General features: G+C 34.6%; 1 protein-coding gene across 1 annotated transcript; it reads right to left on the bottom strand.

Annotated features, from left to right (window-relative positions):
* Window positions 1–6,472: 6,472 nt before the first annotated feature.
* On the bottom strand, window positions 6,473–86,327 carry LOC111504902 (uncharacterized). The gene is made up of 2 exons (XM_023159626.2): window positions 85,933–86,327; window positions 6,473–10,642 (listed from the first exon to the last, which is right to left on the bottom strand). Exon 2 carries the CDS (start codon window positions 10,624–10,626, stop codon window positions 8,887–8,889), a length of 1,740 nt encoding a protein of 579 aa, XP_023015394.2. The 5' UTR covers window positions 10,627–10,642; window positions 85,933–86,327; the 3' UTR covers window positions 6,473–8,886.
* Between the last annotated feature and the right edge of the window lie 35,569 nt (window positions 86,328–121,896).

Raw genomic sequence — 121,896 nt, 5'->3', positions numbered from 1 at the left:
CGCGGGGCAGCCAATTGCAAAGGTGGACAACAACTGGTTACCATAAATGAAAAAAAAAACATCACATATGCACGGTGTCACCAACAGGAGCTAACCGCACATTTGTGGTTTAAATTAGAAGATCCAGCATTCCCAGGCATCATCTAACATCACCACGTAAGCAGCTATAGCTACAAATGTGCGGTTAGCTCCTGTTGGTGACACCGTACATATGTGATGTTTTTTTTTCATTTGTGGTAACCAGTTGTTGTCCACCTTTGCAATTGGCTGCACCGCGCTGATGAGGCCAATAGCCAGAAATACGTGTCCGCGGTTTGCCTCCATATTTCTTGAGTGTCCATTATCCAAGATACATGACCTTATTGACAAACACTGGTAAAAAGAGAACATGTAAATAACTACATCCAGATAAACATACAATTACATAATTACATGAAAATAATACATATAAATAATCACATCTTGGTAAAAGTACATATATATTATTACATATAAGCACCCTCAATTGCATATCGTTTCGTCATTAAAACATTCTGTCACATTGTAATAAGCTTCAGATGCCAGTCTTTCATGGAACTTTTTTCTAAAAGTTTTAAGAGAATCCATGTTCTTTATATCTTCATTTTAACACCGACGTAAATTATTGAGATTTTGAACAGTGTGGATTTGGGAATGATTAATGATAAATTCATTGCATTTCGCGTAGTGCGATTGTTATTTTCATATAAAGATTTATTCTTGTAAATGAGATATGTAGCTTCTAAAACGTAGATTGAGGTTAATGTCAGTATTCCGTGTTTCAGGAAAAGAGGTTTGCAGGAACTCAACCTATTTACTTGGCACAAATACCGCACCGCTCGCTTTTGCAGCAAGCCCGAAAAGTTAAGAACTTTTACTGTCTGCTCATGAAGCTTATGTCTTTGTTTACGTAAGACGGGTGTTTTATTTTCCAAAATTTGTGCATCATGACTATCCATGGCACACTTGACAAAAGTAAATGAATTATTCAATATTATTGATTAATGTTCTCATTTTTTCCCAATCGTACCTGAATGAATTACTATCGGTGAATTATATTACGATTGTCATTTTCTGATATTACTCGAAGTTCATAAAGTAGTTCATGAATCATCATGACCACCTACATCCAAAATTGAAAGTGACAATAAACAAATTAGGTAGGCGTGAAAACTTCTCAAAATGTAATTTTTTGATTCAGAATTGTCAGAATGAAAATATACAGGGTATTTTATTTAAACATGAGTCATTTTACGTGAAACTGAAAGTGACCTGAAAGTGAGAAGTATGTGAAAACGTTTCCATTCATATACCATTTACTTTCATAAAATTTCTTTCTGATATACTTGATACTCTAGAAGCTATGACTTGGCTGATGGATTCGTTGATACCCGGTATAATAACGGGAATAAGATATATGAGATTGATTTCAAAAGACGTTTCCTATTTCATTTCATAAACATATATTATTGATATTCACTTTCATGTTGTATCGGCAGTTGCATATGCAGGAATAACTTCAGTGAACTGTAGTGACACCTGTCGGATATAATCCACAACCTTCGTGGTTTTCTGATTGATTCGGCCGTTACTTGATGAAGATCCATAGTAATCCATAGAAGTTAGTTAAAAATAAAAAAAAATAATAAAGACAAGACAAGAGTTGTGGAATTGGCCGCGGTGGTACTGCGCCCGACTCACGATCGGAAGACCGTGGGTTCGATTTCTGCCTCGACCAGATATTTTTCTCGAGAGAATTTATCTGGTTGAAGCTGAGATGATTCTGCAACCGTGTTAGGAATCCCACGTTAAAAGACCTCGTTAGTCTTTAGCTCTAAACTTCTGAGAGCTGTCGCTGATCAGCGTCAGCTGATTAACGGAAAAACAGATTTTAAACAGATTTTTTTAAACAGACATCCAAATTCGAGAAATCAGGAGTATATAAATTGAAGCGTGGAACGTGCCCTAAGGTATATATTGGTCAAACTAGCAGGACATTTAGGAATCGAATCCAGGAACATCATACGAGCTATGTGAATAAGAAAACAAATTCAATATATTCAAATCATCTTCTAGAAGAAAATCATATCTTCAACGAAGAGTTCGAAATTTTGCACATAGAAAATAAAGTTTTGAAATTGAATCATTTGGAAGCAATGGAAATTAATAAACTTAACAATTCAAACATTCTAATGAATGACCAACTAGATTTGAATAGATCACCATTATTGAACTTGTTTTCTTAAAAATCGAGAAAGAATTATTATTGATGTAAATGTGAGGTAATATGCTTCAGGTGATCATAATTGAACAGGTACGTTAGATAGAGGTTAAGGTAATTTTTTGGAGGTAGTCTCAATTATGATTACTTGTAGTATATAAATATTAATGTAAGAACAACTTGAAGTATAAATCACTTGAAAAGGCTAGTGTCTTAGCGAAACATGTTGTGAGATATTTTTCAAATTAAGTTTGTGGAGATCAAATCGCGAGGTGCGGTTTTTGAAAACTCTTCGTGGTATTGCCAGGGAAGTGGTTATTCTCTGATAGGTGTCAGTCCATTAACCTACAGTGTAGGGAGTTGAGAATGGCCTGAACGAATTGTTCTTTTAGATGATGTGATTTATAGCCAGTCTTCAAGTATGCTCACTGACTATATGTGAAAAGTTTTCTTTCCTAATACGAGGAATTGGTCAAATATCGGATATGCGGTTAGTTACCTCGTTCACAGGCAGATGGGGCGATAACAAACCTTGTTGTTTGTTGTCCGCTTCAGCCTAGTTCAAGGAATAATACTCTGAAGGAATTCGATTTTCAATTATCGGAAGTTATCGACTTTATGTTGATGATAGACACTGCCTTGCACTGACGAGTGACCATAGAGCCCGAAACCGGTCTGCAAGTTTGCTCCAGTAACTGAAAATCTATTGCGGCAGTTGTATCGCCAATATCATATGCAGGAATAACTTCAGTGAAGAATCCTGCACTGACACCTATCGGATATAATCCAACTCCCTTCGTGGTATTAGGCAGGGGAGTAGTTGTTTTTTGATGTCAGTCCATTAACCTACAGAGTAGGGAGTTGAGACTGGCCTCAACGAATTGTTCTTTCAGATGATTTGATTTATAGCCAGTCTTCAAGGATGCCCACTGACTATATGTGAAAAATATCTAATTTCTATTGATAATTCAATTTGTAGGCAAAATAAATGAATACGACATATTAATGAACAATTGGACTCATCAGCAGTATTACGCAATCGCTTTGTGGGGTAAAGTTTTAGTTTGACCTTTACTACAATTTGGTTGATTCTCTATTGATTTAGCTTTGTTCATTTTTCAGATTGTGGAAGGTTATACACCCAAAAAACCGCAAAAAATATTTTTGTCGATTCGCCCATTTCTTCGAGGAATTTTGTAAATTTACCAATTATTCAACATCCAAACGAAGTCGGTTTGATGTGTATTTGTATTTCTGTGTCACATTAACCGATGGAAATAATATGGCCTATTGCACAATCTCAAATATGTGAGAATCGTTCTAACTGTTAAAACAATACAATTATTTATCAGTTATGAATTGCGGACTGATTCATAATTGGCGCAGATGCAGTGACATCTGCTCTCCGTCAAAGTTGAAACTCCGCAGGTTTTTCTACTTAATATATTTAAAACGGTACCAACACTAATGCACGAATGGAATTGACTCTTGTGGATGTGTAATCTTAACGGGCCACTGAAAAATGTTTAGTTTCAATCACATCTTAGCATCATCATTTCTTATCTTAATTATTCTTCTCAGATTCTATTGGTGATCGTCAGTTTTTGATAAGGATATTTCTACTGAGATGCACAATCACTCTAGTGGGCAGTGCTCAAAGTTTGAGCTCGTATTCTAATCATACGTTTTTCGATAGACTTGTAAAGAGAGTAGATATAGATACGCCTGAAGAAGCGCAACTCGTGTTGCGTTTTTGTAAAACTGTTTCGTGAAAATCCCACAATGAAGTCTATTTTGAGTTCGATTTGGATTTTCATCAAGTATCGGTCGATTCCATCACATATCAATTCAATAATTCAGTCAACTGTCTCAAAGAGAAGAAAGAATAGCAATTATAACTAATTGTAATAACTGGAATATACATTTTTTTCTTTTTGGTTATCTGGATGTTTTACAATATTATCCAAACCATCAAACCACTTTTACAACTTGAATCATATATTATTTTCTAGACTGAACCGAGTATCATTCTTTGTGAACAATTAATACACATCCAAAGTTAGTGTCCTAGCATCTAACTTCAGTTCTGAAAGTAAATGAAATTAAACCAGGTATATTGTCTTCTGATGATATCATAATCATAATCATAATTTTTTTGGGAAAGAAAGTTTTTGGCTTTCTACTACTCCATCTGATACAAACAAATATTTAATCTTTGAACCACTTACAATGGGAGTTCAACCGAATGTTTGAAATACAAACTGAGTAGAGAAAAGTATCTTCTGTATAATTCAGTGTTCATATAGAAGTATTTGTTTCGAAAGAATTTTTTTTCTTTCGTGTAATTCAATGTTTATATGAAAGTAGCTGTTTCAGGAGGACTTTCTTTCAGTTTGTGTTTGAAAGTTACTTCTTTGCATGATCTACACATCCATGTATAGAGTTACTTATTTTCAAATTGATTACTTCCTTCCTTTCTTTGGAATATTCTCTCATCCCCTTTTTTTTGTATCAGATGGAGTAGTAGAAAGCCAAAAACTTTTTTTTCCAAAAAAATTAATCACTCCTAAAAATATAGTCCCTTCAATTCAAATAAAATTCCTCTTGGCTGGGATTGAATCAAATAGGTGAATGAATGTCATTACGATGTCATCGATGACATAAGCAGATCAAGCTTATTCCGTGACATTCAAAATCGTAATTCATGAATGAAGTGTGTGTATTTTCTATAATGTTATCTAATTTGGTACTGAAGAGCCTTAGGGCAAGTGTTATAAGGCGAAACATCGGTGTATACCAGTGAGGGTGACAGTGTTCCATGTGAGTACAATTGATTACCATTCATTCAAAGTAGAATTCATGTGAATGATATCTGATTCTTATTTCACAACAAATGTTTGAAATACAAACTGAGTAGAGAAAAGTATCTTCTGTATAATTCAGTGTTCATATAGAAGTATTTGTTTCGAAAGAATTTTTTTTTCTTTCGTGTAATTCAATGTTTATATGAAAGTAGCTGTTTCAGGAGGACTTTCTTTCAGTTTGTGTCTGAAAGTTACTTCTTTGCATGATCTACACATCCATGTATGGAGTTACTTATTTTCAAATTGATTACTTCCTTCCTTCCTTTGGAAGATCCTCTCATCCCTTTTTTTTGTATCAGATGGAGTAGTAGAAAGCCAAAAACTTTCTTTCCCAAAAAAATTAATCACTTCTAAAAATATAACCCCTTCAATTCACACAATCATAATTAATCATCTTCAAGAGGAATATTAAAGAGTTTAATCTTCCTCTTGAAGATGATCACTTGGTGATCGAAAGACGTGTCGGGGTGTTGAAAATAAATAACAAAATAGTTAAAAATAACTATTTGGTGTTGGGCAAAAACTCCAGTAATATTCATTTTCTAGAATGTTCATATTTTCCTAATTCCTTTGGACTAATAATACCAATCGGAGTTGTTCTGAAAAGTGAACACGATGGGGTCGTTAGGAATATTTAATCTTTGAACCACTTACAATGGGAGTTCAACCGAATGTTTGGAATATATAATTGAATTTATTTACGTCGGCATATAGAAGACAGCGATATGTATAAATATCTTCAGTTTTCGGAAGTTATCATTTGAAATGTGAACAAAATAAAGACATATGATGTTGAATCAATAATCATTATGAATGAATTCGAATTATTTTTTTTTCAACATTATTCAATTCAAAGTAGTAAGGGAGGAAGGAGATTAGTTATAGCACAAGGTATTGTAGTTCTGGATTGGCCTGGATTAGAGTTCACCGAAGTGATTCTTTTAAATTCCGGAAAGCTCGCTCAAGCGACATGAGAGAAATGATAGAACTCTCCCCAAGAAAATATTGACGACATAAGCGAGCCACATCGATAACTTAGTTCAATAAAATATAAGAATTTTATCATTATTTTTGAGAATGCACTTGTTGTTTTGTCAATCATTTAATTTTTTCTGACAATACATTTTTCGTGATAGTGCCTAATTACTTGTATTGCTATTTCGTGAATATACAAAATGATATAAAACAACCGCCGATTACCTTTCGCTTTAGTTGCCTGTATTTTCAGGATGATAGAAAAAAAAAGTTTTATTGGTGAATGAACAATACGTAACATACAGTGTTTTTACAACCTGAAATATAAGTAACAACTAACAAAAGGCATTGTTGAAATTTTGTATAACACGAGAGGATTAAATCAACACTAGCATTCAGACATAAAATTTTATTCAATAATTTTTACATATATACATTAAGCAGGTCATTTACACAGATAATTGCTTTTACGTACACGTTTTATGGTTATAGGTATACAACAATATGATACATGGTTTATGAGCTACGTTTACACTCTTACAATTGCATATTTGAGACTATTGAATCATATAAAGATAATAGAGAAATCAACAAGACACAGGCTATTTGGGAAGAATTCATGTAACTGAAGGTGAAATTATATCTTAAAAAGGCATGATGGAAAAATAAATACCAAAAATACTATGTCCATATTTTCATTCATCGTGAAACAATGAATATTGTACGAGAATGTTGGTTTTTATATTAGTGTGTATTTCCTTGAGAATAAAATTCATATTTTACTGAGAAAATATGAAATTAATAGTTTTGAAAGATTTTGCGTTACAATACTGAAATATCTGATTTTTGATAAGTAGAATTTGGAATCTCTGGTGTGAAATGAATATATTGAAAACACTTCTCTCTAACTAGAACAAAAATGATGTCGCTCGACGTGAGTTTCGCGTTAGTATAATCAGGAAATGACTAAAACTGATGATGCTAACTTCGTCAGCGAAACCCGCATCGAGGGAGAGCGTTTTTGTTCTGATGAGGAAAGAGAGTTTTCAATAAATCTGTGTAGATTTTTGTGTAATGGATCTTACTACTTGCCATTCTTATGAATATTAACAACTGATTTGTTTAAAGATATCTTGAAAGACAAACTTTGAAAGATGTGACGTATATCTCAAACGTGAATTTTGAATCATTATTTTAAGAATATATTGAGTGGTTTTTTATGAAGAAGTTCATAGGTATATTTGTCCTCTAAGTCTTGAGTTTTTTGAAATAGGACGATGACGTTATTCATTGAAACATCTAATTTTGTAATACTACCAAAAGTAAGTTATTCTGTTGCTTCACCAACGAAGCTTCGTGAAATTCACCTCTCTCTTTTACAAAAATGTTACGATATTTTCTTGATTAGCTTGGCAAATTAGATATGAAACTCTTGCCCTCAGCACTATTTTTCATTAAATCAACTGAATCCTAATTCAACAAACAATTCTAGGAATGTATATGGCGACGTTATCCTTAAAAATATTTGAATATGGCGATTTATTTGAATTCAAAAATGTCCTTTCTTGCTGAGCGGAGGTGATCATTCTGATCATACGGTCATTTGACCGTATTTTGAAATTGTCCAAACATCACTAATTGAGGACTTCGTACTTCGTACTTCGAAAAATGGTTCAACATCCTAGTGCTACGGATGTGACCTTCACTTTCAAAAAGATGATCGCTAAATTGCTTTATACTTCTCTACAGTTTTAACTTCAAACTAACAACTAGATGATATCAGAGCCAAAATCATAGCATAATTTGCTATTCATAAATTTTTCATAGGGTACGAGCCTTTGTGAAAACGCAATTTAGGTTTATTCCGTTCTCTATGCCTTAACCGAAACTATTCGCAAGAGCAACTTTGAGTGATCCTCATGGAAAAAATTAATGGTAACAGCCTTACAGAGAGTCATGTCTACATTCCTATCAGTAGATATACCACTGTTTTTGTTTTTTCAAAAAAAGCTAAACCAATGGAGAATCTACTGAAGTGAACGGTTTACCCTGAACACATGTAGAAAAAATTCGTGAATAGTAACTTTTCCCCCTTATCACACTTCAGCTGTTTCTCTATTGATTTCATTGTTCATTTTCAATGTATGGAAATGTTGAATACCCAAAACACAGTAAGAAAAATTGACTGCTACACAATAAATGTTTTTCAAAGAATATTTACCAGTGTAACTTGAATCAGTCCAAGAACTCCAAGCAATCAATTGGATCCGATTGATTGCTTGACTCACAAAGTCATACTCTCCTTCAAGAAGATTTACAAATTCATGAAATCGATTCAGTTTGTCATCAACAATGTTGATTGCCGTTGAAACAGTATGACGAAACAAGTTTAGGGGCTAGATTTCATATAGAAATTTCTATAAAAAGTATTTGTTAAACAAATGTAATCATTGGTGAAGTAGTAAAATAACAACCATACCTGAAAAAAATTGCTCATTATCAAAATACTATATCAATTACCAAAATCAAAATCTATTGTCTGAGGCACTTTTGGAAACAAAAAAAGGCATTCAATACGTCATGTCAATAGATTGTGTCAAATAATTTAGGCCATTGCATAACTAGTATTTCACTGAGAAAAACCTTAAAACTTCTTCAAATCTAATTTTCGCGAAAAACACTATTTATTACCAATAAGAAGATTTCTGAAAAATGTAATAATCGATAAGTCAAAATCAACGTTCCAATTCCAAGTTATAGTAGCAGATATTTCATCAATTTATTTTCGAAAATGAAGAGGATAAAATCCTAAACAACTTGCACCGTGGTGTAAGCACTAAATGTAACCTTTTTTTCATTTTTCTTTTTCTGAGATTCACTGTTATTTTTAATAACACTCTTGAGATTAGTGTCCTTACTAGAACTAGAATTAGTCTCACCACCCCCTCCCCACCTGCTCTCTTTGCCGTCCTCCGAATTCGAGAAATCCCTCAACTTTGAGCTTAACCCGAATAACCTATTGTTGATATTCGGTGAAGAATTTTCACCCCTCAAATAGTTGGAGAGTGCCACGTTTTGACTGTGACATGAAAAAAGCCCGGTTGGTTTTTCCAGAATATGATTTGTACTGTACGAAAGTGGGTAATCTTGTGTAGTGTCGATATATCTATAAGCCATCGGTACGAAATTCCTAGTTTCCGACTTACTCCTAGGCTTCCTCAGGAGTCGAGGAACCGAATTGGTCCAGCTGCTCTCTGGCATGGGCTTGTATCTATTCAAGGTGTCCGATTCTCGATTCTTGGGTTCATATTTGAGAATTTGCTTTTCTTTTGACCTGAGAAACGATGTTAGACTAGGCTTGGTACTCAAAATATTGAAGTTTTGAAGCTTTTTTGGATGTGGTTCATTCAAGGAACTCTTGATGATTAACCTGTTCTTGTCCAGCTCTTTCACGGGGTCGAAATTAACACTCACTCTCACATACTGGCCGCTAAAAATGTCCTGCTTTTCTTGAACGGTTTTGGGAGGTTGCGGAGCCTTTCCTTTCTTCCGCCTATCTGGGCGTTTCGGAGGTTCCAACAAGTCCTCAGCACTGTTCCAAATCTTTCTGAGGTTGCTATCCTTGATGACTAGATTAGACTTTCTATTCTGGTCCAGATCCAAGATATTCTCTATGGAATTGGATTTCGTGATTATTTTGGCTTTGGGGCCCAGTTTTGAGTTTATAGTATTGTATTTGATGTCGTTGATGAACTGGCTTTCCGTTCTCTGCCTTGAGTTGGCGCCTTTATACTTATGTTTGGCATACTTTTCGAAAATTTCGCCTGGCGTGTTGATGCTGATGATACTACTCGGGCCTTCATTTTTTGTTGCTCTGATATCAGCCTCCCTGGTGATTTCGATATGGGTTATACCATTATGGTCAGTTCGTTGTAACAGGTTGAACTTTGTCATGAGGTTTTTATTGTAGGCCTTCTGATTGGCAACTGCTTTTAGGGTGGTGAAGTTGGTGTAAAAATTCTTCAGGTGACCGATATTGTCAAACTTGAAGACCAGTGCTTCTTTCCTGATGACGAAAATCAGGATATCAGTGCATTTGACGTCGGTGTAACACACGCAGTCGACTAGATTGAAACTCTCTTTCTCTTGGTTGAGGAGTGGGCCCACTTTGAAGTCTGGGTTAACGGGTTCCGGATGCGTTTCGGCTTGCTTTGGGTCTGCAACTTCAGTATCCGAGTCCGAACTAGAGGAACCGTTGGCAGAGTCAGTCTCAGTGGTAGGTTTTGAGCCATTTTCAGTTGGTTTCTCGATGGTGAAACTATCGTTATCACTGGAAACTAAAGAATAATTGTCAATGTCCGACTCAAAGCCTTCGTCCGTAGAGGTTGAGTTGATTTTTCGATCGGGTTTGGAAAGTAATACTAAATCAAGGTGGTTGTTATTGAGTTGAAGATCGTATTCGAGCAGTTGGGTCGATTTTTTCTGGGCTTTTTCCACCAGTGTGGAAAGAGATGTGGAGGAGTCCTCTCTTAGAAGTAGGATGGGCATTTTGAGATGGCATCATCTGAAACAAAGAAAAAAATGTTAAACACAAACTGATTCACTTGATATTTGAATATATAAAAAAATATTTGCAAAAAATTTTAGATTAATGGGAGAGTCAGTTCATCATCTATATTCAGTTATTCAATAATTCAGGTATATATTGCTTGGCAAATATAAAAAATTGTCAACTTATTAGTACAGTAATGAACTGAATTACCATAAAAAACGAATGAATATCTCATGACATATTCTTCAGTTATTTTTATTCAAAAAATGCACTTCATAAGTAATTCATTTTGCATTTTCTCATTCACAATTCATTTACTCAACGAGAGTGATAGGTTAGGTTAGGTTAGGTATAAAGTGAGTGGATCTATTCGACCCTCCACCGCAACCCGCTCGGGTTTATTGTGGCTCACACCTATTCACACTCGACCAAATAAACCCAGCTTCTTAAGGAAGCCGATTAGTTTGTATGGTGAGTGGTCTATCAGGTCAGATGGTAACGAGAGTGTTAGTTAAACATTTAATTTCAGTATCATGTCTGGAAAATACCTAACTCAAATGAGGATGAAGAAGAATACATTTTCTCTGAATTTTTTCGAAACGAGGCTAAATTCAGTTAAAGTCCCTCTGTCAATGGATTTTATTGAAAAACTTTTCTCATTTACTGGAAAATAAGAACATATATATGTTGTCAAAATTCACAAATTTCTGAATTTTGACAACTAGTTTAGGATCCATTGCTAGCTAGAAAAATTGGGAATTAAGAGTTCGTATATTTACTATATCTATCTATCTATCTATACTATTATAAATGTGAAAGTTTGTGACAATGGATGTATGTATGTTTGTGGCTCTTTCACGCCTAAACGACTGAACTTTACATAAATACAGCTTTTACATCAGAATAGCATATAGGCTACAATTGACAAAGGTTTTGTGTAATATTGGTCAAAATATAATGTATGATGTTAGTCGGAAAAATTTTGCTCCCTGAGAGCTATCTTGGCGAGAGCTGTCTATACAGTTGTAGTTACATTCAAATTATGTAATATTGTTTATCTTATATAGTAACAAATAAAAGTTCGCGATAGCATATATCTACCTCTCATGTGGTAGCCACTATCTGCAAAATACTGAGCCATAAATACAATTGAATTGGATACTTTTTTTACACTGCACGTTTGAGACTATCTATCAAATTCTTATAAAAATTGATACAATTGTTGCCTCAAGCATCAGATAAACTTTGTCTTTTACACTAAGTAATTTGAACGAATCGTTTGGAAGGTATCACGATAAGATTTACATGATGCAACGCAATAAGCCATTACACGTCGCGTCTACTGTGAGACGACGAGGGACGATACGCAGGGGTAGAGGGTCGGTCTAAGCAATGAAGCGTCATGACCGAGAATGCGACCCGAACGCGGGCAGACGCATGAGGGCAGACGTCGTCGACGGTTGTGTTAGTTTTGCGAATTTCTTCATAGGCAACATAATTCGATTCTCGAAGCTATTCATGACTTGGTGCAGTTGGTATATTTTTTCAGTTATTTCATTTTCATTTTTAAAGTGAAAATATAAATTACTATCTGTTGCCCGCTCTTATATTAACGTACAGCTGAAGCTACTGAATCTTGAAATATGAAGGTAAGTTTTTTGTATAACATAAATAAGCATCAATAAAGGGAATCCGGAATTTCCACCCTCAAGGAGCAAAATCGGAGTTCAAAGATTTCATTGAATTTCGTTTTGAAGTTGGAAACCTGAAGTTTTGGGTTGATAAAAAAATTTTGTAACTATTTGTTTAAATGATGTCATGGAACTTGATGTGACAAACCAAATTCTAACGGGTGAAGCAGCGGGCAACAACTAGTAGATGATAATTAGTTATTATTGTAGTATTGGTATTGAGAATTCTGGTAACATTTGTTATTTCAGGTACCTATTACATGAACCTCACTATATCACTGTATATTTAAAGACTTGTCTTGACAAAATGTTCTACCAAACCGAAACAGTATTTTCTTTATCCTATATTCAATATGAATTTCTACAAAATGAATAGGTCATCAATCGAACAAAAAGAACATACGTTTCATTGTGAATGGACACACTACCCGTTGCAAAAATTTGAAAAATCTCTTATTAGCAAGAAAAAACGGAATAATAATGATACAGATACCTGGAAATACAACCCATACATCCAGATTTTTTAAAACCTTTAGAGGTTTTCTATACACAAGCATCTGAAAAATAGTTAAGATGCAATCTAGAATAAACAGTATCAAGTTGTTGAGCTTCTCAATGAACCCAGTGATAGAACAGCTACGATCGAATGGTTTTAAAACATTTAGGATTTGGCCTATTAACAGGCATGTCTTCAAAGATTCTGATTTTTAAGATTGTACAATCCCCTAAATGCTTCCTATGAAGATTCCAGTCACAGTAAAAACTTATCCTTGTTCTAATGATGAGTAGAGTGAAGGAGACAATATTTTTCTATCAATGCTTGACAAAAGGCTGCAAGAACCACAGTTTGACATCTTCACCAGTTGATTCTATAGGGAAGATCGCTGACAAATCGTCTACTGAGATAAACATCCTTTCTACTAGTGTGGATGTTGTCATTTCCGACCAAGCCTCCCAAAAAAGGTTGAAAAGGCATACAAGTAGTAGAAATTACTAGTAGTCTCAATAAAGCAACCTTGGAATCGAATGTGGAAAAATACTTACTGTGCCCTTCAAAGGTTTGAAATATACTACTGATCGAGAGCCACAAAAAAGGGTCTGCAAGTCATGGTTCCACTGCACTGCACTGTGTGACGTGGAACCAAGTAGTAGACCGTGTATAGAAATTGGCATTCTTTGTGTGTCGTGTTCAGAGTGACGTTTTGTTCATTTTGTGAAAATATTAATTCTTCCATATTTTCATTTCTCTATTTTCATTATTCTAAATAGTTTGAATTCTCCTAATGATTGTTTTGTTCATGTATGATCAAATGGAGGTCATCTTAAGTTTTTTCCCAACACCAAACCGTTATTTCAACACCTCAGCACGTGTTTCAATCACCAAGTAATCATATTCAAGGGGAAGATTAAACTTTTGATTTTCCTCTTGAAGATGTCGAGGTGTTAAAATAACGGTTTGGTGTTGGGAAAAAAAAAAACTCCAGTAATATTCATTACTACACCAAAAATTCCAAACAGTTCATCATAAGTATGTATTTGTTAACAAATGCTCATCGAAAGTTTCTATTTGTGCTACTGGTGGTTTAATTCAGATTGCCTCTGGTATAATTTAAGAAACTTGTGTCTTGCTTTGAATGCTTTTCACAAAAAAATTGGTTCTATAAAGGCAATCTTACCCTATAAGCGTCACATCACTAGATAATTTCACAGACATTTTTGACGCATATAAACAAAATGTTCACCGGGTAGTTTTATTTGCGATAGCATGTTCCATAAGATCAACATGATAAACTCAGATTGAAATTAAACAAGGTTGAAGGTCGTTTCGATTCCATAACCAGATGCAACGTTCTCTTGTTACTACTTTTAACACTTTCCCATAACAGAAGTACTGCTAGAATCTCAAAAAGTGTCTACCTCATCTTCATGTTCAGAAAGCGTGAAAAATGGAGTAAATACGCACTTAATGCATTTTGTACCACACTTCAATTACGAAAGAATTTGCGATTCCGGTATATTGAACGACTTATGTATCATAATGGAACATTTGGCGCTGAAGGTGCTGACGATTATAATTACTTATTTGTGAAAGAGATCGAGTCAGCCATGCAAAAAAGGTGCTATATTATATATCACCTAGTTTAATATAGTTTTTGAGTTAATAAAATGAAATTGCCTTATACAGGATTTTTCCATAATAACATGATATTAAATATTCAAGGCAGTATTTTGGATTTCTGAAAATCTTATCTTTTGAACTACTTGATGGTTTATGGAATTTATATGTTAATTTTGGTGAGCCGCTAGATATTTTTGTGAATCGTATTATGTATCATATGTGATGAAGCTGGCCCATATTTGATAATCCAAAATAATGTATTTGAGTAACATTTCATTGTGAGATTTTCTCTGAACAGTTTGCACACCGCAAACTTTAGGAACTCCGAAAGATTCAACATTGACTTTGTATGGAAAATACCAAACATTGATATCGGGGTCTAATGACAGAAAAATGAACTGATGATGATGCGTAACTATACAAACGGAAAAGCAACAAAGTATTGGTTCGTAAAACTCTTTTAATGATATTGTTTTACTATTTGATGAGCAATAATAGTTTTTGTGAAAACATTTTGGGCCAGAGTCTGAATAAATAAGTATAAATAATAGATATATGTTTCCAGGGTATGAAATTGTTTTGTAATAAACATGGAAAGTCTGAAGAATAACAAAGAATATATAGAAAGGCACGTGAAATTTATTTCTATGAATATTCATTTGAAAAAATTGTTTTTTTTTTCAATACTTTGTCTCAAAAATATAAAAAAAGCTTTATAGTCCATTTTCCCAATACGCGGAGTAATAAATCATTTTCGAATAGCTGTTCTATACCGTTTCTGATCAGTGAAAATCTAATGATGAAAGTTATAATACATGTTTGGACATTTTTGAAAGTGTGCATGTTGTTAATGATACTATACTGGATCAATGAGTTGAAATGATAGAATTGTAAACCGGAGTCGATTTAAACGAAGAGCAAAAACAGTATTTATTACAAATTGTTGCAACGCATAGATAACAATTTTTGGTTGCCAACAACCAAACATTAATGGAAGGATACTCCTGATAGTCCTGATTCATTTACATTTTTTTCCAACGGGAATTGAATTTTTTTCTTCATTGTATCAGATTTTCATCTAGCTTTTCATCAAATGTTGATTCACCTTATATATAAAATTTTCCGGAGTAAAAATTCGACATACTCCTCGGTCATATATGTCACTTGATATAATAATAAACAACGCCGAGGCATATAACGGTCAGAGTGAATCACGTCTGTTTTTGATATATGTAATTCTGATATCTTGTCATCTGATATTAACTCACAATATGATATGTTGAGTCAGAAATTGTTGTTTCTTTTACGTTGAATTTGCCGCGGTCTGGTGGTTCTGGAAAGGAAGTAGGGTGAGACGGAGAGCGCATACCGACCTGTTGCTTTACTGAAAAAATAATAAAAAAAAAACTCCGAAATTAAGTCGAGTCGAGTGTGCTTCCTGGACGACGAAATTACCAACCGAAAAAAAATGGGGTGAACGTGAGAATGCTGGAGAAATTCAGTGTAATTAACATGTAATGTTATTTTTCGATGGATGCATATCGTTATACAGGATACGGTAAGATTAGTGCGTAATAGGCCAAATATCGTGATTTGTATAAGAGTATATACGGCGATGTATGCCGTACTTATTATACTGTATGACTAAATTCCATTATTCAGCATATCCTTTTCGTAATTGGATATTTTTATAACAGCAAACTTGCAACCTATCTAGTACTTTCAAAGAAAAATTTGTTATCTGTTCTGCAAAATAAGCCTCCACAAATTTTATGACATCTTCTTTAGAAGATAGACTTTTAATACTTATTCTCAGTAGAAGAAAGACATGATAGTCGAACGGCACCAGATTTGGTGAGTGAGTCGAACAAGGACATTATCCTACAAGGAAACAAAATATGTTTGGACAACTTTCTGCAAGAATAGTCGTATAGTGAACCAACAGTTATTGTTTTTTTTTTCCAGAAAATTGGAAATTGCAAAAAAACTGAAACGAGAACTAAAACAGCAGACTTTTAATTGAGTTGGGATTTCTGAGGCCTTGCAGAACAATAATTTCTCCGTATCCTAGTTTCATCCACATTAGCAACATAGCTCGAGTAGTTTGCATCGTTTCCAAACCAAATCTAGATAAAACTTGATTTGTTATTTGGGATATGTTAATATGAAATATTCAGTGCCAAAAATGTCATTTTCAGTCTGGTTCGACAGTTTTATGAAATCATATCATGATGGTTATTCAAGATGGCGAACACACAAACTGGCCTTCCAATCAATCATTTGAGTCATTTTCTGAAAGCATCTCCATAGTCTTCGTTGTTTTTCCTCTACAGCTTCCACTGTATGAAACCTGGTTCTTTTTAATGCTTCCTTCACTTTCGAGGAAATGAAAAACCTAGATCTGGTGAGTATGTTGAAGGTTCTAATAAAGGGATTTTTTGCTTGGCCAAAAATAACTCAACAATCAGTGCCATATGGGCGGAGCATGGTTCTGTTGAAGTATTCATGACTTGTTCTTCTACACTCCGTTTGCTTTCTTTCCAGGAACTCGTGAGTAGTTGAAACCTTCAATCACTGTTCATTCCTACAGGAACGCAATTCACACATAGAATTCCATTGACGTAAAAAAAACAATGATCATGGTTTGAATTTTGATTTGCACCTTCGAGCTTTTTCAGTGCATTGGTTGGTGCTTAGTTTCTGTGTCACAGGTGAATTTCCATCGCCTCAACTTAATACGTAATCACTGATAGAGTTTGTATTTCTAAATCAGACAATGTGCCAAGTGAGAGTTACGTGGTCATAGTTCCCACGACACGGCCATTCACACGGAGATTCAGCTGAGTAAGAGATATTCCAGGAATCCCTTATCTCGACATGCAGTTAGCATCCAGTTAACATTATATTAATAATCATTCTGTTTGTAGCTCTCGTAAGAGACAGTCGTCTCTAGTTTGTAAAATAAATTCTTTTTAAAAAGTTATTTTCTCGTTCCAATCATTTAATTGGCGCAGTCGGTAGGATTTGTGCAGCGTGAAAACGAACTTTTTGCGTCGTGGAGTTTCAACCCCTTAAGCACAAATTCAACAAAAATCCTTCGAGGACCACCCAGAACGAGCGGACAAGGAGACGACAGAGCCCCAGGGAAGCTGCAAGGAATCAACGGAGAAGGAACTGGAACTTACAAGTAAGTGCCAAATATTTCCTTCTTGCCTTCACGAACCCTCTGTATAAGGACTTCGGCGAAGATATATAGTACCGTTCATTGCGAACAAATTGTTGTCTATTCGAGACGAGTAATTTTAAGAAACTATTTATTGAGAAAAACAATTATTTATTTATGAGTGAAATTGAAGATATTTTATCACGATTAAATAGTTTATCATTTCAAGAAAGTTCAGCAAATAATACTGAAAATTTTGATAATACTTTTCAACCTACAATGGTTCCACCAGTTCCACCCCAACCAACTCAAATAAATTGGAACCTTTTCAAATCTAGAATAAACAATTTAAAAACTTTTGATGGTGATAGCAATACATTGAACAAATTTATCAGTAGATGCGATGCTATAGTTAACGCGTACAATGTGTTTAATGATGCTTCACTTAATGAACACGTTCTTGAATGTATTCAAGAAAAATTGACAGGTAAAGCAGAGTATATGGTTGGTAACAGAACCGAACTTAATACTTGGGACGCCTTAAAATCTGCTCTGAAACAATGTTTTTCGGATAGGAGAGATTTGGACTGTTTAGTTCAAGAATTAACTAGAAGTCGACCCCATAGAGGAGAAGACCTAATGACTTTCGGTAGTAGAATTCAATTAATCAAAAGTAATGTAGTTCAAAGAGTCAGTAACAACCCAGACTTAACTCCAGATGAAAAACTTTACCAAACAACTCACTACGATAAAGTAGCCCTCAGTACTTTCATTGCTGGTTGTCCTGGTATTTTGAGAAATAATATGCATCTCAAAAAGCCAGCCTCACTGGAAGACGCCATGGCATACGTAAACGAGTTCGAAAATTTTGAAAAAATGTATGGTACGTTAAACGATTATAAACCAAAGTTCAATACTTTCGGCAGACAATCCATCATGCCAAACGTCAACCAAAATGGCCCTAGATTCATACAACCTCAAAGACAAAATTTTCAAAACGAAAATTTCTCTAACCCAAATTATTTTTCAAAAAATGAACAACATTTTTTCAATCCACAATTCTCAACTAGACCTAATTGGCCTAGCCAACCAATTAATATCCAACCTAGACAATTACCACCGCAAAGATACCCTACAAACCGAGAAGTTTTCGGATCTCCTCAGAATGTTTTTAAACCAAAAAATATTCCACCTAATCAATTACCGAAACCGGAACCCATGTCCACTACATCAAGAAACCCAACAAAAATGTCTCAAAGACCTTTTTCTCAACAAAACAACACTTTTAGGAACCCTAATAATTACCGAAACCCTCAAAAAATGTTTACCGCAAGTCAAAAACCCAATTTTATATCCGAGGAATTATTTTCTAATGAATACGATGAATTTCCTCAATATAATGACACTGATCAACAATCTTATGATAATCCCAACCTCAGTGAAGAAGCATACACTTCAGAAAATGCTATTTATTTAGAAAACGAACCAAATTTTCAGAATGAATACTTAAGCGACATAGATTGTGATGAAACTGGAAATTTTCATTTAACAACCCAATTCGAAGATCATACTTAGCTGAAATCAATGCATTTTGTAACAATGCATTACCTTATGTCGAAGTTAGTCACAAAAATAAAATTATTAAACTACTAATCGATACTGGAAGTTCAAGATCGATTATTAAACCATCTATTATTGAAAAATTATTCCCAAACAAAATTTATCATTCAAATACTATTATCAAAACGGCTTTAGGAAGTCAGAAAGTAAGGTACCAAGCCTCGATACCTGCTTTTCCAGAGTTCAACACAAACTATGAAATTACTTTTATTTTATTTGATTTCCACGATTACTTTGACGGAGTTTTAGGATTATCAGACTTGATAAATATGCATCTGAATATAGACCTTGTGAATAAGAGACTGATAGGAAATCATGTTGAAATTCCTTTCAAGTTCAGACAGTCTACAGATACGAGTTTTTCTTTCTCTGTCAACCCACAAGAAAGAGTACTTAAATATCTGCCTGTCACAGTTCCTGAAGGTGAAATTCTTACCCTTGAGGGAACACTCAATGATCTTTTCATTCCGCAAATATTGACAACTTCAAAAAATGGTTACGCCCTTATGGAAGTACAAAACCCCACCGATAGAACAATATCAGTGAAATTGATACAACCACTTCCTGTAGAGAGCTTTCAATCCTCTACTTTCGAAATGTATTCTTACGAAACTTTCGAAAATACAAGGACGGACTCATCTAAACTGGCAACCGAAATTAATATCGCTGATTTGATACGTACAGACCACATGAACAAGGAAGAAACAAATGCTATACTGAAACTCTGTAAAGAATTTTCAGACATATTTTTGAAACCTGGAGATAAATTAACATTCACCTCCAAGGTCAAACACGAAATCAAGACCACAGACGAAATACCCATACATACCAGACCATACAGGTATCCATACGTTCATAAGAGCGAAGTTCAGCGTCAAATAAAAGACATGCTTGAAAAAAATATAATACGACCAAGCTGTAGTCCCTGGTCTTCCCCGGTCTGGATAGTTCCAAAAAAGATGGACGCTTCCGGGAAGCCAAAATGGAGAGTGGTAGTCGACTATCGAAAACTTAATGATAAAACCATTAGTGATCGTTACCCACTCCCAAACATAAACGACATTTTAGATAAACTGGGACGAGCTCAGTACTTTAGCACCCTCGATTTGGCAAGCAGTTTTCATCAAATCGAGATGGCCGAAAATTCAATCCAAAAAACGGCTTTTAATGTAGAGCACGGAAACTACGAGTACCTGAGACTTCCGTATGGCCTTAAGAACGGTCCATCAAGTCTTCAGCGCGTATTAGACGAGGTTCTGAAAGACCTACAGAATAAGGTATGCATGATTTACATGGACGACATAATTATTTTCAGCACTGGACTCCAAGAACACATCCAAAACTTGAAATTGGTCTTCTCTAAATTACGAGAGGCACAATTTAAGATCCAACTGGATAAATCGGAGTTTCTCAGAAAAGAGGTAGAATTTTTGGGTCATGTTATTACGCCCGAAGGCATAAAACCAAACCCAAAGAAAATCAGAGCTGTTCAAAATTTTCCAATCCCAAAAACACAACGAGAAATAAAGTCATTCCTAGGATTATTGGGATACTATCGAAAATTTATAAACAACTTCGCAAAACTAACAAAACCTCTCACAAGTTGTCTTAAAAAGAACGCAAAAGTTGAACACACTAAAGAATTTATCGAATGTTTCAATACTTGTAAATCGGTATTGACTTCAGAACCGGTTCTCGCATACCCCGATTTTGAAAAACCCTTTGAAGTCACAACTGATGCTTCAAATTACGCCCTTGGCGCCATTTTGTCACAAAATGGACACCCAATTTGTTACGCTTCTCGAACACTTGACCCACCTGAAATTAATTACTCAACTATCGAAAAAGAACTTCTTTCGATTGTATGGAGCTGCAAATATTTCAGACCATACCTTTTCGGCAGAAAGTTTACAATTTATTCAGACCACAAACCCCTTCAGTGGCTTTTCTCACTAAAGGAACCTAATTCAAGACTTGTGCGATGGCGTTTGAAATTAGAGGAATTCGACTATGTTGTAAAATATAAGAAAGGAAAATGCAACCAAGCAGCGGATGCACTTTCCAGAAATCCTCATACAAATGACTTCAATGCTATCGAAACACTTTCAGTTCAAAATAATCCCGGAGACATAAACGAACTTATCGACATCTATTTGAATAACGATAATATTCCAGTTTTAGAAAACGACGTTCTCAATGAAGTCCTGGAACCGCAAGAACCGAAAAAACAAATTAACATATTATCTGATATTCAAATTGTTCCCCCAAAATTAAATGAAATCGAAAAAACATCAGATTCACAAACCGCTCACACTTCTCTCGAAGACCCTGTTTTTCAAATTCCCATTTCAGAAAGACCAGTTAATACATATAAAAATCAAATAATTGTAGCTATTGGTGACATAGAAAAACTCGAATGTAGAATAGAAAAGGTATTCGAGAATTTGCGATCTTATATTACCATACCCTCTAAAAATATGAGCGAGAATATTGTTAAACTTATTAAAGAATATATCGATCCAAAACAAACATTTGCCTTCCATTTTAAAAACCCAGCAGTCTCACAAATATTCAATACAACAATCCAAAATTTACTCAAGAATTCTTCATTCAAAATTGTTCATTGTCCAACATTCTTAGAGGATGTAGAAACATCGAAAGAACAGAAAGAGAAACTTAAATGCTATCACGTTAAGAAAACATGCCATAGAGGTATAAATGAAATGAGGACATCCCTCAGTTCACGATTTTATTGGCCAAAAATGGCAGAAGACATACAAAATTATATTAATAATTGCGAAACATGTCAGAAAAACAAATACGATCGGAATCCTCCTGTAATTAAATTCAACCTAACACCTACAACTTCTAAGCCATTTGAGCATGTTCACATAGATACATTCAAAATTTCAAACGAAACTTTTTCAACAATTATCGACACATTTTCACGATATGGTCAGGCATATCCATTAAAATTCTTAACCGGAGTTTTAGTAGTCGAAAATCTACTCAATTTTATTACCCATCACGGTTTACCACTCAAAATAACCGCTGATTCAGGCACCGAATTCAAAAATAAAAATCTAGAAAATTTTTGTAAAATTTATAACATTGAGTTGCATTACACAACTTCAAAAAACAGTAATTCTAATTCACCAGTTGAAAGATTTCATTCAACACTGATTGAGCATTATCGATGCTTAAAGGAAGAAGGAAAATCGTTCACACCTGAACAGCTGATGAAAAGAGCTGTCCTTGGCTATAATAATTCAATACATAGTGTTACCAAATTTACACCTTTCGAAGTAATTAAAGGTCATATTAATAACACAGACCCATTTGATTTAAATGATCGTATAATTGTTTCCGATTACGTTCAAAAACACAAAGAAAATGTCAAAAAACTGTATCAATCTATTCAAAATTCCAACCAAATTACTAAAGAAAAAGTCATTGAAAACAGAAATACCCAACGAAATGAACCCCCAGAGTTTGCAAATCAACAAGTTGCGTATATTAGAACAAAGGCGCGAAATAAAGATCGACCGAAATTTACGAAAACTGAAATTATTGAAGAGACCGATATAAAACTCAAAACAAATAAAGGCACCTACCACAAAACAATAGCCAGAAAACCAAAAATTTCAAAAAAACTTTTGTTACAGGGAGTAAAAGAACATGAAGATACACGTGTTAATAACGCTATACCTTCTACTTCACGTGCTCCGAGTCCAAAGTGACGATATTCAAATAACCCCTATAACCAACCCCATCCTTCCCATACAGCTGGGAAATGCAAGAATTATATACAGCAAACATACATTTTTATATTACATAGAACTTAGCTCTATTATAAAACAATTAAACAAACTAGACGACTACTTCCAAATAATCAAAAATAATTTTGATAAGGGAACAATTAATAACCCAATTTCCTATCACGGATTAGCATACAGCCTGCTAGTCAGAACCGAGTATCTTATTGAAATGACAAAAAAGAAATTAGAAAACCTCCAACCCCATATCCGTATTAAAAGAGGTATGATAAATGTTATTGGAAAAATCGAAAATTGGTTATTCGGTACTCTTGATGCTGATGATGGTAAACGATACGACCAAAGTATCGCTATATTAGAACGTAACCAAGAAAATATGATTATTGAGGTAAACATGCAAATCTCTCTGTCCAAAAAATTAATCAATCACTATAATAAAACTATCCAAATTTTGAATTCAAATCAAGAAAAATTAGAAAACAGTCTAAAAACATTTCAAGTTGCAGTTCAAAAAACCATTGGCGACCTGACGAATTACATTAGTTTTCAAGGAATTGTTTCACAAATAACCCTTGACTGCCAAAATATGATTACTTTTATCGATAATCTAGAAGATGCTATCACATTTGCAAAGTTAAATACCTTACACAATTCAATAATACCTAGTTCTGAACTGAAAGAAATAATAAATTATTTAAGCAACATCTATTCTGATTCAAAAATCCCGAAATTTGAAAGTATGTTGACATATTATCAATTTTTCGGTGCACAAGTAACTTTTTCGAATGACAGAATAATTTTCGCAATACACGTTCCTATTGTCGGAAACGAAGTTCTTACATTTTTCCACCTTTATCCTATCATCCAAAATCACAGTATTTTTATCCCAAAATACCCATATTTGGCACGAGCAAACCACAATATCCAGTTCGAAGACAGTCCATGCCCAGTATTAGAGAAAACGTATTATTGTCCAGAAGATTACTTTTCCGAAGACCAATGCACATCCCACCTGATCGAAGGCAAAGTCGCCGATAATTGTCAGCCTCTTCCAATCAATGTGGCAGAGTCGATTATCGAACAAATCACTCAAGAAGAAATCCTGGTAATTCCGATACAGAGCGAAAGAATATTTTCCAAGTGTAAAACCGATCAATATTTGGAAATAAAAGCGCCCACCCTAGTCAAGATCCCGAAAAATTGCCAAATTAAAGTGAGAAACAAGATTTTCACCAACAACGTGAAAATAGGAACAGGCAAGCCACTGATCTTACCTAAAATTGAAATGAAAAATATCGAGAAGTCAACAATATATGAAACACAAAATTTCTCGAGACTAAATTTTGAAGAACTCTACGAAATCAACAATATAGTGGACCGATTGAAACCAATCCACAAATTTAACAACTCCGAAAATAACACTACCATTTTTGGCGTTTTTGCAGGAGTTACTATCCTAATAATTGTCCTGATATTGGCAGCTTTTAAGAAAAATTGGATTAAAACCCGTATACTGGGATGTTGTTGCTTCAAAACACCCCAAAAAGAAGAAAATTCCAATGACGAAGATATGGTTCCAAGCCGCCAAAATAATTCCATTATTTTTTCGGCCTAAGGAGGGAGGAGTTACGTGGTCATAGTTCCCACGACACGGCCATTCACACGGAGATTCAGCTGAGTAAGAGATATTCCAGGAATCCCTTATCTCGACATGCAGTTAGCATCCAGTTAACATTATATTAATAATCATTCTGTTTGTAGCTCTCGTAAGAGACAGTCGTCTCTAGTTTGTAAAATAAATTCTTTTTAAAAAGTTATTTTCTCGTTCCAATCATTTAATTTGAGTTGATTTTCTATAAGTATATGTTTTCTCTTCTTGCTTCAGTTTTTTTTTCACATTCTGGAATGGAGTTTATGGATGGTATCACAAATGTATCGTCGATGAGCCTAAATCAATTGGAGAAGTAGAAAGCCAAACACTTTCTTTTCAAAAAATCTCTCCTAAAAATATACCCTTTCAATTCAAACGATTGGGGTTGTTCCTGAGAGATTATTCAAAGATGAGTTATGAAAGCTGCAACTATGGGAACTGAACCTCTAACATTCAAAAATAATATAGTCAAATTTGAACTCATATTTCAAATGTTTTTCAAATGAATTTAAATGAATGAATCTTTTATCAATATTGATTCCTTTCTTTCATCACGATTGTTTACTGATTCTCAGACATAGAACCCGGAAAACGATTATAAGTGAGAAGAAGCAGTAGTAATTATTCATAATATTCGATAATTACACCTTCAACCTGTTACTTTCTTTACAAATATTAACATAATGCAGGAAATTTATTTTACTTTCTATTATAGCAACGTTTTCTCGTAACCAAACAAATAAATTTCAACCCACAAATGAATTAAAATACAATTTAGCTGCCATTGGTCTTTAAAATGAAGTCACTTGTAATTGATGAAAATTGGTAACATTACTACCATTAATGTAATCCATTGAATTCATTATCTATAATTTTTTATAATCAAATTATTTTCAAGTCATTGATCTGCGAATTAACAGAAAGGTGATCTTATATAATATTCATTTTCGAGAGGTGGGTTTCGTATATTTGGGTGTAGGTAATGTTGAAAGTTGTATTATAGTGACCCACAGATATAAAAACTATTTTTCGAAGAGATGTGTACATGGTACTGAAATTAATTTCTCAGATTTTTATATTACCGTCGATTTTCATCAATACAAAGCTACTTCTATACACAACCATCAGGTGACCTATGGACAAATATTTGACTGAGGAGTGTACAATCGAACGGTGACCTACATTACACAGAGGCTGCTGCTCAAAGCAAATACGAGTGTTTCAATATTCATGTTGGCGACTGATGACATTCACTGATATTGAATTCTTTTGTGTTCATCACAATCTTGATCTTGAAATCTTTTGTTTTCATTCTACTCCGCATAAAAATACCATCGGAAAAGTTATCGTTCATTTATCTGTTCACTTGAGCTTCAATAATTGATTCATATTTATTACCCACTAGCGACCAACCTGGTTTCGCTAGGGTAGCAGAACATTTATGCTTATCAGTGTCACCAGACTGAAGTGCTGAAAGTTTCTCCTTCTATACAGTTGTGGGGCTTCCAAGAACATTCGAGAGTATTCGAGAGCATTCCAAAACATTTCATATCATACCAGAACCTTCTTGAACGTTCTAGAAGGAGATGGAATGTCTGATAATAATCTGGAATGTACGGAAACATCCTATGTCATTGTGGATTGATCAACCGTGTTCCTGTTTCAACCTGAAAGACGAGGGCTAGAATTTTCGCTTTCTGGAAAATATATAAAATATAAGTTATGCCATCGCGGACTTTTTTGTAGGAGAACAATGTGCCATGTGAATAAAATAGTTGCAAATGCTTTTGTTGACGTTTTTTGAGACCGTCTTATTATTTATGATAAGTTTTGGTTTTCATGAGGTTTTAGAGTCTGGAGTCAGATCCTGCGATGTTGAAAAAAAATTCCACTGTTTCCCTTATTCCCATCCACCGATCAGAGAAGGTTTGGTTTGCAAAGTCACACAGAGTTGCAGCGAAATGGATCGTGCGTGCGTGTTCTGCTTGAAACCATATTCCACGGCCTGAAATATTGCTTACCCAATCAGATTCCATTGGGTATTCTTATACGTAGTAAGAATTTCCATCACACCAATAACAATCTTTCTGTTGAAGATGAACACTTGATGATTGAAACACGTGTCGAGGTGTTGAAATAATGGTGTGGTGTTGGGATAAAACTCCAGTAATATTCATTACTACACCAAAGGTTTCAAACTGTGCATCACAAGAAAACCCATAATAGGTAATTCGTCAATCAACATATCCGTTTGAATAAATGGTGCCCCTTCTGAAAATGAAACATTTGCGACGAAATGTTTTGAAAATCATTTTGGTCCTTCATATACAAAGTGGCCTTCAGCCATTTCTTAAATTCGACGTACTTCAGCAGGATGATATTTCACCTTTTTATAAATGGAGACTATCCAATATTCAAATCATTAGAGACTCCAGGCACTGCGAATTTTAAAAGGCCGATGAAATTGTTTCTATTTTGAGGAACTGTAGGAGAACCTTGCTTTGGTCTATTCTGCTCATTTTCATTATTCTATTATTCTGATTATGAAATAGGTTTACAGTTAGAGTGCATTTAAAATTCAACAATGTTATTCATGATAGAAATTTCAATCGTTTTCTTTAAAACTGAAGGCTTTTTCAAAAATCATTTCGATATGATAAAAATACAAAATTGATCTTTAATTTTTTCAAAGCTTTTACCTTGAACGAAAAACAAGTAGCAATAAAATGTATTCAAACAATGTACGTTACAGTTAACGGACCCACGCAGCAGGACCTGAATATTTTAAGTAGATGAACCGACAAAGTAGGGCTAACATATTTCCATGATAGAAACAGGAGGCCAGGGGATTCTGAAACTTCGACCTAAATACATACATCTGTCGGAGAAACACAAATATCTGGAAGTGATACAAGGTCTCGGGTTGACCCGGAATGAATAACCAAGAGTAACAAGACAAACTTAGCGGTTATCCTGGCTAAACGCACTTACGGAAATACATGGGGGCTAAAATCAAATATGATGTATTGGCTCTACACCACAGTGGTGATGGTTTTCGTGACCGAATATGAAACTAATGACCACTTTGAACAAACTAAGCAGTTTCCAAAGACTTGTTTGGGAATAACGAGAGTAATTAAAATCACTTCAACTCCAACTGCATTGGAAACACTCTTGAATCTTCCTCCTCTACATCTCGTAATGATGGGAAAGGCAAAGATGGGTCAGATTTTTAAAAAAGTGGAGGAACAAAGCATGTTCTCGAACCACATGACACCAAATACAATCTTCACAGTTTGTTATGACAAACTTGAAGTTTGTGAAGTATGAAGTGTTGAATCACGAAGAAAGGAAAATGAACAGTCACCGCAAGAACATGCTTGGAAGGATCACCTGGTTCACAGACAAGTCGAAAATCGACATTGGGGCAAGAGCTGGAATTTATTGTGCATGCAATCTTGCAATGAGCAAATAATATTAAATTGAAACGAAATGAGTGAATCATATTTTCACAGACATCCGGGTTGCATTTGGAGCACTGATGTACCTAAAAGTGATATCGAGACTGGACTAGGCATGCCGTGAAGAAATGAGGAATTTGGCAGACGGGAATAGATTCATTCGCTACTGGGTGGCAGAACAATCAGGTATCATATGCAACAAATAAGCTCTGTTTCGGAATCAGATTGGGATAGGAGTCTCTAGGAAACATATATTTATAAATAGTACTGGGAAAATATACCAGGAAACATATACGGGGCTAAAGGGGCCATCCGGGGGGAGATCTGAAGAACTGCTTCATCAAATCAAGGATGGTCACAGAATGATTGAGGGTCTACTCAAATTGAATAGAACTGGCCGATACTTGATGAAAATCCATATTAAAAAACTAATTAATACAGTTTATTGTATGATTTTCACTATAAAAGGGTTTTACAAAAACCGCGACACCTGCTTGGCTATACACGCATTATGCTTGAGCTATTGTATAGCGAAACACGTGTCGCGATATGCGGTTGGTTACTTCGTTCACGGGCAGATGAGGCGATGACAAATATGTTGTTTGCTGTTCGCTTCAGCCAAGTTCGAGGAATGATACTCTGAAAGGAATCCTATTTTTATTCATGGGAAATCATCGACTTCTTGTTGATGACGGACACTACCTTGCACTGACGAGAGGCCAAATAGCCCGAAACCTGTCCGTTCGGGCAGTTGTATTGTCAACAGCATACGCAGAAATTACTTCTGTAATACGGGGTGTTCCTTAAACGCATGCTAATATCTAAGGAGGTAATTCTTAGACCCATTTTAAGGAAAAAACGTCCTATGGACGTATGTCCTAAACGCCTTAACTTTTGAGATACAGGGTGGCAAAGTTTTCAAAAATAATCAGTTTTTTGATAATAACTGAGATAATTTTTTAGACATCTTTGGCATATTTGGTACATATGTTCCATGCCTCAAGGCGCATTTTCTGATGTACAATTTTCTTAATTTTCTCTGCCAGTGGCGTACGTACGAGTTTTGAAATGTATATTTTTGGAGAAAAAAATACTATGCCACTGCTTTATCTTGAATTAAAACCTATTTTTAAAATCTCCATACATTTTTGAGCACATTTGATTTACTGGGTTTTCTTTGTCCGACGCATGGTTTTCGCTCAAAAAATTAAAAATCGCTTTACTTAAAGATAAATTCCTTAAAAATCTGATGCGGTATCGTGCATCGACTGAAAGCAAACTAAGAGATCAGATTTGTTGCAAAATAATTGAGGATCTAAAAGGTATTTGTTTGTTGTCAGATGCACTGTTCTCAATTAAAATTACGTCATAACGCAGCACCGCTTAATAATTTTTGAAAACATAAATTTAGTTATCCTGGAATAAATGACGTGTAGCAGAATTTATTTACTGCACCTCTTGGAAATATAGAGTTTGTCGATATGTGATTTCTTTTAAAGATTAAAAGCAGAAAAAACAGTGTACCCACCATATCAATAAAAAACAAATTCTCTGTATGTACAAACGTCAGCAGCTAATATTGTTGTTGGTTTAAAGTAAGGTGTTGGTGTTAAAAACTGTCACAGCGCTTTTTGATTGAATTTGAAGTGTTATTGAAGTTATTTTGGTAGTCCGCTGTTTTTCTGAATATCAGTAAATATGGTAAATTATACGAATGCGGAAATGGCGCAAATGCATTACGTATATGGCCTTGCCGATGGTAATGCAACAGAAGCCAGGCGCATTTATCAGGAAAGATATCCTAATCGTGCCTTACCAGATAGCCGAACCTTTTCAAATATTCATCGTCGACTTGGGGAAACTGGTAGTTTCAAGAAAGGGACTCCGGAAGGTAGACCTCGTGTAGTAAGAACTCCTGAAATTGAGGAAGCGGTGCTGCAAGAAATTGAGGAACATCCTGAGACGAGTACGAGGAAGATCGCTAGAACTCTGGATATTTGTCATCAAATTGTTTGGCGTATTTTGGTTGATTTTTTGTTATACCTATACCATATTTCAAGAGTGCAGGCATTACTTCCCAGAGATTTTCCACAGCGTGTGAATTTCAGTCAGTGATATCTACAAAGTATTGCACTAAATCCGCAGTTTGAGACACAAATTTTGTTCACAGACGAAGCAAATTTTTCTCGGAATGCCATTCAAAATTTCCATAACAATCATGTGTGGGCTGAAGAAAATCCCCATGCAATAACCGAAACCCATTTCCAACACCAATTTTCGGTTAATGTATGGGCAGGAATTATAGGTGACGATCTAATAGGCCCATTTTTTCTACCAGGACGCCTTGATGGTCGTTCTTATTTACACTTTCTCGAAGAAGACTTACCTGGGTTATTGGAAGATGTGCCACTTGCGTTAAGGAATCGAATATGGTACATTTCAGTGTAATTGTCCGAAACCATTTAAATACAGTTTATCCTAATCGTTGGATAGGTCGCGGAGGATCTCAGCAATGGCCAGCAAGATCCCCCGATCTCAACAGTTTAGATTTTTTTTATGGGGTCACCTTAAAACTCTTGTGTATAAAACTCTCGTTAATACTTTAGAAGATTTAAGAGAGCGAATAGTTGCCTCGTGTGAAACTATATGAAATACGCCGGGAATATTTGAACGGGTGCGTAATTCCATGCGTAGAAGGGCGGAAGCATGCATACTAAGTGCAGGTGACCACTTCCAACAATTTTTATAATCAGTTTTGGTATTATTACTAATTAACAAATTTGTGCTATTCGTTTAGACTTACTGTCACAAAATAAAATAAAACTCGTTTTTGTGAAAAATTAATTTTTTTGCAGATTATGTTTTCAAATATTATTAGAGAATTGGTAATGCGTTATGAAGCAATTTTCAGATTCTCATTCATTTTAGAATTGATCTAATTTCTTAATTTGCTTTTTGTCGATTTTTATTTTTTTGAGTGAAAATCATGCGTCGGACAAAGAAATACCAGGAGATCAAATTTTCTCAAAAATAAATGAGGATTTTAAAAATGATTTTATTTTGAAAAGAAAGCATTGGCGTAGTACTTTTTCCCCAAAAATATTCAATGCGAAACCCGTAGGGATGCCACTGTTTGAAAAAATACAAGTTTGTGTACATCAGAAAATGTGCCTTGAGGCATGGAACATATGTACCAAATATGCCAAAGATGTCTACAAAATTATCTCAGTTATTATTAAAAAACTGATTATTTTTGAAAACTTTGCCACCCTGTATCTCAAAAGTTAAGGTGTTTAGGACATACGTCCATAGGAAGTTTTTTTCTTAAAATGGGTCTAAGAATTACCTCCTTAAATATTAGCATATGTTTAAGGAACACCCTGTATATCCAACGCCCTTTCAGCCAGATTAGTTGTTTTCCAAAAGGTGTCAGTCCATTAGCCTACAGTAAAGGTGAGTTGAGACTGGCCTGAACAAATTGTTCTTTCAGATAAATTGACAAACGAATATAAACGAGACAGCTCGTCATTATTTTTGCGAATGTGAGATAGTGGATTACAGGAGGTGAATAATTTATGGAACCAAAATAATATCCAGAAGACTTTGACATACGTGTATAAACTAGTACAGGGAACGAGAATATTGGAATGAAGATAAAGAAAAACGCATTAAGCCCATGTGACTATAGTGTTTTTTGGAGGGTTGAAAGAAATTAAAAACAGTATAGTCGATGAGCGAAGATCACTAGAATAGAAGGGGTGAGATACAATGTAAAAAATATATGTAGTGTTTATCATTACTTTATTGAAGTTATTCGTAATAACAATGGGTAATTTGAAAAAATGGAAGGTATATCTCAAAAAGCAGGTGAAATAGTACCTCAAGTCGAAAAATTTTCATTCTGTGCAGAAATATATGGTGAAACTCCCTTTCAGTTACGGATTTCCCATAATTGGCAATCAATTTGCTATACATTCATATCCATTATTGTTTTATTAGCTATTGTCCTTTTTTGTTCAATGTATGTTGATGATGTATGATGAATAAAATGACCTATGACCTAAAAATACTGAAATTAGGAAAGGCTCCTTTTCATTTTTTGAAATTTAAAAATTGAAGAATAATGGCGAAAGATATTTCTCTATTTACATTTGGTCCTTTAGAAAATAGCCGAACAGAAGCGTTCAGCGAACGTGGAGTGACGTCACCAGATATACGAAATGAAAGTTCAATTTTTTACTGTTTGTATTCATCTGCCTATGTTGTGGCAGAGAATGAAAAATATTTTTCATGATACGAAAATGAAATGATATCGACTTGAAATTTTTCCATTTTATTCTGAATTTTTCACATAAACACGGGAAAAGTATTTTTCATCAACTGAAGTATTCACCATGCGACGTAATGTTGATGTCTACCTTCTTACAAGGATTGTAAAAAAATCCAATGAGGGTCAGGTACTCCATATAGGTAATATACAATAAAAATAATGATACTGAAATGTATCTGGGTTTCTATAAGTGAAGTATATATTCTCCCACACTGATCATAAACTAAATACAGTCATATCCTTTTCGACTCTTGGCTGTATGGATACAATGAAGTAAACGACGAAACAGGTGTCTTGTTACCAGTTTAAAAAATCACTTTTCGCGATATGATGGTCAAGTGTCTCATAAATAATACAACAATATCAATAAACATTGAAATTTAATGTAGATATTTTTTATGCAGGAAGTTTACTTCCACTAAGATTAATTATGATTTCACAACACCCTTGACCATCTATCCACGTTCATCTCCCATATTGTGATTCACTGAATTTATTTCCGTAATTTCGCAACTATGCAATTCTTTATTGTGTATGAATCCGTGGTGCATGAAAAATAATCGTTGTACATGTACAGTTATGAAGAAAAAATTATGCAGATAACATACTGGCTCGTTTCAAAACAGAAAGTAATAATTATTACTTTAATGATTCGTCACTCATTTGGAAAAAGTTCTAATGCAGGTAATCAACGTTCGAAAATATATATTGGCTATTATTTTTACTGTTATGAACATCATTACAGTACGTCTTTGATACGTTTCACTGCAGTATTTTTCAAGTTGTTCACGTGGAAAGAGGCTATTTTATTGACATGTATATATCTAACGGACCATTTCAACACTTATCATTAACGATGTACGATTATTTTTATTCGGGAACAAGGAAATTATGGCGAATCTTGTGAAGCAATATCTTCTTTCGTTCGGAACGAAACTAGGATTTTTCATGCTATTAGTCTGACTTTGATGAAACTTGTCTAGCTTTGAGCCGTTCTACGAAATAGTTTTTTTCTATATCTCCAAATATGAGTATTTCTCGTTATACTAAGTTGATGCGGATTATAGCGTAGAATCTAAAAAACACTTATGAGATCACTTGATTATACAACTAATAACAGAAAAGAACAAAGAAAATATCCATTGGAGTGTAAAATAAAAATAAATGACATTGTTGAAATAACAGTTGCAAATGCTTTTGACAGTTTCTATTCAAGCAATGTACTTGATAAAAATCAACATTAAACGCGATACGTGTTTAGCTATACAGTAGCTTTCTAGAGCGAAAAAAAAATTGTTTATGCTGGTGAAAGCTATTGTATAGCGAAACACGTGTCATAGTTTTGAACCCTTTACAGTGAAAATCACACAATAGTGAAAATCACACAATTAGTTTTAATGTAGAAGATGCCAAGCAATGTAGAATATGCTCCCGACATCCACTCCTGTTTGAAAATAATTAGCATTATATTACAATGTACTAAAGTGGAACACATGATGTCTTTCCTGCATTGAAATGTGTTTTAAGGACAACACACAAGCAATACAAGAAAATCCTTGAGGTGCTCCAAGAACGGTGCCTGTGCGAAAGTAGCGATTCACATTGGATTTGAATCTTTCACGTATCTTTGGAGTTTATTTCTGATATGTGCTGTTTTTGGTGGAATCAAATGTGCTTGAACATTCCTGTGAAAATTTCTATAGAGGAGAGACAAATCTCCAACCTTTCTTCTATGTTCCAGGCTATCAAGGTTGCAAGTGATGTTCGCGTCTCCAATCAAGCGGATGCCTCTTTTCTGGATGGAATCCAGCAACTTCAGGGTATGTTTGGGGACAGAGCTCCATACATGAGAACAATACTCCAAAGAAGGTCTGATCTGATCTTTATAAAGCATCAAAAGCTGAGGTATGTACATTCTGTGACATCATGGATGCGATAATTCGTTGAAAAACACCAACTCTGTCGAAATATATTGCATCTCTATGAAGATCATCAAAAAATTGCTCTATTCTGAATGATTCTATCCAATCAGGGGTTTTTGCTGATTTTCCCAAAATTGTTTCAGTAAGCCTATTTTCCGTGTTAGCAATCACAAGTTAAAAGGTAAGACCTCGTTAGTCCATGGCTCGTACAAGTTTTTAAACTTCTGAGAGTTGTCGTTCGTATGGGGGCGACAGCTGATTAACGGAAAAACAAATTCTAAAACAGATTTTTTTAAAAAAGATTTTCAAGAAAGTCGACCAGCCTATTATGTGTAACTTTGAAGCCAAAACGATACCCACCATTATTGGGAAGGTATTTCGAAGGTGTTTTCATAATAAATTATATTAATTTTCCTCCAAATTCCAAATACTGTTGAAATATCAACATAATTCATTTCAGGTTTGTCGACCGAAAGTGCTTCATACATAATCATGCACCATTCCACAAAGGACTTCAACATTTTAATTCAGTTCAGATAGAGTTTGAGGAGTTCGAAGAGAAAATCTCCTACTTTTTATATACAACATTCGGCTCACCCAGAGCTGAAAACTTCAAGACTAATTTCAGGAAAAAAGTATAAACGAACTTGTATCTGGAAATGCTTCGTTTCGGAGATACAGGGTATTGAAATTGAATTTTCTTGTTCGTTTTTCAAAAATAAATTTTGAAAAAATAAACACGAAGCATGAAAAGCACCAAAAGTTTACTGCCAAAAAAGTTAGGGCAATTTGAAATAAATAATTGCAGCGTACGCAGCGTTCTCCAGATGTTACATGAACATTTATACGAAATTATGATGTCCTACGTCAAAAAACCCGGGGTTTCATGCAAATAACTTATTTTTTGCAATAATTATTTAAAAAAAACACACTAAAAAATTCAATTGCAACGAACAAAGAATTTTCGGACACAAGTTTATAAAGACTTTTTTTTTCAAAATTGTCTCCGGAATACGTCACTTGAATATTTCAACGTTACACCCTGTATACCTACGCTCGCTAAGAACATTTAGTAGTTAACTTCTCAAACAATTTTTCTTCTCTCACAACAAAAAAAATCAAATGTTACCATAACGTTCGAGATGAATGCAGAAATTACTGTGGAGATAAACAATTTTAATTTCTACAAGAAGCACAAAGAGGCATAGCTTTAGAGATAAGTTGGTATTATTTATCCGATTCATAATAGGAGATAGTCGTAATCTGAGAGATTTCGAGCCGTTAGTTGGTGTTCTTTTGAATGCCCAGAAGGCTTTTTCTCATTCTGCAGTCAGGAGAAGAAACCGTGAGTATCAGAGGCGTGCGAATCGAAAGGAAAGTGAAGGGAATCGAGTTGCTTGTTCATGCTTATCCTCCTTAATTGTTTTATGGTAACAAATAATGACAGGTAGTAATCAGAAGATGAAGGTGTGAATATATTCAAGTTTGGGTCGAAACTTCGTAGAAAACTTTGTTGGGGGTTTTAAGATATATGTGATAGGTATTGTAACGAATTCTGTAATTTTATATTTTCAAACCACTTATGCTTAAGAAGTTGTATAATCAATCAATCAAAAACAATGTGGGATATAAAAACAAGTTTTATCGCAACCCGACCGCCCGATAGCAGCTTCAATTTAGTTGCAAAACAATAGCCTCAAAACCCCTTCAAAGCTTTGCACAAGCCAGCGGGGGCCTATTTCCAATATACACTCACAGGCACAATTAACCGCCCACCTTGTATTTTCAGAAACAGTCAAATTTATATCACATTTCATGAGAGTTTATGTTGTAAACTACCCTTAAGTGTTCAATAAAAGTCGTTTCTCAACAGATTCTTTACAAAAATTCAATTATTGAAAATTTTCGATGAAAATTTGACAAACTCAATTGTGACAAAAGTGGCGTTTCTTAAAAAAAATTAAAAATTATTATTGGGTGCTGCCGCCTCTACGCCTTATGACTTCTTGAAGTCAGTTTGGTAATCCATCCACGATATTCTGAATATCCAATTGGGGGATACTGTGCCACTCCTCTACCACAGTCGTCTTGAGTTCTCTCAGAGTAATAAGGGCTGGTACTCTACCTCTTATACATCTTTTGAGGTTGTCCCAAATGTGATCTATCGGGTTAATATCGGGACTGCGTGCCGGCCATGGTAAAACTTGAATCCCGACCTCATTAAGATATTCGGTGACGGATCTTGCGGTATGGCACCGGGCATTGTCATGCAATAATCGAAAGTTGTCACCAATGAACGGTGCAAAAGGTATGACGTGGCTTGAAGAACCTCTTCCACGTATCTTTGAGTATTCACATTGCCTCTCGTAAGAGATTTCTCCCCAAGCCATTAGGGAACCTCCCTGGTAGCCCATTGCTTCTGTTATGGCACACGGAGCGAACCTTTAATTTTGGAGCCTGTAGATACTCTGACGTCCATCTGGATCTCTTGAGGCTACTTTGCTCTCGTCTGAAAACATTACGTTCTTCCATTCCTTCACTGTCCAGTCAGCATATTCTCGTGCAAAAGCAAGTCTAGCTCTACGGTGTTGTGGGAGCAGTTGTGAGGCACGAGCAGACAATACTTGCACCCAATAGGAAAACAGAACAGGAAATGTTAAAACGGTATCACAACTGCAAAAATATCAAACAACGACTAAATTCCAAAAACCCGTCGGTGACACAAATTTAGATGACAAAATAATGTTTAATTTTTTGCTAGAGCATCCACTTCACATACAACAAAACAATTGATGAACCATAGTTAACATAAAACATACAGGGCGACGAATGATATAGGTGGGTGGTTAATTTTACCAGTGAGTGTATTTATCAGGATTTATTTTCAATGCCATCATGAAATTTTTTGATTCCACTGGCAGCACTCTTCAAAACATACAAAATCACCATAAAACCAACTCTTCGGAAAACGAATGGAAATGAAACGAATTGGCTATTAGTAATCATATCAATTTCATATGGCGTGGTAAGCTTACGATTTTACTTGTATGTAAAACAAATGTATATAAAGAAAAATCAACAGAATACTTCTATATTGAGACGAGATGTTAATACGTTTCATTGAATATACCTTGATGTAATTATTTCACAGGAAGTGGAAATTATTGTGGCATAGTTTATTTCGATTATATTTGCTTTCTATGTATTACCATATGATGAGGATTGTTTTCAAGAATAATGTGGAGGGTTGTATGTCTATTCATATCAAATAACATGTTTCGAGACAAAATTGAAATCATTTTATTCTTTCCTTATTATTTATGTGCTAACGCAAATGGCGCAGTCGGTAGGAAGGAAACGAGACAATAAAAGGACCATGAATTTGATTACTTAATGGAAAGTTTCGTTTAAATGCAAGATCGCATGTTGAAGTAGAAGATTCATCACGTGTAAGTGATGAATGCATTCCTGTTTCCGCTATGCAACGTGATAAAGCTGTTTTCATTCTGTTATCAATCAAAGGTTCAGATTTTATGAAGGAATCAATATATTATCCTTTCAAGTTAAATTTTGTTTCATTTACCTGTTTCAATTGTCTAGGAAAGCATTTCACGTCATTGTAATCCACAACATAGTAGTGCTATTTAGTGTGTCCGTAGTTTCGTTGCCAACTATTCCTACGTGCGAAGGAGCCCAAACAATTTTGATACGTTTTCCCATTTCAGTTAGTTTTCCCAGTTCTAGTTTGATATACATAAGGAGTAAAGTATCTGATATCTATAAATATTATACATCTAATATGATTGTAATGTGATTCAAATTGTACTACACATCTAATAACTTTTATATTTGATGCGGTTATATTAAATAAAAAAAATAGTAGTCCTTTTTTTTAATTCACTAGTGAAAATGATAGTCGTGGGTTCAGCGAATTTAAATCCAGAATTACTGCTGCTCTAAAGGTATTGATTAACATGTTGAAATGATTCAGACTTGATCAGACTCTTTATCATTGAACTGTTTTGACCGATTCATTACTGGGATAATATAGACACTAAAGACATCTCCGGAACGAAATTGCTACAGATATTTTTCCAAAGACTTCGATATTTGAAAGAAAAAAAACCTAGGTTTATATTCATTGTTCTTCCTTCCCCATTCTATATTCTACGTGTTCCATTTTATCAGTATTAAATTATATTAATCAATTTCGAATATACTGAACTCTTCCTTCAACTTTGGAGAAAAGATCTCCAATTTGATTGCGGGTACCCTTTGCAACGAACTGATTAACATTCTATTGTTATTAATTCAAAAGTATATCACCATACACGTTGAAATAGCATTTTTATCGAGAAGACGGAATCTGTGCCACATAGATTGTAAAAGGCTTTTAGTAAAACACTGGTGACAAAAATAATATCCCACTGTTGGAGAATATAGTTTCAACACACATCAGAGACATTCCCAAAGGTTCTTCACAAATAAGCGACACACTTGATAATTGACAGCTTTATATTAGTACCAACTGAACCACGGTCATTGTATTTAGTCGCTTTTTGGTCTGAAATCGAAGTGTCTTTCTGTAACCACACTTCATGCCTCAATGGAAACATTTGGAATTCCACCCGAGCGCATTCTTTATTTCTTCTAGATGATGATGATAGATGATGGTAAATATGTAATAAATCTTTCGTAGATGGTCAGTGATGGAAAAGTATAAAGCTACAAAACTTTTGTTCACAAAAAATTAATCTCTTCTGGGAATATTTCCTTCTCAATTCAGGTTATATCAAGTTTCCAATCTGAGTATTTTCACTTTTTCTACGAAACACCGCATATGCGTGACAAGGAGTCACCATGAATTTAATTTTGTCTGTCACGTCAAAATATTTTGACGTGATATGATATTTGCAAATTACTTCTTCATGGGATATAAAAGAAGAACTTTCACCTTGATCATATTCTTTTTGGCTGCCACTTTACCCAAAAGAAAATTGAATTTCGTGCGCCTATGGTGAACTCGTCCTATCGAGAGTGAATGTAATATGTAGGTGTTGAACTCTAGCCGGTATTTTCATTTTTTTTTCTTCGTCTACTCAAATGCGCAGTTATTATTATTTCCTATACCTTTCCATTCATTTTGAGAGTCCAGAGGTTGGTACTCCAATACTGTAATTTGTGGTGTCAGCACTTATTAAGAGATTAATAGGATTTCGAAATGTTTTCGGTATTTTTTTACCGTTGATCGCGGGAGGGTTTCTGTAATTATATATCTAACGCCTCTTCGAAGTTCTATTATGCGAATGAAAAACGGAAGATTGAAATATTAGAGACTGAGATGATGGCGTTTAGTTTCGGTCGAAAACAAATTTGCTCATTTCTCAGGATTGACGTATTTGGAAATGCTATTCGAGATATTTGATGGGAATGTGCTTCATAACGGGAGATTTCTCAATAGTTTTGGTGATTTATTATTCAATAATAATTTAATATGTTTAAAACACTTGCAAAATACAAATCATGAAATTATAAAACAACAACAAAAATTAATAGTGGCGCATTTGCTTTTTCAGCTGCATCAGGAAAACCCGAAAAAACCTGCAGCACCACATCATCTAAAGATCTTGATCTGCCCATGTCCAGAGGCTCCAATAAATTCAATATAATACCAGAACACTAAGTAACACGACTATCGTCAAACTTAAACCACTCCGTTTCGTCTTTAACCAAGGCGTAATAATGACCAGATTCAACGCTAAAACTACAGTGAACAAGGACTGCATGAAGATTATAATAGTGGTCTACTAGATTGAAGTATTCATCTATTTCGAACCTTCGTAAGAGTTTGGTGCTTACGTCAGAGGTTGAGTCTTGTTTGAAGATCATCAATGTTATTATTAGATTGACTGGTGCCTCAGCTATACTTGTTCTCTTATAAAAGTCAGTTAGTTTGGCGCATGTTTGGCAATACAGTCGATCATCACCTGTTAAAAGTTCCATTTTCAGATGAGTTAACAATAAGCTTTGCACGGACTGGTTATTAGTCATATTAGGAAACGCTAGTTGAAGTTCCAGAAATTCACATACGTTTCTGCTCCCTCACGATTTATTGTAAAAGTATATCGAGAAATGGGATTTCAATTTCAAGTTTTTTTTTGATTTGCCATCGTTGAAAATTTTGGTATAAGCAAAATAAGATTGAATAAAACCAAGACAGAATCGAGACGAAATTGACATAATCATTTCTGGAGTTGAGTAGGGAAAGCAGTAGGTTGTGGTTCATATAATTTCTGGGATTCACAATCTTGCAAAGCCTTAAAGAATCTCCTGAAAATTGACTAGAATTCTATAAATTTGCAGGCAATTCAGGAAATGGAATGGGGAATCAAGCTGTGGGAAGAAATCAACTCAATAATATTTCCATTAGAACAAATGACGTGAAAATATATTTGAAATATAAGGCACTTCAATACTGGGAAGTGGGAAAAACTAGATCTAAATGAAAACTCGAAAAAGTAAAATCGTCTCTGGAAAACTATGGGAATCTTGAAATAACTAGTCCTAAAAAGAACAAATAATGATAACGCATCTAATAATTGGACATATATTATGGCTCAGCAAATGTTTTATATCCAGTGAAGAACGACAACGTAGATATGAGTCCTGTAGAAAAAGTAAAACCATGAAAAATATACCCGACTGATTAAATGTACTACACAGTTTAGAACCACTCTTGATAGACAACAAGGATGTAACTTGAATGGGATGAGTAACCTCAGGCTGCAGCCTAAATAGAGCAAACGACCTCAGTAGTTGAATACTTCTTTTCATTTGAAAAAGTATCACATGTATTTTTGTCCTGAAATTAGTTTCATTCTCAGTTACGTACTCATATAATATGATTTTCAATCAGATAACAATATTTTTTTGATTGAATCAGTGGATGTTTTCATGTTTTCACATCTTATGGAGCTGAATGAAACGATACTATCTTGACGTACCTATTCAGTGTTGAAGAAAATGTTCTGCCTGACGAACAATTCGGCTTTAGGAGAAAACACACCACCGAGCTCCAGGCACTGAGACTGGTCGAAAACCGTCGCAGAGCTAAACCAAAACCGTAAAGTTCATGTCGTCCTTTTAGACATTTCGAAGGCCTTCGACTGTGTTTGGCACGAAGGTCTTCTGCATAAGCTAGTCGCGTTCGACCTGCCTCGGAGCCTGATCCGGTGGATTGGGGCATTCCTGAAAGACAGAACATTTCAGGTGAAAGTAGAGGGCTCTCTGTCTGACAACAGAGAGATCCTCGCTGCTGATCCTCGCTGGGATCGTGCTTTCTCCCACGCTGTACTCTCTTTACACCAGTGACCTTCAGAGGTCTGAGCGTGTGAAGATATCCCTATATGCCGACGACACAGCTCCCTCTCATCTTCCAAAGGTTGGGAGCTCGAGATCGTCTACATGCAACGTGCATTGGACGACCTCGAGCGCTGGTACCTTGAATGGAAGATTCGAGTGAACCTGGTCAAAACTCAGGCTATAACCATGGGAAGAATGTTTTCTTCTTCGGCCAGAAAAGTGAGGATCTCTGTAAGAAAGATCGACTGGTAATCGCGGGTAAAGTACCTCGGTCTTCTAATAGGCTCATCTGAAAAGAAGTCTGTTCCCTCTGATCAATAGCAGATCTAAACTGAGCCTGAAAAACAAACTGACGAACTACAAAATGATGTTCAAGCCTGTCATCATGTATGCTTCAGGCGTCTGGCGACAAGCGGCTTCGTCTAACATCACCATTCTGGTGAGAGTACAAAATAAGTTAATATGGATGATTGTGAATGCTCCGTGGTTCATGCGGAATGAAGCCATCTGCAGAGATTTGCATCTGCTTTCCATTCAGCAGTCGATTTAGTCGAGGAATCGGCAAGTTTTTGATAGTGCGGAAACTCACGAAAATCCGTTAGTTAGAGAAGCTATAGATTATGCTGTAGACGACCCTTCCCGATATAGAAGGCCCCGACACTCTGTCGAACAAGGCCCTCATGTCTTACGTTAACAGATGAACAATTTTCTCATTTCCTCATCCAACCCAACCCAGCCAGGTAGTGGTACACCGTGAAGGGCGGTACTGATGATGTTTGAGGATTTTCATACCGTCATCACCTCTTAGTCATGAACCCATTTGTCCCCCTGACAAAAATCAGCTACAAGGGTACGGGAGCTAGGTTCCAACCTGATTGAACTGAAGACGCTTGGTTAGTAGTAGTGTTGAGGAAATTGTTAGTAAAATTTTTGATGGCGATAAATTGGTTGGAGAGTCACGTGTCAAGAAATACGAAAAGTTGTAGTGTGTGGGTGAACTGTTATTGTTGTTATTTGTTCCAATTCTAGTTGATATATATTCTTGTAACATAGCAGAGTGAAAGTTTGTCTCCTTTTTTGTTTCGTTCTTTGGTTCTATTTGAGGGTTCCCTCTCATCGTTAGGAAGGAACTATATTTTTCATAAAGTAGCCCTGTCTGCTCTCTTCTGATGATCAATAATGTCTGCTCTGAAATGTGATCTATGTAACGTTCTATCTAGGTTAAAGCAATATTGTTTTCTTCTAATCATTTTTGTTGAAAATATAGATTATATAGTGGTGTTTATATAATCTTTTTGGCATAAGAATAATAGGAAACCTCTAAAACGAAGAAATTTATTGAAAAAACTTTTTTTTATTTCATTCTTCAAATTGTAAACCAGAACATTACTGGAGTTTTATTCCAACACCAAACCGTTTATTTTCAATACATCGATACGTGTTTTAATCCATAAGTGATCATTTTCAAGAGGAAGATTGAACTTCGTTGAGGTGTCGAAAATAACGGTTTGGTTTTGGGTTTAAACCCCGGTAATATTAATTACTAAACCAAAGGTTTTAAACAATGCATCACATTGTAAACCAGAATGAAATGCCTGATAAATCAATTGTTGTCATAAAAAATCATGCGTTTTCGATTAGTGGAATTTCATATCAATACTCATTCATTTTACGAGGTGAGTTTTATTGATATTGATGCTTTTTTCTTTTTCTTTCGTGTATATAAAGTTGATAACTGAGAGAAAATACTTTTGATTCTGATTTTTTATTATTATCATCTTAAAAATGATAAAAAATAGGAATATTCTGATAGGTTTCAAATCATGACATTTTTATTTCATATTGCATCACTTGAAATTCGAGTTTGAAATGACAATCTTAGATATATTTGAAATATTCTAAACAATTTCCCTCACCAGTATTGATTCGAAACTTTACTAAAATCAGCCATGCCAGTCAGATGTAATTTTATACGTGAACATCCACCAAATCACTTTTTAATGTTTCTGGGCTTCATAGAAATACGGGATGATATAACATTCTCTACTAATCGGAAATGTCTTCTTAATATCCAATGACCATAACTAGTTCTTCAACCTCAGGTGTTATTCGATATGTGAATGATGTAATTCGTTTTTGTATTCGAGTGTTTCCTGTTTGGAGGAAAAAAATGAACGCTCACTTCCAAATTTAACGGATTGCTTTTTTCTTCAGACACCACAATGGTATTAATGGCGATAGTAAATATACACCAACTCACAAAGTGATGAACTCAAGCATCTGAAAATGATGTTTTGAAGCCAAAAACTGTTTCATTGTACGTTTTTTGAATACACTGACCTGCCACTTGGTGAAAACCAATAACACTATTCATGATAATAATTTCAAAACTTCACAATATAGACTTTATTTTTAAATGAATGTTCTTTATGGAATATGTTTATTGAAACTATTCTGACTGTCTGTTGAAATCTGTTAACCAGCTTTCGCTCCCCTACGAACGACAACTCTCAAAATTCGAAACTTGTGCGAGCTAAGGAATAACGAGGTCTTATCTTTTATCGTGTGATTCTTAACACGAGTTAACGATAGAACGTGAAAATCGATCGTTCGGCCTTGCAGTTCGAATCACCGGTTCCCGTCAACCCACCAGGCTACCGTCCTACCGTCCTATTCAAATCAATATAACGATTTTTCAGATTACTCAGCTTTTTGATGTTCAAATCATCATTTCAAATTAGTTTTCGAAGTTACTTATAAAATAGGATGGTATTTTGGATCTCATGCAAATTATTTCATTATACCATCGCCATAAGAGGTATGCCTATTACAAATATATTCTATAATGGTTCCTTTTACGAAGAGTAAATATTAATTTTCTAATGGGTTCGAAGGTATCTTTTTTGATGAACGTTCTTCATCCAAAACAATTTTTAAAATATTTCTTGTCTCGTTGGTATAGGGTGTGCCTGGACACCCTATACATTTCCTCTCGGGAATGTATAGATAGGGTCAAAATATCACTAGTAATTCAAATAACTTTTGTTCCTAAAACCCTTCTTTACCAAGTTACGGACTACAAATAGAAAATTGTTTTTCTTTGATAACTTTTCAAGTGAATATTCAAAATCAACCAAATTTTGGCGATTGACTGAACAAATGAATTACTTTGATGAGTTTCTATGCAGGATTCAGTTGCTGTGCTATAAAGTCAAGAACGGGCTACCCCCGATGGTCCACAACCCAAAACTTTGAAATGACAGATATTTTTCAATATTTTTCAACAAAATCAGGTTACTTTGACAATTTTCTGAATAAAAGTACTCACGTAAAAAATCGATCGGAGCAACGATTCTTGATAAAAATGCACTTTTGTTCGACGACAGCCAACCTTAGATGAATAAAGAATAACATTTTTTATGTTGTAACTTTGAGAGCCAGTAACTTGGTAACGAGGTATTTTAGGAACAGAAGTTGTATGAAGTACTGGTGATATTTTGACCCCATCTATACATTCCTGAGAGGAAAAGAGGAAGTCCAAGGACACCCTGTATATGGCCAATATACCTAAACTCAGTACTTTCTTGAAAATTATGGAGCATTTGAGGACTATATTTTTCTCAATTAGCCATGAATTTTGGCGGAAGTTGACCGTTTTCCACTTGATTATGGGTTTCCATATGTTGCGATCTCTAGACTAACTTGGCTGAATACGTCGTTGGACAACATGTATGCAGCTTCTTTGAAATTTCTCCTAAACCAGTGTTTCTCCCTGTGGATGATCTCAGCTTTGGACCACTTGATGTTATGTTGATGGGTCCAAACATGCTCTGCTATTTCCGATTTGCTGGTTCCTCCTCGCTGTGTGTCTGTCTTGTACTCGGCAATGCGGACTTTCAATTGCCTCTTAGTTTCACCGATGTAGGATCCGGAAAATGCAATTCTTGGAATCGCAGTCCGCAGTCGTGAGGATGCTACGGTTTTTATTCGTTATTTCAAAGATTTGAAATCATATCATATTAGACAATTTAGACATCTTCATTTTTATCAGGTTGGAAATTTTTTCCTTACCTTCAACTGCCAGGAGGACGAATGGTTCATAACTGAAGGTGTTTGGGTGGCGATATGAGGGTCAATGACTTCTATGCCGCTCTGGCCTTGTGTACCCCTTCCTGACTGGGAACTGATGGGGACTGATGAACAAACTGTTCATCAGTTTCCACTGATTCGAAACTTCTCTGATTCCTAAACTGAATGGACCGCCGTATAGTTAACAGCTTCAAATATCTGCGGGTGGCTTCATTCCGCACGAATATTAGACAATAGAAGGGTAGAAAAGTTTCCTAACAGTGAATTTACAAACATAATGATTTCCAACTTCTGTATCGATTTCCTGTATAGAATTACAAATAAATTGACTCCTATCTTTGTGATCACTGCCATTGGATGAATAAATTTAAGTGAAACCAATTAAGCAATCAACACTACTTTCACATTTTTTCCAATAGTTATATTTTGACTTCATTCTGCAACAACTTCCGAACTACTGTCGCCAATTTCGAATTGAAATTTTCAACATCATTTAACTCATTCAAGAGCAGCTGATGCAACAGCGTAATAGCGATATTCAGTTGAATGGGCAGAAAGATGTATACAACTCACTGAATGAAGTAAAAGTAGTGTTTTCAACATGTCGAATGGGTGAACCAGCTGTTTGTCTTTTACATGATAGAATGGACCGGAGTGAAAACGATGATAATAACTCTCTATTCTATTATTTATTTCATTAGTCAGTTTTTACTTGTCGAGATTGTGTAGTGATGAGCGTACATTTTTCTGATCCGCATGAGAAGAAGAATGAATCAACAATGCCAATTGCAGGTAAATATACTGAATATTAAGAATGATATTGGTATATACCGCCATCAGGGAAAACAGAAATGGAATGAGTACAAAGCTTCTCTCTCTCTCTCTCTCTCTTTCTCTCTCTCTCTCTCTCTCAAGGAAACGTGTAATGGGTTCAATTGATATAGTTTTGCCATTGTTTTGATTCACTTGTGACACGGTGCGTTATCTCGAGGAAACAAGAAATTTTTCTGAGCCACATGCGGTCGTTTCTTTGCAATTTCGGCATTCAAACGCTCCAATAAAGCTACATAATATGAACTGTTGATGGTATTTCCCTTATCAAGATAGTCAAGATAGTCAATACTCATATCGACGCAAAAATTCCGATTTGCTGTTTTTAAACATGTCCAAACACTGCTCAGAAACATCAAGACTTTCTCGTTTTTGGTCAACAGTAAGCCCGCGCGGCACCCACCTTGAATAGAGCTTTCTCATAATAATATGCTCATGCAATATAGAGCCAATACGTTTTTTGATATCATTACAATGTCAGCTAACTCACGCAACTTCACTTTTCAATCATTCAAAACGATTTTGTGGATTTATTTTATGTTTTCTGGTGGTACTTGCCTCATTTGGACGTCTGCTTTCTGCCTCATCGGTGTCTCAAAGTCTCTACGACCACGGTTGAACTTAGCAAACCAACGTTTAATCATTGTTTCTGATAGTGCGCAGTACTTATAACACTTTTCAAGCCATTGCTTCGCTTGAACGGGATTTTATTCCTATCAAGAACTGATAATTATAATAATAATAATATACTTTATTGTCATCCAGAATAAATCTTGTGGACAAAGCTTGTGAAAAATACATGCATATGTGAGTATATAAATTCAAAATATGAATATATAAACACCTACACAAAAAAGTAAAGTTTAAACATACACCATAGTTCAACATCGAAATTTTGTCTCAACATGGTTGTACTTGTTTGAAAATATTATCAACACTTATAGCCGGTCGGTAGCCAAGCGGTTCGGCGTGTGTTCTTTGTTCACTCACTCGAATTGACTGCCGTATTGGTCGGTGGTTCAAGCCCTAGTCTGAGCGATCGATCTTCACTTGCTACCATCCAACCCGTGTTAGGAATCACACGTTAAAAGGTAAGACTTCGTTAATCCTTAGCTCGCACAAGTTTCGACTTCTGAGGGTTGTCGTTCGTAGGGGTGCGACAGCTGGTATATATATATATATATATATATATATATATATATATATATATATATATATATATATATATAAATATAAAAAATAGATAAGTACTTTTTGATCATTCATATATTGATTTCAATTTAAGAGCCACCGGTAGCAGGCAAATAGGTGCGTAAACGCAAACGGAACCACCGGTGGAACCACCTATTGGTGTGACACCCAAGTCAACTTGCCAAGTTTTTTTGTCAGTGTTGGAAGTTTGACCAGTCAACCGACAACTGCGGTAGCAGAAATTTAGGAAGATAACCTGAAATGCCATCGGAAAACGAATACACATGTTTCTAGAAATGATATGAAATCCAGAAAGGTTAATGCAGTCAAGCTGCTGGAAAGTAATTCCATGAAAATCAAAAAATAAATAGATAAATACTTTTTGATCATTCCCCTATTGGTGTGACACCCAAGTAATTGGGTGTCACATCAACAAGTGGTTCCACTTTTTTATCAAGTACTTTCTTGGTTTTTCTCATTTTGTCTTCAATCGAGGACCGCCTGCCCGGTACTGACGATGCCCAATAGGCTGAAACAGCTGTCTTCCGGTGGCTCTTGAATTGAAATCAATATGGGAATGATCAAAAAGTACTTATCTATTTATTTTTTGACTTTCATTGGATTATTTTCCAGCAGCTTGACTGCATTGACTGCAGCTTGACTGCAATTTTGTGAAAAGAAAATAAAAAATTCAAATTTCATGTACAATAACATGACGGAAGTGTCAAAAATGTTATTGATCCTGACTACCAGCCCCATTTTTCCATTTGGATAGGAAGAATAGTCCAGCCAGCAACAGTAATTCTGAAGTGATGTAAACGAAACATATTTTCCTATCCATTTACATAATTCATCAGAGAATGCACTCCAATTACGCCCGTTGCAGTTACGTCCATCAAAGCAATCGCTACCATTCGGCAAATAATTATCGTCGACGAAAAAAGTCGTTTGAAATAAACGACTGTTTATGTAAAAACCTGTTCAGTGATTATAAAGATTTCTCTCAATAGACAGGAAACCATTCGTCTATCTGAAGAATGTAATATTTTTATTTATAGGACCTGTTACTGTACCGCCTGTGCCAGTGGCGGCCTTAGGGGGTTCCTAGTAGGGCAACCTCACAGCGCCTCGCTCCATCACGGGCCTCACACACTGATCCTATTAGATTAATTCAATTTATTGATCAACTATTATCATTATTATATTATTAGAGCATGTAGCACAGATACTTTGGTAAATATATGTGATAAGAACTATTCGTTGCAAAGTTGATCATGCTCATTGCCTTCATCAGAAAGTAAATATATCTTAATTCCTACATACTTTTTTTTTCATTCGACATCAATTTTCATATTCCAGAATTTTCCAGAATATACTAAAATGTTGTGGAATGCTTTCGAAAACTCTGGCCCATATATCTTCAAAATTCAAAATTCAAAACCGGAACCTTCCTCACGTTCCACAATGATCTGGAATATTCCGAATTTTTCCGTAGAATGCTTTAGAATATTCTCGAATTTTCTGGATTGTGAAACTTTCAGTCCTCATATATTCAATGTCACGCTCTAGAGGTACCAGCCTCTATCAGTTATCAAACAGAAACCATCTTCATGGACAAGCTGTTGACACTAAGATACGTACTAAAAAAAATTAGGCACATTCATTCTCCTACCCTATTTTTTCAAGGACAAAACACAAGCACTGCAGAAAAATCCTCAAGACGCTCTAAGAGCGTTGCCTGTGAGAAAGTAGCGATTCACATTGAATTTGAATCGCTGGAGATTAAATCCATTTGGAAAAACGTTCTCAGAAAGTTTATTTCACATAAACACAATTCTCCAAATGAAAGAGTTCTTAAACAGTGAAGTCCGAGGTGTACTGAGTTGAATCGGTCCCTAGATTATTAATGAATTTCATCTTTTATCAATCATCAGCGATATATGTTTTCACCATGAAGAGCTTCCGCTTGAAGCCGCCACTGGCCGGTCCTCGTAGTACAACTACTTGTTTTTTCATTCGGCCCCATATAGAAAGTAATTTCAAGAGCGTTAGAAGAAAGTTTGGGGATGGTAGATATCTTTCGATTTGGGCGTTGAGATTGTTAATGGTGACAAGTCAATTTTTACGTAACGTGAACGGGTGTGTTGTTATTTGAAGAATAAGCTGAAAAAGCCTCAGGCAAAAGGAAAGTTGTATTAAATTGACTGTGTTTAAAAAAGTATCGAGCTGACATCATCATGACAGAAGTTGTGTTGATTACTAGTGGCTACATCTGCTATATATATTGATATATACATTGAGAAGGATGTTTAGGAATATCTCCACAAAAATACTTGTATATTCCTCTATGTATATCATCAGACTTGGAAAAGTTAAGTGATCTTTCTTTCTCTTTCTTCAACTATATTTACCGATCTTTATTATTGTATGATGTTTGAATTATTGTATCTCTTCTTTTCACGGACTCACTATTTGATCAAGAGAAAATTTGGATTTTTTTTTCATGCGCAGTAAGTGTATTATAGACTAACAAGCGACCCGCCCAGCCCCACACGGGTGCAATGCTGATACTAAATATACATATAGACGTATGAGATGTCTGCTAATCATAATTTTTCGAGGATAAAATATGGTTATTGTGGGTTATCCGTAAGAGATAAGACATACACCATCGCCGACTTTTTTGTAGGTCTTTGTACAATATTGTAGCACATTTTTATCTATCTCATTGGGTTTAGCGAGCATTTGAAATGTAACTGCAAAAATGTGTCTATTTATGACACTACATTAGAAACCTCTAGAATTATCAGTGTTTCTCTACTATGTTATGCGTGTCATATAAATATATATATATATATATATATATATATATATATATATATATATATATATATATATATATATATATATATAAATATATATATATGTATATATATATATATATATATATATATATATATATATATATATATATATATATATATAAACCTTCCTCTTGAATCACTATATCTATTGTGAAAACCCGCATCAAAATTTGTTGCGTAGTTTTTGAATACATAGAGACAGACAGAGGGAAGCGACTTTGTTTTATGCTACGAAGTGATTTTTCGAAACCCTGTTCGGGATGTATATTAGGCGATATGTATTTAATAAACCACAATACACTGTGAACTAGCGACTTATAACATAAAATTTTCAAAGAAGACTTTGGACAGTTTCATTTTTTGTATCAGGTTAATTAATATTCCAAAATTGTTGAATTATGACTGGTTAGAGCTGCACAATATATGTAATCCACATCACAAATTCTCATATTTCGAAATATCATATTTCATCACGATGATCTTCATATTTTCATCATTTGATTTCTGAGGTTGAATTGATTGATCGTCAAAAATGAACCACCCATATTTTGATGAGTAGAATTTGGAACCACTGGCTTGAAATTATTCTATTGAAAACACTTTTTCCACACCAGAACAAAAATGCGCATTTATCTAACCAAATCAGCATCATCAGGAGATGACTGAGTTTCAGTCATCGTTATTACTGAAACATTCAAAAATAACTTATTAAAGTCGTCTATTTATATTACTTGAAATTTTATGTATTGTTGCATCAACGGTAATCTTAAAAAGAAAAAATTGATGGTCCACAATATTCCGTATTCCTGAAGATTGAAAATTAGAACGATTACCGTTTGTTCACTATATTTCTTCAAAACATTTTCTCCATCTAGTTATCAAGAGCATGCAAATAGTTCAAGTAGGACGACAATAAATGAGGGACGGGTTATATTGTAGGTTTATACTATTGACATTTGGTATTCAAGAATCTCAGAATTCCGTTGTAATTGACTCTCCCATACTCGACTAAAAGCTTTAGATATTATTCTGTAAAATTGGTAATGGCCCCAGGTCTAATGCGGTTTCATCAAATAAATTGTTTTATTGACGTAATCTTCTCGTCAAATTCAATAATCAGTATGTAAATATGATGTAATTTCATTTGGACTTTCTTCTTGCCGAGCATTTTTTCTCACATACAACAAAACCTAGTTCGTATTTGTTCATGCTTTCGACTAATTAGTAGTCAAAAATATAATTATGGGAGTACCTAACTTTCTACGAATGATCTTCCGACTGCTACAACAAAATAAACAACAATTATGATATACATCTATTTCACTTTTACCTGCATTTTCTATTACTAGCAGGTGATTCAATTTGCATCATAATGAACGGAATACCTAAACATCTCAGGATATTACACTTTTGTGTGGAATCTGCTGACTGTTGATGTCAATTAGGAGTGTCCCATTGAAAGAATTGATTTTTTTTCTCACGCTCTATGAGTTCTGTTGACTCGAATTTATTTATTGTATCGACTGCGTCTCACATGATGGAAAAATTAAACAATTATGGAGTTACAAGTATTCTCGTCACTTAATCTCATCAATCGTCAACAAGCAGTGATGCTCAACGGTACCTAAGCTTTCAAATTATTAAGCATGGCGTTCCTCAAGGGTCTGTATTGGGCCCGCTCTTATTTGTCATTTATGTGAATGACTTTTGCAAATATATGATGCCGGGTTACAGTCTCATCTCGACGAGGTATCTTATAGAGCTAATCAGTAGTTTCTATCTAATAAGCTGAAACTAAATGGTTATCAGACACAATACATCTAGATTTCTGCTAATAATCAAATTATTTCTAATTGTGAAACTAATAAAATCAAATTACTGGGCATTACATTAGATTATAGACTCAACTGGTCTGCACATATTTCTCAACTGAACTTCTCAACTCTATTTGTTCTTAACCAATTGAAGTACATCACTAGTGCAAATATATTGAAATCCTTATATTTTTCATTGTTTCACTCTCATATTAGTTATGGTGTACGACTTTGGGAAAATTCATGTCATTCCATTCAAATATTTAGGATACAAAAGAAGGCATTGAGAGTGCTGGCTAATATTGGGTACAGGGATCACTATCAAGAAACTAAAATCACTTAACGACATCATATAAACACAAACAATAAAATAAAAACATTATCTCAATTGTTACGCTTGTAATGCGTTTCTTGAATACTGTCATTCATCATTTTGGAGCAGGAAATGGGATCAGATTATACTCATAGATATTTTATACTGGCTACTGACAGTGAAATATCATGTCAAAACAAAGAGAGTGGAACAACCTGATTTAGGTTGATTCTGAGCTGCTTGTGTGCTATTGTGTTAATTTCAATGTGGTAACTCACATAAGTTCGTAATAATTGTACACATCCAATGTTGAATACAGCATATCACAGAAAAGTATCCTGGAATTTGAAGCCTGATAGTTGAAGAAGATAAGTACATACAAGAAAATAGTTTTTATGTAAGCTTTTCACAAATATGTCACTATAGGAAAACACTCAAGTCAAATGTATAAGATCATTACACCATGTTCTCGAAATATTTCGTTCTAGATGTCTCTTGTGATTTTGTGAGCAAATAATAACTTCCATTATTCAGAAGCGATTTAAAGGATCGTAAGTTTTTTTTGCATTTTGTCTTGCAGATGAAAGAAAAATGGTCCAGTATTTCATTTTGTATAAGACAAACGTTTCTCAGCTGAATTATTTACATTTTTCTGATAAAATTTTGAAGGCGTACTTTGTTCAACATTAACAGCGGTCATTTCACCCTATTGCAATATAATTATATAAAATCTTTTGTTGCCAAACTTTGATATTTGATCTGATAAAAGCTTGAAGTTGGTAAAACGATATGACATGATACTTTGCGATATGATTTTAATCTCTCCATTTAGCAACTAGATAGATAAAATTAAATATGTCACAAATGATCTAGTAAACAATTTTGTCTACGGTTTGATGGTCACCGTATTAGGCTGGACATTAGTGTTTATTTATGTTTATTGATTGAGTTCACGGTTGACATGAATGTTACTATCAATTATGATTCAGTCTAATAAAGACAACAATAAATCGTAAACTTCTATTTCAATATTGAAATGAACCTTGTGGAAGGTTGAACAAGATTCTATTGTGGCATATTCAATCTATTCTATCTGAATTTGAAATTTTGTAGCCCATATTCATCAGTATATATACCAGTGAAATAGTGCAATTTCAGTGGATTTTTGGAATATTTTTGATACTAGCCATATGCACGTGAGTCTATATGGTGAGAGCAATTGAACTGCTTTCCACAGCAAGTCGAGGCCACTTTTTCTAACGATAACACAAGTATAGCCTAATTGTTTCAAAGTAATATTTTGACCCATTAGTATTTCTTATATACCTCCTATCAATCTACTTTCAGTGGCTTCAGTATCATTGAATTTGATCCAGTAGACAAAATATTGAATTTTGGAATTTTCTATTTACTATAGTTTTTTCCTAACATGAATTCAAGTACTTTTATGTTGACATTATCACCAAGTTATTGTGAAATAGTTGTGACACAGCAGAGGCCCCAATAAATTCAAGACATTGCCAGAACACTTAATGACACGACTATTGGCAAACTTAAACCAGTCAGTTTCGTCTTTGAACAATGCGTAATAAAGACCAGATTCAACACCAGAACCACAGTGAACAATGACTGCATGAAGATTATAATAGTTTTTTATCGACCTTTTTTTTGGTATTTGTTACCTTCCACAATCTGAAGGTAACAAATACCCAAAAAAAGTCGATAAAAAACTGATTTCTCCTCCACAAAAAATGACTTTCGATGAATATCATAATAGTGACCTGCTAGATTGAAGGGTTCATATATTTTGAACCTTCGTAAGAGTTGGGTGCTTCCGTCAGAGGTTGAAGATCATCAGTGTTATTATTAGATTGATTGGTGCCTCTACTATACTTGTTTTTTTATAATAGTCAGTTGGTTTGGTGCATGTTTGACGATACAATTGATCATCACTCGTTAAAAGTCCATTTTCAGATTATTTAAAAATAAGCTTTGCATGGACTGGTTATCACTCATATTAGTTCCAGAAAATGACATACGTTTTTGCTACCTCTTGAACATTTACTACAAAGTAAACAAGTGAGGATTTTTCCAGCAAAAGATCTACAAACAAAAGACGAGATAGACTGTACGGAATCATTCACTCCAGAGCGATCAGAAGTATTGATTCTGCTATTTTTTTGCTCACGGAGAGTATTCAACAAGAAACCCAAGAATTCGGACCAATCCTCTTATTGTCCTAACGAGTATCTAATGGACTTTGAAGACTCCAGGAAATTGCTCGGTGAGAAAGATGATACATTCTTATGAAAGTACAACTGCATGAACAATTGTTTGAGTTTGGTGAATAAGTAGGTAACATTCTCGTTCTCGTTCATCGTTAAAACCTCTTTTTTGAAATTCTTCGTTGTGAACAACACTTGCTATTCATGTAGCAAGTGTTTTCTAAATTATTCAATACAATTTTTTTTCGCAAGATTTTCAGAACAACTGTCTACTGATTCGTAAGGAAGGGCATGTTTTACAGAATTTGTATCAGAACCATTTCTCAAGCTGCAATCAATACTTCCAAGTGATGAATGGTTTCGTAGAGGGATCGATTCGGCTCTTGCTTCATGAAGCTCTTTCACTGAAAGGTAACTAGAACCACGTTCTATTTGGGGAGAAAGAATGACTTTATCCATTGACCGCACTGAAGAAGAAGAAGGTGGATCAATCACTTGCGAATTAACCTTGACTGATGAATATACACATATCTCGGCTTGTTTCGAAGAGATTTTATTTTCTTCATCAAATGAGGGCAATGCATGATCTCATCAAGGAGGAATAGTTCCAAGGACCGAAGCAGCATAACCACGTTGAATAGCAATACTAATCCTTTTAATCAAAAAAGAAGTAGAACGGTAATCTTTAGTTGCTTGGCCAATTCTTCTTCCGAGTTCATGAACGAATAACAGAGACTACGGGCCATAAACACCAAAAGTTTCAACCGCTACTGGATGGAACAGATAGTTGTTACCAAGATTTTGGTATTTTTTTCGTTTTAATTTTTCGCCAGACAATGCTGCAGTTCCAGCGAACTTTCGGCTAGATGGAAAACCGCGACCGTGCTATTCTGGAAGATTCATTGTCTAATAGTTTTCCAAGAAATACAAACGGTAATGCATTCAGACAAGCACTCGATTCCTTGATGATTGCTGCTTTCAGACGAACCTTATCGTATACACTTGTAGGTTTCAGAATTTTATCATTTATAATGTTCAGAAGAGGTCAATCCCATGTTCTTTATATGTTTTTTTAACTGTAGGAAGAGCAATATTATCTGCGGCATGCCAAAGTGATGCACCTTCAGCATAAGAAACGTCTTTGATTTTGATAAATATGGAAGGAAGGATGGAATCGATAAGATCAGAAACACTATTGACTATCGACAGAAAAGCTCGTAAAACTAAAGAAGCCGAACGTAGCCCTAGTCTACTAAGGTTTACAGGAAGCGTTGCTTGGAGCCATGAATCATCACATTTACAAAAATAATCTATCCACTAAAGATAAGAAATATTTTGAATTAGAATTTCACGTAAATTAGACAAACTTTTGTTTTGCACATTAAATTAATCGACATTTGTAATTTTATTGCTTGCACTTTATTTTTCTCCGAGGGAAAGCAAATCAAATTGTGTACACTGGATCTGACAGTAATTTCATCATCGAGATATTTTGGAATTCATGTATAATAACATAATTTATCAGATTCTGAAATCCAATTGATTAAATGTTATAGTATGAGGTTGCTTTGATAGTTAATTATCATGAATGGCGATTGTTGCCGGAGGTGTGGACTCTGTAAAACTGCTTGTAGTAATCCAAACAGTTCCTAATATTTTTCTTATAAAACTTTTTCCGTCGCTATCGGTGATTTTCAATCTGAAGAGATCGATGAAAAGTATGTCGGGAGCCCTTGAACATATATGAAAGCACGATTTGCCGATTGAAAAGTGTTTGTTTTTGATGATCAAACATTACGCAGCATGGTATGAAGTGAAATATGATGTAATGAAAAATATACAGAGAAGAAAATTTGTTTTCAATATTTGTCTGTCGATTAGGTGATGTAGTAATTCGCATGACAAATATAGAAAGGAGTGACTTCATTATAGGCTGGTAATTTATTCAGTTGTATGAGATCACGTCTCGAAAGAGATTTGGAGAAAAATATTCCGAAAATTCTCCATTCACTGCATAAATTGAAATGATTGCCATTAATTGAGGAACATATAAAGACTTTTTTCACCAGAAGATATTTAATGATGGGTCAGTATTGCCACTTTCTTCATCGCATGCTACTTTCGATGCTTTTTCAAAATGAGAATTATAAGATTTCAGTATATTCACTTCATGAATCCATTAGTTCTTGGTTAGGTTTTGGTTGGTATTCAAATACAGCTGACGGAATTGATTAGTAATTTATTGAAAAACAAAAATTTTGAGTATTTATATTTGGTTAATGAAATGTTCGAATTCAATTAAATGGCCATGAACACTGACTTATTCAACTAAATGATAGGATAAATAAAGTAACCTTGGTGTGGAATGAAGACTAATAAAAATGAGGAAGTGTATAGAAGTATGAATTTTCAAACTACATTAAGAGAGATGGCATCGAAATGAAATGGCTAGTTCAAGCCAAGAATAATGTTACTGTTTTCGATTGAAAAACACTATATACTGAGATATCGGAGAAATCGTCACTGCACCAAAGTATAGAACACTTATCAATATGAATGCTAAGTTCTTTTGTTAAAATAGCAACTCTAATTCTATATAGCATAAAAACCAGAACACTTTTTTCTCTAGGATTTCGAATGTATGATCATATTTGAACAGGAGGTAGGATGAGAAAGGGGACCCTAGTGGAGTGACCATCACAAACTGTGTCTGGGATGACCGAAGAACTGGGCGTGGGTACCCCAGGATTTGAACAATCAACAGAAATTGTAACATTTCAAGGTCCGTGATGAAAAGTGGATAATCTACCTACGACAACAGGAGACGCTCAGGGCAGTGGTTGGATACCAATGATCCACCCAGAAACTTCCCAAAGGAGAAAACCCACCAAAAAAAGAACCATATATATGGTGATCAGCAGTTGGTGTGATTTACAGTTTCTGCAACCGTGCCAAACCATCATAGCAGAGTCCTATTGTGAGGATATCGACAGAATGTACTGGAAATTGCGTCAGCAGCAGCCAAAATCGTTCAACAGAAGATATTCGATCCTGCTCTAGGGCAACGTCCGTCTGCAAGATTCATAAATTACCGTCCAAAAATTGAAGGAATGGAGCGTATTCCTCAGACCTCTTGCCAAGCGACCACCATCTTTTCAAGCACTTTGATAACTTTCTTACTGGTAGAACCTATGACAATCAGGACCGGGGATAATGGTCTATGACTATTACAAATTAGAATTTAATGATAAACTGCAAGCCTTTGCTTAATATTTAGTGGTTCATTTGATTTTCATAGTCCTGAAGTGGAGAATTAGATTCAGCCTCAAGTCGTCAGTTGAAGGCTGTGCACATAAAAATCTTGGAAAGGTGAAAATAATACCTCGATTTGGGGAAGAGGGGATATTGGCCAAAAATTCTTGTTCGGTTCTCATGAATTCAGAACCGGACTAAATAATATCACAGCGCACAACTCCGCTAGATGCTTCGATTAATTTGTTTCGGCACAAATTGGATACCAATATGTCATGCCACAACAGCAGTAGTTCCAGCAACAACTACAATATTTGGTAGAATAGTAACGGTACCATTTGAGACACTTGAAATGATATTTCGATTTAGCAATTTTTAATGCTCTATAAAGCAGAAAGTAGACTTCATCCGAATATTGCTCACATATATAGAGTACCAACCTCTGATGTGAAGATCTAGGTATTGCAAGCAAACTTACCACTTTTACAAATTAGTGTTATACATATCAGAATAATTGCTTGGTTCTTTCAATTCTCTGATATTTTTTTAAAATAATTTATTCAAAAACTCGGATCTCAGTATTATCGATATCTCACTATTCAAAAGCAAACTAAACTTCTCTGAAGAGGTGAAATACCTTCGACAGGAAGCTAACATGGAACTCTCACCTACAGAGTAGAGAAAAAAGAGCATATGTGGCTTATGAGCAATGTCGGAGGACAGTGGGACGCACATGGGGTCTTTCACCCCGTGTGGTCACCTGGATCTATACTGCAATAATAAGACCTATGTTAATGTACGGAGCCACTGCATGGGGACCGAAAGTTCTACAAGCAACGGCCATCCAAAAATTATATCAAATACAGCGATTGGATTGTTTATACATTACAGAAGCCATGAGAACAACACCAACGGCAATGGAATTAATTACTGATCTGACCCCTCTGGACCTGTACGTTAATGGCCATGTTAAGATTGCGCACGGCTGATGTAAACCTCGAAGTAGAAATGGGTCAATTGAGGCTGAGCCTATGGCGAGAAGCGCTTGCTGCGCACCCTTTGCTGCAGGCAGCCATTGATTCAATTGAACCAAGGTTTGTGTTTAATAAACCCTACAAAATACGAGTGAAACAGAACACAGAGTCAGATGCTACAAATGCAATACGCATATATACAGACGGCTCAAAAACCGAAGAAGGCTCAGAATGTGGAGTGTACTCCAGATCACTAAGCCTAAGGATTAAGTGGGGAATGGGAAAAATACCAGCGTGGTTCAAACAGAACTAGCTGATATCTCAATCGCCTCGAAAGAAATAACGAGGAAATTAATTTCTGGCAAAAACATAACAATCAGCAGTGATAGTAGACAAGCACTATTAGCCTCGAACAGACAACATGTTACCTCAGGACTAGTACTAGAGTGCTAACAAGACTCAGCCAAAGCCTCGGTAGATAATAATATTTTCCTGATTATCCTGAGGAGTAAACGTAATCGCATTGCAGACTCTTTAGGCAAGGAATCGGCCGGACTAAGAATCAGGATGTCGATGACCTAGGAGGACAACTCCTCGAGAGGATATACAATGGGTCACATATGGCCTAATTGCTGTGAGTATACACTCACCCTCCCTACTCTATAGATACAGATCTCACTCTTTTTCCAGATCAGTGAGGCGATGGAAGTATGAAACTTCAACATTGACCAAGAAGTAGTGCCGAAACACTTTTTCGTTTCTCCAAGTGAATATAATCTACACCAACTTGAATCCAAAGTGAATCACCTCCTTCATACAGGCGTCGCTCTTAAAGCAATTTGGGATTTTTATGTACTACTTTACTTTGCTGGTTCACTTTGCTTTCAGTCACGGTCTGTCCGGACTGAACTGACTGCTCTTTGCAACATGCATGCTCCCAGAAACAGAGCAGAGTTTCTAGGATTTTTTCCAACTCTACCACTTCCCAACTCCACTTGTTCTTTGCGGCATTTGTTTTCGTCTCCACGATGATCATTGCTTTCAGTACATTCTGTAACTCTGAAGGGATGATATCGGTTACAGCACCAGGGGCGGATTCACTATAGTAATGTGTGGAATTTATTTTGAAATAATAATTTTCTTGGTCGACATAATCATTTAGACTGTTCAGATGATCAGTATCTTTCTCAAACTTGGAAAAAGTAAATGTTTCACTATTATTGGACTGAACGGATTCCGCTGTTTATAACTTATCTCCGTATCTATTCAACCTTATTCGGACGATCTCATGAGGTGGCAGTGCTGTTTCCCAAGTATTCAAGATTTATTTCTTGAGAAGATAATTAAAATCCGAATGAAAGTAAACTCGTTTTTAATTGATTTCTTTCGCAGTCTTTCTTCAGATTGTAGGTTTTAGTTTTATTATTTCCCGTTGACCCCAAAAGCGTACTGTGGTACGAGTAAGTAGGTATTTAGTGAAGAAAACTAGTTTTTAGTAGAGTTCAACTCATTGGGTATTCGTAGGAAATATCAAAAATCTGTTCTGAATGTCAATTAGGGAAATGTTTTATTGATCAGTTGTCGATGTAAAACATTATTTAACACGATATGCGACAATTGTTACAAGTCGTACGTGAATACGTTTTCGAAACTATAGACGTCTATGAATCTGAAAAATTGAATTGCTAAAACCGATTGTGAATAACTGAGGATCGATGAGAACTTTCAAAAAGAGAGTATCTATTGCATTATGTCGATATATGAAATAATATAAAGCATTGATTGCATATATATTAAGAGCTGCGATTTTCATTTTCCTGAATTCATATTTATCCATATTGTATTTTTATCACACATGATTCATCAAGAAAAAATTGAAATACTTCAATCAGGCATTTTTCGAAATAAAGTAAATCAGTTATTGAGTCAATAATATTTTCATCTACTCACAATAAAAACCTATTGCAAATATTAAATTACCATTATTTTCCTGAAAAAAAAAAATTCATCATAGCGTATTACTGGCAATCTTTCTAGTTATTTTTCCTATGTAACCATGTTATTCATTATTCAAACAATGATCACGATATTTTTGAACATTTCAAACAACTCTAGTTAATATGTGTGATTGATGACATGCTTACTTTATGGTAATTCATGATCACTTAAATGAAATTAATATAAAACACTTCAAGAATCAAACCACGAGATAAATGAGAATAACCTCAAAATCCTACACATATGTAATAAAGGGAAAATAATGAATTTGTTGGAGGTCATGGAAATTAACAAATCAATTAAAACCAGAAACATATATCCCTAAACAAGCGACTGGATTTATGTAGGTCTCCTTTCTTGAATTTATGAGTTTAAGAACCCCTAGAATTGTCAGTGTGCAATTTTGAAAGTTGGCATCCTGGTTCGGCCAACTACCGGTCTCTCAAATACCTTACCTTACAGTATACCTGGAAAGTCTAATATAACCGATATTTCAAACTTCAGATTTCAGTTTTATACTTGATAATGGGGTCAAACCCGAAACGGGTCGTATAAATAAAATCTACCAATTTCATTTAAGAACTCTAGTTGATCTAGAATATATTTTGTATGATATTGTTTGAGATTTCAATTTCAAAATGTGTAACATTCTCTCACAGTTCTGTACTTGTCATATTTGCCCGTTCTTTGCGAAATGACATTATTATTGAATGATGAAGAATACCTCATTAAAACATGATTCGGAATCAGTCCATAAAGTCAATAATTCACATAAATATTACAGAACTCATGTAATGGCCTGATGAACATGAGAACATTTTACAGCAGGTAAGTAGAGTTTTCTTGACATATTATTCCAAACTTGAGCAATTATAAATCATTAAAAACTTTGGAGAAGTTACAAAAAGTCATAGAAAGTAAAGCAATCTTCCGGAAAGGAATATTTCATATTCCAGTTTGCGGTCTGTATCATTAATTTTTCGAATCTTCTATACTCGCCATACTCCTGATATTATATTTCAATAATGAAAATTGTGTTGCCAAAGATCAAAAAACGATCACAGAATTAGGAAATCTTGACATAGTAAATATATTTTCATATAAAACAACTGAAAATGGTACATTACTCAACAAGCGAGAAATGTGGATATTACTCGAAAGAATGGAGTTTGTTGTAAGTCGTCAGAACGAGTACTATACTTTATGTACGACTCATATCAGGACTATTTCAAAATATGATTTATTTATGAAAGGAATATCAATAACTGTCATAACAAAGCAGTTAGAAGAAGATTCAGAATTATTTTCTATTTCTATTATTTTATTCAATTCAAAATAGTTTGTAACGAACTTTTGAAATATTATATTCTCATTACCACATTTCTTTATGGATCCACTATAAAGTTATAAATTTGTCCATCTGTGATTGGTCTCCAAAGGAGTGAGTTGTGAATATGGTTAACTGTGATTAGTTCGAAGGTATATCGTTTTATCTACTAACAGAAAACGGTCATTCAATTGACCCTTTTCTCAATAGTAATAGGAAAAGGTATATTACTTCATCAATACAAGTAAAAGAACATCAGTTTACCAACCAAATTTTAATTGTCGTCAATATTTTCAATATATGTACTTCAAAGCGACTATACTTTGTCCACGAATGTAATTCAAAGCAACAACCATATTTATCAACCTTCATATAAGAACATTTGACTGAGGAAAAAAAATTATAATAGTTCTTTTTAAACAATGACCAGTGACAAGTTCATTTGGACAGAGATGTATTGTATGAAATATACTAAAATCATCAGTACAGTTCTCAACGTCATCACGTTTATTATTCTTCGTGAATGGCAAATATACCTTATTACAATGCCAATTTCATTCTGAACTGAATTCAAAGTGTAATTATACACCTTTGGTCTCATTTTTGTGCCGTACCATTTCAATGAATGATTTGAATAATTCATTCGTTTTTTTTTCTGGAGCGGTCATAGAAACGTGAAGCTATTTCATAATTCAAAAAACAGTTTTATAGCAGAATTTGATACGCAAATGTATGAACATCAGTTGGAAATTGTGAAATATTTTCGTATTCAACTGAAAGTATTTTCAAAAAATGCCAGGAATATTAATCAAGGTCATCTGAAACTTTGTTGATATGAATTAGATTAGATTAGATTGTAGGATAGCTGACCCATGGCCTGATTCACTGCGACCTTTTCAGATTTATTGTGATGCTCCTTGGTTGTTAGAGCTTATTGTCTAGCTTGATCTCTTTGCTGAGACTCCATAGCTTGGACACTGACCCTTTCATATAGTTGGCAGCTTCTGGTTTCTCAGCCTTGCTATCGCTTTGCATTTACAGAGCACATGCAGTACGGTTTCTTCATTTCCTTGATAGAACCTGCAGTGGGTTTCTTCTGCCAGATACATGTTGCTCGTATGTTTCTTGAGCCGGCTATGTCACGTTAATAGACCCACCACTACCCTTACGTTTGTGGTTTAGCAGGTCTTCCGTGAATCTGGGCGATGGTTTCTTTATAAACTCTTCCGCTTGCCTCATTCCCGGGAGCTCATTCCACCAATCTATCGATACGGCTTGCATACATGAGTTTATGGATGTATTTATACATGCTTTCTCTACCCCGCAGAAGGGTTCTGGGATGATCATAGCCGTGAATGCGCCTTCACGGTCTAGAACATTGGCTTCCTCATTGCTTTCGTGACCCTCATGTCCAAGTAACCAAGCTAGAGTGACCCTATTTTGGTTACTTAGCTCTTTGAGAGCGCTCAGACAGCTTCCCACCCGTCTTGAGAAAATTGAAATGAGCTGAGCACCTCAATTTCCTCCTAGCTGTCGGAGAAAATGCCAATGGTTTCATTTGTGACCTTCTGCCTGTTTTTCCCCTAGACAATGTTCGATGGCCACTACTTTTGTCCGGAACATGATTAGAATTGATAATAATAATTATTGAAGATAGTCTGAAGTTAATAAATAGTTCGTAAGATGAAGCGCTAGAAACTCTGGCGTAAAATGAATCTGAAATGAACACTTTTTCCACACCAGAATTAAACACTGTATCTCGAAGTACGATTTGTGTTCGAGATAAGCCTATTTATATACATCATCATCTCAGCTAATGGAATCATGAGGTTGAATGAATGAATAGATAAAATAATTGAACCTCATTCCGTGATCCCCTCATCTAGGGTGATAATGTATTCAAACAGGCCTACCTTAGATGTGAAAATTGAATTTTTATTATTTCCTGATGATGCTAAATTTGTTAGCGAAATACGCGTCCAGAGTCATTGTTTGTATTCTGATATGTAAGAAGTAGTTTCTATGAATAGTTTAAGGTATTTTTACAGGAATGAGAGACTCAGAAGTTTCCATTTGACGATAAAACATTGAATTGAATTAGATTGCTCATATCTACCCCGTGGGTTGGGCTAACTATCGGGCGCGTCCCCAGGTGGCGGATAGGGGAACAGCCAGGGGACTTGGAGCCCTGTCCGGGAAGCCAATGTGGCCTTACGGACGGGGTCGCCGGACTCCTGGTCAGTGGTAGAAATAAGTAGGGTGAGGGAAACCAAAACTTCCCAAAAGCCTTTGCGGACCCCTACCCATCCTACCCCTACCCAAGCTAAGGTGTAAGGAATCGTGCCGACAGCTGAATGTCCGCAAGGTGATATGCAGTTACGAACGATCCCCTTGGGGAACCGGGCGAAACCTCAATTGTAATCAGCCTTCCTCTGGTAATGCGAGGCTCTGCCAGAGTGACCAACTCTTCTCCTGCTACTCGTGGGAACACACATGAATGAAACAAACACACAAACAGACACAGAAAATACAAAAACAAATCCCGAAGCTGGACAGAAATGCTCACCTCAATCTATGGCGGTGGCTGTGGATGAACAGAAATGTCCACCCCAATCTACGGCTCGGAATAAGGCTGGACATGGCAGATCAGCTCGTGATATAATACATAAGCCAAGGCGTAAGCGCATTTACGGCGCCGAGGCCAAAAGGAGAAAGAGAGAGATAGAGGCAGGAGGTAGCAGCAACTATGAGTGCATCCCGAAAAAGTCAGTGTTTGATGTGGATTTTGGGCTGACAGTATCATCTTTGAGAACGACGTTGGCCAGGTCATTACTGTCAACGGAAAGCACTATAGGTCGATGGTTACCAACTTCTTTGATCCCGTTAGACTGTTTCTTGATGAGTTTTCTTGAGCCACAAACCACAGGTCTTCAAAGCCAACATAACCTATGTCATCCGTCAAACTTAGCCTGATTTATGCGCCAGAGTCATGGAAAATTGGACATTTCAGATGCGCTCTACCCAGAGAAGCCATCGCGGACCTTTCAATGATGTCATATTTCGCTCATAATGGCATCAATAGGTCTTTGAAACGTGTGTGTGTATCACACACATATACATTTTGAATCAATATCTTAGGAATCACTTAGGAAATTAAGGTCGCATTTGGTTTTGTGTTGTCTCTAGGTAGATACTTACCCATTATGAAATGAAAATTGATAGCGTGAATATACTTTTTGAGGTTTTTCAGTTACAAGTTAATGTGACACTATGATAAAAAAAGCAGAAAAAATATAGGCATTTATTCTTATTAATGAACATTTTGCCAGTGTCTATTTTCAAATGATTTTCAATTCCACAAATCTCACATATCCTCACAGTGTTCTTTGGAACAGTTGAGGCAATTATCCCATGCATTCACTTTGTATGCCACATCTACTTCACCCATCAATTCCCACAACTAATTGCTTGAGTGAAGTCGTCAATATTCCTACAATCGATTTTGTAGAACGTTTATGGATCTATAAACACAATGTTTTACATTTGCGTAATGAAACTCATCAGGCAATAAAAGAAGTACATAAAATAAACATTACCTGTAGATATTAATTCAGTTTACCGTTCATTGTTGGGATTTCAGTAAGGGAATGTATTGAATGTGTTGAAATTTTTTGAGTAACCGTCGATGACATGTGGAAACTTTTGATTCCTCATGTCTGCAAGTCAAGTATGTTGTGAAAAACCACTAATGGGTAGTTATGCCGTATGTCGTAAAATGCTTTCTGTAATATTCAGGAAATGAACTCGTATAATTAGAAGACATGGAATGTATTAAAAATTCAAAACGTTACATAATTCATAGTTTGCGGAGTCTTCCGTGGAGTTTCGTATATGAGTTAGGTTCAATTGCAATCATTTGATAATTATCTCTTCAATGTAGTTTGATTGAACGTTTCGTTTATATAATCATTTGAATATGAACCATTCAGGAAGAATTCCAGAACAAATGAAACACATGTAGAATCTGTAAAAACAAGAAGTGACCAAATTAAGGTTTGTCAAGAGTAAAAAAGAGATAGTTGCCAATTGAGAATTACTTTGATTGTTTTTCTGAAGTGATAACTTTTTATGGGAGGGTAAACCACTTTGTAACGTAACGTTTAACGGCGCCAGTATGTCTGACTTTCGTATCTCCTCACTCTAACACACAGTGCTAGCCGTATATCGGCTTCGCATGACTCAGTATTCAGTGTGCGGTAGACATATACTATTGACAGTGGGTATATAACGTAAGACTATCACCGCTTTTGGAAGTGATTATTAAGAAAATTATGGAACAATCAGAAGATGATCCTCGGAACATTACAGAATCTCTTAACGAAAAGTTAGTTCAATAATATAATATAATACGATTTATCAATAACAAGCATAAATTTACTAATTTACTTTCAGAACAAAAATATGCAACGGCTCTATGGACTCAAGGTTAATAAAGTCAAGCTGATGAAAAATAATTCCATGAAAATCAAAAGATAAATAGATACTGTTCTGATCATTCCCATATTGATTTCAATTTAAGAGCCACCGGTAGACAGCTGCTTCAGCCTATTGAGCATCGTCAGTACTGGGTCAGTACTGGGCAAAATGTGAATAACCAAGAAAAATACTTAATAAAAATAACAGAGTAAACGTCAGCGAGACATAAGTGGAACCACCTATTGGTGTGACCCCAGTTAATAACAATATATATATATATATATATATATATATATATATATATATATATATATATATATATATATATATATATATATATATACCAATATATATATATATATATATATATATATATATATATATATATATATATATATATTGGTATTCTGTTTAAAATCTGTTTTTCCGTTAACCAGCTGTCGCACCCCTACGATCGACAACCCTCAGAAGTCGAAACTTGTGCGAGCTAAGGATTAACGAGGTCTTACCTTTTAACGTGTGATTCCCAACAAGTTTTGTATATCATATATCAAAACACGTGTCGAGGTTTTGTAAACTTTCAAATGGAATCTCACATCAAAGTGTGGCCTTTGAATACGTTATAACAAAGAAAAATGGTCTGTTTCCAATGCGACACAACTTATCACCTTCTTGGGATATCTTAGCGAATATTACTCAATATAGAGCTCAGAACTCAGTGTTGATGTGACAATTTTAGAGACGAATCACCAAAGCCTTAGTTTTTTACTCATAGTTTCTTAGCGATAGCGACGTCTTGGAGTTTCTTAGGTAGCAGCTGCGCTATCTGGTGTTGGATTACGAATGCTTCATTATTAGGAAGTTGTTTCCTATAGTTGATTATAAGTGACAGTTATGGAAAAAGAAAATTTCTAATTTGGCGTTTGATGACTTTGCATCAAGCTGCCGTGAGGAGATTCGTTTATCTCTGTTGTTGAAGGGACAGTGCTTTCATTAAATTCAAACGGAATTTTAAATTATTTGTCCCCACTGAAACTACATAATAAAATAATGCTCTTACGCTAGTTGCACACACACCGATTTTGGACGGCCGACTTTGTACCGGTCGTCCAAATTCCAATAATGAACCACATGTGGGAACGGGACCTGGCACACACGCCGACCGGTGATCGTCGCCGGTAAAATACCGGTGAGCAGCCGTCCACTGCCACTGTATCGCCGGCAGTACCGGGAAGTAGTGGCGTACATGACCAAATACACTCTTGCATACTCACCGGTTTTTTACCGACCATTCCAGTCTCGAACGCTCGGTGAAATTGTAGTTACTACGCATTAACTTCGTTTTGGTAGTGCGTACTAATTACGACAACAAAGCGACTGATTGTTTGACCGATAAAAATCCGGTGAGTGTGCAAACACCCGCTATCAATAAAATATCGGCCGATTTTATACTGGTCGTCCAAAATCGGTGTGTGTGCAACTAGCGTTAGTTTTCATTCAAAATTTTGACTCATCATCGCACTCTAATATTTTGATTTTTCCCACAATTGATGAATTCTTCCATGGTATCTTCCATGTAACTCTTTGGTGAAATGAATTTTAATTTCACATATCTACAGAGTTCATTAATGAATGACTGCTAATAGGTTTCCCTATGATAGATCTTGGAAGTGTTTCTACAATTATTGAAGAATTAGGCTAAATACTTTAGTGTTTGTTATAAGACACAACTGAGGGAACTAGTGTTTAGTGAAGCAAATGATACGATTTTATGAACTAATATATGAAATATCTTTTTCATGAGAGCATATTCTGACTGTCTATATTAGGTCTCAATACTGAAAGAGATGTAGTAGCTGAGGAGTTTCAATCAATTGTGATTTCTTGTAGCAAAATAATTTCCGGAACAACTTGACAAATGCAGTTGCTTCAATATTATTTTTATTCATTTTCACATTCTATAAAACTATTTTTAATGTTCCTTTATTTTCATTAGATAGAAGTTTTTTTGTAAAATTTCATATGGGAAACAATATTTATTTATCAAGAAATGAACTATTTAATATTACAACGATAAAAATAAAAACAACAATAAAAATTAATTGGCGCTCCGGGGCGACTTCATTGATTCCATCATGGCAAATAATGCTGGACATGCAAATTTGTCAGTTTCATCGTTCTGATCTACTTTATGCTTTTCATCATAACTTTTTTTTCACAGCCCTTATTGAACTTTTTTCTCTTTCATCAGAGAAAAAAAAGATATAATTTTATGTTGGTATACTTTGTGAAAGTTGATAACCCTAATAAGTGAATTGCACTTAAATTATCTATATTTCAAATTATCATCGCGATTGCTAATCGTATATATGTACTAAATAACATTTTGATTAACAATTGATTCCATCAACACCTGTGGAGTGGATATTTGTCTTTTCATGTTCATTTTCAATATAAAGACAATAGTTGAAACAATTTTATATAGTATAAAAACTCGCAATTTTTTTTTATTTTCAATATTCTAGCCTGTGATGATTATTTCCTTACTGGGTTTCTCTTTTCGCCGACTATCATTTTAAAGCGGTTAAGAATACAATGCAGACGAATAATATAGGTTTGCATGAGTTAGAAATCAAGATATCTACCGTGAGGTTTACGAAATTGAAAACATTTTGGGAGGCAATGAAAAAGAAAAAAAAAACGAAAACAAAAAACTACAACCGATGATTAACTCCAAAAATATTTTTATGACAGCTTCTTGGCCTAGTGCCAACTACACGGAATATTTTGATATTTTCTATTTCTACTTCCGATGCATTCTTTACGAGATTAGTGAGATAAGTCCCATAAACTATTGACATTTTGTGAAAATGAATGAAACCATGTCATAACTGATCTAACAGTAGTGAAAATATGTTTCTTGTCAGAATAACTCGGTAGGTCGGTAGCCGGGCAGTTCAACGTGGGTGCTTTGTTTACTCAGTCAATTGGCCGATGTGTGAATCAATGGTTCAAGCCGCAGGCTGAACGCTCGATTTTCACTTGCTATCCGTCCAACCTGTGTTAGAAATGACGCATTAAAAGGTAAGACCTCGTTAGTCCTTAGCTCGCAAAAGTTTCGACATCTGAGGGCTGACGTAAGGGTGCGATAGCTGGTTAGCGGAAAAAACATTTTTTGAACAGTGACATAATACAGAGGGAAAATAAAATCCTTGATATCATTGCTAGTTCAACAAGTTCGACCTCCAAGACATTTTGATAGTCTCTATTATAAAAAAGAAAAAGTTTCTTCAGCGACAAATCCATGGACCAAGTTATATCTTTCATTTCCTCACACGGCAAAGTAATGTAATTTGATATTGTTCAGATCTCTCGCAGGCGGCAGGTGGTACATGAACAATCCGGCGTGAGATAATAACAATAAATTGTTGATTCCGAGATGAATGCGTTTCCTATTGCCTCTCGCTTCAGTACATAAACACAAGAACTTTATGGAGAAATGAACTTGCATACGGAACTGCACAACGCGAAACGTAATAAAATATTGCCTAAAGTATCATTTCATTACTCCAAGTATCCCTTCACGCTGAATGTAATATTATATGGCACACTTGGATGGGTTCATTTCCTACATTCTTCTACGCTCGCAGCTTTCCTTAATTTCAGTATTGTTTAAAAAACACGTTAGGAGAAATAGGTAGCTGAAGTTCAATTTTAAAATGTTATTACAGACTTGTAATTATTTTAATTTAGATAGTGGTATTAATATCGGTGTTTAATATAACAGTACATGGAATTTATGATTAAAAGTGCGGGGATATCAGCCAATTAGGAGCGTTAACGTACAGCAGGAAATGCTATGTTGAGGTGAAAACGTATGTTGAGGATATACAGTACGTGTCAGTAAAAATTTTTTGGTCTCATATAAGGTTTGTCAAAAATATAAATTTTGTTCGAGAGTAAGGTATCTTCATTTTGACAATATTGAAAATTGTTTTCGAAAAAAGTTGATCAGAATTGAAAATTACGTTAAAAGTGCAATTGCATTAATTGGCGATGAGAAAAATAGATCTCTTTGATGTTTAGGCTGAGTCGGTTAGTTTTCGTCCTTATAATCCTGAAATACCAGGTAGCTATATAGAAAATAATTCGCATATGTTACATTCTTCTCAGCACTGCTTACTTTTTCCCTGTCACGTTTTTTCGTCTCCTAGGTAGTAATAAAAATGCATTCAAACAATTCTCAGTTCTACAATTTCCCATCAGTTTTCACGCTGTCGCATTCACCAAAGCATTCCATCGGAGTCCGGAACATAAATTGTAAAATGATGATCCAGCATAATAGGCGAAATGTTAAACGTATCCCAGGAATCGTAAAGCCAGCCGTAATAGCATCATAAAATCTTCAGTTGCTTCCTTCCATCAACCATTCTGCAGTTGTCAATGGCAATTTTCTATTGCGAAACATCAACAAAACTTTTAATTTCAATTCTATTCTATCTTCTCGGCGAGGTAAATAAATCATCATGGTGATCTTGAACAGGTTGTTGTGAATTGCACACCTGATATTCATAGATGTCAAATATTTCGTAACGGATGATTTCGCAACGTCTTGCATTCGTAAGGATAAAGCAGTGTTGGAAATAAGTGACAAGCTCTCGATGTTATTTAACGAAATAGATCTGTTTAAAAATCTGTTTTTCCGATAATCAGATAATATATCGATTGATTTTTTTTAAATTCAAATGTGTTTTTGCTTACTATTTACATGTATGTATCTTCTTCTTGCCTGATGATGTTTTTTTTTGTTATTATGGAGAGTCCTGTTCATTCATTTTTCAACATCTGAACAGGACTACTGATATATTTATTCAATATCAAACCGCAGCCAGCGTTAAAAGCACTAATAAAGAAGAATATTGAAACTTCTCATGAATAATAAAAGAAAGAGTGCATGAAGAAAGCATTTTTTATAATGTATAGTGAATTTTCAAAAACTGAATTTTGTCTCTTCGAATGTTTATAAAACTGTGGGTATTGATGAAGCTATGGTCTATTTAATGTTATATAATGAAAGGGGTATATTTTGGAGGAGATTATGTTTCGGGAAAGAAAGATATTCGACATTCTTCTTCATCTTCACACAAAAATTGATTAACCTCCGAAGGAAAAAAGAAAGCAATTTTGTTAGATATACAACCCTTTATAAAATATATATATATATATATATATATATATATATATATATATACATACATATATATATATATATATATATATATATATATATATATATATATACATACATATATATATATATATATATATATATATATATATATACATACATATATATATATATATATATATATATATATATATATATATATATATTTATTATCTATTATCTATTTATTTTTTGATTTTCATGGAATTATTTTCCAGCAGCTTGACTGCATTAACCTTTCTAGATTTCATATAATTTCTAGAAACATGTGGATTTATTTTCCGATGGCATTTCAGGTTAGCTTCCCAAATTTCTGCTACTGCAGTTGTCGGTTGATTGGTCAAACCACCAACACTGACATAAAAACTTGGCAAGTTGATTTGGGTGTCACACTAATAGGTGGTGGTTCCACTTATATTTCGCTTGCGTTTACGCAGCTATTTTTATCAAGTACTTTCTTGGTTTTTCTCATTTTGTCTTCAATCGAGGACCGCCTGCCCGGTACTGACGATTCCCAATAGGCTGAAACAGCTGTCTACCGTTGGCTCTTAAATTGAAATCAATATGGGAATGATCAAGAAAGTGCCTTAAAGCAAAGGATATCATTTTCATTTCGCGGTTCATTTTCGGTTAATGATAAGAAATATCTAGAGGTTATAGAATTGCAACAGAATTACGAAAGATCATCCCTCATGAATCCCTCTTTGTTTTTTTAGAAATATATAATATAGATCGTTTTCCATCGGAAAAAATATATTTCCCTTTTTTATTTCTTCAATCTCAATGTGGGTGAAAAATACTACTGAACCGAACGACTTCGTACCTTCAATATTGAAAAAAATTCCAATTAGGAACCAATTCAAAGCAGTCTGTATATATGAAATGAATGTCAACATAGGTCAGTGAGAATGATTTGTTCTACTCATTGAAATCAACCGTTATTGTAGAAGCAAAATTGATCCCTACTATGGGAGACAAATGTCCACTGATATAAAAAGCACGACTTTGTTAATCCCCAGTTCGTGCAAGTTTCGAGTTTTGAATGTAGTTGAACAATAAAAATAGTTTGAAATTGTTTTCATTTCAAAGGGTTGAAAAAATAAGACTGCTTAGAACACGGAAATTGAAGTTATCATCCTAGATTTCCTTCTGTCAGTCAATAACATATACTCAATTATTTTATCACATGCCCTAGTTTTGCAGTTCTACAAATCTAATTACATCAATACCTTCGTAAGTGTTTCATTCACGAATGATTACTCTCTAGTGAAGTCTATTGTGTATCATTTATTCAAATAGGTGTAACGGATATCGATGTATGAATAATAGTTATAATGTAATAACATATACATTTTTCAGTAAACAATCCGAGTGCATTGAAATGAAATCTAACACAGTTATTCTATTAATCAGAGAAAATTGCTGTTATAATTATTCAGAGGAAGTGCACGTTAAATCATTTCTGCTCATATAATTTAGAGGTTGTTGCAAATTGTTCGTAATGTATGTCTGCATGGTGAATGGTGACTTGTGAGTGATCATGTGTTTTCTTCGAGTGAAATTATTAATTGGAGTACCTGTTTTGTACTTCAAGACCCAGATCGAATGAATAGTTTTCTCAAATTCCCTTCTTGGGAAAAGGTCATTGTGAGAACTTGATTCCTATCTGAAGCAAGCGTTTCAGGAATCTGACGATAAAACGTGAGATTTCGTTAATCTGCTCGCACAGTTGAGCAAAGTGTCACTGTTTTGGAAATGATGAAAGTGATTCACTTTCAGGCCAACGTTATGATGACCCAGAATAGTTTTTCGTTGGGAATAATACTTCCGTGCGAATGTGATAATTGTGAACTTTCTTTTTATTTTCGATATAACTCACAGTGAAAAGTAACTGGTCTACTCGACTCGAATGACTTTTCCACAAGAAGGAAAGATCCCTTTCTGGTGAGACAGATTGAATAGTGCTCACTGTTGTAATTGCCTGGTCAAAATAGACATGAAAATAGTGATCAAATAACAAAAACCCCGAAAGATCTGAATTCCGCCAGACTTTGAGTATACCAGTAGAAATAAAATGCCAAAACTCTTTATACATCCTATATGTGCTGGAGAAGTTATTTGAAGTCAAAGGTTAATTTTTTCATCTCCAGATAATAATTGTAAGTAATAAAATTATCTACAAAAATGGTTGCCAATTGTTTCCTAAGAATCACTATTCCTTATATATTGGCGTTCTAAAAGTTGAATGATTTACATTCTACATGCCACGCAGCCAGGTATTTCATATACGCAAAAATACCTTTATGTGTTTCTTTTATGTATAAAATAGACAATTCTGAGAATATACCCTCAAAAGAAACTTAGTTCCTTAGCCAGTCCCTTCTACCCGCATGACCTTGATCAACATCTGCCTACTGCATTTCCCAAGTTTCAACGCTCATATACCTGCTTTGCTTTTTTTCAAGTGGCAATACCCTCATAATTGAAACAGCAATTGAACGATTCAATGCAACAAATACAACTGTTGTAAACATGTTGATTTGTTAATACTACTTACTAAACGCACTCCAATTGATGGTATTATTAACTTTTTGAAACTTGGAAAGGCTCAACAGCGAACAGAAATCTATTCTTTAAAACGTTCATCGCCTTCTTGCTGTTTATGGAGCTCCGAAATTAGCATCGACAATTATAGACATTCAACTTTTGTTAAAAAAAACACGAAACGAGGAACAACACCAACACCTATTTCGAGTATCTTAACAAGTTCAAACATGGCTAGGCAATCAACTGAACCCCAAATACTGGGGTTGAAAATTAACAGCCAATAACTCGGAACTGGACTTTTGACAGAATCTTCCAGGACAGGCTCACTTCAAGGCGTTTATTCACCCTTCGAAGCTTAGCTGGATACCGAACAGTTGTTGGACTACAGTAGGGATGAACTACGATGTCTAACAGGCCTTCTTACAGGTCACTGTCATTTGAATCGTCATATGCAGAGACTCGGACTGTCGGAAGACAGTGTGTGTCACCTCTGTTTGGAAAATGATGAAACAGCAGAGCACATAGTTTGTGCCCCGCTGGAGACCGAATCACGTTTTTAGAGTTCGGCAGGGCCGTACTCTTACCATCTGACCTGAAAGACCACTCACCATACAAACTAATCGGCTTCGTTAAGAAACTGGGTTTATTTGGTCGAGTATGAATATGTGTGAGCCATAATTAACCCTTGCGAGTTGCGGAGTAGGGTCAAATAGACCCACTCACTTTGGATCAAATCTAACCCATCTGCTTGAAAAAAATTCCTAGACACTAATAGTTGCAATTACAAAAAAGGTTAAGTAGAATTTGAAGTGCATGAATTATTATTACTGAATCAATATCAAAATCAATAATTTTCAGGCTGTAAATCCAGTATGTTCCTATAAAACTCCGTCACAACACAATCGTAGAATAGGCCTACCGGGAAAACCACGTTAAAAAATGCGCCAAGTACGATGTCTAACGGGTGGTGTGGAAAAGTGTGCATCATGTAGAACGTAGCTTATTCAATTTTCACGATTCTGCTTACCGTTTGTGAGAAAAATCCAAAATTAAAAAAAAAAAACAAAAATTGTAACCTTTGCCAGCACATGTGGGAACTATGGAGACTTTTGGCACTTCAATTCCATTGGTATACCCAAGGTCTCTACTGAAATTCAGCTCTGTTCAGTTCTGAAAGGTCCGTTTTGTTCGGGCAAGTTCATTGGAGCAATGAGTGCGATAACAGGTAGTTTATCTGTCTAAAATCGGTTTTTACGTTAACCAGCTGTCGCATCCCTACGAACAATAACCCTCAGAAGTCAAAACTTGTGCCAGCTAAGGATTACCGAGGCCTCACTTTTTAACATGTGATTTCTGAGATGAACAAGAAAATCAGTTGGTGGTGAATTATTTGAAAATTCGTCCAATTAGACACTCTCCAAAGGCCACATGTGACCCATTGTACATCTTTCCGAGGAATTGTCCTCCTAGGTCATCGTCCATCCTGTCCTTTCCAGGAAGGTGGACAGGTCACTGGGAGACATCTCCTTCATATCGGCAGGTGTAGGCCAAGATGGAAACACACTCTCTTACTTACGATAACTCCGGACACTCGCATAGGAAATGTCTTGACAATTTCATCTTTCTGTTCACACATCCTGCATAGAGGTGTGTCCACTAGCCCCATATTATGGAGGTGTTTCCTTAGTTGATAGTGACCAGTCAGTAGTCTTACTGTCAAGCGTAGATTTTTCCTGGTCATCGCCAGATACCCTTTAGGCGCCAGCTTCCCAGGATCGCCCAGGGTGATCTTGACAAAATTGCATCTCAGCTCTTTAGGGACTGAGCATGTGTGTGACGTTTGGCTAGTTCCGCAATTGTCAAAGTCATCAGGCCGTAGGTGCCACTGGGTCCTAAAACTCTTAGTCCAGCCGCTTCCTTGGCTGAAGAGTCGGCAACGCGATTACCTTAACTCCTATTGTGCCCTTTAATTCACCTCAGGATAATGTAATCTACCGAGGCTTTGGCTTAATCTTGATGGCACTCTAGTACTAGTCCAGAGTTGAAGCGGAGATATGATTATTCAAATAATATGTTTGATATCTATATAAAACATGAGCTTTGCTGATTTGTCAAAAACAGTGTATCATATTTTCAAAACAAAAACCTGTTCAAAATATGTTCAAAATCTGTTTTTCTGTTAACCAGTTGTCGCACCCCTACGAACGACAACCCTCAGAAGTCTTACCTTTCAAAGTATGATTCCAATAACTATAGCACAGGATTTTCATAATGAATTTTATTTGAGATGAATTTCGCTACACAGTAGGTTTTTGGAAGCTTTGGCACCATACATTGTGAGAATACAATTGTTATCTTCGTTAAAGAGTACTTCTCCATTTGGTTCTTTGATAATGAGAGTTTCAGCTGCTTGTAACTTTTCGGTTATTATTCAAATCTTTTTTTATTACAAACCTCGAAGAAAAGATCACATCCGGTGGTATTACAGTATAGATTTTGTCAAAAAAACTCTTTGTGAGGAATTAAATTTTGAAGTGGTTTGAAAAGAATAATTTTTCAATCCAGTAGGTACTGAAACCATCAATACTATCAACACCATCGCAGTGTATAACTGTACGAATGAAAACAAAAACAAATTAAACGATAGTGCCCTATTATTACGTAAATATCTGATGTAGTCGTATTGTTGTTGTACTGATTATTACATGAAAAAAATCCTGAACTGAAGTTTCAATATCAGTTTCACATATATTATTTGAACAATAAATGAATAATTTTGTCTCCACTTCCTGATTTGAAAAAATAAAAATCTGAAAAAAAAACATGAAAATCGAAACTACCTTCTGAAGAAAAAATAATTAAAAGTAAAGACACCAACTGTTTCTGGAGTTGCCTCCATTTTCTCGTGTTATACTCTCGATATAAATAAAAAAGTGATAAAAGAATAAGCTCTAATTATCTCAATTCACACCCAGATGGAACATTACCAAGAATGTAATTGGAATCTTCCCACAAAGTGCAGAAGTTTACTCAGATGTAAAAAAGACTTCTAATTGGAAGAGAACTGGGACGAAATTTTTACAAACATTTCAAACGTAGGAATTGCAACACAGAACGTGATTCTGCTACTAACCTGAAAAGGAAATCCAAATGCCGAACGTTTTTACAGAAAAAAATCCTAAGGTGTGTTTCATCTAATTAAAACTATAACGAATACACAGTATTAATGTGGGATAAATGAGGTAATGAAATAACGTTGAAATGTTACCAAAATTTGAAATTTGTAAATATTCATAAAATGAACTTTATAACCGATTCTGAAACGAGTTTCGAGTATTCAGTGAATGATTTCAAAACATGAATATTAGTTTTTTCTATCAGATTTTCATCTATAATAGATAACTGACAGAAAACACTGAGAAACACTATCAAGATAAAAATTACTTTCATCAGACAGACTATATAGTCACCAAACGGTAAACCGTTTCAAGTAATTTCAAGTATTGAAATAATTTTCTTGATTTCTTTTCATCGAATAGCTGCCTTTCCATTAGCAACCCGTATAGAATCCAAAACAAACATTGCTCCTACACCAAAACTACAACACTTTTTTGAAGCGCCTCACCAGCCAACTTGGCTTGTGTATAGTTCATTTTCTGATGAGGTCTATGTGTGTAGTTCATTTCCTGATGAAGACAACTTTGTTGGTCTAACGTGCGTCGAAAAAAGTGTTGGATTCATTTTACACGCGAGGTTCCACTTCTACTCTTCTTCTCATCCGTATAGAAATTTCAGTGAGATATACAAATTAGAAGAAGGTTTATGGTTCAGAAGTTCAATAGGAAGAATGCCCTATTATTTGATCAGTATTTCACAATCAGACCAAGCAAATTCAATTATTTTTCTTTCACTTAAAATTTTGTATGAAAACTTTCAAAGCTATCGGACTTATATAATGATACCGCCAGTTTTTCTAGAAGGAAACAACTCATTCGCAAAGTAAATACTTAGATGTGGTTGAGATACTAATACAGATATTAATGGTTTCGTGTTGGACAGTTGATTTATTTTTGTGGTATGTTAGATATAGTTTTCAGTAATATGCTGGTCCAGAATTTTTCACATTATTCTTTAGTATTCTCGAATTCAACTGTGCTGAAGATGAGAGTAAGGATTCTGGGTCCTTTCGTTTCTGTCAATGAAAAATATTATGAAAGGTTAAGTTTTCCAAGTGGCCTTGGAACTTGAATATTTTGAATAATATAACTTGTTATATAAACAGTGTATTACATATTCCTTTATTTCTAATAATTATGTAACCTAATGAAAAAATGTTATTACATTCAATTATTATTCAATGCACCCAATCACAAATGCATAAAATATTCATAGCCGAGTGATTACAAGCTTTCATGGACCTTTGAAGTTCTGATTTTTTTTTCGTGAATTTTCTATTGATTTATATCAGACTGAAGAGCAAGCAACACTGTGTTGCATGCGGTTTCACGGGAAGGTCAATTACTTGTCCAGTTCGGTGATTACATGTATTTCGGTATGAACATTATTTGATGGCACTCTAGATAGCTGTTAATTGAAAAAAAGTTTTCATTTAGAAACATGTAGAAGGTGCGATTATATTTATATGAATTGTTTTTTCAGCTATAACTGACACAAAAATATTTTAATATCTCAACTCACACAATTATTTTGCCATCATTTTCAATATTTTGAAAAAAATTGGGTGTAACTCCAAATAAAAATATATCCATAAATATTATTGACAACAGTTCTTGAAAATGCTATGTATTTGTTTGTTTCTCAAATCATTTTTGAAATCGAATTTTTGAGCAAAATCAAATTAAAATTGGAATCAATCATACAGGTAAATAAATTCAGTTCATAAATATTTCAATGAATTTACCATTTGATAAACAGGCAGAGGAATTTGAGGAAAAATCAGTTCACCCATATTAAAATGTCAATCCGAACAAATTTTCTTTTTTACAATTTTAACTATTTTCCAATTTGAAATGATCATTGAAATATGACCTCCAAATAGCCTTATCTGGGTATTCTGGAAGTTTATGAATGATTGTTCGAAAAAATTAAATGATAAACTCATAACAAAATTTGTGAAAAAGATTACAGTCAACTAGATTGAGCTATTAGAAGGAGGATTATTTGTTTTAGATAGATATATAGATAGATATTTATTTCACTACGTTATATAAAGGTACATTAGTAGCAAGTCGGTGGTACAGCATGTAGATGAACAGCATAACTGATCATAAAACAATAACAGTAAATTATAGAGAAAAAACATTATCAAATAAAATATACAGAAAATTAATTGAATAAAATGTAAATAAAATTTCACAAAGAAAGTAAACATGAAATAATAAACATAGTATATTATAAAAATTCTTCAAGCACTGTTGTTGTGGCAATATATTCCTCCGTACTATAAAAACTTTGTTTCATTAGATAGTCCTTGACGCGCTTTTTGAAACTTGGCAAGGGTAAACTTATGACACTAGATGGCAGAATATTATATAGATTCACATCGAGTGAGTTTTTAGAGGATTTTTGTAAATTGAACCGGTGAGGTCTCAAAAGATTAGCTCCACGAGTGTTATACCAAAGAAATTGGGAGTTGGTCGAAAATTTATGTATGGTCTTATGTATTTCCAAAAGTGTCTGATATATAAATATAGATGATACCGTCATAATGCCGAGTCTTCTGAAAAATGGCCTGCATGAATCACAGAAACCTACGTTCAAAATAATTCTAATTGCACGTTTTTGAAGCGTAAAGACTTTTCTGACATTAGAGGAGTTACTCCAGAGTAGAGTTCCATAGCTAACGTGAGAATGAAAAAATGCATACTAAGCCGAAATAAGAGTCTCTATGTTAAAAAAGTTTCTCAATTTTCGAAGTAAAAATAAATATTTAGAGAGCTTCTGGTTTAATACCTCTATATGAGGTGACAGTTCATAGCATCGTCAAGAGTGATTCCCAGTAAATTGACAGTTTTGCCCACAGAAATATTATTATTAGTCGAACCTTATTAAGTTTCAGTAGGTTTGAATTGAAGCACGATTCAGCTTGTCTTTCTGCAAGTTCCATGGCTGCGAGCAGATTCTGACAGTTGTTGTCAGAGCACAGGATCGATGTGTCATCTGCATAAATGACACATGTCTGAGGTAATAATTCATAGAAGAGATCGTTTATATACATTATGAATAGAAGAGGCCCCAGCACAGACCCTTGAGGAACTCCAAGCTCAATCGGCTGTAGATCAGATATTCTGTTATTGCCTAGATCAACGAGCTGTTTTCTATTCATTAAATACGATCAAGGCAAATACACATCAAGGCAATTGGAGTTTTTAACCTCATTTATAGCATTGAAAACTTTAGATGAAGTGATGGGTTCGAAAAAAAAGGATCCAGATAAGGTAGGCTTAAGACCATTATTAAGTGATCTCACAGAGTTTTCGCACAGCTTTGTGCGATAGTTGACTTACTATGGTTTCGGCAATGGTAGTAAAATATGAATTGAATTCGTGCGGTATGATCACGCAGTTGCTACTTGAGATGCTGCTTTGCCTTTTTCAAAATTTATCAGCCTCCTGCTATCTCTGATTTCATTGTTGGATTTCTTAATAAATTTATCGTATGCCGTTTTTTTTGACTCGGTAATGGCTTTTTGATATTTACTGTTAATCAATTTGAATGCTTGCTTATGAACAGGATCATTTGTCGTGTCGTATATTATCTTAACTGCACGAACTGTGTCCCTCAATTTCCTCAGTCCGTCATTAAACCAATGCAAGTATTCCAATAGTAGTTATTTCCCTCCTGAAGGTCGGGGTACTAGTCTGTGTCTCAAAACTTTTAAGATTCAATATCTGTGCGTAATGGTCGGAGAGACAGGGGTCAATAACGCCAGTTTGATAGTATGATTCATCTAGACTAGTCAAAATATTATCAATGCAACTGCGAGAGCCATTTTCAGTCCTAGTATACTCAACAATAGTTGCCTGAAGGCCGAAAGAGTTTGTTAGGCAGATCAAATCACTGAGATTAGAAGATGGTTTCAGAAAATCGATATTAAAATCACCCAGCAGAATGACTTTTTCGAATTTTTTTGAGATAGATATCAAGTTCCTCTAATTTGTTAAAGAAAATGGTGCAATCCGCTATACAAGCTGATCTGTATATATGGCAATTTTCAAAATGCTCAGTTCGAAACCACACACCTCGATGCCACGCTCAATACAATATTCACCTAAATGAAGAGGTTTAAATTCAATATTATCGCGTACAAATATAGCTACACCACCATGTGTGTATTTAGATCTACAAAAATGAGTTGCCAAGTTATAGTCCGGAATATTACAGAATTGTAAACAGTCCGCATTCAACCAGTGCTCGGAAAAACAAAGAAAACTGAAATTTTTGTTACCATCAAGAAACATGGAGAGTGTGTCCAATGTGTTCGAAAGTCTACGTACGTTCAAGTGAAAGATACTCACATCATCAGAAATCTTGAAATTTTACTTCACAATACTGTTATCATGATGTCTCGACAGGTATTCATTTTTTCTTGAAAAAAAAAACCTCCTAATATGTGCTCCCATGGGCCAGACAGATTCTTCCCAAGCATTATCAAGGTTGCACTGATTTATACAAACTTCAAAGGAGGAGGACAGCTGTAGGAACATTGAATTAATTTTTTCGATTTGGGCTTCAGGAAAAGAGCCCCTTATATCCTGAAGAAGTTGCTCAGATGTGGTGGAAGGTTTCAATTTATACACATGTAGCATACAGGTATTAGCAATTCCTGCAGAGGAACAGTTCTGCGATTTTCCTACAATTGGTTTATTTGAGCCTCGGAAATGTTGTTATCTCTCAAGCTTCCGTTAACTTTAATACTTTCTATGTTCTGTGATGATGCATTCTCTTACTATTATTATTTGAGATGTTATCATCTTGAACAGTTCTCGATGATTGTACTGAAAGTTTGTCTTTCATTAGTTACAGCGTCCAATGGACATAAACATTCTGAAAATGAATGAAGTGAACACATTATGTTATAATACGTAATATTTCGACCTCGATTGACAGAATGAAGAAATTAATTTATGTATCTTGGATGCAGACTGGTTGACCTTCATCATATTATCAGTAAGTATTTAGTAAACTGGAGAAATGAATAAATAATTAATAATCAAAATGATTTCAATTTACTCGTGAAGTATGTTGTTGTCATAAAATGGGTTTTCAGTGAAAGTTGAGACTATCGAAGATTCCCAAAATTTCGAAAAACAGCGTGTTCATCAAGATATTCGCCGAAAAAAATCTTTTCTTTTTGAAGTAAGTATATTCTGAAAAGAATCATTGAAAAATTCAATTAAAATATTAGCGAGGCTGTGAAGAAGAGGTAGCCAGTTCATTATGTACATAATTTATTCGAAGTTCAGATTGACGTTTTTTATTCACCGGAAATGGGAAACTACAAGTTGTTCCATTACATTTTGGAATATTGTTAAAGGTGATTCAGTAGATAAATTCATCCCAGCAATTCAATAGAATCTTATAAATTTATCCAACAACTAATTCCATTCACGAATCTCAGAAATCAGATTTTGATTCAAGTAAAAAAATACAGACGATGGCATTAAATAGTTGAAAGAAGTAGTTTCAAATAGATTGAAGATGCACGAGTATCTAAAATAAACAATTTTACAAAGAGAAATGTTCAAGTGATGGATATAATTTCATAGAAAACAGCGAACTTTTTTATTTTAATATTCCATCTTGGAATTTTCTGATTGATTCTGTCGTTACTTGATGAAGATCCATAGTAATTTCATAGACCACATCTTCCGATTTGATCTCCACAAACTTTGTGAAAGGTTTGTGGAGGTGTAGTTTATGAAATTCTATCATGGAATATAGTGATAATGAGAATTTAAATCAACATGCAGATTATTAGTGGTAACCTTAATGATCACTTGATCTCTTTCTTCAGTGAATTTGACCATGTAAAATCGAATTAATAATAATCTTCATGGTTTTTTCTTTTTTGAATCAGTTTGAAGGTTTTCTCTAGCATTTTCACGCAATATAAATCCTTCCAAAGGTTTTGTCTTCTACTCAATTGGGTGATAATCAGTTTTATGAATCTCTTCTTAGCTATCAGATTGAAAATTGAGACAAGTTTTCACAATTATTCCTGGTTTGAAAATTTCAAGAAAGAGCAAGTTTTATATCAATTTCACATAGCCTCATTCCTCTGGACGTATTAGGGAAATATTTTTGAGGAAATTTAGGAGTAAACACTAACAAAAACCTCATAAATATTGCGTATGAAACTTGTCTTTGATGCCTTTGATGAGACAATTCAAAATTTGGAAGAGGAAACCTGACACCAACAATAATAACCACCAACAGAACATCAGCTGTAAAAGCCTATTTTTGGAACATGGTTACATTCCATGGCTTCCTTGAAGAACCTGAAGAACTCATGAGAACCAGATATATGTAACAAAACTGGTAAAACAAGGAAAATAAATATTTACAATGTTTCTTCTTCGTGTGATCAGACCCCAAACATGAAATATAGGAATACAAAAATCTGAACCCGAAATACAGATATAGCCATATTGAAATCAGCAATTTCAATTCATATTCAAGTAACACTACATTGTGAGTTTATGAGGAAACACGTGTGGCTGTTTTGTAAGCTACTCAATGAAGTTACCACAATAAAGTGTTACTTGAATATGTTATAGATTTTCATGAAGTTTGCCAACTCAATTACATAATTCAAGGATAAAAAAGAACTAGACACAACCAAACATGAAATTGCTTGAAATTTGATAAGGATTTTTTTTTCGAAAATCATGTTCTTTGATCAAAATCATACGATTTTGCTAATATAAAAATGAAGATGAAAAAAAAAACAATCGCGTGCGTTTATCGAAATATTTCAAAGTTTGTAGTTGTAAAATTCAATTTAAGGTGCTTAGAGAAATGCTGATGAAAATTAATCAAAATAACAATACAATAATTTTCTGGAAAGGAAGTTAGAACCAACAACTCTTTTGCTTATCATGCAACAAACTCTAAACATCGTAAGTGATTTGATTTGGTGCTAGTAAATATTTGGAGTCTATAAAAACAAAATATATAGGAATTGAAGCATGCAATACTGATTTCATTGAGTTGTATGAAATTCAATCGTTTTTTTCTCAATTAGAAAATGCAATCGATCATTTTGCTAATAGGCAATGTTATGATTTGTATTTTTACGTAAAAATTAATTTTCAACTGATAGCGAAGCCTGTTTTCACATTTCAAATTTTTTTATATTCAAAATGGAACAACCGTCTAAGTTTGGTATTGTGTATATAATTTATATTTCAGAATGTATAATTTTGGTTTTGACACACGTATCCAACAAAAATACTTTTCTCACACATGTTACAAGTAGAAAAAAAATATATAATATTTATTATATGAGATACTTTTAGTGATGTTTTAACTTTTTGGCATTAATTTTTGAATACTGCTTGACACTTCAACAAACTCGTTCAGATATATGTCAGAAACATAAACTCATGAATTCTGAAGAAAGGAAACTTCAATACTAGAAAAATCAAAATAATATAAGAAAAATGTTTCACTTGAAACAATGAATTGTTTTTTATACAGATGGAAATTATACTTGAAATAGTTTCATATTGGTAGTTAACTTTTTGAAATTCTTATGTATAAAATAAAAAATAGTTTCACACTTTTGATCTTCCTCAGTTTCCCTTCCAGAGAAAATTCAAAAGAGATCAGGTTCACTTCAAAATGAATGTAGTCAAGTTTGGCAGAAAAATTAATATTGTTTTGGAATGATCTTCGAATAATTTCGAAATTAAAAGGTAACAGCAAAATCATGTCAGTAACTATGATTTTAGTTGAAATCTTGCCACGAACCGGTCGACCTTCATAACCATAAAGGTTAAAAAAAATTAAATGAAAGGAAGAGAAAATTATGTCATTCCTCTTTAAGTAACTTACCTGTTGAAACTATCCGAAAGAAAAATAATCCATTAGGGCTCCACCAAAATCAAACATCACAATTCTCAAAATGTCACAGTAAATTCATTCGTATTTTACGCAAAGTCAACAGAAAAACACAAAAAAATCTCCGACTACAGTACAAATCGTCCTTGTCACTGACAGTCCTTGCAGTCCTGCCGATCGGTGTCCCAGTAAAAGTTTCGGTCAGCGCGAGAAAAACAAATGATCGTAGCCGGTCGCTGGCGGAAACAACTGCCTTGATGTGTTGAACGGTTTAAACACCTGTTAAGACTAACCGGAGGAAAATATCAAGCAGGCTCTGCTGCATAACCACTATCCAGTCAGGTGAATGGAATACCGGGTGGCGCATTCAAGAAACGGACTCGGGAGAACGCCTAGATCGTCGAAGAAATTTCTGGGCGGTGCAAATAGTTGGCTTTGAATCTTTGACAGTTGAATCGCGGTGTAGGCAGAGGGAATGCGTGTGATGTTTTTTCCATGCTTTGATTTAAATTAAATGGTGAGTGACGGTCGAAAAAATATTTTCCCGTCACATAATACCTGTCGCTCCTCCTCCTCTTTTTGTTTCGATTGTGCTGAAACATTAGAATTGGACACAATAGATGTGAGGAGTCATTCTCCTTGACACAGGACGGGTGAAGCATATAAACTGTGTTCAAAAACGGATGTAGCTTGCTCGTATATTTTATCCACAATTTTTTTGGCAGTCACTCAAAATTAAAAAAATGCCATTGCCCTATGACTTACTATAAAGTTAAAAAAAAACGGTATTTCCAATTTTCTTTCAAGACAAAACACAAGAAATCATCCAGGCGGTCTTTGAGCGGTGTCTATGCGAAAGTAGTGATTCACATTGGATTTGAATAGCTGGATACTGAATTATTCTCAGGAGGTTTATTTCACATATACGCCGTTCTCCAAATGAAAAAGTTTTTGAACAGTAAAGTCTGAGGTGTACTGAGTGAACCCCAAAGCGATTAGTAGTCACAGTTCGTCTCGTATTTCTGATATGTACCTACCGCTCTTGGTGGAATCAAATATGCCAAGTCACTTGAACACTTCTCGTGAAAGTATCTATAGATGAGAGACAAATCTCCAACCTTTCTCCGATATTCCAGACTATCAATGTTGCAAGTGATGTTTGCGTCTCCATTCAAGCCGATAGCTACTTTGTGGGTGGAATCCAGCAGTTTCAGGTATGTTTGGGGGTGGAGCTCCATACATGGGAACAATACTCCAAAGAATGTCTGATCTGAGCTTCATGAAGCATTAAAAGTTGCTTGAATGTGTACAGTTTTCTGGTTTGGAACAGTGTTCCAAATGCAAGCAGCATTTGCAATTCCAGCGAAATGATTGTGCCAAGACATATTGGTGTCCATTTTAACCTCCAACAAACTTATCGAAACAGAAAGCGGAATTGTTTGTCCTGACATTATTATATCCGGTTGGGAAACCGATGCTTGGGTTTTTGTGGAACTGAATTGAACCTGATTACTTTCACCTCAATTCGAAATTACTTCTAGATCCTCATTAAGATATTTAACCTCCTGCTGCCGGTGAAGATGTGCATCCGCAGCCGATGTCCTGGAATCCAAATGTAATGACGAGAAAAGTGTGCTGCCGTTAGCAAAGCAATATATAGGATTCTTGGTTTTATCCAATAATAAATCACCAAAAAACTGTATTCAATTCACTCTGAAAATTATGCATTCCTGCAGTGGAAATCCGCATGCGAATTTTGGCCTTCAACACGATATTTGTATATTTTTTTATCAAATCTATAAAAAATGCAAATTATTGATGAATGGCGCATTTTCCTTAATGAAAAATAGTGAATCCACACAGAACCTTATTGGAGTAATTTTTTTTCAGAATTTAAAAGCAGAAAGTTCGTGAATTCCATGTGTAGCTGACTTTCTGTTTCAGATCGAGGATTAGATTCAAAAGTAGTGGTAACAAAAAAGAAACTATTTTGGTAGATGTCCAAATTACTCTAAAATGTTGAAGATTATTTCATATGTTACAAATTATTTTAATATATAACTGAAAATTTTGGAATATTGATATTTCAAAACAACCAAAAGTTTCGACCGGAAATATTTTTTTTGTTGGCGAATCAGTTTTTATCGGTATTTTTTGGATATTTTCATTTTATAAAATCCGAAAAAAAGATCAAAATTGTAATAGAGAACTTTATTAGGGTGTAGAAAGGGGAACCTTTTTGAAAAATGTTTTAACTTATCGTAGCATCTTATCGGGGTGAACCGAAAAATATGTCTCTTTCTCTCAGATTGTGGCAGGTAGAAATTCCAAAAAAAGTTGATGAAAACTCGAAAGTTGTAGTACTCTGAAAAATTCGATGATAGTTTACGATTTTGCAAAATAATAAAAACCATTTGATTTTCATAGAATATTCTGCAAGATTTGAGAATGATTCAGATTTCTTATAAATTTATAGAAAATTCCAAAATATCGAAACTCATTTTAGAATACTCATAAATATTTCATAATTTCGATTGGTTCAGAATATCATGTTATTATATATGCATTGACCGCTTGGACGAAGAAAGACTTAGCAACGAGTCGTCTCTCTAATCGTCAATACGGCAGTGAAAGCCTTTAAAATTTTTGCGAATATCATGAATGAAAGAACTCTACTGTAATGTCTTTTGATTATTAGTAGAGTATTCAAACTCAACAAAAATCGTCAGAAATCTTGTTGAGTTGATAGATATATATAAAATTTGTCTTCTCGAATTTCTTCTAATTATTTTGATACATCCAAATTCTTAACGTTTGAAGTTGGGTATATTGGAGATTTTGCACGCGAACAATTATGTTAACCTGGGGCTGAACTAGAACTCTTCCAAATTGTTTTCAGCTCTATTTTGCATTCGTGTGTCATATTATTTCATATACTTATATACTTTTTGTCATCCATTTCGAAATATTTTTATGTTTTTATTGGACCATGTAATTGAATGCACATAGAATATTATTTTTTTTACTACCGTAGTATACGCTGGTCAGGCCCTATCCCCCGAAGCCTCGATTCATTCGGAAGGGCGCGCCAGCATTATCACCCAACGACCACTCCCCACACCGTGGGGTAGGTGATAATTGGGTATTATTATTATTATTATTATTTACACCATTGGGAAACTAGAAGGTGATTTGAGAGATATTTCTTCGTACGATATACATTTAGAGAAGAGGAAAAGGTCAAACCGAAATGTTTATCAATTCTGCATGAAGATCTTACTGAGACAAGTTGATTACCACTATTTTTTTGCGTTATTGGATGGTTTATTATACATTTCCAACGGATGATGACTTATCATTAGGATAATTGTAAACAAACATGGAAAAAACGCCAAAATAAAACCCATTAAACGCATCATTATTAGGACGGTACGGAAACTCATTAATATTTAACGAACAGAAGATAATAATAATCATGTAATTAGAATTATATCATGTAATTTTTCATATTCACGAGAACGCTTCAGAGATGAGTTTCAAGATGAAATATGTTGATGAATATTATGGACGAACAAATACAAGAATGTTTTTGTTTTGGATCTGAATTTTAATTTTTTGCTTTTGCAACAGAGAAAATATTTTTTAGCTGATCCAACTATTATTATCTCGCGAACGGTAAGACCAACAAGGTCGGATGAATTGGACGTAAGTTTTCTATTTTGAGAAACTTAAATAATATCGAGAATATCAGTAGTTGTTTTTGAAATATTCGCCAAAAACCAGGATTGTCAAATTTCGTTTTTTGGATATAACGCCTCCATTTCGAATGATATAAAAAATGTTCCATATTTGTTATGATCTAATATAAACCAATTTGCAATAAGCCGTTTCCTTCAGTAGATTTTATCATCAATCATCATCATTTTTGAATACGGACCTGTATTCTGATACATGGCTGAATATGTTATTTCAGCGGATACAAAAATCGATAAAATGACCAGAGGTAAACTGAGAGGTACACTAGAGAACAGTAAAGACATAATATTTCGATAATCTTGATTGAGTATACGAATAATGAATATCAAAATATATGAAGCACATTATGAACTGTCTTAGTAAAAATTATACAAATCAATCTATAATGTGCTATTTCTTCACCAAAAAAAAAGAAGAATTAAAACTGAAAAATATAATTAAAAAGAATACCAAACAATTTGCTTCGTGTTAATTATCTTCTGGAAGAGGAAATTAGGAAAATCAGAAATAAATCACTCAATAAAACTTTCCTTTCTCTTTTTATAAACGGAAATGAATGGAACATTTCTAAATAGTTTGCCGAATTCTGAGTTAATAAACCAATTGAGAAAGAAATGCAATTTGTTGAATAACTTGGAAATAAAATGAAACATTTATTAACGACTTCATTTCCTTCATGGAAAAATAATTTGATTCCTGAAATTCGCTTTTTCTGATGATGACTTCCTTTTATTTCTGTTACTTTTCATGTACGATTTTTTCTGTATATCTCAATTCAAGGATTTCTCATATTCATCTTTCTACTCGTTTTTCAAGTTTATTGGTTTTATCAAATTTATGTATATCTATCATATATTATATTGCTTTATTAGTGGCATTTTTGAGAGTTATTTTTGTTCATAAATTGTTATAGTAACAGTAGAAATTCGGAACTGGGATGAAGCGGTTGACTGCTTAGAAATTTCCACTTGAGTAACACCGTCTGGCTTCCAGGAAATTATGGAGATGAATTTCCTCGTTGGATTGTTGAATGAATGCAGTTCCTTGATAAATATCGAAGTATAGCGCTATTATTTATTAAAATGAGAGAAGTTGTTGAGTACCTATACTATTTTTATAAAACCAATGTCAAAAGACATCCAGTATTTTCGGAAACATTTACTGATATGAAATCCATAACTAAAAATTATTAATCAGTAGATTTCGCTAGAAAATAAAATATCTGACTACTTTTTAGATTAGCTGTTAACATCACTGCATCGAACTATTGTCCTATTAGGCATATATACTGGGTTCTATGAATTGTTCACATTTGTTTTGGAGCAAAAAAATTGGAATTTGTTCACCAATATTGAATTTTTTATGCTTTTATGTTTCAATTTTGGTCTGTTACTGAATTGGAACACATATTTTTGACGCGTGTGTCAACCAAGATGCAGTTGAAAGAAAACTCCTGTTTCCAACTATACAGTGTATTTCTTTGATGTCCCGCCCTTTTATTTCTTGAACGGTCAACTCAAAAAATTGAAATTTGGGATAATGAAATTAACAAATTGTCCCAGTCCCAAAATTGGGACTGGGCGCCATATGAAAAAAAACTTAATGGAAACGTCTTGTGACACATCTTTTTGAAGCTCCTGACAAATGCTTCACAACCCAGGAATATAATGTCAATATCTTCAACTACTACAAAATGGCGGAACTTTCAATAATGGTTTCCCAATATTGATAGATTGTTGACGTGGTACCTTTCTACTGGTAAAACTGAAAACTAAATGAGAATATTCTAACTTAACAATGGTGTTCATTGTCGTACTGACATTTTTTTTCGTTTTTATAATCAAAAAATAACTTAACAAACCTTATCGGGTCGTTGGAATTGCCATATGGCAGATAAAAAGGAAAATTTCTAGAAATATCGATATTAATGTGTTTGTCTTCAGGAAATTATTTCGCCATTTTGTAGTAAGTGAAGATATTGACTTCATATTCTAGGGTTGTGAAGTATTCATCAGTAGCTTCAAAATGGTGTGTCACAAGACTCCCTTTCCATTCAATTTTTTTTCCCAGATGGCGCCCAGTCGCCATCTTTTTAGTTTCATCTGTCAGTTTGACTTCAAAATAAAGTATTCATGCATTAATTCCATAATCCAAAACTTCAATTTTTTGAGTTGGATCGTTCAAAAAATGAAAGGGGGCGACATTAAAGAAATGCACTGTACCTATGTTGATTTGTTACCTACTTCTTTCTTCATCTACCTAAAGTGTTCCAGTTTCCGGAATATAAAAATAGTCTTCTTTTTTTGTTTTCCTTAACGAAAAATTACTTTCTTTCTATACTTTTATAAAGCAATTAAAAGGGTTCTGTAACCAGCACTTATAAAATACTATTTCACTCCATTCCACTAATTAACGAAGGAAAAACATTCTTGTGAACTCTATTAGTAACCCTGTATTCGTTGTGAGTATTCTAATCAGTTCTATGATCTATTCAATTACCAAAACATCATTGTTGCCACTGAACTACTCCAAACACTTATAGAACTTTCGAGTGTTACTTCAAACAAAATTCAACGACCTATTGTGCAACAAATTTCATTCACTACCAGCCGGGTTTTACAATGTACTTGTAAGTGTTCTTTATACACAGGTACACGAACAAGAAAAATTAGTAGTATTGACCCTTTACGGCCAAGAGAACTGGAGTAACTTTGTAATAAATATCCTTGTTAAAATAGCTCTATTCCAATAAAATCAAACGGCCGTAATAAAACATATCAACGACAATAAAATAGTGTGGTTGTAAGGTTAGAGCGAATGAGTGAGTAATATACAGGGTGGAAAAAGTTATATTATGATTTTATGATTTGAAAAACAGTTTTTGGGTGGGAGGCAACTTCTTTCTAGGATTTTGTCTAAAAAATATATAAACTAGTAGAGAAATCGTGCAAATAAACTAGAGTTTATGAGTGTGTATGATAAAAGACAGATTGGAAAAGTTGCGAACTCTTTTATTATCAGTTATGTTAGGACGGCGACACCTCTCCTCACGAAGAAGCAATCTAAGGGATCGAAGGAGAACGCAATCTTGGAATATTGAAGACAAACGGGGCTCCCCAAAGAGGTCAGTTGCAAAGCCAAGCTTCGTCGTCTGTCTCAATAAAAAATGTTATTTCAAAGCAACTACCGACCATGCGTCTTCGTTTCATTCAGGTTGGAGCCCAGTTCCCTTACCCTTTTAGCTGATTCTTGTCGAAGAAGAACAAACGTTGAGGAACAAAAACCAAACACAACTTATTCGTGATCCAATACCAAAAAGTGCTGTTTCGACCCGCCCTAGGTATCATCAGTGTTGCTAGGCTGAACGACAAACCTATTGCTGCTATTTGCTGTTTGGTTTTGGATCATGAATGCGTTGTGTTAAGGCGGATGATGTCAAAGCTTCGTTTGCCAAATGACCGTGTTGGGAAACCTCGTTTATCTTTGATATTCGAGGGTTGAGTTCTCTATCGATCTCATAGATGGCGTAAGGAAGATGTAATGGCTCTCATTAACTTAGACTTGCCCTTCAAGGATACTTTAGTTCAGTAAAGCATCACAATGTACCCATTGGTCCTTCTCGCGACCACTAATCAGCCAAAAGGGTAGGGGAGCTGGACTCCAAACCTGAACGAATCGAGGATGACTTTCCACAAAGCATCACAAATGCGTTGTGATTGGGGTCTGATTTACAATCAGTCATTTGACTCATCTTCTTCACTTTCTACAATTTTTACTAATTATATTAGGATCTTTCTCTTCGAACTCTTCCGAATATGAATTTTCATCTGGAATGAAAATAAATAATGAATAATAGGTAAGTCTCAATTCAAATCACGTACACGTTAGCGAAACTTTATATTTGAAATGAGAATACAAGAAGAAGTGACAGATAGAAGGATCAGGCATAAAAAGCAACATTAGAGAAGTGGAACCAAATGAAGATTTTCACTAGATAACCGTTTTGTCGAATGAAAACAATACAAAGATATTTTTTTGTCAGATACAGTCTATGTTTCGATAGCTATATTGAAATGGTTACGTAGCTTCTATTACTGAAGCAAATAGATGACGTTTAAAATCAGTTTTAAATCTGCTTTTCCGTTAAGCAACTATCGCACTCCTACGACGAAAACTCTCAAAAGTTGAAAATTGTGTTTCCTAGCACGGGTTGGACGATAGGAGTGACAATCGTTCGTCCGGCGTTGCGATTCGAACCACCAGTTCACACAACAGTCGGTTTTGAGTATAATCAATCTGGGCTGCTGTGGAATTGGCCGCGGTGGAAGTGCGCCCGACTCCTGATCGGAAGGCCGTGGGTTCGATAACAGCCTCGACCAGATTTTTTTCTCGAGAGAATTTATCTGGTTGAAGCTGGGATGATTCTCAACTTCTGAGAGTTGTCTTTCGTATGGGAGCGAGAGCTGATTAACGGAAAAACAAATTTTTTTTTTTAAACAGATTTTTTGGCTTCTGAAGCGACTTAACAAAAAACGGATGTGAACTAAACAACTAAAAATATTCCACTGAAATGGAAAAACTTTCCTTCAGTTTTCCTAGAATTTTAGTCTACAAGAAGCTTTGCATTATACTACTTTGTCAAAAAAGTAACGGAAAGTGGTCAATGAAACTCAAAACATGTATTATTTTTTCAAATGTAATCAAATGTAATGTATCATCTTCAAAGTAGACCCCTTTCTAATTGATACACTAACAACAATGAACAACCCATTCATGAAAATATTTTCAAACGCATTTTTAGGAATCGATTTCAATATTCGGTGACTGTCAGATAAAATCTCTAAGATGATGCGTTATCGTATTGTAAAATCCATGATATTTCTCTCTGGTTAATATCAAAAATAAGATAGGGTGTCTTGTTTGCATGTGTATACTCACATCAGTGAAATGAATAATAATAACAATAATAATAATAGTAATGATTCTCGGATCCAATGATCACTTACCCCACGGTGGTTGGAGTGGTCGTTGGGTGGCTCCTTCCCGAATGTATCGGGGCTTCGGGGGATAGAGCCTGAACAGCGCATACTATGGTATGTGAAAAGAGGAGAAAAAATGAATAAAATCGAGATTTTCTGTTCGAACTTCGCAGACTCTATCCAGACTACTATGGTGTCGTTGGTGGAATAATGCCCTCTCTAATCTCGAATCTTAAAATCATACCGGCTTGCCGCACTAAGGCAGAAATCTTAGCCGGACAGATGCAGAAGGCTGGCATTCTTGGCTCACTGTGCGTAGTTTGTTGATAATGCTGGCGCGACCTCCCGAATGTATCGTGGCTTCGTGGGATAGGGCCTGACCAGCGTTAATTCAAAAAGAAAATTTTGTATTGAAAACAACATCATGAACATATTGAACAAATACAAGACTAGCGATAAGTGTGAACTTTCGCACATACAATAAACAATACGAGTACATAGATATGAACCATAGGAACATAGAAATGAACAATACATAGATAAATATAATAATAAAAACTTATCTTATATCAAGCATTTTTCTGTCGATCGCTTCAGTACACCATCGGTAAAATGGAATGATCATATTGAATGTAATGTAATGTAGTGAAGAACAGAACAACAGACAAAGAGGTGGATAAAACAATTTTAATATATATCTAGTATTGGTCACAAGGTAACATTTTTGAAGGTCACTTAATCTGCCATATTTTGTCGAGAGTGACTGGAAATGAAGAGTTTCAATTTTCTTTTGAATATACTTTGGGGCATTACAGGAAAACTAACGTTGTACAAGAGACTTTTCAACAATGATTCTGTTCGAGTTTGGTGATCGTGGTTTGGAAGAAAAAACAGTTGTTTTTTATATCTTATATTCACTCTAAAGTAAAATAGCTGGCGGATATCTAAAACAATTGCATCTTGGTATAATCGTTGTTCTTTGAAAAGAATCAACTTATAGAAATAGGAGATGATTTGAAAAATGTAGGACGTTTATATTGGCATAATATTTTGAAAAACAGTTCAGTCATAAATGAAATATCTCACATGGATATAAATATATATTTGAGTCTTTCGAAAATAATTTTGAATTATGTCACTAATTTCTTCCACAATAAAATTTAATTGATCAAGTTGTAACAAATCATTTGAATTTATTTAATTTTTTTTATATTACGTGGTTACTGAAATAATTATTTTCAAATAAAATAAAGTATGTTTTCAAAATCGTTTCTACGAATGAAACTGCTCTTCACTAATGAATGCAACATAATGGAACGAATCACCTTGTACATGCAGGCGAAAGAGGAGTGTAATGATCGTATAGTAGCAGCACTGGGTGGCCAGTCCACTGTCCACTTATACAAGAAATTATAACAATTTTACTTTCATCTGCTGTATTTCTGTGAGAATGTTCTACATTCTGCATACCTGGCAATTTTTTCATGCCGGCTTAATAACAATTTGAACCGATGCAAACAATACAAAACGATCCTGATCAGTCGAGTGTAAAAATACAAAGTATTGAGAACATTGGCGTACTACCATCTGAATTGTGATAATCATATATTACTGGTTGTTGTTTTTTCAGAACTAGGTCGAAGAAATTATATTCTGGCATTTTGTAATTATATAATTAATCATCAAATAGTAGGATAATGAAAAATAATTTAAACAGTAAAATTTGATGGAACAACAATACTTTCGAAATCAATAAGACAATGAAATCACAAATAATATGACAAATTCGATCCCTTTCATATGAACAAGAAAGTGAATTTCATACATATAATGGATAAAAGATCGTCCTCTCTCTATGAATCATAAGAAAGCATATGTCAATTTTTGACAAATAATTTATCGCTACAAAGGCCCACAAAGTTGAAAAAAAAATTAATGAATTATAGCATTGACAAATGTATACAATACAGTTTATACTTAGTGAAAACATAATTAAGGAGGTTTCTCAAGTATACATGGGTTTACCGTTGAGTATACAGAGTGGGCCAGTGAAAACAAAACATGGCCAATGTCTCATAAATGAGATTTGGAGAAAAATTCGCCCACTCAGATCCATCGATATTTATTTCGCGAGGATAATCTTTTCTGCCTATTATTAGCTTTTTTTTAAACAAAACACAAGCACTACAGGAAAATCCTTGAGCCGCTCTAAGAGCGGTGCCTGTGCGAAAGTAGCGATTCACATTGGATTTGAATTGCTGGAGACTGAATCCATTTGGAAAAACACTACCCGTTGAAGTATCTATAGAAGGGAGACATATCTTCAACCTTTCTTCGATGTTCCAGACTATCAAAGTTGCAATGCAAGTGATGTTCTCGTCTCCAATCAGGCGGATGAATCTTTTCTGGATGGAATGCAGCAGATTCAGGGTATGCTTAGATGCGGAGCTCCATACATGATCTGACCTTTATGAAGCATAAAAAGTTGCTGAAGTGTGTACAGTTTTCTGGTTCGGAATAGTATTTCAAGCTTTTGAGAAGCTGCCTTTGCGTTTACAGCGACATGATTGTGCCAAGACATATTGGTGTCCATTAACCATCAACAAACTTATCGAAACAGGAAGAGGAATTGTCTGTCCTGACATTATTATATCCGGTTCGGAGACATTTATCTTTGTGGAGAAAACCGATTACTGGGTTTTTGTGGCATTGAATTGAACCTGGTTACTTTCACCCCAATTCGAAGTCACTTTCAGATCCTCATCAAAACATGCAACCTCCTGCTGCCGGTGGAGATGTGCATCCGCAGCCGATGTCTTGGAATCCAAATGAAATGACGTGTGCTGTCGTCATCAAATCAGTTCATTGGATTCTTGTTTTTTTCCAAAAAGTCGTTGATATACAATAAAAAGAGATTTGGAGACAAAACAGATCCCTGGGAAACACCAGCGTTGATGGTAAAAGTATTCGAGAGATATCCATCGACGTCCACTTGCAGGGAACGTTTTTTCAGGAAGCTGGAAAGCCATACATAAAAATGATCCGACAAGCAATAGCATCGAAGTTTGGCCAGCAAACCCTCATGCAACACACAGTCAAAGGCCGCAACAGATCTGGACTCTCCATGTTTCTCTATTGAGTTATTCCAAATATGGGTGACATACGATAGACGATTGCCTGTTGATCTTTGTTTCCGAAAGCTATATTGATGATCGCTCAAGATGTTAAGTTTTTCCAAATATTTAGGAAAATGGTGGTTTACGGTTCTCTCCATGATTTTTGATATCACTGATAGCAAAGCAATTGGTCTATAGTTATTTGGAAAATTTTTCTTGCCTTTTTTGGAAATAGACTGAACGCGAACAATCTTCCAACAAGAAGAAAAAACCCCTTTCTTGCAAGTCTGCAAAATACTGGTGCGCGTTCATTTGCACACTTTGTAAGTACCATGACTGACATCAGAAGCAGACGCCTTGTTGATATTGAGCTTTTCCAAAATTTGCCTGACCAGACGTTGTCGAAAAGTAATTTCCGGCATCGTTAATTCTAGTGTGGGAATAATGGGTGGTGCCTTTCCCAGAAAGCCGACGGTGGAGTGGGACGCAAATTGTTCAGCTAGTAGATTTGCTTTTTTTGTTGCTGTGAATTCGGAGGAATTCGACCCGTTGGGATTGGTAAGCAGTTTATCCCTTATTCTCTGCCGTTAGAAGTTCGTTAAATGAAAGAATGAATATATGCATCCATGGATGATAGAATACCTTTGGTGTCTTCAGAAGCCCAAGTTGATGAATCATCAGAGATGAAAAAACATCTAGCCGGGGAAAATTTCGGAAATGGTATTGAAGATCCTCATACTCAGCAGATCTGTAATGCCAAACTTTGCGCGGCTCAGATTGTTCTCCAATATTTATCGGTAATTTACTCAACACTAAATGAGTTTATGGTCAGAAGATCCCATTGGTGACCTCACGGTGACTGTGTAAATTTGTGGATTGGTTACTAGGTATAAATCCAGAAGACATGCGTATTCTCCATCACGGTCAGTAATCCTGGATGGCTCTCATTTATAATCTGAGTACGTCCGCGACGCTGTTCGTCGTTAGTATTTGAAAATTTGAGACATTCGATATAGTGGACCTTGAAGTCACGGAATTTGGAAATTTCGGCACTGGGATGATTGATTTGCAGAAAGTCAATGGTGTTTGCAAGTGAAGAGAATAGTGCCCTATATTGTGTATCGCTTGGTGGTAGATGAACGCAACATGTGAATTTAGTGATCTTCTATAATATTATTTAGAACCACATCAACGTTTTGGGATTCCAGTATTTCCTCTAGTTGACAGGAGACATCGCTTCTGATAAAAAGAGATATCCCAAAGTTACGTCTGAATCGGGAGTGGAAATCATTGCTGGGACATTGTAGGAGAATTTATTTCATCGCTCTCTTTTGGCATATTTTGGGTAAGATATAGTACCTATTTTGAATGCTGGGGCATCAAAAGACCTAACAGTTTGACGTTTTCTGTAGGAAAGGTGGCGAGAAATACCTTACATTCAGTTTGGCCCCACAAATATAAAAAATGTATGATAACTCAGATCAATATTTATTTCTGATTGATTCCAATTGAGAGAAAGTACTTTCGTTTCTCGTAATTGATAGCGAAATGAATGCACTTTCCATAATAATACTGAACAGTAAAACTTTTCGTAACTGGTCAGCAATTCAAATAATTCAATAATGAATGATTTAGAACCCGGATATTAGCCATTATTTGCTTGAGCGAATCAAAATCTAAAAATCCAAGATGGCCGCAACTACTTCAATATGGGTATCAAATGAAGGGCTTGACTAATACTATATTAGTACACTATGAAAAAGATGCAAATCTAATAGAATCTATGCAAAGAACTTTGTCAACTCAGAATCATGATACAAGCAATATACGGTATTGGTGAGATAAAAAAATAATAAAATCGTTGGACGTAGTATTGACGTATTTACTCAGGTTACGCTACGCCAAACGGTTTTATTAATTTTTTAAATGATCGGTACCATAGATTGCTGAGGAAAGTGGTGTGATGACTGCTACCTAGAACCTTCCGAATTATTTTTTAGTTTTCAGTACATTGTCTACATCGTTAATTTTTTTTTTCAATAAAACCATTTAACGTAAAAAAATTAACTTAGTTTATTATCCATTCTAATTGTATATACATAAGAGCGATTCTTCTTTTTATGTAGTTTTCTGATGGACAATTTGATGGAAATTATCTGAATAAAAATATTTGGTACGACTATGAGTTCCAACACTGAAATGAGAAATATGAAATTTGAATTAGTTCCGTTCGATCTGAGTGATAGCATAAAAAAATAAAAACAATACGTTTTCGTTCTATTAATTCCATCACAGTGTAATAATTATGATAATGATATGTCATTGCTAGTAAAAAATGTTAGATGCATTACATAGAAAGAGAAATTTGTTTGATGTCGTTCTGATTTTATTCAACTATAATTTCACTTGAACAGACCTGGTCGATAAGTGATTGTTCTTACTTTTCTTAATGAAAGAAAGAACTTTGAAGGATAATTGATCGTATTCGTGGTGAAATGTTTCGTCATGGGTACCCAATTCACAATAGGTCACGTAATAGCTCATTTTCATGAACTTTCTACATGTTTGTGCTTTACTTCAAGACACCTTAAAGTTGGCTGCTCACAAATCGAAACATTTTGGTTCGCAACGTTTTACAATGTTTCACCGCGTGGCAAAAGAAGCTTACAGGGCGCCGTATACTGTTCGAAACACAATAGTTCGACGCTTCGTCTGTGACACGAAGAAACGTTGCGGAACGGCGAACCAAAATCATTCAACTTGTCTGCGGTCGCCTTCATTTGAAACATGTTTTGGTGTTTCTCTGTTATGATATCACTCTTGAAGTTCAGAAGAACGGAATATGATGAAAATAGGGTAATATTTTATTTCAAAACGTACACAATTTAGAAGATAAAAATTTTGCTTTCAGTCCTTCTAAGATCCTACATGAAAACAAAAATATCGAAATTAGCGTTCTTTAAAATTATTCAGAACAATAATCATGCCGCTCTCAATCAAATCACTGCTCAGTTTTGCTAACCTTACTTTTTTCAATTCAAAATTCATTTTGAGTCTGTTTCATCATCCTAGTTTTTTCTTGGAGGTCTTTTGTGATCATTCAGAAACAAAGGATTTCGATTTCTCATTATATTTCGGGGCTGACAATTCAATATTTTTGGATGTTTTCGGAAATGCAAAAATGAAAGTTGTTAGCTGTTTTTTATTCTTCAATACCATTTTCTTCGTCGATAAATACATAGGGTAGGGGTATATGTAGATATTCGCCATCGTCAATTCTGTAATCTTGCAGTAGTGTAAGATCGGAAATTTAGACTACAGTTTGGACCACAGATGTTATCTTTTCATATTCCGGGCCATTGATTTTGGGCAAGTTTCGTCGATACGAGTAGTTGGCATCTTCAGTCAAAACGTCAGTTTCTTCTCTATCTATGTTTATATTCATATTCCTGAACATAACTCATAAATATTCATTTTTGTTTGGTTCAATATTGGCAGGAATTTTTTTAAATGAATCCTTCAATGACTCTTTGAATGACTTTCTAATAATTTATTAATTGGTTATCAAAAACAGCTAATCAAATTTTCGTTTGTGTTTGTGAATTCTCTATACAACGTGACATGGTATGTAGATGTATTTGTTGAAAATTGGCTTTGTTCGAAATTGATATTGAGACTTCTGCTTTGTCTTTATGCCCTAACTCGTAGTTTACCTTATGTTTCTGTATCTTTGTTTCCACCGATCTGTACGTATTTGTAATGTTCAACCACCCTTCTAGACTTTGGTATTCTCAGATGATCCCTAATTGGATAATATCTTGGTACAGTCTGGTGACAAATTTCAGAAACTTTGTTCCATGATCTATGGTAACATCTTCCCATTTCCATATTCTCATAATTATGTGCTTTTCGACATGACATCTGATATTTGTGATGTTTCAGATCATTACCCCATAATGTATAGATACACTACGAGTATTCCGCTGTCTGTGTTGATTAATTCGTTCGGTGTCAAATTTATTTTGGCTCCATTTCTAGAATAACAAACTCAGCTATTCAGAAACGTGAAATGCTATTTCGAAATAGAAAGTTGTATATATTTGAGTTAATATTACGTTTTGGAATATTGCTCATGTGTATGGATCTCCGTCGCAAAGATACACTGAACACTAGAGCTTCTGAATTGTATCCAAAGAGAACGCGATTGGAGACTCAAACGTCACAGTAAGTTGCGATTGTCTGAAACTCCTAAAGACGATTGGGAACCTACGCTATTTGATTTCTACAAAAGCTGTATGTATTAAGTTTTAGTCTTGTTTTTGCTCATTTATATTTTCAATCCAATTGAATAATCACCAACCTGACTGCTGGTTTTGTAGATATGTCACATCCATCTCAATTTCTACGGGGTTGAACATGGGATGAAAAAATTAAAGTTAGGTTTTCATATGAACAATTCAATGAATGGTAATATGTTTTTCATTGTACAGAGTGGACCAAATTGGACACTTTTGAAGGAAAACTCCTGTTTTCGAACTAGGTAGATAAAAAATGATCACTGTGTCTGAGAGTCAAATTTTATGACAAACTCAATGGTGTAAACCGCATATCGATACATATTATCGTTTCTGAGTAATAGCATTTTTTTCGAAAATGTGCATTTTCGAAAAGTTTCCGTAACTTTTTTCGCGTCAAATTTTTTTGTTTCTATGAACACATTTCTAGAGATTTTTTTTTACGTGAAAAACATTTTTTCAAATGTTACTGATAGAAAACAGTGCAGTCGGGTTTTAGGCGTGGTAATAGCCGTACTACAGCTCTACTGAAGGTAACCGATGATATTTTCAAAACGAGTGATCGAAATCAATGTACCATCTTGGTTTTTCTAGATTTCAGCAGTGCATTTGACACCATAAATCATTAATTGTTATTGTCGATCTTCCACTACATTATTGGCTTGTCATATGATTCAGTTGTTCTTGATGGAGTGCATTCCATACCTTTAAATTCAAAAACAGTCATTCCACAAGAATCAATTCTTGGCCCTGTCATATTTACGATATACACCAGCCAATTAGTGATATGCCTTCAGTATTGCAATCTCTATGCCGATGACAACCAAATATTTCATTCTTTTGAACCACATAGGATAAATTATGCTAATAGGCGGGTCAGTTCTGATCTCGACCCTTTCTCATCCCTTGCTGAAAATATGTGCTTGATGAATAATATATCTGAGTCAAAAATACTAATATTTGGCCCAAAAAATGACAGAGATATTGTAAAACAGCAACTCAATATTAGTATAGGCTCTAATGGATTGGAAATTGTGAAGGAAGTAAACAATCTTGGGGTAACTATTGATCTCCAATTTGATTCCCATGTGAACAAACTAATCCAGAAAGCTCATCTCTCACTCAAGCTGATTATTTTATGTGACAGTCTCGTTCTTCCATCTCTCATTTGAATCTTTTTAAAATGGGTGTTTTCAGGCAAAAATTGAAAATTGATCTACTAGGTGAACAAACTTGACTACCCAATAATTTATCCATATGTATATTTATTTTTTGTTGTTATTCGAATACTGATCGATATCAGGTTTACAATGTATTTCTTTTTCATTTTTTTTTGTTTTTTTGTATATGTTATAGTTTTGTTGCCAGTTCTCGTAAGGTAGATGTTGAAGTTAAGTGGTAGAACAAACCTGTTGTGTTCTACACTGCAGTTTTGAACTTCGCTTCTTGGTTGTCATATTCTATTTCACCTAATAAAGACCGTTATTATTATTATATTCTCAATGAGACACCCTTTATATTCCTCCATATTTCAATAGAGCCTAAAATTACCTTTACAAAAATGTAGCACACTAGATGTTTTGCTAGAGTTATCTATGGAACGCCGTTTTACTTTTTATGTTCATTCAACTAACAATTTATTTGTTTCAATTCAATTGATTCATGCATTTGTTCGACACATTCGAGCGGTATCTTGCAGAAGCTGAATTTTTAAATCTGGCAACATGATAGTTTAGTGATAGTAACACATATTACCAATATAAAAAGTGAAACGGCGTGCCACGCCGTTTTACTTTTATTAATATTCCTTTGAAATGAGCTGGATTATTTTGTTAGTTGAATTTCAGTGATACATGAATTAAATTGATTGTTGGTGATTTTTATTCGGCGCTGACGTCGGGTGTATTTTTGTGCAATTACATAACTGCATACATATACAGTGTCACCATTAAAGTGCGCACTTTTTTTTCGAAAAGTTTCAATGAAGTTTAATTTCGGCACTTGTTTGTGCTTTAAATTCAACTTAAAACTTGAAAAAAATTGAAAAAGTGCATTTCTAGATCGAATTCAACAAAAAGTTTCCCTTTGAAAGTATCTAGTTTGGCCCGGTCTGTACAATAGCTTATACAAATATTGTATAAAAAAGGTAACTATTGTTTAAGTGAATTGCCATTCCCGTCATCAGTTTCAGCAAATAATATAACATGTAGTGGATTGAAAATAAACTTCAAACAAATTCATTATGAATTTTTTCTATCATCAGGCTTCAACTGGTCGAAATTTGTCACGTCCACCTGTATCTTGTTAATGTGTCACTCATTTTTAGTTGTCGCGTCGTCAGCATGTTCGCTAATGTTCGCATTGGGAAACCGAAATTATTTCAATTAACTTCCTAATATCAATTTCATGTAATACATACTCACCGAAATTAATGGATATGGTTAAACGGTCGTCGGCATTATTTCGAAATAAGTAATGATCGACCAATCATTATAAAGGTGAACATCATTTAGTTATTTTGTTTTCAGATGATTAACCCACATCGAGGTAAATATCGCGAGATGTTATTTATGTACTGTATATGAACGTTTTACAGTTTAGCATCTTCACGCTCTTATTCCAAATCTGCAATTATCATTTCCCTTCAGTTTTTTATTTCTTTCTTAAATTATGAAAATATAAAACTATTCATTTAGTATCTGAAATTAATTGATACTCTATTTTGAAATAAAGGAGTTGAAAGTTAAAAAAAGGTACTTGAAGAGAAAGGTCCATGTTACACTTTCATTTTATGCTACTCTGGCAACGGACCCAACTTCGCACAGGTAGTAGAACATGTATGACTACTTTTTGTTCATCACAGTGTCACATCGGCTCGTCTTTGAAGAATCTTCTGCTCTCTAGCGAGTTTTAGAACAGTCGAGAACCTTCCACAACATTCCAGTATATCCTGAAATGTTGGATGTTTGAAAATAATTTATAAGGTTGGGGAAATCCCGAAACATCGCAGATCATTGTGGAGTTTTCTATCCCCCATTCTTGAAGGAGATTCCTGTTTTAAATTGAGAAGCATACTTTTAAGATATACATGCTGGAAGTCCCGCTCTCTAGAAATTTCTAGGATAGCCCAGAACGTTCGAGAGTATTCGGAAGCTTTCACAATTTCCTGGAACGTTCAGGAACATCTCGGAACGTTTCAGATCACTTTGGAACGAACAGTGAAGTTTTAATGGTGTAGTATTCCTCTACTCCCAATTCGTGAAGAAGATTCCCATTTTACCCTAAATGGCGTGCTATTGAAGATATATGGACTAGACTTGTTTGCCTTCTTGAAAATTTCACAAGAGTCTAGAACGATCCGAAGTATTCGCAAGCATTACACAATATTTTAGAATATCTTGTAACATTCTGAGATGTTCAGGACTAGTCTGAAATGTTCAGAAACATTCCGAATCATCCAGGTTATTATGTAGCTATCATATCACAGTCTCTATATCGAATATATAGGGGCTGTGATGTTTTGGAATGTTCGAGAATAGTGTGGACCGTTGTGACACATTCCAAAATATAACTAAACATTTCAGACCATTCGAAACCTTGTTTGTGTGGCTTGGGCTACCCACGGGTAGCCGCTCCATTGCATTGGTAGCTTTAGTTTGTAGTTCATCTTTCAATCACAACTGCCATGCAATCCTATATCAACTTTCTGGGCGAAGCCGGGTACCCTAGATAGTAACTAATAATAGAAACCTTGGATAAAATTCACTCGAACATATTTATCTTCACAAAAATCAATTTTAATTTTGAAATAGGTAACTACTTCGAAAGAGTCTCGAAAAACGCGACAGAATGTATTAAACTGATTGTCGTTTGAAAATGAATATTCGGTTTGTATATCTTTATAGTCCAATCAAAGAACACTCATATCATATTCTTATTGTTTTCAATACGTGTCCAGTAAATTCAGTTTCTACTGTATAGTAACTATATTTCTGTACAAAACCATAAACTTGTCAATCTCATCAAGGGGGATTGATCCCCCTTGAATGGCTTGCTTGAACATCACAGAAGGTTGCGTTAATGGCCATGTTACGATTGCGCACGACTGGTGTGAACCTTGAAGTAGGAATGGGTCAATTGAGGCTGAGCCTATGGCGAGAAGCTTACTGCGCAACCTCTGCTCAGGCAACCAGTGATGCAATTGAACCCAGATTTGTGTTTAATAAACCGTACACAATACAAATAGAACAGAACACAGAGTCAGATGCTACAAATGCAATACGCATATATACAGACGGCTCAAAAACCAAAGAAGGCTCAGGATGTGGGGTGTACTCCAGATCACTAATCCTAAGGAATGAGTGGTAAATGGAAAAAAAAAAACCAGCGTGGTTCTAACAGAACTGGCTGGTATCTCAATCGCCACAAAAGAAATAACCAGGAAAGGAATTTCTGGCAAGAACTTAAGAATCTGCACTGATAGCAGACAAGCCCTATTGGCCTTGAACAGACAATGTGTTACTTCAGGGCTAGTACTAGAGTGCCACCAAGATTTAACCAAAACCTCGGTAGATAATAACATTATTCTGAGGTGGATTAAAGGGCACGACATGAGTGAAGGTAATCGCATTGCCAATTCTTTAGCCAAGGAAGCGGCTGGACTTAGGATCCAGTGGCACCTACGGCCTGATGACTTCGACAATTGCGGAACTAGCCAAACGTTACACCCATGCTCAATCTCTAAAGAGATGGGATGGAATCAAAGGATGCAATTTTACCAGAATCACCCTGGGCGATCCTGGGAAGCTGGCGTCGAAAAAATATCTGGCGATAACCAGGAAAAATCCACGCTCAATAGTAGGATTTCTGACTGGTCACTGTCAACTAAGAAAACGCCTCCATAATATGGGGCTAGTGGACACACCTCTATGCAGGTGTCCCATGCGAGTGTCCGGAGTTATGTTAGGCGAGTCGTGGCCGACACCTGCCGATATAGTCTCATAGTGATCTGTCCACCTTCCTGGAAAGGACAGAATGGACGATGGGTCACATGTGGCCTAAGTGCTGTGGGCCTACACTCACCCTCCCAACTCTACAGATACAGATACTATTGGAATTATAAAAGTCCTTATAAAAAAAACAAGTGCTTGAAAGGGAATATTGAAAAAAAATCCCGAAACACAATAGAAAAACCTTACGGCAATGTGCGTACAAAACTTTAAAGATCTTGCCGACACTACCTGTTTCCACATGTACCCCTGAAAGGACTTACTCTTCTTTGAAACGCCTCAAAACTTATTTAAGAAAATCCACAAGCCAGGAACGACTAAACTGTTTGGCGTTAATGTCAGTCCACCGTAGAATTGACATCGACACCGAGGAGGTAATTGGTTTGCTTGCTGCAAAGAAAGCTACAAAAATAAATTTTATTTTATAAAAAGATGTTAATATTTCTGTAATGGTTTTATAATCAATTAATATCATCATGTAACATAATTTTCTTTCTTTCGTTATTTATATATTTCATGTTTTCTATTGTTCCACCAAACCAAACCCCTCCGAAATTGTTTTCTGGCTACGGCCTTGGATTTCTTTATAGACAAATGTTCAACTGTCTCTCAAAATTGGAAGAAGTAGATAAATGTGCAACTCGTGAATAGAAGGAGCCTGAATTATCCAAGTTTCATTACCTTCGATGTGTCACAGAATCTTTTTTCTCTATAGCAACGCTATTCAGAATAATAATCCCAGTAAGAAAAGGAACAAATGGAAAAAAATAGGTTTTGCTATATCTGAGTATGACCGGAGACCATTACAAAGCAGATAATTGTGTTTAAGTTGGAATCTATTCAAAGAAATACCCTCATTGAGGCCGCAAAATTCCTGAGTCTGGTAAATGCAGATTGTTACCACTTTACCTCTAAGAACTGATAGAATTTCAATGAATTTATTCAAAATATATTTATAAATTTGTTTTTGATATCATTTTATATCAAGAACATTTCAATATTCGTAATTAATATCAATATTGTATTTGTCGTTTTTTTTTCATCACTGAGGTTGACTAAAATTATTTTCATAGACAGATAGACAACCTTCTGGTTTCTCTATACTCAACTGAACATTTTTTCTGTTCATAGATTTTGATTATGTGACATATACTATAGATGAATTGATTGGATGTATCCGTTACTACGTGGTAGGAGATCATCATGAAAAATGAGAATTGAAACTGCTGAGGTACGTTTTTATACTACTTTGTATTTGTAACTGACGTTACTGTAGTTTTGCCATACAAGGATATTTCCAAATGAATACAATTAGCTTTTCTATGTCTATAAATTATTTCTAGAATAAAGAAGGACATGTTATTTATTGGCCGATATTCTGTTTTGTTCATCTACATTATTCGAGAGCTTGCTCTAGAATCTCTACATGTTTAAAATCTAGTTCGGTAAAATCCGGTTCGCAAATTCCTTCCTGTATTGTTTTTATAATCCCTACCTTAGGACTGGTTGGTGATCGGACTCTTTGTGTGAAAAACTGTTTGTTTGCATTGATTTTCAATTCACTCCATACAGTCTTCACACCTTGGAACTTTTCCTGGCTGTGCTATCATGAATCGAAGATGTCATCCACTTAGCGAAACCATCGTTTAGGCTTGAATGAAAAACAAGTACCTACATTCCCTTCGAAATTTTAATGAAGCTCCGTCTGAGTATCGTTCTGGATAGGTGCAAGGAAAATTGCCGTCATTGTTATCAGAAAAGTTTTAAAAATGTATGCTATATCATCTGACAAAATACTTCATTGAATTTTCAAGTGATACTTTCGTGGACTGAGAAACCACATCGGATCAGACCAAAAAATAAATTATTAGAAGAGCTCGACGATATATCTCATGAAGTTCTTGGTTAACAGGAAGAGCAGTATCAAAATCTTTGCGGTCAACCGTTGAAAAGGCATTACAGGAAAGTTCTTAAAAAGCTGTGGAAGCGGTGTTTGTGCGAGAATAGTGGTTTGTATTGGACATAATTTACTGTAGAATTTACTCAATCGGTAAATTAGACTCGAGAAGTTCATTCCACGAAGATATCGTTGTGATTTTCGAATTGAGCAATTCTCGAAAAGTACAGAACGATGAGATAGCAAGCTGTAATTTACTGTGTACTCTAGACATATACGATTTTCATGGAATTGAGTCAGTTGAACAATCCCCGGAAAATTATCTCTATAAAAGAGGCAAGTCTCTAGTCTTCAACGCAAGGAAAAAACATCTGGATTGGCTATTTCCCAACTTGAGCTTTATTGATTCAAAATAATGCCTGAAATTCCTGAAAAGCTATGTTTGCTATCAAATAGATGCCACGACATAGTGACATAGGACAGTTGGTGACATAGCCTAGTGGATATTACCGGAGTTTTTTCCCAACACCAAATCGTTATTTTTACACCTCGACACATGTTTCGATCACCAAGTGATCATCTTCAAGAGGAAGATAAAACTAATAACTACTCAAAACTAGTTTAGTTTTGAGTAGTTATTAGGAAGATAAAACTAATAACTACTCAAAACTAGTTTAGTTTTGAGTAGTTATTAGTTTTTTCTTCCTCTTGAAGATGATCACTTGGTGATCGAAACACGTGTCGAGGTGTAAAAATAACGATTTGGTGTTGGGAAAAAACTCCGGTAATATTCATTACTACACCAATGGTTCCAAACAGTATATCACATAGCCTAGTGGGTTGATGTGGATGGTTGCTCGACACACTCAATCGACCGCTGTGTGAACCGGTGCTTTGGCAGAAGTTCGAGCAGCAAAATGAATGAATCAATGAATTAATAAATAGATGAATAAATTAATAAACAAATGAATGAGTGAATCGTTTATTGCCCAACGGATGGATCCATTCACCGGACAATTGTGATTGTTTCACAACTGAAAAAAAATTGGAAGGTACAACACATACCTAATTATTTGTTGACTTTTATTATAGAGTAGGTTGGAGATAATATGAAATTCCTAAGAACAGCAGCATTGCTACAAGGTATTTGAGACAGAACTATCGACAACAACTTGTTGGCAAAGGTCGCTTAGTGAGCTGGACATCAATAACAAAAAACTAATCTGGTAGATATGCCACACACAGGCAAAGGTTGAGGGAAATATTGGGCACAACAGCTCAAAGCTCTACATTCGCCTTAATTATATCGATTATTGCTGAGATATTTATGCATTCGAATATTCTTTCATATTTGATATTCAGTTATATGAAAGATTCATCTTGAAGATTTCTTTCGGAATCAACTGTTTATTAAAAATTTCATTGATCTCAGTAAATTTCTCTTCATTCTTTCACGTCGCAATTCAATCTGGTTCCGTTGATAATTCATTTTGAATTTTTGCGGATTCTGAAAAATTGTACTTAAAAAAATAGCAATGTTTCGATTGATGAACTCGTGATGAACTCGTCAGACATAATAACGATATTGTATGCAGATGATGCAACCTTGGTCAAATAATATATAAAATAGATGATCCTCTATGATCCATACTGACATATTAGAGAAAGCTCGATCATGGTTCACACTAAATGACTGAACAAAAAACAGAAACTAACTTTTGAAACAATTTGCAAGAAACAATCAGAAGAATTAAAAAATAGTAAATCAAAGTGCGGCACTTGCAACATATCATTCACTTTTTCATTCAGTCCTTAGGTATGGTATAATCAATTGGAATAATGCATCGAAGGTACATTTTAATAGAATATTTGTCATTCAGAAATATGCAGTAAGAAGCATAATCTCTGCCAATTATGATGAAATGTGTCCACCAATATTTGTAAAACTTAAAATAATGGCCCTATATTCAGTTATTGTCTATGAAAATCTGCTTCTTGTTCAGCAAAACTTGATGAATAAAGTTGCTTACAAGAATATACACCAACATGATACAAGAAATAAGCCAAATCTTGTTCCTACAGCTAATAGGTTGAAAAGAACTGATAATGTAGGAATTAGGCTTTACAATGTCTTACCTGTCGAATTTCGTAACTTGCCATTTAGAAGATTCAAAAACTTATTGAAGAAAATATAACTCAAACATCCTTTGTATGAAATTGATCAATTTTTTGAAGTTATTCAAGTAGAAAGAGACACTATTGTGGTCACATACTCAACTTTGAATATATATAATATGTTAGCTATGTGATTTATAATTTGTAAAAGCTCATGTCTTTACATTTAAGTCACTTTTTATAAGATTGGAATTTTATCATGTTAACTTGTATTTTCTTGTAAATCTAATTTATCTACAAGCATTTTTCAGAAATTATATTGACGAATCTTATCCTCTCAAACCTATTTTATAAATTGTATTGACGTGTCTAAAAACTGTGTGTTTCTTAAGACTAATAAATTATTATTATTACTTAAAAGTATTATTGTGCATGTATGTTTCTCGATATCATTTCAAATTTTTGAAGTAAATAATAATTCCTTCAGGTTCATTCTTTCCGAAAATATTTCAGTTTCATATTATAATTATTTTTACATTGCAAACGACAGGCATGGCTTTTCATTTCTCCATATTGATACAAAAAACTGTGTGAATCTTCCTAAAAATGAATCTTTGCTGAAAATATACCCTTTCAATTTACATATTCATTATTCTTAGGAAATTATGCATGTTTGAAATGTTGGAAGTATTGAAGTAAATCAAATACGTGACGTAAAAGAACCTCTGAAGATCAATGTTGGGTTTATTTACTATGTTGAAATCAATATTTCGAAATTTATAGATTGAATCGAAAACTAGGTATCTGCAGACATATTAAATCATCACTCAAACTTATTTTTATGCACGCGCAGGTTTTATGAATCTATTTATTTCAGAACACGATTTTCAATCACTTTCTATAAAAATACCGTGATTTCTGCGGTGACGTTATACTAGCAATAGCTTAACCTACTTTTGTTTGCAATATGTTATTTTAATGCTTAGTTTGAAGAAAATATTATTGTTTCATGATGTACTTCAACAACAGATATAAGAAAGATTACTTCATTAATCCTATTAGCTCGCGTTTTGAATTATGGGTCAGTTGAATTAGATATAAATATTTATAATAAACAAATATTACAAGGTGAAAATTCATCAATCTGGGTATCTGTAGAGAATACCTGCCATTTGTTGAAGAATTATAAAAAAGGTAGATTTTGATATCGAGGTACCCAATTATTATTTTGCGTAGATAGGGTCAATTTTAATTCAACCCGATGTTTCAGTTTTATATAGAATCATATTCAGGGATAATGAAACAATTCATACAACTTATAACTGAGTAATGACAATAATAAAAAGTAGTTTGTCTGAAAATGGTACTTATCAATATTAGAAAAATTCGTTCAATTAAAAAACACAGATAATGAATTGGACGCATTCAAAATTCCACCTTCTTGTTATTTGGATATCGATTTGAAAATTATTCAGTAACTTAATGTTCAGAGTTTCTTTCGATATAAACAATTGTTCTTCCTGATACATCATTATTTCAATTCTCCTACAGTTTTGGGTTACCGTTTCCAAATGATCAACATAATGGAAAGTTTCTTAAATTTTTTTGGGTAACTCCGTTGGAGAAGAATCAAGTGCGGTTAGGTTTGAAGGGCATTTGTGAATCTGCCATGTAATAGGGAAGGATACTCTCACACCAATACCAAAATGATATCATATTTCAATAATCATATTGTCCAAAACTTGTAGGATCTCAACGTTATTTAAATGAAAGGAGGATACATCTCGATGGTAGAATTCAAACTACCACTAAAAAATAGACCCCCAAAACGTGATAGTTTGAAACCTCACAACGTCACTACACATATATTTCAAAGAAATACTGGTATCAGTATTCTATTATCAAATTTGGATTTTTTTAAGCTCACCGACTCCGTTTTTTTTCAAATACAAAACACAAGCACTACAAAAAATCCTTGAGGCGTTCTCAGAGAGGTGATTGTGCGAAAATAGCAATTTACATTGGATTTTAATCGCTGGAGATTAAATCTTGGAAAGACGTTCTCAGGAAGTTCATTCCACATAAACGCAGTTCTCCAGATGAAAGAGTTCTCAAACAGTGAATTTCGAGGTGTATTGAGTTGTACCTCAAAACGATGAGCAGCAACAATCCGTCGCGTATTTCTGATATGTACCGCTTTTGGTGGAATCAAATGTGCCAAGTCACTTGAACAATTTCCGTGACTATAGAAGAGATACAAATCTCCAACCCTTCTTCGATGTTCCAGGCTATCAAGGTTGCACGTGATGATCGCGTCTCCAATCAGGCGGATGGCTCTATTCTGGATGGAATCCAGCAACTTCAAGGTATGTTTGGGGACAGAGCTCTAGACATGAGAACAATACTCCAAGAAAGGTCTGATATGAGCTTTATGAAGCATCAAAAATTGCTGAGGTGTGTACAATTTTCTGGTTCGGAACAGTGTTCCAAGGTTTTGAGAAGCAGCCTTTGCAATTCCAGCGACATGATTGTGCCAAGACATATTGATGTCCATTGTATCCCCCAACAAACTTATCGAAGAAGAAAGCGGAATTTTCTGACCTGACATTATTATATCCGGTTCGGAGACTTTTAACTTCTTGGAGAAAGCCGATGCCTGTATTTTTTTGGTATTGAATTGAACCTGGTTACTTTCACCTCAATTCGAAATCACTTCTAGATCCTCATTAAGGTATACAACCTCCTGCTGCCGGTGAAGATGTGCCTCCGTAGCCGATGTTCTGGAATCCAAATGGAATGACGAAACAAGGGTGCTGTCATCAGCAAAGCAATATATTGGACTCCTGATTTTTAGAATAAGTCGTTGATATACAATAAAAAGAGGATTGGAGACAATATGGATCCCTGGGAAACACCATCGTTGATGATGAAAGTATTCGAGAGATATCCTTCGACGGCCAATTGCAGGGAACGTTCTTTAAGAAGCTGAACAGACATACACAAAAATGATCCAAGTCATAGCATCGAAGTTTGGCCAGCAAACCCGCATGCCACACACGGTCAAAGGCCTTAGAAATATCAAGCGAAATAGTTCTTGATTTTCCATGTTTCTCGATTGCGTTATTCCAAATATGGGTGACATTTTGAAGAGAAAGTGACCTCATCGGTTCATAAAACGTGGAATTGAGAGTATACATGGTTGGTTTCTGAAATTTAGCTTGACAGGGCCAGTGGAAGAGTAGTAGAACACTTTGAAAAAGATGCTGATTCAGGATGGCCGCAGAAATGAGTAACAAAATTAGAAACTGGAAACTTGAAAATAAAATAAGTGAAAAAAAATGTTAAACGGTTGTATTGAAAAAAAATAATGATGTAGATGGAGTATATTATCTGGATTCAAGTGTAAACCAAAGAAATAATTTGGAAGGTCCTAGGTAGCAGTCATCACACCACTATCCTCAGCAGATAAAAAAAAAAGAAATTGTTGAACATAGTATTTATTTACTTACTCAGATTACGATACACCTCATGATTTTATAATTTTTCTATCTGATCAATACCGTAGATTGCTGAGGAGAGTGGTGTGATGACTGCTACGTAGAACTTTCCGAATTCTTTTTTAGTTTTAAGTACATTAACTACATCATTCTCATCTATTTTTTTTCAAAAGAACCCTTTAACATTTTTTTTCTTTTTTCATTACATTCATCATTTACTTATTCATTCTGATCGACGTCTCTTGACCGATGCCCATATTATTCCGTGAATGAAGTGTTTTTTGTGTGATAAACAAACTGAATAATTTTTCGCGTGTCACTTTTGCGGTCTCGGTAACCCATCAATTTAGTAGAGACAGATATTATCTGAAAGATCTGACTTCCTAGTGAAGAAACAACGTTTCCGGTTCGTCTTCACGATTTTTTCTTCATTAGCCATAAATCTTTCTATTCGTGACCTCTAGTCGTTTATTAATTTGTTACAAAACAATTACCACTTTAAATGGTGTCTTAATGAATGGAAAAATAAGATGAAATTGTTATGAATCCAATGAATAAGTTGAACTTGATGTTCCCAAGGTTTTCTCTTCTACGGGCATACAATAACTTGAGGATTTCTCACTGTCATTGTTGATTAAAAACTTGAAAAATATGGTCTATTACACAGGTTTACATGGGAATTTCTCTGTACTGTCAAACAAGGATTCATACCCATTATTATAACAATAAAAGTTGCCGTATTTGTGAGACTTGCGTTCGGAAAGAGTAGTGATTTGATGATGTATTCATGAGGTCTTGAAATTTGGAGAAAGCAGATGTCAGTGCTTTAATCAGGAGAATGTTGATTAATTACATGGGAGTGTTGAAAATGAAAATACTATTTCTGAGAGCCGTAGAGTGAAGGAGATTACTTTTTTCTGAGTTCTAAATTTTTACAATCTGAAAATAAAAGAAAGTTGATCAACAAAAAATTTGCTTAATATAAACATTTGAAGAGTCCAATAACTTAGTGACTAGTATTAATGAATATTGCCTATAAAGGAACTAAATGATTGAAAAAATGAAATTTTTTATACTTAATTTTGTCAATATGTACGGCTTACGTTTCAGCTGTTGTTTCATATTCATTTATTAATAATAATAATAATAATAACGATAATAATTAATAATTTAATTTTCGGAAAATCAAAGAAACCAATAAAAAATTAAGGAACATAAACTTCTCCACGAAAAATAATGACTTTCAAAGAATATATCAATGGTCCTTAATTAATTTGATATATTTCGAGAATAATTTAGATGAAATTCCCAAAATCGTGCTTGAACCTTTTTTTTTCATGTATATTTACAGAAAACCACTTAAAATGTTTCAAAACGATGTATATTCAAAGATAGCGATTTTCACCGAAATTCAATAGTTGTGAATTATATTCATTTGGATAAATGCCGCTATCCAAATGACTTCAAAGCGATGGGCAGTTGTATTTTACGTCGTACTTCTGGCATATTTCGCTCTAGGTGAAATCAAGCGGGCTATGTGAGTAGAACTTTCACCGAATAAATATCTATAGAGATAGGGCAATCCCCTTCTGCTTTCCATGTTCAAGACTATCTAGGATTTTAGTGATATTTGAACCGTCAATCAGGCAGATGGCTTTTTTCTGGATAAAATCCAGCAGGCTTAGGATAGCAATTTTCCAAAGAAGGTCTAATTTGAGCTTTAACTGATCACCTCACTATCGCATAGGCAAACAAAGTCCAACTTGGCTAGAAGTACAGATCCTTTTGATCTTTTTCTCTTCTTACATTCTAAAAAAACGTCCTTGGTGGTGTCCAAGTGGATGGCATACTACATCAATGCGGAGAGGAAGCAATAAGGCCGGCACTGATAAAATAATTCTAACTCATAATGTTATTATGATCCGAAATATCATATTTTCATTTTTTCTATAAAAAAAACCTAAAGTTGAAGTGTTCAATATAGTTATCTACAGAAAATCATGATTATCATGCAATAATGTTGTGAGCTGATGCATATTACTATGGGTAAGCATTTTTGATCTATGATGCCATCTTACGTTTGCAAAATTGTGTCCTCAGTTTTCCCCAAAGTATATTCACAAGAGCCTTTGGTACAACTCAAATATACAGGTATGAATTTCAATTGTTTACCTCTTATGCTATTACCCGATGACCAAATACAACAGAATACGTTCCCATCAATTCTTCCCATTTAATTTTCCAGCTTTATGAATGGTTGCTATAATAGGGGAGCCCGAGCGGGGATTTCGGGATTCACTAAAGCGCGGCAGATTAATATACAGGGAGATACCTTGCACCCGGTTAAGTACCTCCACCAGATACACAGATGTCATTCAATGCAGTTAACAGAGTTATGTTCGTTGACATTATGATGTCCGGTTCTGTCATATTTACCTACTAAGAGAAAGCTGATGCCAAGAATTTCGTAGCAATAAATATCACTTCGTTTATATTACCTCAAGCCAAAATTTTCTCCAGATCTTTATTAAATTTATAATAACCTACCTTGGTATTTATGTAATTACCAAAAGGTAGTTCGGCCCAGGCTAGTCGATTATTGTCGGGGCTGGACGTGGGTAAGGAAAATATGGTTTTTTTTACAGTCGAAATAGATGGAAAAAAGTAAGCCCTAGGGCGCCAGTTGAACGGATTCAACAGGGAAGGGGTTGGAGAAATAACCAAAAAGTCAACAACGTAGCTCCAAGCTTGAAATTGATATTAAATTGATATATAGAAAGAAATATTTACAAATTTCACTACCAACTTTGTAATAACTCAAAAATTGATTTTCATATGTTATTTGCAACGAACTAATGTAAAAAACAGGCAAATATATATACATCAAGTTTAAAGAACCAATACTTAATACAAAAAAACGTTCACAGTAAAGATATTAATACGCCGCTATAGGCCGTTTTGATCACGATATTACTACTGGAGAACTCTTACTTCGGAACAATATCGAATCAAAAGATTCGAATATTGAACTTACAGAGATAGACCTTTACGTAAATTGAAAATGAGGGAATAAATGAGCAGTTAAAAGTAACTGCCTGAATCTTAATTTATCCAGAATCTACTTTTTGATTAACTTCCATCAAACTCGATAATTAGGTATTACCCCCGTTAACAGCTGTCTTAGGTGCACAGAAAAAAGGAAAATGCTTAAAACTATACTCTAATTTTAGGAATGAACTGTAAATTTCAGTACTCAGACCGGTCCAAAATATATCTACAATATCAGGGCGTCTACTCACGGGTTATCATCATTTTTGATATTTTTTCTTATTTACTTGCTGCGGCCCTCCGTTGGTACTTTCTAGAGTGTCTCCTCATATCTCAAAGAATGATATTATGTATGATGCAACTATAGCTTTTCCGAAGAATTTCTCCTATTAGCAGATAAATATGTCTTGAAACCTTGAAACCAAAAAAATGAATAAAAGGTCTGACACTGCTCGACGTGAATCTTTCATGGGTGATCTTATTATTCTTGTCCAAAAAACCTGAAAACATGTGTTATGGAATTCTCTACCGATATTTCAAGAATAGGAAATGAAAATATTTTATTGATTAATTTGACTGACCTTAGATGTTTTTAGGTTTCGGACAGTCCCTTGCTAGAACCTTGCTTTTGTGTTGTCTTTACGATATATACTAATCTGAATCGTTTTTAAATCCTGACCGTGAAAATCTCCTCGATGTTATTCACTCCTGCTTACTAGACAACCCACCATCCCAGCAATATGCTGATAAAATAATGAACCTACAGGGCGGCTCTACTGATTCTTCTGAATTCAGAAATGTAAACCGCTACAAATTATAAAACCGTTGTTGACGCCGAAGATATGCATTGGCAACTGAAATTTGAACATACAAACTGTAGCAAACCCGAACAATATTCACACTGAAAGCCTCACTCATTTTGTCGTTCTTAATCAACAAAGTTATTCTTTCAGGACGCGAGAAATATAGTCAAAATGAATAGTGTAAAAAAGGGGTATTCGAAACCTATTCTTTGATCAACGCAGGCTCTATCAATGTTTTTTTATTAAATTATTTCAATGATGCAGTGATAGCTTAGAAAATTTATCCACATGAAGACGGCTATAATATTAGGCTCATTGATTTTACTCAGTGTGAATAATAGACGATCATTCAAAGTCAAGGTGTGGAAAGTAGTCTTTGAAATGGAGATAGCTCTAGGAACTCTATGAGTATTTGAGTGATGGGGGGACTCTATTTTGAGAGGAATAAATTCAGATTCAATCAAAATTTTATAATCTAACTATGATCTTTGTCATTCAAATAGTCCATATAGATTATGTCTTACGTATATGCGCTTTATATCCTTTTCGAAGGTAGATAACCACTTATAGATGAGCAAATATATCGATACGTAAAACAGATATGGAACTACCAAAATAATGAAACACGGAAATTATAACACTATATATAAAAAGGTAGCAAATGCAAAACATTAATAAAATATTGGCGAATAAAGAAACAAGACAATTGAAACCTTCTGAAAAAAGACAAGTACATTTCCAAAGGAATGCTAGAAACACATGGCGGCACGAATTTAACAAAATTCATAACATCAATAGCAGGATCAGAATAATAGAAACAATAATGAATTTCACAATACCGAAGAAACTGAAATGATGAAAATGACATTGAACGAAATGAAAACAAGGAGTAAAATTAAAAAAAAAATAAAAGAGTGAATTCAACACGAACCAAAGCGTAAAGCAAGGGGACCTCATTTCTCAAATATTATTAAACTAGAACGTATAATTAGGAAAACGAATATGAACACAAAAATATACAAAACATCCAAGTGATTACGTATGTTGACTGTAGAATAATGTTGATAAGAAAAAAACTTATGATCCAAACAATTGACGAAATAATAAACTGGAGCGAAGGAATAAATATGGAATGCTTAATAAACAAAGGTGAAATTAGTGAAATACTAGAAGACAGAAAAACATCTGGAGTAATTAAATAGTTTAGCGAGGAGAAGAAAAACTTTCAATAAGAGTTCATCAAAATGAAGGTGTGAATGGAAACATCCTTTTACTTTCCCCACTTTTCGATTAATTCAAACATGCATAAATGAAACGATGCAAATGACCCATATCATTTCTCCAAAATTGTTTTTCAACATAATGAAAGACAAAAGAATAATGGTAAAATTGCATTTAATGTCATTATTCTTGCAGAAACAAACCATATGATGATTTCAGTCAAAACATTCCATTTTGTATTTTCTTAGCGATGACTCACTCCTACCATGTCTGTTTGAAGTCTCTTTAACGTAATCCATCGTCACAGCTGCCACTTGCGGGTGGATTACCATGCCACTATTCACCATATGGTAGCGAAAGTATGTCGAAACGTATATCCCTTGCATTTATTAGGATCATAGAATTGGTGCGGGAAAACTCGGCCTGTACTTCCATTTTATACTCACTAAAATCTAATATTCAAGTACTTTAAATTGTGAAATATATATAATGCATTGATAAATGTAGATTTCAGCTAATATGGACAGACCTGAAGAAGCTATTTTGTTTTTAAATTAAAACTCGGGCGAGGCGAACAGAAGTTGAGAGGAAGGTTAGTGTTGACAGTATTACAAAAATATAACCAGTAAGCACGTAATATTCTTTTATTATGTGGAACATGGCTTAAAAATTATGATACTAATTTTGTATAAGAAATGCTGTAAGACTGAAACAAATATACATGAGAACAAAATCAATAAAATATTTTATTAATAAATTACTTTCCTTACATCATCATATCAATATCGGTACATGAAATTTAAGTGATAACCTAAGCTTTTCTCCAGTTGTATGAAAATGGAGAAGTAGAAAGGTAAAACCTTTCTTTCCCAGAAATCTATCTGTCCTAAATATATATCTCTTTCAGTTGGAACAATTTTTATGTTCTTTTACCTTTTTCAATTGGTTCATTAGCTGTTCTGTGAGATACTTAATACCAGTAAAAACATATTCTGCTTCAGATTCTTTGGATACTTGTCACATTGGCATTGACAATAGTTAAATAATATTTGACAATTGGTTTGTCACATTCAATTTCATCACAGACCATTTTAAACAAACTTCAGGTTTCCAACTTCAAAACTGACGAAATTAATACAATTTTTAAACCCTTTGTATAGCTTATTAACGCAATACAAAGAACCTACCTGAATATTTCAAGATTAGAGATTCAGTAGCTTCGGCTGAACGTTAATATAAAAGTGTCAAACATTCAATAGGTACCCGCTTATACAATATTGAATAGCATCAGCAAAAAAAAACTGTAAGGATTAAAATAAAATACATTGGTAATCCTACTGATCCTACTTCTTCTAATATTATAAATGCGTAAAGTTTGTGAGGATGAATGAATGTAATGTAGGTATTTACGTTTTCAACTTTTTCACGCTCAAGGGATTCAAATGTAAGTTGATATATAGATAGATCATGACCTGAAATAACACATTGGGAAGGTTTCCACGGTAATGCGGGTAAAACAGAGGAAAACAGCTAGTATTGAATAAGTGGGTATAGTTCAAGTAAACGATATAGTGCACCCTACCTTCCAGCAGTTCCCCTTTGATAAAATAGTTAGGGAGCTAACTAATTTTGAAACTACATTTTTAATCCTTTTTTGCCAGGCTTCTTCGGTAATATTAGATACTTCTTCTTTAACTAGCTCTATCACCTTTTTATCAAATTTTGGAAAATTATTTTTACGCCTGATGCTTTGTTTCAATTTTCCCAAAATCAACTCGATGGGATTGAAAACACAAAAATAGGGAAAATAAGGAGGAAGTCTCAATATGGTGTATCAATACTTTTCAGCAATACTCTCAAGGGCTTACACTTTTTCAAATGTTTTTGTCTGTAAAACTCCAAGTAGTTGGTTTCTGGTATAGTTATCTTCAAAAACAAATTGTTATCCATTGAAAAACTTTGTATTTCATCTTTTTTCGAACGAAGTATCCAATTTAATTGTATTTATGGCTCAATATTTTACATATACTGGCTACCACATAATAGGTAAATATATGCTATCACGGATCTTTAGTTTAGAACTATTTAAGGTAAACAATCTTACCGTACATTATCTACAACTTCAACGGTATCGGCAGTGCACGCCAAGATAACTGTCAGGGAGCAAGAATTTTTCCGACTTACTTATTCCTTATCGTTACATTATGACCAAAATCACACAA

Source organism: Leptinotarsa decemlineata, unplaced genomic scaffold (genome assembly GCF_025532065.1).
Source record: "Leptinotarsa decemlineata unplaced genomic scaffold, Ldec_3_MD MMD2_tig00026354_RagTag_RagTag, whole genome shotgun sequence".
NCBI lineage: Eukaryota > Metazoa > Arthropoda > Insecta > Coleoptera > Chrysomelidae > Leptinotarsa > Leptinotarsa decemlineata.
This window is presented reverse-complemented; position numbering and strand designations above follow the sequence as displayed.

What these genes read in the sequence shown, in the direction of transcription:
- LOC111504902 (XM_023159626.2), bottom strand. Translation starts at nt 10,626, where the DNA reads ATGCCCATCCTACTTCTAAGAGAGGACTCCTCCACATCTCTTTCCACA.